Source organism: Periplaneta americana, chromosome 3 (genome assembly GCF_040183065.1).
Source record: "Periplaneta americana isolate PAMFEO1 chromosome 3, P.americana_PAMFEO1_priV1, whole genome shotgun sequence".
NCBI lineage: Eukaryota > Metazoa > Arthropoda > Insecta > Blattodea > Blattidae > Periplaneta > Periplaneta americana.
In genome coordinates this window covers 162,256,690-162,386,784 of record NC_091119.1, presented here as the reverse complement: position 1 = coordinate 162,386,784, position 130,095 = coordinate 162,256,690, and the positions used below count along the sequence as shown (strand labels likewise).

The 130,095-nt window shown below is 35.8% G+C and overlaps 1 protein-coding gene across 1 annotated transcript; it reads right to left on the bottom strand.

The window, feature by feature from the left end:
• Positions 1-28,864: 28,864 nt before the first annotated feature.
• LOC138697070 (homeotic protein ocelliless-like) lies at positions 28,865-111,216 on the bottom strand. The gene is made up of 4 exons (XM_069822666.1): positions 111,076-111,216; positions 110,238-110,357; positions 64,341-64,662; positions 28,865-29,387 (listed from the first exon to the last, which is right to left on the bottom strand). Exons 1-4 carry the CDS (start codon positions 111,214-111,216, stop codon positions 28,978-28,980), a joined length of 993 nt encoding a protein of 330 aa, XP_069678767.1. The 3' UTR covers positions 28,865-28,977.
• Between the last annotated feature and the right edge of the window lie 18,879 nt (positions 111,217-130,095).

Here is a 130,095-nt window from a genome sequence, read left to right as displayed (position 1 = left end):
ATATCCAATTTTTACTAATTTACAATGTAGCCGAGTTGCGTTCAGGTATAAATCGTGTTCATATACATATAAACAAAAATCCCCCATAGGCTACCTGTACGTGTTGTGCAGATAATTGGTGGAAGTGGGGTGGAGGGCAGGTGTTAGGAGCGGGGGTGAGGGGAGATACAAGTGGTAACGTATGGTCCATGTGGGAATTAGCCTTCTGGGAAATAGGGACGAGTTCGTATTGTTTTTCTTTTTGATCGAAATAATGTATACAGGCACATAGCTCTCTAAATTAAATTGGAAAATTAAGTTGGTTTTCAACTCATAAGCTTGAAAATTATATGTTCGCTGATAACGTAAAATTATGTCTGTTTTTTTTTCTTGCGCCAACAGTGTAATTGGTTACACTGTCGAGATTAATTGGGAAGCGAGTTGCAATTTCTGAAAGCGATTAAGTTGTGGATTACGTAATCAAATCGCGAAACACGGATATCAAGCATGTAAATGTTTTCTATACGCCATGAGAATATGAAAACAACGGGCCTCGCGTCTAACAGGATTACGACATGCCAAATTACTTTAAGTGTCAGGTGACATATTAGTAATTTCAGAAGATATATAATTCAATACAGAACTAAGCAATTTGAATCAACTGCATGAATTTTACATTATCTCCTGTTCCTGCTTCGTAAATTAGACGTAGGATAATTATTGAAGCGATATATTTGTTATTCTTCTTTTATATTTTGTAACCAGACTACAATAGTATAGTACGATACAAGATTGGGAAGTACTTTTTTTTTTTACAAAATCGAGGAAAAGTTTGAAAAACGAGCATATTTTTAAAATTACAAATACAATATACACTATTTTGCATTGAACATTTAGAACAATATTATTCCAAACCTTCGCAAAACAATACTGTAATGGTAACTAAGTAACAATAAGTATACTGTAATGGGTCTATTTCAGTAAAGTTTTATATTATGAAGAATGGTTTCCCTAGCAACAAGTTTCTGTGTGGGAATTCCAACTTTCAAGGCCTAACTACAATAGCTGTAAATACAACAAAAAACATGATGGTGCAAAAATATTTCTTTAAGGGGAAGGACCTGCAAGAAATATCTTTTCTCGTATTATTTTAAGTAGAGCCTCTATTTTCCTAACATAGTTTCATATCAATGTATGAAGCCTTTTAAATACAACATTTTCACTTTTGCCCTTCTTGGTACAGTCACAGATATACAGTAGCTAAAAAATGTAAAAAAAATAAATGCAATATTATAAAGAAAATGATATATCTGCTCTCAAGAGTAAAACAGAACCACAAATCTTACCTTAAATGAAAGCTAAAAGACTGCTAATCAATTTTGTTTGATGATTTTTAGAAATTCTATTTTTTATATTTTTATTTATATTACGTTGTATTTTTATGAAGAGAAATAAAAACTTTTTTAAGTTATTCTTTAATTTGCAATTTTACAATTTCCTCTTATAGAATTATTCATGTGTAATGTGAGAATATGCCCTGAAAATTTTATTCAATTATCTCTATAATTGTCTGAGATATTACATATCAAATGTTGAAAAATGTAAAATAAACGAACTCCTTATATTCAAGAGGACTGGAGCGCAGCGGCTAATTAAAAATGGCGTAAAAGCAATTATTTTCTTCCTAACGACCTTGAAATTTCACTCAAATGAAGTCACTACTATGAAGTATTTTTAGGCTAAAAATAAAAAAAATAAATGTTAATTTTAATACATATTTGGTCATTTCTGTAAGTCCTCACTCTTAAAAAACATAAAACTACAGCGTGTCTTTAAAATAAAAATTGAACTGCGAAGACTGAGAAAATTCTTATTGTGTTTGCTACATAATATTCACAAAAACTACCTGCTTTAAAAAAGTGTCAGGGAAAATGGTCATGTAAATTAAGCATAAATCATTCTTCTAATAGACAATATTAGCTGTTTCCACCCAAACTCAGTGTTGTTTTACAATCAGTAGAGTTTGATGAAAAAATGAATTTTATGACACGACTAAGTTATATTTATCTACGATTGGCAACAGTGACTATTACCTTCGCCATCTATTCATAGAAGTAATAACTAAAGAATCCACACTTACACCAACAAATTATCGATCATTATCGATTAGTAGGGTCAGATATCTAGAATGTCAGTGTACAAACAAATGACTAAAGTAGGACTGAGGGCTATCCATAACTCTTTTTAAAATAAAAGGATGGAAATCAATGGTCAATGGTAAAAGGTGGTATAAAAATACAAGGAAATAAAATTGTAAAGACTGTGAGTATGCTGGCGACCAGATTATTATTGCAAAATCTGAAGATGTACTACTCGTACAAACCGCAGCTATTCAGCTGCATGAAATTACCATGAAATGCTATTAAATATTTATTTTCATTCAATCATAGTTTTCTGCCAAAGGCCAGTTCTCTCACTGCAAACCTAGCATTCTGAAATATTTCCCAGGCTTCCAAAGCTCGTCAAAATCCCTGCAACTTGACATGAATAATAGGCTATGCGAAGATACATTGTCGAAATTAGTCAAAGCATTTGTTCTATTATTATGCACTCAATACACACAATGGAAACTTCATTTTCAAATTTCCTTCATTACCACGAATTGCTCCTTTGAAACACATGTAAAATAAAATAAAAATTTAGATGTATTCCTCCGAGATTCGAACTATAAACATCGACATGTTTGACTGAAACAATATTCCAGGAAGGAAAGAAAAAGAGAGGATGACCCACGTATGTACAGTGGACTCTCCTAAGATCGACTGAACAGAATTGAAAGCTCAGTCCAATAAGGGTAGTGGGTGTGGCAGGTGAAATGAATACAAATTCTTATTGGTTATCCATCAACGAATACAGTACTATACTTGCATTTCCTGAGACTTGTGTATGCGCTTTTAGTACCGTAGTGGGTTTCGACAGTTCCGTCTCACAAACGGCACAATTCTCAAATAGAAAAAGAAGAGTTCATTAATTTAAGGTATGTATTAACGTTTGAAATGGCGTTTTTATGACTAAAATTTTCTTTGTAATAATGTTAGCTGCAAAATCCTAGTACAGAGCATTGTACGCATAAACAGCAATAACTCAGTGAAAGAAATTTCAAAATTGAGTAATTTTTAGAAAATATATGGCATTTTGAAGAAATAGAATAATTTTTAATTAATACATTTTTTTAAGGAATCAAAAAGTGAAATAGAAGTTTCTGATATATGGTTATGTTAGTCTACTTTCATATGTTGTCTGATAAATATCTTAAAAAGGTTGGTTAAAAAATGTAGATTTTCCTCCAAAACGTTAATACATACCTTAAAATCAGTGATTAAATATGGATGTCCTAATCAATAAAATGTTCTGTTTTCCTTTAACAAAAGTATCACTACAAGACTCAGAACCAAATGCTATTCAAATGGCAAACCCATTTCTTAGTGCCCGTATCGGGGCGTGCATAATTCTCCTATGTAAGTAGTTGAACTATAGGATGTCGAACTTGTTTCCTGTCGAAATTAAGAGCTTCCACTGTACACCGAAGTTCAAAGATATCTGACCTACAACTTTATGATTATGTAAGTGAGCTTTCTAATCACGGGATAGGTCAGAACCAAAGATTATAACAAATTGACAAACTTTCAAATAGTTCCGTTAATTCTCAATAAGTGATAGGCCCTACGTTTCTCCAGGAAACTTAATACGTGGAATGTAGAAATATTTTAAGTCAATATAATAACATGAATATAACGTTTAGCTATGGCACTATTTACAGTTTTTAAATATACGTATTGTATCAGAGTTTGAAGGACATCAGTACGCGACTGTAGGCTACTACGCATATAGCAGGGACTCATAATCTGTCAGTTACCTGTTTCGAATCTGTTTTACATTCAATCTTTGTAAAGACTGCATGGTTTGTGTATGGAAAGGGACCACGAATTCCTAAGACTAATCATCAACATGTGCGTGTATTTTGTGTTGATGCCTTCCAAATTTGTTATGACGCCTTTAACGATAGTTTCAGTTCTTTTCGATTTAGAGAAGTGGTATCAACCGGGGGTACGCAAACATATGCCTGGGGATACGTAACATTTTCGAAGATATATACACTGAATGATCAGGGCCAGATTCAGGGTTAGCCAGAGGAGATCTGGACGTAAGGTCGTGCAATTTTGGAGCGTTATATTCTCTTCCTTCTTTTCTTTTATAACAACGAACAGAGTAACAAGATTTAATTTTTAATTTCAGAAAAAATATTTCTTTTCAAAACAAATATATATTATTTTCTGGTTGTAGTATTCTTTACTTCATATCTTGCAGCTGTGCTCATTACGATGATAATATTATTGTGATCCTATAATCAAGAGTCTATGGCGAGTCCTCGGCATCACTTCATTTCACCCCTTTGATTTGATTACCTGGTTGGGTTTTTCCGAGGTTTTCCCCAACCAAAAGGCAAATGCCGGGTAATCTTTTGGCGAATCCTCGGATCTCACCTCATCTCACTACATCTCGCCAAAATATTGTAAAAAATTGTAGAAAATTGTAAAAATTGTAGAAAATTACTAAATTGTAAAACTGTAAAAATTGTAAAATATTGTAAAAATTTGTAAAAATTGTAATTGTAATATTGTAAAATTTTGACTTGTTCCACATCTTAAAGCTTCATTGCTCATATAAGATCTATGGAATATAATGAATGAATGAATGAATGAATTAGTGCCATTTCCCTACCTGCTTGTAAATAATCAAATGGCGCCTGCAAAATCTCAAGTCACAGTTTTTAAAAATGCTTTTTAGAAATTGAGAGAGATTTTAATTATGTTTTATTTAACGACGTTCGCAACTGCCGAGGTTATATCAGCGTCGCCGGTGTGCCGAGATTTTGTCCCACAGGAATTTTTTTAAGCTGGGCGCACATTTATCTAGCAAAATTGCTTTAAGCAGAAACGTTTTTGCTTAAAGCATAAACGTATGATGTTACCAAAAACAATTTTGTTTTCCCAAAAAGTATTTTACTTTAAAACGTTTTTGCTGGAAACAAAAACGTTTGTTTTTTTTTTGAGAACATTAGAATCATGGCAGTCTTGCAATGGCGGTGGAGGATGATGTGGTTGTAGCACAGTCTACTATATTCAGTCACGAAGCTTGAGTTTTGAGGGTGCTAGAAACAATAGACTGTGACGGTTCTATTTTGCATTGCCTGTAATGAGGCGATATTAGCGATCCTAGTGGTGAGCAACTATCTAATGTTTGCATATTTACTACGTATTGAGCTTCGCGACTGTATATACTAGACTGTGGTTTTAGTGTTATGGCACAGGATGGACTCGGGTTGAAATTCACTATGTTTGTCGGGTTCTGACCGGACTCGGGCTTTAAAGAAACGAAAAAATGTTTTTTTCGAGAATTATGTACTGATTAAAAAATATTACGAAGATTTTAATGCATGCACGATTAGATGTCCACTCGGAACACCTGGCAGTCTGGTGTTTAAGTACAGAGAATGGAAATAAAATTGTTGGAAAATTTGGATATCTTTCCTATCTACACTACCGGTAGCTTGTTTCCATAAACTGTTTTTATCACACTTCAATATAAAATCTGGAACGTGCATTTCGTCTACTAGCCTATACTGTACATCTCAAGGCACTCCATAAAATCTTATGTTGTGTTTCTCGTCTCCAAAAATTACTTGTATTTCATGGAAAGAAGCTTGTCTTTGACTCTCACCATTTGTAACAAAACAGCAGAACTTCGGGGCGCGCTCGTAACAAATTTTTGGGAGGTTTATGTATCAAAGGAGAAAAAAAAGTAGTATGATTGATAGCCGTCAATTTCTTTTAATTTTTCGACCGAATTTATGAGTATATTACATAATAGCATACATAAATGTTTGTGTTATGTACAAGCGTGTAAACATACAGAAATAAATTTCAAATTAAAAAAAAAGAACAGTAAAAGGGGATTTGAGGAAATCCCTATGATTGCGTAAACGTTTATACAATAATTAGAGTAGTGGAATTAGGATAAACGGATACAATTTACTGTAAGATTTAAATAATAATGAAGGACACAGGGGGGAAAAACTTAATAAAGTTCAAAATGATCGATTTTCTGATTTAGATGTCATCCAATAACTCAGGTAGTGCAAATTTGTGTAGTTTGACTATTTAGAATAACAATTCACTAATCCAAAGAAATGTGAAGAATGATAACCCAAAATGTAATGGATCTTAAAACTTTTAACTTGCTTTCCTGTAAAAACAGTAAATCTTGAATTATCAGGTTTTCTCCCTGCACTCTTCATTTGTGTAATAAACGGAAAGAAATAAGCTATGAATAACAATCAATCCACCACCACCACCATCAATAATAATAATAATAATAATAATAATAATAATAATAATAATAATAATACATTAAACCAAAATGTACTATTAAGAGAATAAGTGAAGAACTGTTTTAGAGCAACAGACAATTAACAAATAACTTGTATTGTGTGTGTGTGTGTGTGTGTATAATCTTTTCGTTGTAAAAATAATCCTACAGCAAACAATGGCATTTGACTGAAGAGATGCTTGATTGGCCGCAGATTGGCGCCAGAGATTCTCAGTAAGTGTTTCCGCCTACTGTTGTACATTCTGTTTCATGTTAAACATTTCCCGTTACTCGTCAAAGTAGACCTAACCTCACTACTATGCATTGGTTTGCTTAGGAAACTGTTACTTTATAATTAATTAATTGGATTCATCTCAACTTATTATACACATTCAACACTATTTCTTTCTCTCTACTTTTGAAAGGGTTTCCAGGCTTATGTTTAGTAACCGCACACACCGAGGATGCAGAAGCCATGTTATCACGTGTTTACGAGAACAAACTCAAGTGGGGTCAACGTATTACAAGAACAAACTACATTGGTATTAACTTACTCTCAGTATTCATCCGCTTTCAAAATAAATAACACAATATAAAAGTAGCTTTTCTTTTACATAGCGTTTTAGATACGAGTGAAGTTGTATGTTTCGTCGTATTTAATAACTAGAATTCAATTTTTATTTTCAAATAATACGAGGTTATGATTTCCAAATACGGAACTATATTTTCCTGCGTCGTGTTAGTGTTTCGACTGGAAGCCAATCACGGGTATGACAGCCACGTGCTTGTGTTTACATTAGGATTTTTCTTATAGAGAAAAGATATAGACTTACTGTATATAACACGTAATAATATCCGTAAATATTGTTGTTATTTTATCTATCTGTAATTCCAAGCTTGTATTAACTTTCTGTCGTTACGCATGTGTTGTTCACGCGTCTGTTCCACTTTCATGTGAAAGCATATTCAAATAACATTTTTAAAAATATATTAAAAACTTCTCCTCTCTGCAATGGATTATAATGAACTTTTCCAAATAGGCTATGTATACTGTATACGCCGACTCTCCTTGTGTATATAAATGAACTAGTTCATATTATCATTTTATTGGATATGACGTAAGCATTTCCATGGCAACTTTATTCGAATTTTCGTTCCATAATATTCTTTAATTTTTTCAATTAGTGTAGGTTAAATACAGACGTTACGAGTAAAAAATAATTTCGTTATACACATGCTTAAATACTGCTTGTTATAATCAGACCGCGGATTTTGGATCTCTATACTGAACGTTAGGTGTACGTCAGATGCAGGGAGGTCATTGAACTAATTGCTACACTTCCTCCGTAAGCCAATGGATGTGACGTCTGTGTAGGGACCGAAAATCCGCTGTTATAACTTATAACTAGAGAGCGGAATTTAGGCAAAAACCTATTTTTTTGTTGATACATACAGGCTTGAGATTTAATATTTACATTTGTCATGGAAATATAGGTATAAATAAAGGGGTTTTATAGTGCCTAAAATGCATTTCGACTTTAGTGCCTATTTTTAAGGTTTTTTAAACTTTTTGTATCTTTTTCGTAACTTTTTACAGTTTTTCTTAACATCCTGTACTGTTTACATTCCAAGACGGATAACATGAACAACACAATAGAGAAGTACCTCCGGGCCACTCCTTCTCATTCTTACAATCTTTCAATCCTAAAATTCCAACTTTCAGACGACCTGAGTAGCGTAGTCGGAATAGCTCTGGCCTTCTGTGCTCGAGGTTGCGGTTTCGATCCCGGCTCAGGTCAATGGGATTTAAGTGTGCTTAAATGCGACAGGCTCATGTCAGTAGATTTACTCGCATGTAAGAGAACTCCTGTGGGACAAATTATTATTATTATTATTATTATTATTATTATTATTATTATTATTATTATTATTATTATTATTATTATTATACAATCTTCCTCTGTCTGTCACCAATTTAACACAAACTCGCTGGGTTGTACCCGAATAAGCATTCTTTAATATTCCAAGACAGATAACAACCCCTTATTTTTTCTCACTATTTGCAAGTTCAGCAGTGAGCGATACAATAGCCCCAATAGGTGCTGATCATCTACTGTGAAGCAAACTATGGAAATGTGATCGGTGAATGAAAAACACTAATTTAAAGACAGAATGTCTTCATTTTGTGTATGTACCCTTGTAAAATGAGAAATGTGTGGAAGTTTCTTTTAATCCAAGAATTTTGCATTAAATAAATGTTGAATTTATAGTAGTGACATTCTTTAACAAACAAAAAAAGCCTATTTTTTATTTAATAGAGCCTAATAAAGGAGTTTAAGAGCATATTTTAGACGCCTAAAATGCCACGTTTTACAGCCTAAAATTCCGCTCTCTACTTATAACTTGTAAATAACTCCCTAAATTTTTCCCTTTATGACTTTTGGGTATTCTCTCACTTCTCAAAAGTGAGACTTTTTAAATATCATATTAAGTAAAAAAAATTGGGTCTACTTTCCTGAAAATTTACATTAAAGTTAAAGCTAAGAATCAATAATTATAGAATTAATACAGAATCTTGAGATAGCTGCATATGAATGGGAAACATGCATATGTTTCACTTTTCGATGAAAGCGAGTTGTTTTATTTGAGACCCTCAGCGCACAAATATGGCCCAACCCACAAAATATGAACATCGAGTTTATTAATTTAAAGAGCTCCTCATATTGTTTTCTTCAAAGTGTAAATCAGCCTAATCGTCATTCTCAATTTTTCCATGACAATAGAGCACAATTTTCGTTTTGTGTATCGCATTTCACGCACTATTACAAAGAGGTAAAGTGGAAATATAATTTTGTGGGTTTGGTCATTTGTGTGCTGAGCACCTCAGTTAGGATACAGCTTATATTCGACAACTTTAGAAACGTTCATGTTTCTTAGCTGAATTACAAATAAAATGAGATCCTAATTAAAAAACGTTATTCGTAAACGCAATTTCAATTGTGTGACGTCATAATATAAGTACTTTAAAATAACAGCATTTATGTAATTGAAACTGCTTAATATTTACATCCATTCCATCCCGGGTAGTAGAATGGGCCCAACCGAGCGGCCTGCGTGCGATGGCACTTCCAGTCCTTGCCCTCCCGTAAGGGGAACTACGAGGCGCATCCAGAAAGTAAGTTTCCCTATTTAAAAAAAAAGAACACACACTTTCAGGAAAACATTTATTGGCAACAGGTACAGCAATGTTTCAGCTATTTTTCAACATAGCCACCATCAGAATTGAGATACTTGTCGTATCGTGGGATCAACTTTTGTATCCCTCTGTCGTAGAACTCTGCCGCCTGTGAATGGAACCAGCGTTTGACAGACGTCTTCAGCTCTTCATCATTGCCAAAACGCTCACCGGAGGACAGGAATTTCTTGAGGTGCAAGAAAACATGAAAATCGCTGGGAGCAAGATCAGGACTGTAGGGTGGATGATCAAACAACTCCCAGCCAAATTCCGTCAAAACAGCTGCTGTGCGCCGAGCCGTATGTGGACGAGCATTGTCATGGAGGACCACAACACCTGCAGCAGGCCTAAGCATTCCACGCCTCTTGTTTTGAATGGCACGTCGCAATTTTCGCAATGTTTCACAGTAACGGCCAGCGGCTAGCGTTCACTGTTTCACCTCTTGGAAGGAAGTCATTGAGCAGAATGCCCTTCCTGTCCCAGAACACCGTGCACATCACTTTCCGTACCGACAGCGTCTGTTTTAATTTCGTCCTGACCGGAGATCCACTATGCCGCCAATGCATTCACTGCTGCTTGGTTTCCGGGGTGAAGTGCGAAATTCAAGTCTCATCGCCCGTGACGATCCTGTCGTCATCGTGATACCGTTGCAGAAATGTCAGTGCTGCTCCTAAACGTTGCATTTTGTGTTCGGGTGTCAGGTTTTTCGGCACCCATCTGGCACACAGTTTTTTGAACAGCAGGTGCTTAGTGACAATCTCATCCAAAAAGGATCGCGATATCTGCGGAAAATGGCTCCTCAGCTCCGTAATCGTGAAGCGACGGTTCTCCATAATGCACTGCCGCACCAGCTCAACACGATCATCATTAATGAGGGACGGTCGCCCACTGCGCTCTTCATCATGGACACTTTGACGACCTTCGGAAAACTGCCTAGACCAGCGGCGCACCATCTGCTTACTCATGATGTTCGGCCCATAGACCTGACAGAGCTGCCGATGAATTTCAATTGGCTCAATGCTTTGTGCATTAAAGAACTTTATCACCGACCGAACCTCGCAGGCGGCGGGAGAAGGAATAAGAGCTTCTATTTAGGACCACTGCTGCCACGCTACTGGCACCAGGCGGGACCTGTCGGGCTGGCATATGATTGATACGTCATAGATCTGTTACGCATGCGCAATTGACACGGCTAATTACGTTTACTTTCAAGGGAAAAAATCGGGAAACTTACTTTCTGGATGCGCCTTGTATTAGATAGATGGCATCTATTCCTACTAGTGAGATGTAGGCTACACGAATTGGTTTTACGGAAAATGTTTTATGTGTGTACAAAAACACAACGCTCTCGTCCATTGGTGTTAGGAAACATTTTGCAGTGCATTTCCCGATTTTGCATTCTTAGCGTAATAGTACTGTCTACAAAATCAGAGAAAGACAACTTTTATGAGTCTCACATTATTGCAACAGATTTAATGGTTCAAGAAGAAGATATGCCAGTGCTTACCTTTGACCTTGATTCCGCAAATTTCGGCCCACACAAAGAAGTCTTTCTCTTTTACTATGAAAGCTATCATGAATAGATGTATTCATGGAATTTCGAGCTGCACCTTCTTCAATCCTCCACCAACCATCGCTTTGGTTTTGGACACAGGAATAATTACAATCAACAACGTAATCAGGCCGACAGCACAGCCTGGGTCACTGCCAATTAGAATCTAATTGTTGTCTGGCTGTGTCTGCACAGGACAATGTGATGTCGATGACGTCTTACTGAAAGAAGAACTAACAAAAATTATTGTTACCTGCAGTACAGAATATTGTAATTAAATAATATACCCTTCATCCATAATTAGGGTTGTAAAATCTTTTCAGAACATAAAAAAAAAATATAATGTATGTTTTCCACTGTAACTTTTCCCGTCACTGATGTAAAATCTGCAATTATATCATTAAAACAACTGTCAAGTTCTACCACAGTCTAGTAGCCTATATACAGTCATGAAGCTCAATAGAAGGAAATATGCATCTATAGATAGTTGCTAACCACTAGGATTGCTACTATCGTCTCGTAAGAGACAATGCGAAATAGTACCGGCCCAGTCTATTGTTCCTAATACCCTCAACAACTCAAGCTTCGTGACTGTATATACCGTTGCTTACGGGATTACACAAGCTGGCGCATAGCACGATCGAGAGTAGGTCTCTGTGAGTCATGACAATTTCTGCCGCTAGGTTCGCCTCTCTGCCCTATGAAATGATGAATAGTACCATTACAAAGCATTGTGCATCGTGAAAATAGTTCGATTAATTGTGCATTACTGATTGAGTACGAATATTATAAATATGCCAAGCATATTACAGTGTTATTTGAAGTTTGTTCTGCTAAGTTATATTCGAAAATTGTCTGTGTTTTGCTATGTGAAGAACTCGGTACCAACAGGTCGTATCTTTATAGGTTAAGGTAAATGTCAAAGTTCTCTCATATAACAAGCAATGCTATGTTAAAAGTGGCGAATTGCATTTTCCGACTCTCGAATGATGTGACCCGAAATGTAAAATAATTTCATGCATTGTTTCACTTACCAAGCATTACTGATATAGGCCTAATGAAAATGTGAACGACGTGATGTAAACATTGAAGATAATGTTGTTACTGTTTTCCCTTTCTCTTTTAGAAAATACCGACAAAAGTAATGAATTATCTTCATGCTGTACTTATTAGGTAATTAATGTGTATTTGTCTGTATTTTAGACCTGTGTATTGTTACGTAATTTTCAGTGAATTAGGTTAGAGAACTTAACAAGGTTAGTATGAGATTGGGTAATGCACCTCAAACTGTAACTAATAATGGCTGCTGCCGAAATAGGCTGAGGTGGTTATCGTGTGAAACAAATTATATCTGGAATATCTAGTTTTATTATATACGGATACGTAAAGTTTTTTTTCTGTTTTTGTTTTAGCATGTGTTTGTAATTTTGTGAGGTTATGTCTAGCCTAATTTCTTTTTATTCTTGTATCATTATCAATACATTAATTTATTTTATATTCATTTCAGGTGTTACATCTATGGTGGCAACTCTACTTATGTTAGGATATGAAGTAACAATATATAGGCTATTCAACTTCATCATTTGCTAAAAATTAAAGAAAACTGTATGTGTTCGACTCATTCCACCGTCATTTCTTCTTATGTATGTGAACCACGTTCGTTCTAAAAGTGCTACAATAAATGAACACTATAGACAACGTGATGGAACAATTTACAAGTTACTGTTAAAATGCTCAACATTTTCAAGTGGTGCTATACCCATTGTTTCAAAATGTACATACATATTTTTACATTTCTATAAGTGGTGTCATAAATTATTTCAGCATATTTGTAAATTCATCAAAATTAATTTTTCTAATTAATACCATAAAGTAATGAAATAATATAGCCTAGGCCTATATGTGATTTTATACTACCGGTATTGATGTTGATCTTGGTAAATTAATCCAATTTCACAGTGTTGTCTTTTGTATTGTGGTTCATAACAATTATAACATTATGTACGTGGAAATGTTTTTAAAATAATAAATTCTAGCTCATGATTTTAAGTGGTCGTTTCAATAGGAGGTTATATTGGAAAGATGATCACAAATGGATAATTTACTGCAAGATACAAGAACTGAATATAAGTGAGTGTTCCGTTGAAAGTGAAAGTGAAAATTTCGTTTTACAAGAGCTAAGTAGGCGTACACGCACTAAAATATTACAGCGTTTACTATTACTATGCTCAATAGATTAATCAGTAGGCCTATAGAAATGTTTTCACCACTGCAAGAAAAAATCGCGCAATAATTATAATTCTCAGTTATTGTGACGTCCGTATTTTTTTTAAAAAGAGAGGGAAAAGTTAGGCCTTCTTGCAAATGCGTAATTATGAATTCAAGGAAATTAAAGATAATGCAGTACCTTAATTAGTTGCAATATCTTATTTAATAACAATATTAATAATATTAGGTGAAATGGGTGGGCTATAGTGCGTATATGTAAGATGTCAAGTTAATTTATTTCCGGAAATGTTTGGTGTATGAACTGAAGTACAGAGCAGACAGTCCCTCAGTTTATATGTAATATGTTTTAATATCAAGAATGACAGCCTTTTATTGTAATATAATTGAGGAGTAGAAGTTTGTAAATTACGTCTATTGTCCATAAAATATTGTACGAAGCATTTAATAAGCAATGGTGAGTCCTTTAAATGTCCCAAATGTCAATGTCTTTTAAGTGTTCTGCTATGAATATATAGGGCAGAACAGCGCTCCGAGCGGCGGAATTGGCATTACGAGGGAACCACTTCAGACTCGTTTTTCAAGCTCTATGCGCCAGCTTGTATAATCTCGTAAGCAACGGTATATACTAGACTGTGGTTCTATCTTACCTTATTGACAAAATGTTTTACAATTTTACCTTCAGCTTTCTTCAAAACTATCAGATGAATAAAATGTATGGAACACTGCTTGTATCTTTTCTCTTTTCTATTCTAATCTTCTGATAAAATTCTATTATAGCCTACAGAATTAATAGGGTGTGAAAAATATTTTTTTTTTATAGTTTTTCAAAACCTACATTCTGTGTGCAAAGGAGTTTTCTTTAATGATACAATGTAGGCCTACTTATTTTCCCCATTTCTGGATTCCTCAGGTGTAAAAAATACAAAAATTTGTTTATAAATTAAAACAAAAACATGTTGATAGCTTAGAAAACGGGTATGCACCATTAAAATTGAACCACAATATTAATAGTACAACACACATAATTTAAAGAAAGAATAAATATTAAAACATTTTAACGATGTACTAATTGTGTCACGTATCGATAAGAATTCACAGAAGTTGTTCAAAATGGCCCACATTCACTTCAAACAATTTTCAAGACAAGTTATGGATTGTTTTAAGTTCTCAGCAACTGCTACAGGCCTATCTTTGGAAATTATTAGAAAATGATGGAATATTGTGAATTGTAAATTATTTTAAAAGTTATGCATGAACTAAATATATTAATACAGATCGGTCTTATAAGTGCTGTGGATGATTGTAAGTTTATATTTTATTCAGATTCTTGGAGTGGCTGAAGGCTTGGAAGGTAATCAGAGACACACACAAAGCAGGCTTACATATACCATTTTCAGTGCCAAAATTATTGCAATATAAGCCGCATCTTTGCTATTTTATCGGAATATGTACTTAAAACGTAGACCCACAATTTAAAAATTAACAAAATTCAAATGTTTTACTTTAGTAAATTAATAGACCTAGTAGCAGTAGCAGTAGCAGTAGAAGTAGTACTAGTACTAGTAGTAGTAGTCGTAGTAGTAGTAGTAGTAGTAGTAGTAGTAGTAGTAATAGTAGTAGTAGTAGTAGCAGCAGCATAAGTAGAGAAGTACTAGTAATAGTAGTAAGGGCCTAATACAAATAGGACCAGGGACGAATCCTTGTACGGCTTCTCCTGGCAGTTTGCACCCTATATACAGGGCGATTCAAATGTCTTTCCGGGGTTTCGGGGGCCTATAGAACGGTAACTATGACAGATATAGCGGAAATATTTGTATCAGAGGATAGAGTATCTATGAAAGCTTCGCACATACCTTATAGGTATTCTATATGCCCACCGTTGGTGATGCGGAAGACATAAATTCTATAGTCCAGTTCCTGCCATACACGTCCCAACATCTCACGGTTGGTACAAGCGACTGCATGCGTGACCTCTCGCCAACTGTGCTAAATCATGTGGCAAAGTGGGGACGAATACATGATCTTCGACATAACTCTATAAGAAATAATCACATGGAGTTAGGTCAGGTGACGTTGGAGGCCATGGAGAAGCACGTCAAATCCAACGATGTGGAATTCTAGCTCGATGTATTGGCTTTTGCGGGCTCCTGACAAATGATTCTCGCACACGCTCAACGTTCACAGCCTACACACTTGGCCGGCCTGTTGGTTTACCAGCGCATAGACAGCCAGTCTCCTCAAACTTGTTGTACCATGCACGAATTGTTTTGTCTGTAGGTGGTTCTTGGTGGTATGTTGTACGAAATCGTCGTTGTATCGTCACAACCGATTCGCATTTAGCAAACTGTAACATACAAAATGATTTCTGATCACCAGTGAACGCCATGTTTAATCAACTGTTATGACTGCCCATCAGCGGTAAAATTTACAAGTAGGCCTACGCTATGGCGCCTATTACGTATTACAAACTTTGAACGATACTCTATCCTCTAATACAAATATTTCCGCTATATCTGTCATGGTTACTGATCTATAGACTCCCGAAACCTCGGAAAGACTTTAGAATCACTCTGTACATGCGATAAATTGTCCGTGGGTGGTATGAATAAATATAAGCACCGACTTCTTTCGTACGTTTTCAGAGCATGTACTTCATTTCGTAAGAATAATACACAGAAGTATGTGCTTAGACATGAAGTAGCCTACCAACTACACCACGGAACACCTGCTTTCCTGCAGAGCATCTGTCTTATTTTTGGGATGAATAAAATGTAGTAGGTGGTTTGAAAACCGCGTATGTACTACAAATTTTTGAAGGAACTTTTGTAGGAAACTTCACTGTATTGACGACTGCATCAACTACCAATCCACCGCTTATGATAGGTTGCTGAACACATCGTCCTAACAGCTCACGCCACTAACCACGTGGCCACCCCGTCCGAAAGTCAAACCAGTGAATAGGAATTAACTTTTAAAATGGAGTTTCTTCATAAAATTAAAAATAGAAAAGCAACAATCTGTGTTCCATACTTTTTACTCATCTACGTAGCATTCTACACGAGGTCTATTATCGGTGCACTATTCCTCTATGGAATCAATGGATATGGAAGTAAAATAATTATACAATAATCATTTTCAATATGTGTAATTGTGCTCTTATACATGTAATGTAAGGAGTTATTCCATTAAATTCTACAATTTATTGATATCCTTCAACAGATTTACAACCATAGACTAGAACTTATGAAATCTGATGACGACAAAGGAACATAGTTACATAATATGAAAAATTAATGTTTTATTTTGTTTATTAATATTTTTTAGATTCCTGAATCCAATCACTCCACCAAAATTTATCCAACACGATAGTCAATTGCATTATTTTTCGAACAACGTATAATTCACGCCTACTCTAAATCAAAGAAGGGACGGTTGGCGATTATTACTCATGCCTTCGGGTTTGACGAGAATGATTCAGTACGAACAATTCACTCTTGCAGTTCGATGGAGTGACTCCGGCACATTTCAAACATTTAAACACAAATCGAGACAGAAACGAAGGCTCCTTTAATAAGTTTAATGAAAATAGAAACAAACACAAGGGAAAGAGGAACTGTTGCAAGAACAAATACATTGTAATAAGTACATTAGGAATGATTATAAAACCAACTTCCTGCAACACTGTAATTGTCTATGACTTGCTTTTTAAGTACTTGCGCTTTTAAAAATAAAGTAAAAATTCGTTATACTCTTCTAACACTATATTAAAATCTCTTAATATTGATTATCACTGCAGTCCTTTTACTTCAACTTTGCAAAAGGAAGATAATCAGTTCAAAAGATGGCCCAGATGGATCAAGGGTACCTTATATTTTACACATCCCATAATATTAAACACCCTGCATTTTAAATCTCTAATATCTGCTGATGTAAGAGTAAATTAAACATATCAATCCATGTAGATGATCGGACAAACACTGAAAAGTGCTTTATAATACGAAAACACGGCTCAAATCAATGGGAGTATTTCACAGATAAAACGGTGTCAGAACGGTACACACTCGTGCCAGTCAGAACGGCTTCTTGAACATCACCTTGATTGAAGACATGTAGGTCTAGAGCTTGGTTGCAGAGGGCTTTCCTTATCAGCGATGATAGAGAAAAGCTATTGGGAAGAGTATATATTATAATGTTCACTGCTTCACTTATTTCACTTTCTTGTCATTTTAATTAATGAAAATATTACTCTTGTCAAAATGCGCACAAGGTCGTGCGCAATATTCTATCTTGTCGGAACATAGGCTACTATTTTCACATTTTTTAGGTGGTAGTCATAATGGTGAGAAATGTGTCTTATGGTACAGAATTAATGTTTTATGAATATTTGAAACTTTCAATCAAATATCGTAAAAATACAGTGGACTTGGTAAGAATTTAAATTAGCTTTCTCGCGCAAGATATTCTATAAAATAAAGTAGAATAATAAACAAAATTACTCACAAAGCAGATCAGAACAATGGAATAAATTTATTCCCTCTAACTGCGCAGATGCGCAGTAACTGATGTACTCTTCCAGAATTAAAAAATACTGCTGTAAATATTTTTAATATGGTGCCCAATCTTTGGGTAAATTTTTTTGCTCCAGCATTAGCAAGTCCATGAAACTGTAAAGAAACAATAATTAGAGGAAATGCTGAGAAAAATTAATTAACTTTGCATTCAATTTTACGATGAAAATGATTTAAAATGAGAAGTATAAGGAATGACAGTTGTAATAAACATAATGTTTCTGTCAAAAAACGCAGATATTTGTACAATATTTTGCTTACAAATCTAAGTGATATTATTTTAATCGCGGCTTAGAAAAGAGAGAGATAAAGTTAAAAAAAATGCTTGTCGAAGTAGATTTGCATCAAATATTCATTAACATCAAATGATATGTCATGACTCTATTATACATAATTATTAAAGTAATAATATTTTTAAATAGCTGAAACTTCGTTAAAACACGATTTACATGAAAATAAATCCACCATTTTATTCGGGTAAGGAAGGGCTTAAAATGTCATGATACCTGATTTCAATTGCTTAATTTCGACAAGAGTTTTTGGTAGGCGTAGGCTATTACTGGAAACAATAATTATGTCTCTGAATGACTTGAGTTGTGGAACCCATGATTAGTTTTTATTCTACCGTACATTACAGAATCTAGAACAGAAATGACAAGCGCGGAAATTTTGTACCCTTCGACGAGTCTAGAGACCTTCCGCTTAAAGAATCGCATGCAGACACGCTTAAAAGAGATTCTACGTCACCCGTTTAAAAGCTAGAAATGCCCGCACTTGACATGCCTGATCTAGAAGCTAGTAATGGCTGAAAGCATAAAAGGTCATATCCAACGAATACCTAGACATTAATGAGAATGGACACAGCGAAATTTCTTGCAATGTTTATTTATGCGCTTGATTCCACTTTCAAACGCTAGAGGTCAGTGTAATCGAGCATTCGCGAACGGTGGAACACCAATCCCTACTTGCTGGCAAGTCTGCTAAAAATATTTCTGCTGTCTATTGCTGGTGCGATGTCAGCGTCAGCTCTAAGGAAAAAGGCAGAACCTCAAGATAATGTAGGTACAGCTAGTTTGAAGGTCATTGAAATGTCATTGTTAAATCAAAGGTACCGACATATTGTGTCCATACTTATATTCCAAATACCCTGGTCATCTCTACAGCTTAATAAAAAACAGCATTCCAGCGAAATGGTGTTCCTATTTTATGTAAAACTTACTTTAACAGAGTTCCAAAGATTTAAACAAATTAGCGAAATTCTGAATAATCTCATGCTAATGCTGATACAAATAAAATGCATAAAATTAAATTACTTATTTCAAATATTCAGAATATGACTCATTCTAGGACACATTTTGTAAATTTCCAACTAGAACAGCAACTCTGAACACATTTCTTTAAATTTTTACAAACTCAAAATCTTAAATTAACACTAAAATCATTGTTGAAGAATTAGGTAGAAATATTAAGCATACAAAGAAATAATTTATTACAGTTGTATGAACACTTTTGTGTTCATAGAACTGTAATAAATTATTTCTTTGTATGCTTAATATCTCATTTATGAACACTGTTGAATTTGACCTTACTCGTGTAAATTCAATTAGGTAGAAATACCTGAAAGTTAACACATGATTAGGAAAACAACACTCAAAAGTAAATAAATTAGTTACATTTATACATTTTGAAAATAATGGAGTAATTATATTTAAAAAATACATATTTGCACATACATATAATTAAACATAAAATAAATACAATAATTTAATGAATTAATAATTTAATTGTGTGGTCATTGAAGTCGTGTTAATAAACTTAATGATCAGAAGCATACTTTTGAGTATTCCTGGGTAAAATGACAGACTACTCCAAATACCTGAGCCACGCGTAACAGACCGAACAGAGTAGGCCTGGATGATCCTTTAGGTCGTATTAATTTGCCCTGAAGACGGAACCACTGAAACGTTGGAGACGTTAAGTTCCAGCACACGGTGGACTGTCCAGAAGTCTGCTTCCGAACATAATCACCGTGAAAAACTAATATCTCACACAAACTCAATGTTCTTCACATTATATTTCTCTCATATTCATTCAAGCTGCGTAGTCGAAGAGACTACCTAATCTTAAGCTTTCGTGTCAATATTTTACAAAAGAGCCCTTATCATTAACCATTATACAGAATGTCACAAAAAGATTTGGTCAAATTTCGTGGGATTGGAAATATATCCTCTGAGGCCCCCTTTTGGGGATACATAATTGTAAACTTTTTACCCTTTTACCTCTGCATGTTATCTGGGCACAGGTAAACGTAAAACATTAAAAAGAGCTGAATTAAATTGAGCAGAAAGTAGATAATATTTTGTATTAATATATAGTATTAATTAAATTAAACAATTAAATTTTGAAATAGAGTGCAGTATAACCAGAGCCACCGTTTCTGGGGTGTGAAATAAGTAATTGGAACGTTGAGAGCGAGTATTTTAGCTTGGCCATAGTTTGTGAGCGACGAAATTGACAACTGTGATTGGCGGATTCCTGACGTCACTTCTGTTTAGAAAGTGGTACCATTCTCAGACGAAGTGGCAACATATGCCACTGGCTGGAAAATGTACTCAAGGATACACCCCAGAAACACAAAGTGCGAGTAACTTGCCTTTGTCGCAGGCAGTGGGCAATAACACTGACAACTGTCATTGACAGATTGTTGACGTGACGTGTTGGGTGGCACCGTTCTCAGCTGTACTGGCAACAAATACTCACTGACTGGCTTTTTACTGAAGGATACGCATCAGAAGTCAAGGAGAGGGACCGACTATTATAAATAGTTGATTATTGACTCAAGAATTAATAATAATAATAATAATAATAATAATAATAATAATAATAATAATAATAATAATAATAATAATGGTTTATTCAACCTGGCAGAGTTAATCCATACGGCCTTTTCTAACACTCAACCATGACAATGACATAGGGTAACTCAGTCTAAATCGGGTCAGAGGTTAAATCGGGTCAATTTCAAAACCCTGTCTCCATATTCAAGTGTAAACCAGTTCAAGCAAGTGCTACCATATACTGGTCAGGAAGAGAACTTCCTGTACACGTTGAGTGCCATTGATGCTAGCTGGTGTGTGTATTCTTTGTGTTGACAATAAAAGAATAGAGAAAATATAAAGGTGAGTTAAGAGTATTTTATACATTTTAAATAATACTTTACAGTTCCTTTATTATTTTACAACAACTATTGCAGAGAATTTGTGCGATTAACTTTCAATATTAAGTTTAAGCTTTTTAGAAGAGATTATGGCTATTAACACTTTCGTCGAAGCAGTATTCAGTACTACCAACCTCTAACGCAAAAAAGTTAGTTTGAAGTTTAGAGTAAAAAAGAAACATTTTTGGGAAAGTAGTACTTACATGTGGCTGTAACTAACGACATGTTATGAGTGTAATATATTATGAAATTAACAATAAAATTAAGGATTTGTTACTTTTTGACCCCATTTACCCTTGGTTACCCTACGTGTGATCATAAAATACATAGTCTGCCATTTATATCTTGGAAAGGACGCCCGTTAAGTGACTACCACCGAGATGGGAATGTGCTTCGTCAGGTATGCACAAAATGTCAAAGTCTTCATCTTCATCCAGCTAATTTAAATCTCATGTCCTCCGGTTCAGAATATCACGATCTTTTAATTAAGTACTAAGTTATCTGAATTTTGTATGGATGAAAATATAAGCCGTATGAGCAGATGGGACAGGATAATAGGACCATACATCAAAATGACGAAATTTACGCCTTGTAGCCTCAAAACTGTCATTGTTCTTGTAAAAGCTTTTAATTTCAAAAGCATGTATTGCACCACTCCACCTTCCCAAGATGATTACATGACTTTGTATTGACAACAGAATGTGAGCGCAATTTATCGTCCCTCAACTGTGCTGTGAGAGATACGCGCTCTTTAAAATTGTCCGTTCCTCTGACGGACCTTGTTAAATTACATTTTATTAGGATGTATCAAACAGATATTAAAACAAAACAATTAATAAGGAACAGATTTTATTTCTACAAGTTGTAAAGAGAAGAAGATTAAAAGAAAAAACTCAACTTCACAGCAAATGTTCATTGTCTGCCGACAGCGCCAATACACGTTTGTGGCTTTGTGCAATGACAACACAAACGACAGATCAGACAGGTTTGCCTACCTGCAAAAGTAAAGGGGTAGGACTTTTACAATGATATAGCGCCAAAAGGAGGCTTCATAGGATGTACATGCCTATCTTAAATTGGCTAAAATGTCCTCCCTAACGAAATATGTCTCAATCTTTATGTGACATTCTGTATATCATCGATCAGGAATGTGCAGCATATAGATTTTTATCATCACGAGACTACATTTTTCTATGAAGCAACAGTCGACGAGATAGGGTTTCTTCGACGATAAGAATAAATTTTAATTACGAGTAACATCTCTGGATTACGGTTCTTTAGCATCCTTCGTCTAACCTTATGAAAAGACGAGAATCTTAATTTATTTCACAAAATATACAGCGTGACAGTACAGGATTTGTAGCAATATAATTGAATCACTAAATATGAAAAGGGAATAAGTCCAAGTTTTGGCAAAAAATTAGTTAAGACTATAGTCATACTAATTTGGATATGCTCTTTCATTCTGCATAAAAAAGGAAAAGGTCCCTCATCTCCTTAGTCTAGATTTCAACACTTTAGTTTTCGTGTTTACTTGAAAAGGAGCTTAGTCCACGACTTGTTCCCTTCTCACAAGAAATTCAGGTTTGTTGTTTCTGCCATCTAGAGGAGAAGAACACACTTTCAAAAGAGTCCATTGGACGAATCTCACAGTATTTCATGTGTGTGAATACGAGTTCATTTCCTGGCAGATTTGTGGCATATGAGAACATTGATGGTTTGATCTATCACACTATTGAGCTCTTGTCAAGGAAAAATGTTATTCCCAATTTGCCCATAGGAAAGGCCTATGCAACTCAAAGTCCGATAAAGAAACTCAAAATTGAGGACTGTAAGAAATTGGTGAAGTGAGGAAGTGAAAGAATTCTGGAATGAGATCTTACAGTGGCCCACTACTGATAACAACACTGAAGATTAATTAGAAATTTCAAAATAAATAATTTGGTCAACAGCTTTCAATGTTTCTATGTGCTACTCTCTACTATTGTTCATAAATTGGCATACAATACAGTTTTTGTTTTGAAAAATAGAAATAACGATACATGTTGTTTAATATTTTTACAGTATATTTCGTTAGATATGAAAGGGGAACAAATCCGAACACAAAATTTTTTTAGTTTATGTAATAAGTGACAGCTTTCAATGTTTCTATTTGCTACACTGTACTATTCTTCACAAATTGGCATTCAATAAAGCTTTTGATTTAAATAATAGAGATAACGATATATTTTCTTCAATATTTTTACAATATATTTCGTTAGATATGAAAGGGAACAAGTCCACATACAAAAATTATTTCTATAAGGCAGAATAAATTGAGAAATATACATTTTTTTACATAAATATATTGTGTAGTCACGATTGGTTCATAGAAATATTTTCGATGCAATTTGTTTATATTTCGTTGTGTGCAGAAGTTATTTGCATTTTACTCAAAACTAATTGAAGGCGACTTATTCCCTTTTCGTATTTAGTGGTTCAATTATACTACAGCATCCTCACAACGGCAGGGAGGACTTAACTTGAGGTCCATAAAGATTCGACAGGAGGAAAAACGTTGCAAGTAAAGCATCTATTTCTATTTTCCAAAGGCAAACGCAGTTAGAATGCTTATTGTGCAGAACGGTGAAATTGATGGTAACGAGATGGTATTTGCCGAGATGGGTACCAGGTTTTGCCATGAGATTATCTGACATTCGTCTTACAGTTCGGAAAAACCTCAGAAAAAAAAAAAAACAACCACTTCGAGCACAACCTCAGATCTCGAGTTCAACTTTCTGTCCGAGGACTTAAAGCATGTTTACTTTTTCAATTTAAATGTATTGTAATAACAGGTTAATTGCACAAAACAAATTAAATGAATGAAGTGAATGATTTATCGACATAACGCTTCATACACTGAAGTTACTAGCAAAAAAACAGCGTTGTTACTTTAAAATTTCTGTGGAAAAGTTATAAAAAAGTGCAATTAATTAGGACATTTAAATAGATTTGCTTTTAAATGTTGACAGTCACCTTTCTAACAAACGACAAATTTTTACCAAGTGGCTTTAGTTAAGACAGTCGTTGCAAACTCTAGATAAATGTGAAATAAAATAAAAATAAAAGTTCGCGAGATGACTAGGTCATGCTTCCACCTATGGTGGAACGGCTTCTATTTTCTCGTAACAGTTCCAACTGTTCTAGTTCCTCGAAAATATAGGTTCCAAATAACAGTTCCGAAATAACAGCACCTGCATTACTATACAGGTGCACAGGTATTTTGGAACGTACGTACGTACGTAGTGTATAACAAAATAACAGTGGTATTTTGAATGCTATAAAAACAAAAATAAACGACCACATAAATTCTCTGTAATGCCATGTGATCTAGTATGACGTCATAATCAGCTGAATTGTGAGTTTGTGGAAAAGAAATTTATCTAATACCAAACTGAATTCGTAAGTCAGTTTCGTTCAAAGCAGGCAATTTAATTTAATTTTAAATTATTTGTAAATTGGTCACGAAAATCGAAGTGGTTACCAATTGTAAATAAAACAGACTATTCTTCCTCTTCTGCCAAGCTCAAGTCCAAAAATTGGTAATAAAACATGGACATTTGGAAATAAAAGGCTAGCCTATAATGAATTCGAGCTTGCTAAAGTTAACAATACTGATGTCTGTGAAGAGTAATAATCTAAGCATTGTAATTAAATAGGAAAATTTACAATCTTGGTAAAAAAAAAAAGGGTCTTAAACATTCACTGCTGCCTGACTAAGATAGAGTCATGTTTGAACAGGATTTAATTTCAAGAATTGGTAATGGAACTAAAGAAGGAAAACATTTGTAAATTAAATTAACCTCTCTTCCATCTCACCTGATAAAATTCACAATAGTCACTTGGGAAGAGGCCTATTATACTGTAATACAGATAATATGTTAAATAGGCCATAATTGTTTTATATATTCCTATATTCAGTAACATCAGTTTCAAGATAATTTGTCAATTTTTTCGAAAAAGTTTTTAGTATCTGCAGTATTTATCTGCTGCTTTAGTTTCTAACAATTATTTCAGTCTGGTGCCAATAGAGTCAAAGATGTTCGGTTTTGTGGAACAGGTGTTGTCACATAATGTAGTTCCGAGGTGAAAGTAACATCGAGTATTAGTAACAGCAAGTAAGTTATTATGTATTATCTGTCATGTGAACTGACCGGTGTTGACAGCGTATAAGGAATTATAAGTATGGACACTGCGCGTCGGTACATTTGATGTAGCAGCGACTTATTTCAATGACCTTCAAATCAGCTGCACCGACATCAGCGTGAGCTTCTACCCTTTTCCCTAGAGTTGGCGCTAATATCGCACTATCAATCGAAGCAGAAACACTTTTAGCAGACTTGTCAGCGAATAGGGATTGCTGTTCCACCGTTCGCGCGTGCTCGATTACACTGACCTCTAGCATTTAAAAGTGAAATTACACGCTAACGGAGAGCATACGCACAGAAAAACAAAACAAGAATATTCGCTCAGTATTCTTTCTTTATAATTTCTATTAGCTGGTGTTGATTCCACGAACTATCAGAGTGCATCATACCTTTCCACGAATGCTTTGATCCCCTCAATGCTCCGAGCTCCGTGATCGACTACGATTTCTTGTATACAATAATGACATCAGCGCTCACAAGCAAAGATTCTCATGGGGGCAGATTAAGGGTATATGTACGACACGTGAACGACCACAAATATTATCAGAAAATGCAGGCTCTAAATTTTTTTTAATGTTATCATTTATAATAATAATTTATAATAATTTTGTATTTTATAATTCACAATTGGACAAAAATTACAAGGTACCACAACAAGAGTTACTATAACTTAAATATCTGATAAAAGTAGGCCTATACAAAGGTTACTAATATTTTTTAGAATTCACTTTTTACTTCAAATTAAATTTTTCAAAATTTGAAAATTTTACACGTTATTTCATAACTCCAAGACCATTAGAGATAGAATTCTGAAATTTTGTGCACTGATTTAACATGCATTTATGCAAAAGGTAGACTATAATAATGCCCACTTCTTTGAAAATAGAACAATTAGGTCAAAAAACATCATGCAAATTTTAATATATTTTATGTAGGACAAATAAAAAATTAATTGTATTAAAATAAACAACTCTACATGTCTGAGAGTAGTCTACTTTTCAGAAATAACTGTTTATTACATGCAGAAAAAATATTAAAAATGTCAGAGAGACCATAACAATGTTATGGTTCGATAAAAGAGTAATGGAACGGAGAAAAATTCTCTCCGGCGCCGGGACTTGAACCCGGGTTTTCAGCTCTACGTGCTGATGCTTTATCCACTAAGCCACACCGGATACAACCCCGGCGTCGAACAGAATTGTCTCTGATAGAGTTCCAACTCTTGGGTTCCCTCTAGTGGCCGCCCTCTGCACTACGTCATAGATGTCTATGATCATAGGACCGAAGTCCTCATATGTGCTGAGGTGCACTCGTTATGGGTGACTAGTTGGCCGGGATCCGACGGAATAAGCACGTAGAGCTGAAAACCCGGGTTCAAGTCCCGGCGCCGGAGAGAATTTTTCTCCGTTCCATTACTCTTTCATCGTATGATGACGCAGAATATCTGCATGGAAATATCATATGTACATCGGTACATTGAAATAATAAATGTTATGGTTACCAAATGATGTAACTACAGAATTTTTTTCTTTTTTTCATACTTTGATAAAACTGATTTGAAAAAATATTATTAGTAACTTTTTTATATTTTATCACATACTTATGTTCTAATAAGTCTAATAAGTTGTGGTACCTTGTAATTTTTGTCCAATTGTGAGTTCATTTTATTGTAACATTTTAAAAATTTAGAGCTTACATTTTCTGATAATATTTGTGTTCGTTCACGTACATATACCCTTAGAAAGTCATATTTTTTCTTCCACCATGTTAATAATGTCAAAACGAGTGCTTATACAAATTTTGGCCACTCGAACGCAATCACAAGAGTCGTAAAAATAAGTTTCCCTGGACCCGTTTACAGAATAAAAACACAATTTCATTGGAAAAATTTATTGAAACAGATATAGCAACTGTTGGGCTATTTTTCAACATATTCCCCACCAGAATTGGGACATTTGTCATACCGTGGGATCGACAGAGAGGTACAGACGGCTGTCACATATTGGTTCCGATCCCAGGCGACAGACATCTACGACACAGGGTACAAAAGTTGATCCCACAGTATGACAAATGTCTCAGTTACGGTGGGGAATGTGTTGAAAAGTAGCTCTACAATTACTGCTGTATCTATTCCAATAAAACTTTCCATGAAATTGTTTTCTTTCTGTAAAAGGCCCAAGGTAAACTTATTTTACGGCACTCGTAATTGCCCTCGAGTGGCCAAAATTTGTATAAGCACTTGTTTAGACATTACATATCGTCGTTATTCCTGCAATAACTCCTATGTGCAAAATATACAATTTTTCAGTAGGAAGAAAAAACACATTTATTCCTCCTGTGGCAGCCGTACATTGGAAACTGTGAATTCTTACATTTTCGAAACAAAGAAATATAATTACATATAGGAGATTTTATTATTTGCTGTACCACTGTTTAAGTTATTTAATAGAGAAAAATTTTTAAATCGATAAATATGTCACATAGGACTTATTGCAGGAACGACGAAAAAAAATAACTTTTGTGCGAGATCGTGCGTATTTGCTTGGTTTCCGCACAAAACCAATCCGCGGAAAGTCTAAAATTCCACATTCAGTATTACCAACCTAACACACATAACAATTTCCCTCTTCTTACCGCTTAAGTGACATATTGATTTTACTGCTTTAGGCTTTTAACATATTATTTTTAGAGACGTTCAATATAGTAAGTTAATAATTATAAATTGGAAACTTACCACTGCAATTTCACCTAAATTGCACTGTTAATTATTGTTTTAAATATTTGCAAAAATTAAGTAAACTCTATCTACAACTCCACTAAAGTTACATCTCCTTGACCGGCAAAATTAAACTTGCCGAAATTATTACTGCAATATGTTATATAAATAATATTGTTAAAATACTAAAATGAAAAATAAACCGTTACATAACCTTACAGTTTGTTTTAAGTTCGCATTTATAGACTGGGGGAAAAAAGACAGACGTATATCACGGCCTGCTGGAGTATAGTAAACACAGAAAACATTTTAAAGCAACAATGTTGAAGATAGATATTTTTGTTTTGCAAATTTGCTGTCATTGAACAGAAACCAAGATGGAGATTTCATTGCAATTAAATAGAAATTCCTCTTTCAGGTATGTAATAAACGATCTTCGCACAAAATAATGTACGATACACGAGCGGTATGTTTTCTTTCAATTCTCGGAAATTAAAAAAGCTCAACTACGTTTCGCTTTTTCAAACTTTTCCTCGAACATGAAAACTTCAACATACCGCTCTTGTAACGCATATTACTATTTTATCTTCCCCCATGAGAATGTTTGCTTGTTAGCGGTCATGTGACATTGAACGCGTAGTCCTAGCTCAAAGCAATAAATTATTATTTTGGAACGTAGTAAGTTATTCCAGTTTCTCGAACAGTTTCAAGAAAGGAACTGTTCTAAAATAACTATTACGTTATTTCCCCCCTCGCAACGGAAGCTTCATGTAAGATAAGGTCGCGTCGTGTTCTGCACATTCCTGGCCGAGCTCTACACCTGCTGAGGGCGCCACGTGAGGACGCCCTACTAGATGGATAAATCTCAGAAAAGGTGGTTCGCAGTGGCGGCCGCGGACGCTGCAGCGGCGGCAGAGTTGACGACCTTGTTCAGACTGAGGGGATCGCCGGGGCCCCCCAGCAGATAGCTCGCGGGACTGCCCCCTGCCGCGGCGGCCCCCAGCAGCGACGAGAACGGCGACGTGAGCGCCGCGTGGTGGTGATGGTGGTGGTGCGAGTGCGACACGGAGAGGGCAGAGTTGTTGAGACCGCCGCCCCCGCCGCCACCGCCCCCGCCGCCCCCGTGGTGTTGGTGCTGATGGTGCTGGTGCTGCTGGGTGACCGTGAGCGACACTTTGTTGCCTGCCTGCTGCACCAGCAGCGGCGTGCTGCAAGACTGCTGCGAAGACCACTTGTTGGCGCCGCCTGCAGTACCGTTGTCGTCCACGAGTTTGGCTGCGGTGCGAGAGAAAAGAACGGCATTAGTTCATCTCATTTGAGGCAGCACTTCAATCCATTTATTATTATTTAAATTTATGTATTTATCATTTAAATTTAAATATACAGAATACAGAAATATGTATGTATGTATGTATGTATGTATGTATGTATTTATATTTTATTTTATTGGGTTATTTTACGACGCTGTATCAACATCTAGATTATTTAGCGTCTGAATGATATGAAGGTGATAATGCCGGTGAAATGAGTCCGGGGTCCAGCACCGAAAGTTACCCAGCATTTGCTCGTATTGGGTTGAGGGAAAACCCCGGAAAAAACCTCAACCAGGTAACTTGCCCCGACCGGGATTCGAACCCGGGCCACCTGTTTTCGCGGCCAGACGCGCTGACCGTTACTCCACAGGTGTGGACTATATGTATGTATGTATGTATGTATGTATGTATGTATGTATGTATGTATGTATGTATGTATGTATGTATGTATGTATGTATGTATGTATGTATTTATTAACACTACAATTGGGTATACACCCGGTGGCAGTGATAAGTTATATAATATACAATAATTACAATTACATGAACTAAAATAAAATAAACCTAAATGAAATAAAATAAAATAAACGTAAATCTATAAATAGTAGATGCAATAAACCTAGGACTATAAATAAAAGCTATTCTATAATAACGCCTACGATAAGCAAAAGTAAATCTAACTTATAAGTACTTCTGTTTCACCCAACTATTACCAATTTAAGTAATTACATATCACCTTAATTAATTACATACCAACTTAACTACATATCATCTTAATTAATTACATATCACCTTAATTTATTTACATATCAACTAAATTACATATCATCTTAATTAATTACATATCAACTTAATTAATTATATAATATTACAAACAAGAGAAATAGAAATAAAATAATACAATCAATAAAAGAAAAGGAGATACAGTAATATTAACAAAATTTGAGGACCGAACGAGCAGCGCTCGTGTTCGGTCACAGTTCAGATATATTATTAATAGGCCTATAAGAGAAATATACAAAATAAAATAAAATAGGAACAAAAATTAAAATTACAGCTACAGTGAAATTATATAATATAATATATTAATATAAGAGGAATATAGGAAATAAAATAAAATAGGAACTAAAAGTAAAATTACAGCGGCAATGAAATAATATAATATAATATAATATAATATAATATAATATAATATAATATAATATAATATAATATAATATAATATAATATAATATAATATAATATAATATAATATAATATAATATAATATAATATAATATAATATAATATAATATAATATAATATAATATAATATAACATAACATAACATAACATAATATAATATAATATAATATAATATAATATAATATAATATAATATAATATAATATAATATAATATAATATTAACATAGAGAAGAATAATATCGTACGTGAATAAAGCAGGACAATTTATGAAAAAATATATATTTCAAAATTATAGAATACAAATATAATATAGGCTGATTAATTCATATACATATGCTATAAATTCATTTAATCAAATTGAAGACATTAACACGTTTCTAATTTTCTTGTTATATGTTAGTGGGTTACATGTTAGAAGTACCGGGTGTAATTTAGCTAAAGCATTATACAACCGAGGGCCAAAATTAATGTTATGCTTTAGACCAGCAGCTGTGAAACATTAGGTTCTATTAATGTTGAATTATTATTTCGTCTCGTGTCATGATTATGTTCCTGTAATATAAACTTATTACGATTTTTATGATAAAATTTTAACAGAGTATATTTATAAATTTGTTCAATATTAAATACATTAAATTCAGGATAAATTAATTTAGTTGGATAATCGAAACGTTTCTTCAAACAAATTTTAATTATTCGTTTTTGTAGTAAATTTAACGGACTAAGATTAATTTTTGTACTTCCACCCCAAACAATAATACCATATTGAATGATATATTGAAAAATGGCCAAATAAACATTTCGTAGAACTCTAATGGGTAAGTAGCATCGAAGATTAACGAATTTATAAATTGTTTTACGAAGCCTCTTACAAAGATAAGCAATGTGATGAGACCATTTTAAATTTTGATCAATAATGATACCCAGATATTTCACATATGTGGCTTCTTTCAATGGTGGACATTTACAACTTTTGGGATCTAAACAATTTTCACTGTGTATTATTAGTCTATATTCATCGCTAATTTTTAAATTTTGAACACTAGCAGTTGTTAACGAAAAAGGAACTAAGGCTGATTTAGATATATTTAAAGAAAGGAAGTTGGAATCAACCCATTTTTAACAATATTAGGACCCATGTTAGCATTTCTATATGCTTCTTGTCAAGAAAAACCGCCTTTTTGTTAAACAAGACAGTAAAGTAAAATATGTGTTATGCACGTCACTGAAGCACATAAGAGGCCTACTGTAGGCCTACAGCTCCCATACTTTCTTATATTCAATACTAGAAGAAAATATATGCTTAAGCACGAGTAGATCGCTTGGGTCGCCTTTTATGTAACTTATTTAATTTTTATTATTTATTATTTATTATGGAAGATTTAAGATCAGACCATCTCTTACACACCACCAAAAATATAATAAAATTGCAAGAAAAAGTGTAGGGCCTACATATAAATGCAAATTAGTCTAACACAATAAGGTGTGACAAAATAAAAACAGCCTATAAAAGAACCAGTGCATATAAAGTGGAAATTCAAAATAATACACATTAGTCTGCCATATTAAGAAATGATACAATGAAAATAAAACAGATACAAAAAAAAACCTATTATACATTTTGTAATAAGTGTAGACAAAAAGAGAGGCAGAAAATAGGAAAGATTGGAGAATGCTGTTTTCTTACGATGTACCGAAATACATATGATATTTCCGTGCAGAAATTCTGAGTCATCATATGATGAAAGATGAGTGGAACGGAGAAAAATTCTCTCCGGCACTGGGATTTGAACCCGGGTTTTCAGCTCTACGTGCTATTGCTCTATCCACTAAGACACACCGGATTCCCATCCCGATGTCGGATCGAATCCTCTCAGTTTAAGTTCCACCTCTTGGGTTCCCTCTAGTGGCCTACCCTCATGCACTGCGTCATAGATGTATGACAGTGGAACAATGTCCACACATGTGCAGAGGAGCACTCGATATGAGTGACTAAGTGACTAAGTGACTAAGTGACTAAGGCTGTCTTATATCACTAAGTGATTATTTTTCGCATATCATATATTATTACGATGTACCGAAGTACATATGATATTTCCATGCAGATATTCTGCGTAATCATACGATGAAAGATGAGTGGAACGGAGAAAAATTCTCTCCGGCACCGGGATTTGAACCCGGGTTTTCAGCTTAGTGGAAAGAGCGTCAGCATGTAGAGCTGAAAACCCGGGTTCAAATCTCGGTGTCGGAGAGAATTTTTCTCCGTTCCACTCATCTTTCATCATGTGGAGAATGCTGGGTTTGCAGTGAAAGTTCTGCGCTTGGGCAGAACACTATGAATGAATGGTTCATTAGAAAATTAGGCTGAAAATTTTGCGCAGTTTGGCAGTAGTGTAACATAGGGGCCTACATGATTAAAGTGTAATCTAGGCCTACTTATTGTTTTTAAGGTAGATTATGTTAAATTATAGCGCTATGTAGATCTACTGCTGTTGTTGCATTAGCATTAAAATTACGAGGAAATGTATTTAGTTTCTTCTATCGCATCAGCATTAATTCGCAGTTGCAATTGCCTGAATTTTAGTTTGTAAAATTTGTGTTTCGTATCTCGCATCTAAGAAGTAGGCCTATTCCGGTATTTTACTTCATTACCTGTTCACCCTGATTAGAGTACATTTACCTGCAGTCTGAAGGGAAATGTGACTACGAGAATAATGTCACGTCGCGGTTGGGCCAGAGACAGACAAATCAGAATTGGGCTGTATATTAAAAAAATCTACGTAAGAAATACGTAAGTACATAAAAATACGGTATGGTTAGCCAATTAAATTAAAATTAATTATAGCGGAGCAAATTTTCGCAAGTTGGAGTCGATAGGCCTGCTACCTCGCTTCAATCAGAAACGTAACGTCAGTCGATAGCGGAATAGTTAATTTGGTTAGAACTGAACTCCTGAATATTGGAACGAGGGCGTTGTATTGATGCACCCGCTCATATGCAAACTCGCATGCAAGGGTGCTGTGACGTTGAATGTTTCCCTTCTATGGTGTGACCAAAACTACTTTCGACTTGACAGCTTACAGAGAGGGGGGAGCAATGTTGTCATGTTGTCCATCTTACGTGTAAGCAAGCGCGCTGCCGATAGATTGCAGTAGCGAACATGAACGTACATATTTGTTGAATACTATGCATTAAAATTTGTGCACATTATTATTTGTTATTATTTTTAGCAGCAGTAGCACCGGTATTCTTTAATATAATGTAATATTGCTAGAAAAGCGTTGAAAGAACTTTCGCAGAAACTAGAAAACACACACTAGTCACACACTCTACTAATGACAACGAAGATAATTCGTGCAATAAGTTATAATTTAAACACGATAATTGTCGATACACTAAAACAATAATAAAATTAAACAATATTTTTAATTCACACAACGCACGCGCTAACCAGCCAACTCAAAGTCATCCCTGACATTGTATACACGTGGAACTTGTAAACACAGACACGGCAATACTGTCCCGTTACCGTGGTTACGCGTCTCTCGTGATTGGTTGACTTGAATGGTTACCACAGTAACATGCTAAAGGCGCCATTTGTCAGGTCGGAAGTAGTTTTGGACACACCATAGTTGACACATTAACGTCAACTTCTTGTACATGTGAAGAGCAGAAGTGGGGAAAACAAAAGAAAATTAATAACTTTATTTTAAATCTTGGTTTGCATGATAATGTTTAAAATGGACCTAATAGGAAACATGGTGCTATCTTATATAGGCCTACTGCTGATCTGCCTACTAGTTTAAACACAACCTTAGCTACTTTTGCAGACTACATTGCTATTTTAGCAGTTCATTATAATCCAAGCATTGCGTCACAGGATCTACAAGATTATTTGACCCAACTATCGTAGAAAGCTGACTTTAAAATGGAGAGTTAAAATCAAGGAAACCAAAAGTCAGCACGTTACATTTAAATTTCGAAGAAGCTCCTGTCCACCTGTACAAATCAGCAATCAAATTAGGCCTATATCTCAAACTGAAGATGTGAAATATTTAGGAATGCATCTAGATCTTCGGCTAAATTGGAAGAAACATATCTGGACTAAACGAAAACAACTAATTCTTAAATTCAGAAAATTAGACTGGTTAATCACAGCTATCAGCAGTAAGTAAATTAACCCTCTACAAATCCATTCTAAAACCTGTTTGAACGTATGGAATTCAGCTTTGGGGTACCGCAAGCAACTCTAACATTGAGATTCTAATCAAAAACACTACGAATAATAGGAAACATCCCTTGGTACGTCAACAACAGATACACCTGCATTCTACCATGATCTTCACAATCCCAACAATTAAACAAGAAATAGAAAATAAATGTCTCGCCTATTAGAAACGTTTAAAGAACCATCCAAATTCATTAGAAGTGATTTTATTGAACAATAGTGCTCTTCACCTGAATAGACTTAACAGACATGCTGTTTTAGAACTGTAACAACGAAAATTGAAAACTCAGATGGTTCAAATTTCAACCAATCGAGATAGGCCGGCAGACCACCAACCTTTAGGGCAGTGGTTCTCAAACTTTTTGAAGGTGCGAACCACTTTTAAACGAGACTGCAGTTTGCGACAGTCCTCCTGCACTACCGTACCAGTTCTTGACACCATTTCAAAAATACAAATACATGAAGAATCGTAAATTGTAATTTTACTCAAAACCTGTAGAATTTTACTCAAAACCAGTAGAGTTTTACTCAAAGCAGTAGAATTTTACTCAAAACCAGTAGAATTTTACTCAAGACCAGTAAATTTTTACTCAAAACCAGTAGAGTTTTACTCAAAATCAATAGAATTTTACTCAAAACCAGTAGAATTTTACTCAAGACCAGTAGAGTTTTACTCAAAACCAGTAGAGTTTTACTCAAAATCAATAGAATTTTACTCAAAACCAGTAGAATTTTATTCAAAACCAGTAGAATTTTACTCAAAACTAGTAGAATTTTACTCAACCAATGGATACAACCCGAAGTACGATGTTAAACAAAATACTTTTTTAGTATATTCCGGAATGAAATCAAAACAATTATGGCAGTCACAGATGGATACTGAATACGTTGCGTTCAATTAGGTGAAATTCCAAAATATATAAAGAAAAAAAACTCATTGAAATATATACTGTAAGATTATCTATTGAAGGAACGTTGAAACTATGATCCTTTCATATGAATGTCCTATGCAGAAGTTGTTGCAGGTGTTACATTTGAGTTTGTATACACCTGTGTGGTTGTATTTGTTTGTTTGTATTGTTTGTGTGTTGAGATGTTTTTGTAGAGTGTGATTTGTTCTGTATGCGATGTTATAGGCTACATAGGACAGACAGGCAGATTATTTCAAACACGTTACAAAGAACACATCGCAGCCATAACAAAATTACAAAACACCTCCACATATGCAGAACACATCACAAATGCTAACCACACCTACAGAGACATCAACACAGACATGGAAATACTACACATCCAACCAAAAAGCCAGAAACTAAACACACTAGAACAATATGAAATATACAGACACACAAAAACACACCCCAATGAAATTCTCAACACACAACTCAACTTCAAAACACACACACTCTTTGACTCTACACTATACCACAGGAACACACCCTCACAGGAAACAAAACAAGAGGCGCCAAGACCAACAACGACCAGTTCTGAGGATGATCCATAATAGATCGAAACATGTAAACCAGGTACGATACAATTTAACACAAGAAAGTCATATAATACATATTCCGAAGTGATACAGTGTTAAAAGTTGTGTAATCAAGATGTATAATTTATTTTAGTTCCTGAAAAGTCATATCAAATTGAAATATAGGCCTAATTTGTACCTATAATAGTACATTATGCAACGAGCCTATAATGGTAGTAATTAAGACTCGAGGATGTTTATGAAACTCGCTTGCGCTTGTTTCATAATTTTCATACGAGCGTCTTAATTACCATTATAGGCAAGTTTCATACGACTTTTTATGCTCGACCATATTTATAACTTGAAATTATTCATAAGTAATAATAATAATAATAATAATAATAATAATAATAATAATAATAATAATAATAATAATGGCTTTATTTAACCTGGCAGATTAAGGCCGTAAGGCCTTCTCTTACACTCAACCAGGATTAAAACTTGCTTACATAGTTGAACATAAAACTGGATCAGTTATTCATCAGTTATTCATGTTATTGTTATGTGAGTGAGTGCAATAGCCTACCTCATAAATTGTGGGATGTGCGCAGACGCGAAAGTATTGATTTTTTCCGGGAAACGAATGTCGACGACCTTGATATAATCTAGAGAGTAAGATGAAACTTAATCTTGATATAACCTTGAAATTGAATTCGACATTGAAAAACGAGATGACAAAGTGAATTTATTTGAACATTATTTGCAATTAACGCTAATTATTATATAACAGAACATAACCTTCTGCGACAGTATTGGATTTCCAGCCTCCGTGACGTTTCCCTAGTTGTCTTTCGATTGCATATCCGAGAATAATCGAAAACCTGAACTTTAATGAATAGGTGTACTTTAATGACATGCAGGTGTATAATTACTACATTTCGGCATGGTCGAGCATAAATTATATTTTAGTTAAAAAAGACTGAAATCTCTGGAGAAGGGGGCATTTTGGAATCCAAAGGGGAAATTCCCACCAGAACCACCCTTGAATTCATGACTGGAGTAGTATCTTTCGGGAACATGTTCCAAGAGGAACGCCACAGTGGGAACCGGGCTACTTTAAAGTCAGGGAGATAGCGCACCGATATAAAACTTGCCTCTAAGTTTGAACATTTCGTGCAGCGTCATTAATTCCTCCATAGGCCCGGAATCCAAGCAAGTGGACTCGCTTAATCTCCCCCCGATGATTCCCTCCGGACTCGTTACGAGTTTTGTCGTTGCGGGAATATTTCAACAAGAGACAAATGCAAGGCGAGGTGGGAAATAATGGGCTGTGCTAGTCGGCTTTATGCGTGCAGAAAGAACACTTTACATGGGGCATTCTCTACATCCGAAGAGATAGACGAGGGGACCCAAATACGGGGAGGAGGGGGTGCAGTGCGGGAATGTCTGCTCCATTTATCACCCCCAGGCAACCGAGCTTGCTCTTTCTTTGTCTCGGTGGAGAAAAAAGCAAGAAATGGGAAAGTATAAAAAAAAGTTCACAAAAAACATCGGCCTCTCTTGTGACTCAAGACCTTTACAATTTCTAACTTTATATTTTAGCTGAGGATTGCCCATTTGGAGGCATAAAGGCTTCATTCACTAAAGCAGAGAGGTGCAGATGGAAAGATTTCGTTTTCTTTCTGATGAATGTTACGTAGTCTTTATGTGGTATTCGTCTAATAAACCTTGTCACCAGGACCATTACTCACAATAATGCTTATGACTGCTTGATTTTGGTCTGCCTGGTTAGGCAGAAGTTTAAGATGAAAGAGTAATGGAATGGAGAAAAATTCTCTCCGGCGCCGGGACTTGAACTCGGGTTTTCAGCTCTACGTGCTGATGCTTTATCCACTAAGCCACACCGGATACCCATCCCGGCGTCGGACAGAATCGTCTCAGTTTAAGTTCCAACTCTTGGGTTCCCTCTAGTGGCCGCCCTCTGCATTACGTCATAGATATCTATGAACATAGGACCGAAGTCCACACATGTGCTGAGGTGCACTCGTTATGAGTGACTAGTTGGCCGGGATCCGACGGAATAAGCGCCGTCTAAATCACGAAGTGATTTACGCATATCATATATATATATATATATATATATATATATATATATATATTATTTTAATGTACCGAAGTACATATGATATTTCCATGCAGATATTCTGCGTCATCATACGATGAAAGAGTTTTTCTCCGTTCCATTACTCTTTCATCGTATGATGACGCAGAATATCTGCATGGAAATATCATATGTACTTCGGTACATTAAAATAATATATAGAAATTTAAGAGGTTAAGTAGAGTTTACAGCTATAAAAGTTTTGGAAATATTCAACATTTTTTTTCCTCCATTACTGTATCTTGTACAGGGACATCATTTTATTTTTACTTCAATTTTTATTGTACCTGCGTTTCTAAATGTACTTGACTCCCACCCCTTTCACCAATGTCCTTGCTAACGCCAGTTACACAAACTTACGGCCGCTGTTGCTAGCAGTGAAATAAACAGTACAGAGTACAGTGTGTTTCAGAAATATATTGCGTTTTCTATAGAAGAAAAAGCTTATATTATTGAAGTTTAGGCCTATTTTCATACAGGTATGGTGTGTAACACAACTGAATTTGTCTGTGTGGACTGAGCACAAGTGAAGATTAGAGTTACCCAAAGTACGGTATCCTATAATATGGTACGGTACTTAACAGCATTATTTAAACAAGAGTTTTGTTTCACTGTTTGTAGGTATGAAGGACGATGATGGAAACTGGAATTACAATATAACCGAATGTGAACAACAGTTTTTTTTTTTTCACAATTTCCTGATTATATCATTACGGAATATTTTCGTAGAAATGTCATTAATCTGGTAGATAAATTTAGAGCAACAGAGTGTACAGAAAGGAAGAAAAGTGTAAGATGGCCAACAAAGGTGACAGAAGAGCTGTAGAAGATGCTAGAGAAAGAATGCAGCAAGGTCCTAATAAGACGGTCAAGAAGTTAGCTGTAGAAATTGGGGTTTCTTACGGAAGTGCTCACAAAATTCTCAGGAATAAATTAGGTTAGTAATATGCTGAATAAAATAGACATTACATAATGTACGTATATAACCGCCTGAAGAGTTGAGCTTGTGAAAAAAAATTGTTACTATTTTACTGTTTTTTGATAAAATACTGTAAAAGTAATGATCAAGCTGAAAATCGTAATACTGTATTTCCCTGTAACATAAATGGATACACTACTTTTCTATCCTCCTGTAGCTAGTAAAATGATTTGTTTACATATTGCACTAGCAACTCCAAACTCCTGCAATGGAAGGGGAGTAACAGTGTTTCCGAGTATAGCCAAGTTAATGTTAAAAATGTTGATAAAAATAAAGTGATGTCCCTGTACAATAATGAAAATTGGTATGTGTAAAACACTGTCCTTCTGCTATATATAAAAACATATTTTTACGATTAAAAATACTTTTTTTTTTTTTTTTCAAAATTAAAAATGGTGGCAGTTCACTGTGCAGTGATGAAGCCTTTCCCTCATAACTCATAAACTTGTTACTTTTTCATATTCTCGCTCTTTTATTTTATTGCTGAAACTCATATTTACAATATCATGCTCTTTCAACTACATTCCGCCCACACCTGTGGAGTAACGGTCAGCGCGTCTGGCCGCGAAACCAAGTGGACCGGGTCGAGGGAAGTTACCTGGTTGAGGTTTCTTCCGGGGTTTTCCCTCAACCCAATAGGAGCAAATGCTGGGTAACTTTCGGTGCTGGACACCGGACTCATTTCACCGGCATTATCACTTTCATTTCATTCAGACGCTAAATAACCTGAGATGTTGATACACCGTCGTAAAATAACCCAATAAAATAAAATCAACTACATTCCCTCAACCCAATACGAGCAAATGCTGGGTAACTTTCGGTGCTGGACCCCGGACTCATTTCACCGGCATTATCACCTTCATTTCGTTCAGACGCTAAATAACCTGAGATGTAGATACAGCGTCGTAAAATAACCCAACAAAATAAAATCAACTACATTCCCTCAACCCAATACGAGCAAATGCTGGGTAACTTTCGGTGCTGGACCCCGGACTCATTTCACCGGCATTATCACCTTCATTTCGTTCAGACGCTAAATAACCGAGATGTTGATACAGCGTCGTAAAATAACCCAATAAAATAAAATCAACTACATTCCCTCAACCCAATACGAGCAAATGCTGAGCAACTTTCGGTGCTGGACCCCGGACTCATTTCACTGGCATTATCACCTTCATTTCATTCAGACGCTAAATAACCTGAGATGTTGATACAGCGTCGTAAAATAACCTACTAAAATATAATCAACTACATTCCTTAATAAATCATTTTTTTTAATTTGTGTTAGAAGAAAATACTGATATTTGACTATTTTTTAAACGAATTTATTTTTTATCAGACAATCTATCAAAGGTAGAGGAGTGATCTTGCATCATATTGTTGATGACATGTATAAATATACAGAAAGAATTTCATCACAGAATGTTGGATAGTTTTTTAGTTATGTGGGAAACGCTTCATCACTGCACAGTGAACTGAATTTTGGGGGAAAAAAAAAATTAAATAACTTTTTTAAATCGTAAAAATATTTTTTTTTCTCATATAGCAGGACAGTGTTTTAAATATACCAATTTTCATTATTGTACAAGATACAGTAATGGAGAAAAAAAAGTTGAATATTTTCCAAAATTTTACTGCTGTGAAGCACTCGGCAGTATTAGACCCGGCAGCGATGTAAAGTTGGTACTGTGAAGCGCCTGGTTCGAACACGTAGGAATATTACATCTCCTCTCTCACTCTCTCCCACTCTCCACCATTCAATGCGGCCAAGGTCATTGACTCTACCTGGATGATACCAACACAACTCCTCGAGTCTCCGCGTTCTGCTTGCCACTTCTCCTGCGGAGCCAGTTAGTATACGCAGTGTATAATCCAGCCAAAGCTGTTGAAATTAATCTATGAAGCTATGGTCTGTCCAAAACAACTTCCGACCTGACAAATGGCGCCTTTAGTATGTTACCATGGCAACCATTCAAATCAACCAATCACGAGAGAGCCGTAACCATGGTAACGGGACGGTGTTGCCGTGTCTATGTGTACAATTTGCACGTGAATACCACGGCCTAATGGTGAATACAGTGCCCGGAATGACTTTGAGTTGGCTGGTTAGTGCGTGCTTTTTGTGAATTAAAAATATTATTTAGTTGTATTATTGGTTTAGTGTACCGGTATCGGTAATTATTCTGTTTCCATTTTATTATACGTATTATCTTCGTTGTCATTGGTGGAGTGTATGGCTAGTGTGTGTTTTCTAGTTTCTGCGAGAGTTTCTAAACAGGTGACTTGTGCAGTATCGGAAGGAAGGAAAGGCAGACAGAGAACAAAGAATATTGTACAAGGTGCCTTGTTAAAAAAGTCGAGCGCAAGTCGTAATGAGAACTGCTGCTTGTGTTAAAATAATAAGAGCACTGTTATCGATATTGGAAAAGAAATAGGCCGTGCAGATTTTTAATCATAAATATGTTTACAGTTTAGAATTTTTAACGCATTTCTAACAATATTACATTGATTAATACCGACACTCATAAAAGTAGAGGCTTCGTATTAAATTTGAACTTGTTTTCACAGTCTACAGTCCTTTCGACGCTTTTCTAACGGTATTACATAGTAGTAGTAGTAGTAGTAGTAGTAGTAGTAGTAGTAGTAGTAGTAGTAGTAGTAGTAGTAGTAGTAGTAGTGGTGGTGGTAATAATAATAATAATAATAATAATATACTAATAAAAGTAATAATGTACACAAATTTTAATGCCTAGTGTTCAACAAATTGGTTAGAAATGTATACGTTCGTGTCAGCCGTTCATTACTGCACTCTATCGGCAGCGCGCTCGCTTATACGAAAGATGGGAAAATGACAACTCTGCTCCCCCTTCTCTGTAAACTGTCAAGTCGGAAGTAGTTTTGGTCAAGGTATAGGCCTAGTAGTTTACATTCAAAGTTATAGGACTGCAGTCTAGTAAACTCAAATCTAATAGTCTATAGTCCAGTCAAAGCTGATAGTCCTATAGATCCTAGTGTATTCTAGTCAAAGCTGATATACAGAATGACACACGAGTTTCGTACAAAACTTAAGGTCGTGATTGCGGAGATAACAGGTGTGGAAAAAGTTTATTGTATTAACATGGATCCTATGCGCAATGGTTACGGAGCTACGTCTATTTTTGCGAACTACTGTGAACCCTGCGTGCCTCTGTTTACTTGCACATCTCTCCTGGTATGACGTCACAGTGCTCTGACATCGCGGACTTCGACTTTCCAGGGTTGTTTGTAATTACACGTAGTACTTTCATTCATGCCCTTTCAAGGTTCACTTGACTCGAATTCGTATCAGTCGTTCATCGTAGTTTGTCGGTTAACAGAGCGTTCAAGACGCTGCGGCATTTAGATGTTCAATTACAGAATAGCTGCGCACGAAATCAAGGAGAAAAGGTTTCAGCTACGAACTTAGCTCATAAGAAGTTACATGGGCTAAGTGAAATACAGTTAATGGAATGTAGCCAACAACTTTCATAAATGTACAAAATAATTAGGCCTATGTGTTTTTAAGGATTCATTTATTCATAGTTTTGTGTCCAAGAACAGGTCTTCAACTGCAAATTCAGCAATCTCCAATCTTTCCTATTTTCTGTCTTCCTTTTTGTTTTCGCATACGATCCATTTATCTTAATGTCGTCTATCATTTTATATCTTCTCTGCCCCGAACTCTTCTCCCGTTCACCATTCCTTTCAGTGCATCCTTCAGTAGGCAGTTTCTTCTCAGCTAGTGACCCAACCAAATAGTTATGTATTTCCCAAAACAAAATATTTATTATCGCCATTAAAATTATTGCAACTTTATGTGCCTAACGGTTTGAAATAAGGCACATGTTGATATTTAAACTTATTTCACGATAATGCTGTCAGCAATCATTTCCCGAAGTTTTGTATGAAAATCGTGAATCACCTTGTACAGTCCACTCCAACCAAAGTAAATAATATGAATGTGACAAGGTTAGAGTGAGTTAAATGAGGGGATAGCTAAGTGACATGAGGACGAGAACCTTGGCAATGTTAAATTGGGTTGGATGGTGAGATAGATAAGTGACAGGAGACAGGGGACTGTGACTAGGCAAGAGTGAATTAGATGAGGGGATTAATTTATTCACAGTGTTCTCCCCAAGGGTAGGTCTTTCACTGCAAACCCAGCATTCTCCAGTCTTTCCTATTTTCTGCCTTCCTCTTTGTCTCCGCATATCATCTTATTTTAATGTCGTTTGATATCTTCTTCTGCCCTGAACTCTTCTCCCGTTCACCATTCCTTCCAGTGCATCCTTCAGTAGGCAGTTTCTTCTCAACCAGTGACTCAGTCAATTCCTTTTCCTCTTCTTGATCGGTTTCAGCAACATTCTTTCTTCATCCACTCTTTCGAACACAGCTTCGTTTCTTACTCTGTCTGCTCATTTTACACGCTCCACCCTTCTCCATATCCACATTTCAAATGCTTCTATTCGCTTCTCTTCACTTCGTCGTAATGTCCACGTTTCTGCCCCATACAATGCTACACTCCACACAAAGACTTCACTAGTCTCTTCCTTAGTTATTTTTCCAGAGTTCCGCAGAAGATGCTCCTTTTTCTGTTAAAAGTTTCCTTTGCAATTGCTATTCTCCTTTTGACTTCTTGGCAGCAGCTCATGTTACTGCTTATAGTACACCCCAAGTATTTGAATCTGTCCACTTGCTCTACTGCCTGATTTAGAATTCGCAAATTTACCTTCTTTACTTTTCTTCCTATGACCATGCTCTTCGTCTTAGTTGCATTTATCTTCATCCCATACTGCGCACAGCTGTCATTTAGCTCCAGTAGCATATCCTTTAGTATCATTTCCTCTTCTGCTAACAACGCCATATCATCAGCAAATCTTATGCACTTCATTCTTCTTTCCCCTACTATCACTCCTCCCATGTTCTGAAAACAGTTCTTTACTAAATCCTCCAAGTAGATGTTGAACAGAGTAGGTGATAAAGGACATCCTTGACGTACTCCTCTCCCAATTTCACTTCCTTCTGACATTTCTTCTAGCTAAGTGAAATGAAGCCAAGGATGTGACAAGGTTAGAGTGGTTTGAATGGTGGGATAGCTAAGTGACAGGAGACCGAGGACTCTAACAAGGTTATAGTAATTTATGATTGCTTTCCGCTCAATTTTAGTAGCTTGTATGTATTGTCCAAGTCAAATCAAGGAGTTCTGAATAAATGTTGTCTAGAAAGTGAACTAAAGTAAATAGGCTAATTATGCTACCCAGGTGATAGCCTAGGTGAAATGAGGGGGAGGGGGAGTGTTGGTGAAATGAAAGAAACAGAAGACGAGTGCGCTTGCGCTGAACCAGAGACGCGATCAAAGTTAGTCTAGTCTAGTCTAGTCTAGTCTAGTCTAGTCTAGTCTAGTCTAGTCTAATCTAGTGTAGTCTAGTCTAGTCAAAGCTAGTACGTCAGGTCTAGTCAGAGGCAATAGACTCTGTAGTTTAGTTAGTGAAAGCTAGTATAACTTAGTTATTAGTATTAGTAGTACTTATTTATTTATTTAACCTGATAGAGATAAGGCCGTCAGGCCTTCTCTGCCCCTCTACCAGGAGATTCCAACTATAATATGAAGAATAAAATTACAATTAGTATTAAATTTACAATTACAATTACAAATAAAATTACAATTAGGCCTAGTATAAAATTTACAATTACAATTACAATAAAAATCAAAGTACGAAAAGATTACCTGACTAATAAAGCTAGATAATTTATCATAGAAAAACAAAGAATATTTTATATTTACTGAATTACAAATTAAATCTAGAATAACAAAATTGTATAGTGATGAAATTACTGGATATTGAAATATTTTGTGACAGATTAAGGAAACTATTTACAAGAAATCAATTACTGACCAAGTGCCTAGTAAGTTTGCGTTTGAATTCAATTTTATTTCGACAGTCCCTGATGCTAGCAGGTAGCGATTTCCAGAGTCTTGGCAGGGCTATTGTGAAAGAGGATGAATATGAGGAGGTGCGATTGGGTGGTATTGTTAGTATTGTTTCATGACGAGAGCGTGTGTTCAGATTATGGTGGGAAGAAAGGTAGGTGAAGCGTGACGACAGGTACGAAGGAATAGAAGAGTTCAAGACTTCGAAGAGAAGGAGAAGTGAATGTAAATTTCTTTTCTTATCAAGTTTAAGCCAACCTATTGTTTCCAGGGATGGGGTAATATGATCATATTTACGAACATTGTTTACAAAACGTACACACAAATTATGAGCACGTTGAAGTTTCGTTTTGTTGTCGCTGGAGAGGTCAGTCAGTAAAATGTGAGCATAGTCAAAATAGGGAAATACAAGTGTCTGCACAAGGGACTTTTTTAAGCAAGAGGGGAGATGAACATTTATCCTTTTCAGCACATGGATAATAGAATATACTTTTCTGCAGGTTTCTGTGATTATTTAATGCGTTCTCTTTATTAACAAAAACTGTTACTTTTTCATTGAAATCTGGTTGTGCTCAATAGATGTGATATTTACGAATCACCCTGTATTAAAGTGACATCGTAAGGGAGGAAGAGACATTGTCAATAAAGTCTACGACGAAGCTGCAATCAGTGACGTCATGTGGTATCGACCAATAGTGAGCGGGTGGAGGAGGGACGGCGTGAGTTCCGCCGGCGAATCAAGCGGCGCTGCCAGCAGCTAAGAGATTGGATGCTCGTTAAGCGAGTCCCTAACGACCCAGTGCAACTCGACTTCTTCTGCTACACGTGCAGTGTGCACGGACGAAATGGCGATGACTGTCGCTCACGGAGATTTAGCATCTTATACCTAAGTAGACTATGGGTAGGCATCTTAATTTCACCAATTTCTTTTTGTCTTGAACAGCGCTGTTGTCACTCAGTAGGCAAGAGGGCGGCAGAGAGAGAAAACTTAGGCCTGTAAGGATGACATAGGCGGAGATAACTATTTCCTTGGAGGGCACAATAGGATGATAAAATAAGCTAATTCACAAATACGTATACTCTTATCATGGGTACACAAATGCGCACACACGCATAGAAGCCTACACAGTGAAAAAAATAAACCTTCATTACGTCCTTTCAAACCTACATCATGCTTAGCTAGGTACAGAAAAATGTCAATTATATCAATGAAAAAAAAGTTATGTTTTATCTAACGAAGCTCGCAACTGCCAAGATTATATCAGCGTCGCCGGATGTGCCGGAATTTTGTCCCGCAGGAGTTCTTTTACATGCCAGTAAATGTACTGACATGAGCCTGTCGCATTTAAGCAATCTTAAATGCCATCGACCTAGCCCGGGATCGAACCCGCAACCTTGGGCATACAAGGCCAGCGCTATACCAACTCGTCAATCAGGTCGATTATCAAATAAATATTGTCGATTTTTCTTAACTAGACTATTTCCTTGTGTGAAATAATGGTGGGGTGTGATTTCAAGTCCTGTGATTTTATCGCTGTGACAGGTTTGTCGCTGGTTCCGACTGTGAGGATAAATCGCAATATAGCGAACGCCAGTAGGGGAAGTTATCCCCACCCACATGAAATGTGCATTCGACACAACACTCACCTATCACGTAGAGCAGGGGTCGTCAGCACAGAGCACGCTGGGGACAGAATCTCTTACCCGCTGAAAACGCAGCGCACCATAGTACACTGCATAGCTACTAGCGGGTATGCTCTCTATCTCTCCCTGCTGCACGACGGTGTACATGGGACAGCACGGCGTACCCGTTGCACATTTCAGCGAGTGCTGACGACCGCTGACGTAGAGTGTCTGGTGAGCTAGTAGGGGAAAAGTGGAAGGGGTCGTGGGCGGAGCTTCTACGTTCGCTATATTGCGATTTGCCCGGCGACTCATGTACGTAGGCCTATATGAGTCATGGGCTGCAAAAACGTTCAAAGTCGTTCAGGGTAGTTTTTCGGAAAACAACAAAAAATCGCTCCGTCGTAAACCACGAAATTAAAAAAATAAAAGAATTATAACTTAGGCTATTTTATATCATACTCTATCATGCTGTATTATAATTTCCTGCTGTTAATGTTAGTCTGTTTTTAATTTTATTTATTAGCCTATGGTTTACATGCATTTCTCTTGGCCTGATACAATTAGGCTTAGGCTATATATCTGACTTGGAACCTTTTTGCATAGGCCTATTACGGAAAAGTTTGTAATAAAAACTAGTTATAAAGACAACATAAAATTAATTTGTATATTTCAAGATTTTAAATTTCAATAAGATTACACAAAATAAATTTAATAAAAAGTAGAATAGTATTAAACGAAAATGTGAGCATGAAAAAGAATGTTGTAAATGTAATTGATATTGATTTACGTAATTAATATGTCAAGTATGTTTACATGTATGCTGCAAGATTATAAATAAGCAAATAACCTGCTGACAAGCATGTAGCAGGAATTTAGACTGATCTACTGTACTCACTGAGAAATACCGATTCAGCTATTGCAGTGTGCTGGCTATATGTCAACAACTGCTAACCTGGATGCATTGTGATGACATGGAAGAATTAGTTAATAGGCATAAGTGAACCTACAATTAAACATAAATATGAAATATATAGAATAAATTTAGATGTTTGAAGTAAAAAAAAAGAAGAAAAATTAAGTTAAAAATGTTCATGGTAGAAAATTGTAAAAAAGTGCAGATAAATAAGTTTTAAAGTTTTAATAGTCATCACGATTGGTTTAAACATGTACTAAAACTAGACGCAAGTGCAAGTTTGAACAATTAATTACTGAGGTTTGCGATAAATTAATTTGTTTAGGAAATTGCATATTAATTATGTAGGCCTATAACTACTTTTGTATATAAATCATTTTTTAAATTATTGTTTGTACTTTTGTGAACTAATATCAATAAATATATCACTATCTATCTAATAAAAACTAGATTATCACAAACAATAGGCCTACATTTATTTCATACAGTGCATGTTGATGTATTTTAACTGTCCTAGATTAGTCTCAGTCCAGGATTTATTCATTTGTACCACCCATACAAAGGCCTACATAAGTACAGTATTTGAACTTTGTCTAGTTCCTTAGTCACTGATATCATGTTCATTGTCACCATCACTTAGGCCTACATCACCTGTTGGCCATTTCAATATTTCTTGGTAGAAATCCATAAATTCAGGAGGTATGTAAGTGGCAGAAGAGATCGAATGTCATTAAGCTTCTGTTCTTAACAGACACTTTTTGTGATGCATAATTACGCTCATTTTGTTGGAAGAGTAGAATTTGAATTTGCAAGATGCGACAATTTGTAGGTATGTGTTACCATGGAATCAATAAAAGGTTTAGCTGTGATTGTGCCCTTTCTCAGACTTCCATAAGTGAAGTGCACGAGAGAACTTATGCCAAAACGAATTTTGATTTTTTTTACAAACATTCCTTCCTCGTGTTTCCTCTGAAACGCAATTTATTTTATGTTCGACCATGCAGAAATGTAGTAATTATACACCTGGTAGTAGCCCTTTAATGGACCTAATTAAAGTACACCTAAAAGTTCAGGTGTTCCACCAATCAGAAAATACCATTGTAGCAATATGAAAGCGCAAGTATCGATTATTCTCGGATATGCAATCGAATGACAACTAGTTCTGTTACTATAATAATTAGCGTTAATTGTAAATAATGTTCAAATAAATTCAATTTCTCATCTCGTTTTTCAATGTCTAATTCAATTTCAAGGTTATATCAAGATTAGACCTAATGTTTATTTTACTCTCTAGATTAGGCTATATCAAGGTCAATGTCGACATTTGTTTCTCGGAAAAAATCAATACTTTCGCGTCTGCGGACATCTCACAATTTACGAGGTATTGTGCAAGGTCAGTTCCGCTCCTCAGTCAGATAAGAATAACGCTTGCGCTCGTTTCATAAACATACTCGCGTCTTAATTACTACCATTATAGGCTCGTTGCATAATGTACTATTATACAACTCCTGTCACCAATTCTTGAAGTCCATTATATCCACAGTCTTTACTGGTTCTGGGTCATTTACTGTGGTAGGCAGCTAAAACGCTCTAAGTCAGTGACATAGAATCTTTTTGCATGCATTGATGATTTCAACAGGCCAACTCAGTGTTATAAAGGCATCTGACGTAGAATGTTTTCGCAGATTTATGTATTGACATTAAGAGTATGCATTTCAGTCTCTAAGTAAAAACCTAAAAAAATTGACTTCGAACGTTTTTTGCAGCCCATGATTTATAAGTAAAACCTACAGAGTTCAGACAACTGCAAATCAGAAAATTAACTTGAAAGACAACATTATATGGGATCTAATTAATTTTCGACTACCGCTTAAAGGTTAAAGTCGGCTATTCTGACAGGCTACTCAAGTTACAATGCACTCGTTATATTCTTCCACGAATGATTCACCCAATAATTAGTAAACATTACTTAAGTACTTACAAATGGCTTTTAAGGAACCCGGAGGTTCATTGCCGCCCTTACATAAGCCCGCCATCGGTCCCTGTCCTGTGCAAGATTAATCCAGTCTCTATCATCATATCCCACCTCCCTCAAATCCATTTTAATATTATCCTCCCATCTACGTCTCGGCCTCCCTAAAGGTCTATTTTCCTCGGTCTCCCAACTAACACTCTATATGCATGTCTGAATTCTCCCTTACGTGCTACATGCCCTGCCCATTTCAAACGTCTGGATTTAATGTTCCTAATTATGTCAGGTGAAGAATACAATGCGTGCAGTTCTGCGTTGTGAAACTTTCTCCATCCTCCTGTAACTTTATCCCTCTTAGCCACAAATATTTTCTTAAGAATATTATTCTCAAACATCCTTAATCTCTGTTCCTCTCTCAAAGTGAGAATCCAAGTTTCACAACCATACAGAACAACCGGTAATAGGGAACTGTTTTATAAATTCTAACTTTCAGATTTTTTGACAGCAGACTAAATGACAAAAGCTTCTCAACCGAATAATAACAGGCATTTACCATATTTATTCTGCGTTTAATTTCCTCCCGAGTGTCATTTATATTTTGTTACTATTGCTCCAAGATGATGATGATAATAATAATAATAATAATAATAATAATAATAATAATAATAGACTAATTATAATTTATTTCATTTTACCTGGCTATTTTTCTTTGCTTAAGGTATGCAAGTTTGGAGCAAGGGAAAACGAAAGAAGAATTTTGCATTATTTGCGTTGTGAGAACGGCGCTCAAGAGTCCACGAGCCGCCACTGGTTCATGAGAAGAAGTTTGGAGTTAATACTCTGATTTTTACAGTACAAACAAAATTCTGATTCATAATTGCGAAGTCCTGGACGCAGATCAGACATGCTTGCACGGCTGAAGCCAGCGTGATACTTCATTCTCTCCGATATGATAGGCTACAGAGGACAGAATATCGATCACGTGTTACCACAAGGGCCCGCTCGCTCGCCCTCCGATATCATTGATATCCAATCTCTTATATACGCATTAGGCCTACACGCCTGCCCGTCTCTGTCAATATATCTTGCCCGGTTTTTATGTTTATGACGGGGTATTACCTCTCTCTTCTTTTTTAACAAATCTGAAGGGCGAGTCTGTGTATTTGACATCCATATGGGAAGCTTCAAGATTTCGACTGGACCTCGTCCATCTCTTTTATCCCTTCTCTGGTAGGACTGTGACATCCAGTCAGCCCCCCAGACGTCATCCCTTGAGAAGATCAACCACCCCCTTGCAGCTACTGCTTGAACGCCATATATCTCGCCATCACAGAAGCACCCTTCTCCCTCCCCGGCTCTGACGTTTAATCTAGAAAATTGCTCTGCACTGGTCGTGTGTTTCCATTACTGTCAACTCTTTAGGTCTGTGTGCCTGCCTGCCGGCCTGCCGGTGTGCAGCCGAGGCTGAGCTGACTCATGTACCGCAATCCATGACTCGCGGACCTCGGGTGGCGTTTTTATGACTTCACTCTTTTATCTTGCCACACTTAACAGTAGCCACTTCATGCAAAGACAGAGCTTTCTTCATTTCTCCACCCTCTATCAATTAAAGCAAGAAACGTGCAACCGTAGATTGTCCAGGAACGTCGGATTAGGTAGTAGTAGTAGTAGTAGTAGTAGTAGTAGTACTAGTACTAGTAGTAGTAGTAGTAGTACTAGTAATAGTAGTAGTAGTAGTACTAGTAGTAGTAGTAGTAGTAGTAGTACTAGTAGTACTAGTACTAGTAGTAGTAGTAGTAGTACTAGTAGTAGTAGTAGTAGTAGTACTAGTAGTAGTAGGTTTATTTTGCCTGGCAGAGTTAAGGTCATGAGGCCTTCTCTTCCACTCAACCAGGTTTTAATAATATACATGAAATACAAAATTTGATTACAAAACAACACAAAAGAAAATACCTTAGATATTACATAAAATATAGTAGAAAATTACAATAGAAAAGATCAGTTACATAATATAAAATTACAAATAGTCAAGATCGGTTTGTAATATATAAAATAAAGTAGAAAATTACACATAATCAAAATCAGTTACATAACATAAAGGGGAATATACACACTCACACTCACACACACACACACACACACACACACACACACACACACACACACACACAATTTATAAGACCTAAAATGCCCGAGATAAATACGACGATTAATTCACTTGAGATATATTATACATTTAATATACTAATAGGAGGATACATGTGATAGGGCAGCCGTGGCGAGAACGTGACTCGCGAGCAGGGGCGGCCCGTCCTTATGTGCTACAGTACAATGATAATTTTTGCTCAAATAATGTATTTGCAATACCACCATAGTATCTGATCTGCCATTTGACAATTTTCCGTGGTTATGTTCATGACGCGTTATAGAGTGTTTAGTCTTCGCTCTTAGCTCTTTGGTGCCTCAGGGGGTACATTGTGCTACTCAAAACTCTAAATGAGAATGTAGACAATTAATGCGCATGTGCGAAGCTGAAATCACTGCTCTGATTGGCTATTTTTACGCGGGGAAGTGCTGTAGTCAGCTTCAGCACAACACAGCTTGGAGATTGCAAAAGTAAAGCGTAACGAGAGAATGCTTGTTTGTGGAATAACTCGGAACTATTTACAATGTAGGCCTATTTGGTAATTCAAGTGTCCGACTGCTGCTGCCGTCTAACTGGTTTTTGAGGTTCCTCCTGAACCAGTCAGCAAGCGACGGAGAATGGAATCCCAGAAAACTGAAGCCAAGGAAGTATGTGACCGTATAATTCAGGAAACTACTCACCGTTTCCAGTCTTTAAGCTATCTAGATGCAACTAAATTGTTAAACAGCAAATTTTCTGGCAATTTTTGGATAGCCTAATTTTCCTGAACGCGAACTTGAAGTTGCTGTCAACAGCTATACTGTACTGCACAAAAGAGTGTTAAAGACACAACTTTGAGTTCTATACGGAACACCTGCCTTCCGGAATATAGATGGAGCTGTTCAATTGTTACGATACATAGCCTCCAACAATTCACAGGATCCATTCTGTGAAGTAACACTGTCAATAGAAAAGAGTATGATATCCAAGTTGAAGGGTTTAACACCATGATAATTGACAGGTTCTACAGTAGGAAGGAACGTCGTATGGACTTCATATTTCGTCACTATGCGAGTCTCAAATTAAGATAAATACATATGTGTATACAGTAGGCCAATATAGAAATTGTAGCACACTCATTATTTTGACCACCAGCCGCTACTGCTCGCGAGACATTGTGGCTCGCAGTGATAGATTCTAATCTCCGCCAACCCCCACCCTCTCACTCACTGGAGTCAAACTCCGTTTCATTTGTATTTGTCTCTGACCTGCGAATGGCATATGTCTCTCTCGAAACCATGTACGAAAGTTCCAAGTAGGATGGGAGGACGCAGTTTTTTTTGCTGTCAATATGATGAGAATATTAAATGTATGATTTGTTTACAAGTATTACGAGGAAAACGGTTGTATAACATAAAACGGCATTATACTACATGTTACTGATGAGACATTAAAAGGTTAAGTGTTATCATCATCATCATCATCATCATCATCATCATCATCATCATCATCATCATCATCATCATCATCATCATCTCTGTACGTCGATCCTTTTTCAGCAGATGTACGAATTATGCGGTTAGCTCTTCAATTTGAACTTACTGATTTACAATGTGATGTCAAATGAAAGCTAGATGTAAGGACTTGACAAATGTTGAACTTTTCAAATCTTTGCCAAAAAATAAATATCCGAAGTTTCGATCTTTCGCTTGCTCTCTTGAAGCCATGTTCGCTACAACTTACGTTTGTGAAAAATTATTTTCAACAATTAAAATAATAAAAACCAAATTTAGATCACGACTGACAGACAAATACCTTCGTGATCAACTACGACTGGCAGTAAGTGACATAATTCCTGATTTTGAAACTTCGTCGCAGAGACATTCTGAAGACAGTTAATTTTAGGTTGTGATATTGTTGATTTATTGTTCATTTCTTTCTTCGTTACACGTACTAAATATTAGTTTGTAGCCTTGTACTGTATAAAATTATATTTAAGTGCTTGACGTAAGGAAAATGAAAATCCGCTAATAAGTCAGACAGTTGCTTCACTTCCCCTTCGGGTGTCCGCCTCCCTCCATAGGTGCTATGCACGTTGCAGGTTACACAGTGGCGCGGCGCACGATTACATTTTCATCACCGCTGAGATAGGGTAAGTGAAGGTAGCCTAGTAACGCCATGCAGGTTACAACGCCATCTAATATTTTTTTGATAATTACTTACATGAAAATCTATATTGGTAGCCCTAGTCAGAGAAGTGTAAAGGTACGGTCGCACGTCGCTACTTTTGCTGCGCAACTTTTGTACTGCAGCTGCAAAAGTTGCGTGTCGTATTCACACGTAAGCCAAAAGTAGCGCGCTGCACGCTACTTTTCGTGCTGCGCAACCCGAGTGCAGCAAAAGTTGCAACTGGAGGTTGCGAGTCTGTTCACACAAGGCGCTACTTTTGCAGCCGCAGTCATGCTGCAGGTTCCCATCTCCGTGTTGACTCCTCAATATACATTTTGTGGTTATGTTCGCATTATTAAGAAACTCATGCGAAAGCTTACTTATCTATTTTTTTCTTTTCTGTCCTAACTAGTATTCAGAAATTGTCATTATTTTTACTATAAAGCTTTTAAAAACGCCTACATACTTAAATGATGACCAACAGCATATTCACGTAATCAATGTTGGCAACCCTCCACGCTACGGAAAATTAAAAAAATGAATTATATCGTCAGCAAATATGCTCAGACTGTGTTGTGCATTTAATGACTGTTACAAATAATTTATTTTCATCACATCTAACATTAAAATATATTGAAACAATAAAAGTATCATTGGCACATTCGGGTGGCAACACTGGTCGCAACCGCAGCAAAAGTTTCAACAAAACCGATATCAAAAATGCTGCGGCTGCAACCCTGAGAACCCTGTTCACACGTCGCTACTTCTAAGCTGCGCGCACAGCATGAAAAAGTAGCGGACAGCAGGTTTGGCAGCCGCTACTTTTCGGGTTGCACCGTTGTTCACACGTCGCAGTACGAGAGTTGCGCAGTTTTTTGTACTGCAGCGCTGCAAAAGTAGCGACGTGTGACCGTCCTTAACTTACTGCCGTATTCATAGACATTCTTAGCGCGGGCTTCCGGTGGATGATTAGCGAACTAACGTTTTTCATATTCATAAACCAGTGTTAGCGATATGATATGAAACCCGTACAAGTAACCAGTCGATAGCCGGGGCTAGTTTAGCACACTCGTAGCGCGGACTAGCGAAATGTCTATGAATAGCACCCCTAGTGTTTAGAGAGGCCTTTCTTAAACATCCGAAACTAACAATAAAACGGATTTCTGTCTTTAGTGTGAGTTTGACAATCTTTAGCTATGATCCGTCCCAGGAATCTGTAGAGTAACTTCGCGCATATAGAGGCGGAGTTTATTTGTGCCGGAGTGTATTGCGGGCAGCATCAGCTCGAGGCCGCTAAGGGGTAAGATGCTCGTGGTAGAAGGTAAAGTTCAGATAGAAATTATCTCCTCCTGAAAACAATTGCTCGCTTCGTTCAAGCAATGCCTCCCCCAGAGCAGTCATTGGCTCTGTCCCTCCCACATAGGCTACCTCTTGCGCAGAGATCTTGTTCGTCTTTCTACTCCACAGATTCCTGGGACGGGCCATAAGTGAAGAATTGCGCACTTGAGCTGATTGTCGAGTAACGTGAATATTATACTCTGCATAAAGTAAATAGGCCTACAGATAACTGAATTTGAAATAGGCCTATAGTGAATGATGGAATGTTATGAGAAATTTGTTTAACTTATATGTGTTCTTAAGTTTAGTGGAGTTGTGTTGTTTTAAAATAAAATGTTTAATATTATATTACGGTAATTATCCACTTGAAGTAGAATTTGCGATTGCAGGTAATAACGCCATCTTGCTGCGAGAATAAACTTTGATTTAGTAGGCCTATGTAATAATAGTGGTTAGTTTAATAGTCTCTAACTTAAGTATAATCGACTGGACTTGGGTACCATGAAACCTGAAACATGAGTAGCACAAAGAAAACTGGACCCAGTTCACTACGTTAGATGCCATCTTAATAAAAATAAATTCAGAATTAGCCTACTCAAAACAGTTTTGAAACAATAGGCCTATCAATTAAATTTTTTAATAGTTTACTTATTCATATAAGGGAATTACCCATTAATGTTTTTAAACGTAAGCTCAAGACAGTGTTGACCTCAAGACCTTTCGTAGGCCTATAGCCTTGATGAATTTTATAACATTAATTGTTAATGTTTTTATTGACGTTGCTATGCATTATTCGTAATGTCTTCAGCATTAATAAAGTATCCATCCATCCATCCATCCATCCATCCATCCATCCATCCATCCATCCATCCATCCATCTACTATCTATGTGAAGACGGTTGTGCACCACTCAATGACAGTGATTTTGATTGGATTTTTTAAAATTACGTGGTAATGAGTAGTGAGACTTCTTTGTTGTCCCTAATCATTTATAGTTGTTTAATCCTATAACATAAGCTTAATTTGCCACTTTTGCTTGTAAACATATTTCTTTGTTCTAAAAAAGTAACTTAAGTGGTATTTTTACCTTCACTGCAGATAATAGCGCCAGTATGCGTCATACTTTTATTTAGGGGCTACTTGTATTGTTGTAAAATCTTTCCACAATTAGCTACAACTTTTGAAACGTAGTCTATAGTCTACATTCCACAAGAAATGATCAATATCTAAAAAATCAATATTATTGTCCGTATTTCTAGTCAGTTGTAACCCACTGTAGTCTATAGTCTACATTCCACAAGAAATTATCAATATCTAAAAAATTAATATTATTGTCCGTATTTCTAGTCAGTTGTAACCCACTGTAGTCTATAGTCTACATTCCACAAGAAATGATCAATCTCTAAAAAAATCAATATTATTGTCCGTATTTCTAGTCAGTTGTAACCCACTGTAGTCTATAGTCTACATTCCACAAGAAATGATCAATCTCTAAAAAATCAATATTATTGTCCGTATTTCTAGTCAGGTGTAACCCACTGTAGTCTATAGCCTACATTCCACAAGAAATGATCAATATCTAAAAAAATCAATATTATTGTCCGTATTTCTAGTCAGTTGTAACCCACTGTAGTCTATAGTCTACATTCCACAGAATTTTTTATTTTATTTTATTTTAGTTGGTTATTTAACGACGCTGTATCAACTACTAGGTTATTTAGCGTCGATGAGATTGGTGATAGCGAGATGATATTTGGCGAGATGAGGCCGAGGATTCGCCATAAATTACCTTGCATTCACATTACGGTTGGAGAAAATCTCGGAAAAAACCCAACCAGATAATCAGCCCAAGCGGGAATCGAACCCGCGCTCGAACGCAACTTCAGACCGGCAGGAAAGCGCCTTAACCGACTGAGCCATGCTGGTGGCTTTCCACAGAAATGATCAATATCTAAAAAGTCAATATTATTGTCCGTATTTCTAGTCAGTTGTAACCCACTGTACAGTCTACATTCCACAAGAAATGATCAATATCTAAAAAATCAATATTATTGTCTGTATTTCTAGTCAGTTGTAACCCATTTTTTGAGTTATGGCGTTAATATCTTCATTTATCCCACACTGCGCTAATATGCATGTTCTGGAATCATATCCCGACACTATCTCTAGTTAACGCTTTTGGAGTACACCATATAAGTTATATTTAATATTAAGGATAGCCTACCTCTGATTGAGGTTCTGGCTGATATGTATATCTACAGTATTATCAGGCAGTACATCTCACTTGACGATATGTGTCAGAGGGAGAACAACTTATTGTTTGTATACATCTGAAGTCTGATTAGTATAAAATGTTAGGGAAAAACGTAATACGGCGAACGCTAAGCTCCGCCCACGACCCCTTTCCACTTTTCCCCTACAAGCCCACCACATACTCTACGTGATAGGCTAGTGTTGTGTCGAATGCACGTTTCATGTGGGTGGAGATAACTTCCCCTACTGGCGTTCGCCATATTACGTTTTCGCCAAATGTTACTAGTCAGCGATATGCTATGGTTAGCCTAGTTCTCTGACATGACTTTATTGCTGTACCGGTAGTCTTTATGTTAATATGATTCCTGTGTTTTGGGTCTAATGATGATTAGATTTAATACGCAGCAGCTGTAAGAACTAATAACAGCCTGGCACTGTTTATCGTGGAATTAAGTTATTGTGTATGTTCATTTCTTGAATGTTGTAGCAATAAACTTGAAGGAACGGACGGGCGTCAACTTGAGCCTGCATTCCTATATATAGCCTATGTTTATAAATTTAAGATTGTAGGCCTAATAGACGCGAAGGGGAGAAGGCGTCTCCGAACGGAATCTGGATCTGTGCCAGCCTGCCAGCTCGCCATAAGTAGCTGAATATAACAATGCGTTATGAAGTGGAAATTAGACACCAGATTTCGTATCAAATTCAATTACGCGGACCATGTAGGCCTACGCACACTATTCCTAGCAAGCACCTCGTGCACCGTCGGCGTCGGAAGCAATTCGTGGCTGTTTGCTTTCTTCAATTTGTATCATGTTATGCAGAAAGCGAGTAACCCTTAAGAAAATACTACTACTACTACTACTACTACTACTACTACTACTACTACTACTACTACTACTACTACTACTACTACTACTACTACTACTACTACTACTACTACTACTAATAATAATAATAATAATAATAATAATGACGTTTCAAAAAAACTAATGACGGTTCAAAATCTCTCGCTCAGCTATTCCTACCATTTTCAAAAAAATTCAAAGCTTCATTTAGCTACATCATGTTGCACTCTATATGCAGATAGGGCTAATCTAATACTTGTATGAAATTTTCACACCTTCTTAAACTACAGAAAGCGACCATGCTCCTTGGTCTTGGAGTATCACTACTCCATATAAGAATTTTTTCAGAAAGCATTCATGCATGTTGTTTGCCTTTTGCAGTTTTGTGTGTCCGTCAGTAGCGGACGGTGGGTTTGAAAGTTGAGGAGGCCAAGACGTGAATGATGAGAATATAAAAATATAAGGCCTGTGATGTACCTCATTACCAAGCGCAGAATTGATAGATTTTAAGAAATTAAAATTAGGTTTTCCAGTTTATGTTTTAGGATTTTAAATCTTATGTTTAGGAATTTATATGATTTTACGGGGAAAGAATAAAAATAAACAACATGCTGTTAATATATTACAAGGCTTGGTAAAGATTTCCTCTCTTTAGGACAATCTAAGTCCTAACCTACGAATTAGATCTTTTAGGTCATATTGAATTTAAGAATGTTACTCTTTGCTACATAAAACGAATAAGAAAAGCAATATTTGGAGAGTAACGAGATAGCAACAAAATTGATTCGAACCAAAGAATCCAGGGCTTGCTCATTACTATTACATAGTCTAATTTTACAGCAAATTACCTCGACGATCTTCTTTCTTCGCAAACCGATCAAATAGGCCACAACATACTGAATAACTGCTACTAGAAGAAGCTAGAGACAAATCTGCATTTGTTTCTAAACTCTCGATATATTTAAAATAATGTATAAGTAAATACATCTCGTAACACAAAAGAATAAAATAACAAGAACACCCGCAAACAAGAGAAACTCTAACAACGTAAATGAAAACTTTTACGCAGGGAGAGAAAACTAACAACACGTCACTCAATTTTCTAAAACTAAGAAGAGAGAAAAAGAGAGAGAGAGAGAGAGAGAGAGAGAGAGAGAGAGAGAGAGAGAACTTCCCAATACTGCCGAAACCAGCCGTGACTATAAGCAGTACACTTGTCAGCGGTGGGTAGGACGTCTCCAAATCGGCTCCCCTCGCGCGTTCTAGTCAAGTTTAAACACTCTTCTAACCAGCTATCTTATTGGTTGAACTGCTGTTGTCATGGTTACCGGGGAGTAGCGTCATCCTCTTACCCGCTCTCGCATGGACACTGCAGGCTGCTAGATGTCGACTATACAGGTTACAGCGCTATCTGTTATTTTTCAGTACAAATTATTTGTACTATCTACAGTATAGCGAGCGGGTATCACCAACTGAATGTGGTCGACTTTACGTAACTTACATCTTAGTCGTAGTGAATAGTAAAATTAATATAAAAGAAAAAAGTTCGTCATTTGCTGTAACTTGTCTGTGATCTTAATTCTGCTGAAATTATTATTGCCATATTGTGTTCTGGTAAAATATTAGGGGAAGCTCTGCCTTCCTTGCCTCCCCTGAAAATCCGCCGCTGGTGTCCGTCTGGTATATGAGTAGAATACCATGGACTCAAGCGGTTTAGGGTAGGGCCTAAATGTAGGTAGGAATATTAAAAATTCTTAATAGACACGTATTTAGGGCTTATATAGCCTACGCTATACACAGGCCTATGCACAGATACAGGCACGTCTAAATATACTGTATAATCATCATCCGGGCGCCACAGCCCTTGAAGGACCCAGACCGACCAGTTGGCTGCTGGCCTCATGTTCACATGCCAAAGCAGAGATGGACGATCATATACTGTATAAAGATAACTTAAATACTGTATAGGCCTAGGCTATAGACAGAGCCAGATATCCACATAAGCTACAGATATACATGTAAATAAATAAATAAATAAATAAATAAATAAATAAATAAGAAAGCAAATGAATAAGTAAATAAGTAAATTAATGAATGAATAAATAAATAAATAAATAAATAAATAATTAAATATGTAATTAAATAAATAAGTAAATAAGTAAATGAATAAATAAATGAATACATAAATAAATAAATAAATAAATACATGAATAAATAAATGAATAGATGAATACATGAATGGATGGATGGATAAATAAATAAATAAATACATAAATAAATAAATAACATAATATAACATAACATAACCCGTGAATAGCTCTCTGTAGATCATCTTAATATCTATAAGAAGTTATAGTCTATAAGAAATATAAATATCGCGTTGGAAGATGTCCACTCCAGAAAATATTCATGCTGTATAAGACATGATTTTGAAGGGTCGACAAATTGAGCTCATACGTAGCCTATATCGGCTAAATGGATGCCCAAATGCCTGAACTCTGAACAGAAATTACTCAGAGTAACAATTTCCATGTCACTTTGCCGCCGGTTGAAAGACGATTAGGCCTATTCTAACATTTTGGATCGTATTGTAACTATGGACGAAACATGGATAGGCCTACATCATTACGATTCTGAAGCAAAAGAACAGTCTAAGAAATGAAAACACTCAGGTTCTTCCAACCACAGAAATTTCGCGTTCAATATTCGGCAGGAAAGTGTTTTGCATCAATTTCCTGGGACAAAGATGAAATAATATGACGGACTAGGTACAAGGTAAAACTGTAGCTGGACCGAACTATACTTCGTTATTAACTATGCTTCAGTAAGCAACTGTAGAGAATCGTCGTTGTAAAATTTCGAAAAGTGTGGTCTTGCAAGACCATGCACTCGCTTATAAGTCCCTGATTGTGTGGCAGGAATTAAGTTGATTGTGAATTGATCGGCTATTCCCCATACTCTCCCAATTTAGCTCTCTCAGACTAAGTTATCACTTATTTTGAAACTAAAAAATATATATAGCTTAATTAAAAGGAAGTAAGTTTTTAGAGAGTAAAACTGTAGTAATAAGTGCAGTGGTGGTGTGGTTTGCAAACGGAGACAAAAATATTAAGGTTTAGAATTGCTTTATGACAATCTGCTAAGTATAATTAAATAGGTGTAAAAGGTGATTAAGCATTTCTTTAGATATAATAACCTTATTCATGTTAGGTTAAAACTTATCAATACTGCCTCATAAATATAAAAATTGGCGCGTGAAAGAGCACTCTTAAGATATATATGGTTATCAGTTTAATTAATTATCAAATTAAGTGCTGCTATTTTCATGTACAAAGTTATTAACAATTTAATACATAGCAATATTATATTTCAGTTTAATAAAGATAGACTATACATATTTGAAGGGTTCAGAGCCATAGTGGGCCAAGCGCCATTTATTAAAAACGGAGAAAGCAAGGGTTAAAGTTAAGTTAGTTTAATGAAGATTGACATAACATTTAGTTTGAATGTGTATACGTGTATACTCGTATGTTTCCATTTAATTGTGGTGATAACTTCATTTTAACTCTTGTTTTCTACGGTTTTAGTAAATGGCGCTTGGCCCACTATGGTTCTGAACCCTTAATTTATTCTACAAGACAAAAAGAAAATACTTTTTTCCCAGCATGGTCCAGTGACATATGATACGAAAAAAATTAAGCATTTTTTAATCACTTATAATCATCTTCCTTCAGAATACAAAGTTTTACCAAATTTCCGGTGCTTTAATAATAATAATAATAATAATAATAATAATAATAATAATAATAATAATAATAATAATCAGAATAATAATAATAATAATAATAATAATAATAACTTATTTAATCTGGCAGAGCTAAGGCCAGTAGGCCTTCTTTTCCGCCCAGCCAGACTCTAATTCTAATTGAATACAATTGCTTACATAGTTATTACATTAATATCTAGACCATAAAACAACATGAAAGTAAATAATGAAAGTTGGGTAAGTAATGTTAGTGTGACAATAATAAACATTGGTAAGAAATGGTTATAATAATAATAATAATAATAATAATAATAATAATAATAATAATAATGAGATAATTTAGATATTTATCTGTGATATATATATATATATATATATATATATATATATATATATATATATATATATATATATATATACCATTAAACATTGAGAAACCTGAAACAGCTATTATTGTTAACAAGAATTGTTAGAAAAATATTTCGTTAGTCTATTCTTAAATTGGTTTGATGTCTGACAGTCCCTGACGTTACTCGGTAGGGAATTCCAAAGCCGAGGAACAGCCACAGTGAAAGAAGATGAATATGAGGATGTTCGGTGGGAGGGAATGGATAAAATTGAGGAGTGTTGTGATCGTGTGTCTAGGTTATGATGGGTGGATAAATTTTGAAAACGAGACGCAAGATAGACAGGAGTGGAGAAATGCAATATGTGAAAGAGAAGGAAAAGATAGTGGATTTTCCTACGATCTTCTAGAGATCTAGACGGAGCCAGGACAACATTTCGAGGGATGGTGTTACGTGATCAGCCCGGCGAATATTGCAGACGAAACGGACGCACATATTATGAAGACGTTGTAGTCTCTGCGCCGAAGTAACGCTTAGGTCAGTAAGCAGAATATCACAGTAATGGAAGTGGGACATCACGAGTGTTTGCACTAACATTTTTTTCATGGAAAAGGGTAGAAAATTCTTCAATCGCCTAAACGAGTGGATTAATGAGAATACTTTTTTGCAGGTTCCTGCAACTTGAATGTTCCAAATTAAACTTTTATCCATATAAATACCTAGATTCTTTACTGATTCAATGAACGGAATTTCGGTGCCGTATATTTTAATCGGGGACAAATTTGGTATGGTAATAGTGCTTAACAAACGTGAATGGCCCACAATGATTGACTTTAAGAAATGCAAAAAAAAAAAAAAAAAAACAAAAAAAAGGCCTTTTTGGGAAGATTATTTATTTTAATTCTCGGCTGGTTTATTTATTTGGTGGTTTCAAACTTTTTCTTATTTTTCCCTAAAACTTAATTGTTACCTTACAGTTCTTATCTATTTTCTTTCTTTAATTTTTGTTATATTGTATGTTTCATTTCTTTAATTCTTGTCATACTGTATATTTTTCACAGACTGTAGTTTTATGATTTGTTAAACTATACTTATTGTACAACATAGGCCTATGTGTATGCAGAGTACATGAGAAAAACAATCAAAGTTACAATGCTCATAAGAGTGATACCATCTAATTCAATATATTACTGCAAACGTTAGTGTTTTTTCTTATCAAAACTGGTAAAGCAGAATTATCACCATGGATATAGTCATCCTTTCCTCCTTTTTCATTAGGAACAGCAATAAATTTTGCAGTAATATAGGCCTACTGAATTAGATGACATTACTCTCAAGAGAATTGTGACTTTGATTGTTTTTCCCCTGTACTCTTCATATGTTCTTGTATAGCCCTTAAATATGAGTTTTATTCATTGGGGCATAGCTACTCAATAAATAAAAAAATAAAAAAAATAAGTAGACAAACACAGTACCAAGCTAACTATAGGATTGTGTGTTCCTTACTGTTGTGCCCACCGTCTTGCGGAGTGATAAACAAATTCTATCTAGCCTACATAAGCTGTAGCATACATTGGAGAACTCACCGTTACCGTTCATGGGTTTGACGTCGTTGCTGTTGGAGGATACACTGCTAGGGGTGGTGCTCACGGTGGCTGTCGGGGTGCCGGGCTTCACATCCTTGTTGCTACCGGAACTTCCTCCGGGGTTTCCCGTCACCGACGAACCTCCCCCGGATTGCTTGCCGCCCCCTGCTTCGTTCTTCACCACCTGTTGGCCTGCCCCCGTGACTCCATCTCCCGGCGTAGAAGCGCCTCCACTGCCGCCACTCGAAGAGGTCTGGGATGCCTTCTGCTGGGCTAACCTCTCTTGCTTCCGGAACTTCGCCCGTCGGTTCTGAAACCAAACCTGAGGAAAAAAAGAACAAGAAATACAATAGAAGCGTTTATTTTACACCAATTTCAAGGAGTATTATAAGTTATTTGTTTTAATACAAGAAACAAAGTAACAAAGGAGATAAAGGAATTACTTTTGTAAACGTTTATTCGGAAACAATCTCCTATATCAGTGGTGTCAAGTAAGCCTATGGTCCATCCCAGGAAACAAGATCTCTGGCAAGTGGTATGTGGGAGGGCTAGGGCCAATGATCGCTCTGGGGAGAGATGTTGGTTGAACGAAGCTAGCAATCGCTTGCAGGGATTGGATCATTTCTATCTGAACTCAACTCTACCTTCTACCACGAGCATCTTACCCCTTAGCGGCCTCGAGCTGATGCTGCCCGCAATACACTCCGGCACAAATAGACTCCGCCCCTATATGCGATCGGAAGGAAGTCGAAAGGAGAATAGCAATAGCAAAGAAAGCTTTTAATAGAAAGAGGAGCATCTTCTGCGGACCTTTCGAAAAAAACTATGGAAGAGACTAATGAAGTGTTTTGTGTGGAGTGTGGGGCAGAAACATGGTCGTTTCGACGAAGTGAAGAGTAGCATTTGAAATGTGAATATGGAGAAGAATAGAAGAATGGAGCGTGTGAAACGGAGACAGAACAAGACGTGAAGCTGTGATAGAAAGAATGAGTGATGGAAGAAAAATGTTGAAACTGACGAAAAAATAGGAATTGACTGTGTCAGTGAATTGCCTGCTGAAGGATGCACTGGAAGGCAGAAAATAGATAAGATTGGAAAATGCTGGGTTTGCAATGAAAGACTTGCCAATGGGCAGAACAATATGAATGAAATGAACTTAATGTCTCGTTCTTTTAATAATCCCTTCTACATAATCTGTTTTGATAATCTGATAGTAGACATTTGTTGTAGAAGTTTTCTTTTTAGCCGATTATTTTACAAAGTTTTATCAACTGCTATGGTTATCTAGCGTCTGAGTGAGATAAAGGCGATAATGCTAGCGAGATGATTCCAGGCTCCATTGCTGAAAGTTACACAGCATTTGCTCTTAATGGGTTGAGGGAAAACCCCGGAAAAATTTCAACTACGTAACTTGTCCCAACCAAGATTTGAACCCGGACCCGCTAGTTTCAAGGACAGACATGCTAACTGTTACTTCACAGCTGTGAACTTGTAGAAGTTCCTCCAACTCCCTTCTATATGACTGTAATCTTATTGTTGACACTATCTTGTATCCAATTTATTTCATATGCCTTGATCAATTACTCTACGAGTATCTAATCTAGAATTTCCTTTCAGAGCTCTCAGAAAGTTCATTTCCAACGTTTGAATTATATCCTTTTGTTTCGTTCTTTTAATAATTCTCTTGACATTATTATGCTTTAGTAATTTAATTTAATTTCACTTATGTAGGCCTAAACGAAAACTTGTTTTCCAAATAAGTTACATAATTCAGAAATTTGCTGGCTATAACCATCAAATACTAATGACGTCACTCTTTTGATATTTTTTTCTCACGCTTCGTCATTACTTTAGAATCCGAGTACTTATTACATGGTTCAAAGCGCTTCATTTTTAACGGTAAACACGCATGATGAAATCTGAAATTTGTAAAACGTTCCCACCATGTATGTGATTCTTGCTGGCGTGAAACTCATTTTCCCAATTTCTCTGCCCCTCTCTGTCGCACAGTTTCCCACACTCATAAATTCACCAAACACAACAACAAAACTGTAGTGCGATGTTATGCCCATAAAAGCCAAAACGTTAACACCAACAGCTCATGGATAATTATGGCCGCGCGGACGTTGAAAATAAACAATTTTGTGAATTGCTAGCTGGCGGATGCCTATATATGCACGCCTTTTCAAACTCACCATTGCAGCTCGACAATTTATGTTCATAATGCTTATTGCATACTGCAATCCCATCAGCAGTAACCGCCTATGCCGCTACCCCCACACTCGATGCACTCCCCCCCCCCCCCTGCAATCCAACCTACAGCAGATAAACCTACTGCTCCCGCTGATAGGTATTGGCACTTCCCAATAAACAGCGACTGGGACCAGCATTACTCAAACTCAATTATATTTATATTCATTTATTTATTTTTATATCCACAAAGTTGGATGCAACTTTCGTTTATGAATCATTTTCAGTGTTAAGGTATGTAGTTAGGTCTACTCATCCATGACGTAACTTTAGTTGCTTAAATTTTTTAGTTGAGCATCTCTTTACAAATATTATTATTATTATTATTATTATTATTATTATTATTATTATTATTATTAATTTATTCTGGCATATTTATAGGGAACTGGATAGTGATTTGGGGTGAAAACTCCGATTTTTATTTTGTGTTGAAAAGTACAGGGACGTCATTTTATTTTTACTTCAATTTTTATTGTACCTGAGTTTTTTAATGTACTTTACTCCCACCCCTTCTACTAATGAAGTTCAGCCGTCCTCCACACAGATCCAAGACCGCATATACAGTCATAGTAGCCTTACGGTCATAGTAAACAGTACGTTCCAAAAATATGTTCGCGTTTCCCAGTGACAAAAGAGCTTTCAATATTGCACCATTTTCCATTTGCCTACGTCGGATCCCGGTTTCCCCCACCTGCTTCTATTCGCCTCTCTGTCAATGCTAGTGGCTGGGCTGTCTTAGCTCTTTTCTGAGAATATTAATTTCTGTTAGGAATTGAACGTCTACATAATATTATACCCATACAATTGTTTAAAATAACTTAAATAAAAGGGCCTCGTTAAGTAATTAACTGTCACGTGATTTCCTCCCTTTCTACGAAGCTGCGACGTAACCACTTGGACGGACAGTAGATAGCAAGTCTGAGAAATTTTATCTTTTCGGATCGGGCAGAAATGAAGATTGAATTTACAGTACCTAAGGTCTCTTTTATAGAGTAGGTACAGAATTATTTCAACATGAATTACTGATACGAAGTACGAACCTGATAATTGGAATTACGTACAATAGTCTATAGTGCGATAATATTCACATTAAGACTGAACGGCCACCATTTTCAAAAATGTGTTTAAATATCCATATTATGATTATTTTTCAATTCTCTATTGTGTACGCTAATGTGTTGTACGCCGTATAATGTACACTGCATAATGAATACGTCCGAATGGATAACTCAGTTAGTAAGTAAAAACACTTATTGTTAATACAGTACTGTATTTCGATTAAACAAGAACCTAATGATAATTATCAAACTCAAAATCGCGATATTTCCTAGTTTACGTAAATGGATGAACTACTTTTCTTTCTTCCTATACTTAGTAAAGTGATTTGTTTGTATTTTACGCCAGTATCACCGAATCCAGTCGTGGAAGGGAGATAGCAACCGGTGTTTCCGGTTCTTAATCGTTAATCCAAAGGTATAGCCAGGTTAATATTAGAAATGTCAGTAAAAATAAAATTATGTCCCTGTACAAAACGTGTCTTTAAAACAATAGGGTAAAAGTTGGTAATATTGTGATAGTTCTTTTTTGAGAATTTAATACAATTTTACTGAGCGAGAGAAGAACCGGTTTTTTGCGAAGGAACATCTTTTTATCTTTAACATTGTTAGATTTTGTATGAAATGAAAGCTATGCAACAATAATTTACATAATATTAAGTACGCAACAACTTGTTAGGTTCTTAATGTCCATTTCAAAGGTCAATAATTTCAGGCCTTTCATAAAACTCCTGCACAATCAACATTTCTATCTGAATTTATTTAATATTAGGCCTATATATTGTCATATTTATAAATCTATAGTAACTTATAAATTTAGATATAGGCTACACATAGTCTACTTACAATTTTTATTGAAATAATAATCAATATTGTTGCATACGTGACCACTGTAATTGGGTTTTATTCTGTATATGTTCACATCTTGAAATGAATGAATGAATAAATAAATAGATAAATAAATGCATAGCTAATAAATGAATAATAAATATAAATAAAAAAGTAAATACATAATGAAAACCAACAATTAAAACAAACAAAATAAAAAAACAGAGATCTAAAACGAATAAATAAATAAATAAATAAATAAATAAATAAATAAATAAATAAATAAATAAATAAATAAATAAATAAATAAATAAATAAATAAGTAAATAAATAAATAAATACATACATAAATAAATAAACAAACAAATAAATAAATAAATAAATAAATAAACAAATAAATAAATAAATAAATAAATAAATAAATAAATAAATAAGCAATAGTACATTATGCAACGAGCCTATAATGGTAGTAATTAAGACGTGAGGATGTTTATGAAACGAGCGTCTTAATTACCATTATAGGCAAGTTTCATACGAATTTTTATGCTCGACCATATTTCTAACTTGAAATTATTCATAAGTATTCATGTTATTGTTATGTGAGTGAGTGCAATAGCCTACATCATAAATTGTGAGATGTGCGCAGACGCGAAAGTATTGATTTTTTCCGGGAAACGAATGTCGACGACCTTGATATAATCTAAAGAGTAAGATAAACATTAATCTTGATATAACCTTGAAATTGAATTCGACATCGAAAAACGAGAAGACAAATTGAATTTATTTGAATATTATTTACAATTAACGCTAATTATTTATAGTAACAGAACATAACCGTCTGCGACAGTACTGGATTTCCAGCCTCCGTAACGTTTCGCTAGTTGTCTTTCGATTGCATATCCGAGAATAATCGAAAACCTGAACTTTAATGAATAGGTGTATTTTAATGACATGCATTAAAGTGCTGCTACCAGGTGTATAATTACTACATTTCGGCATGGTCGAGCATAAAATAGTTTATAAGCATAAGCATTTTAAACTACAGTTTCTAATACTGCTATAAAATTTACCCTAATTCTTTAAACCCTAAATATTGAATACATTTTATAACAGCTACAATACAAGTACCTTCTCTGTTGACAATTTTATTAGCAGTAAATTCTTGATAAGAAATTAAAATACGATACTTAGGGTAAACTAGGTAGTTATTGACCAGTATACGGTGATTGACCGCTTCCTTTTTTCAAGTATATTGTGAATAAACCACGATCGTGATTTCTTTTTCTGCTGCATATACCTCTAGTAGCAACCCTTATTTGTGGTTAGTTGTCGCTTTTCATCCCACTGAGTTAGTGTCTGTTGTCTGAGAGGACTGAAATCGATTGGAAATGCAACTGAACCTAAACAAGTGTAAGTAACTAGAGTAATTGCTAAGAATAATGCATCCAATAATTTATTTATTCTGCAAAGGATACATAAATTCTGGTGCTCGTTTTTACACTCACAGTGTGAGAAAAGGTATAAGGTTTCCGTCCACAGAATATTATTTTGTTAAAGTTTTTATATGACATAAAAATGCCCCGTGGTCAATCACTATAAAGTGAATGGCCGCAAACTACAGTGATTGGTCGTTCATAAATTATTTGTTAGAATAATGACCAATTTGCTTCAATTCTATATATGTTATCGGTTAAATGATGGGGATTTTTACAGGACTGATACTATATTATAATGCCTAAGCCAGGTAAAGTGCATTATACAGGGGAAGCTTTACGAAACGCTACAGAACCTGTCCACAGTGGATTTGATTTAAATGAAGCTGCCAAGAAGTTTGGTGTCCTAAAAGCAACCTTAGCGTCCAGAAGCAAATATCCCGTTGAAGGAAAAGTGTTCTTTGGTCCTCGTCCAGTGCTGGGTGAAGCCATTTGTAATAACATCAGAGAAATGACACACACTTGACACTTGCTTCTGATAAGGCACAAAAGAGAAAAATGGAAGAAGAGGCAAGAGAAGGAAGGAAGCGAATAAGAAATGAAAGAAAAGGCAGCGAGAAGAGTTCTTTTCTTATTTTTTTAACTTGGTTATTTAACGACACTGTATCAACTATGAGGTTATTTAGCGTCGATGGGATTGATGGTAGCGAGATGGTATTTGGCGAGATGAGGCCGAGGATTCGTCATAGATTACCTGAAATTTGCCTTACGGTTGGGCAAAACCTCTGAAAAACCCAACCAGGTAATCAGCCCAAGCTGGAATTGAACCCGCGCCCGAACGAAACTTCGGATCGGCAGGCAAACACCTTTGCCGACAGAGCTACGAAGGTGGCGAATAGTTCTTAATGAGAAAGATCAGAAGAAGAGAAACGAAACAGACAAGAAAAAAGTGAAAATTGTGAAAATGTGTTGTTCAATCACTAATAAATGAGTATTCAATAACTGTGCAGTAGACGGTCAATCACTAATAAGCGTGTGGTCAATAACTGTAAAAGTGGACTTGTTGTGTTTATTTAATTTATCTTTGCATTAAAATTTTATTTTTTCTTTTGTTTATTGATTTTGATTTGTTTCTGAATCTTCACTTGACCCAATGCCTTTAAAATTCTCTCAATAAGTTACCACTGTTTTCCGCTATTTCATTGTTTTATTATTCATTAGCTTAAGTGGTCAATCACTATACAGTTTACCCTATTTTGTTGTATATCTTCAAACCAAGAGAATATAAAGCATGTTTTTGTGTACAACGCAGTGGAAACTTCCGCTCTTGCATGTAGGTTTTTTGATGTGGCGAGTTTCACTTGCGTAACCCGGTAACAATCACTAATTTCATGTGCCCCTCGATCCTAATTATTGGGTAAAATGTGCTCAATTGGCAATGAAATTTTCTAACAGAATTTGAATGCGGTATCTAGGAAAGTGATTAAAAGTATATTCACCACGAACTAAATTTATTTCGGTAGCAACTCTCGAAACAAAGCTACAATTTCATGGAAATATATTTTTGGTAAAAATTCAGTGGTGGTAGCTCTCGAAATGGATCTACAATTCCACAACGAAATATATTCACCACGAGCCAATTTTATAACTATGGCAGCTCTTGAAATAAAGTTACAATTACAATGAAATATATTTACTACGAGTTGAAGTTATTCTGGTATTAGCTCTTGAAATTAATCTGCAATTCCTTCAAAATATATTTAAAAAGAATCAATTTATTTCTGTACCAGATCTGAAAATATAAATTTAATTCCATTGACATATATTCACTAATAACCCAATCTATTTCCGTAGCAGGTATTGGAATGAAACAACAATTCCGTCAAATATAATTTTCAACCAAACCAGCTTATTTCGGTTTGTCTCGAAAAAAAAAAAATGTAAGTTCCTTAATCGAAATATTTTCATTATGGATCCAATTTATTTCGGTAGCTGTTCTTGAAATGAATCTACATTTCTAGTGAAATATATTTACAAATAACCTCATTTATTCTAGTAGCGCTCTTGAAATGAACCTGTAATTCTACCGAAATATAAATATTCACAAAGAACCCAGTTTATTTTGGTAGCAGCTCTTGAAACAAACCTATGTACAGTATTGGAAAAAAAAAAAACCGGACCGACCCTTGTAGCTGATTTCAGAGCCTTGTTCACTCCAGAGCACGATAGACTGGTAACTAAGACTTTTGTGGTTCGAATCCTGCCTGGAAGGAAACATTTTTTTTTGTTCCATATTCAAATTTATTCCCAATACTTTTCGATTGCAGCGATATTTTACTACTTAATTAACTTATTATTCTCATAACATGAATTTTACCAGCTATCGAAAAGTATTGGGAATAAATTTGAAACAAAAAAAAGTTTCATTCCCAGGCAGGATTCGAACCACGAAAGTCTTAGTTACCAGTCTATCGTGCTCAGGAGTGAACAAGGCTTTGAAATCAGCTACAAGGGTCGGTCCGGTTTTTTTGCCACTACTGTACAATTCTATCGAAATAAATTCACAAATAATTCAGTTTATTTCGGTAGCAGCTCTTGAAATGAACCTGTAATTCTATAGAACTATATTTACAACGAACTTAATTTATTTCGAGGACAACTCCTGAAATGAACTTTTAATTCTATGGAACTATATTTAAAAAGAATGTAAATGATTTAAGTAGCAGCTTTTTAAATGAACCTGTAATTCTATCTAACTATATTCAGAACAAACACAATTTATTTTTTGCACGATAGTGTGTTTGCTCGTCGTTACAGCATTGAAAGTTGATTTTACTGAATTCAGAGTTGCCAGCCTAGATAAGTAAATTTAAATATTACAAATAACTGCTCTAGAGTTGTAATGAAAACCACTGCCTTCTATGTACTTTGCTACAAACCTTCAATGCATGTAACATTCATACCCAAAAGACAATGTTAATTAATATACATTATACGAAACAAATCACTGCATTTGAAACGTACTGAACTTCATTTAAACAATTCAAACTTCACCTAACAAAAAGAAATAAAAATTATTTCAATTGAACTCGAAATATCACAAGTAGGCCTACCTGAATCATTTTTACTCCTTTACATTGAAGTCGAAGGTGAAGATTTTACGTTGGCCAGACTGCTAACATCAGTCAGCTGTTCATAGTGTAATCAGAGGTACTGTATATTAAGATTTTTGAAAATATTATTTTCCAAATACACTATCGTGCAAAAAATACTGTACAACACAATTTTGTGAAGTGCATTACAAAATATCGGAAATTGAAAAACTCGCTCTGCTCGTTTTTCAAACTTTTCCTCGATTTTGTAAAAAGTACTTCCCAACCTTGTATCGTAATATACTATGGTAGCAGCTCTTAAAAGGAACCTGTCATTCTTTCTTTCAAACTACATTCACAAGAACACAATTTATTTCGCTAGCTGCTATTGCAATCAGCCTAGTATAATTTTATTAACAAATACCCACTTCATTTCTGTAACAGCTCTTAAAATGAACCTGTAATTCCATCGCACTATATTCACAAGGGACTTAATATTTATTTCGGTAGCATCTCTTGAAATGAACTTTTAATTCCATGGAACTATATTTACAAAGAATTCAATTTATTTTGGTAACAGATCTTAAAAGGAATCTGTATTTCGATTTAATTATATTCATAATGAATCCAATTTATTTCCGTAGTAGCTCTTAAATGGAACCTGTAATTCTCCATAATTATATTAACAACGAACACAATTTATTTTGGTAGCAACTCTTAAAAGGAACCTGTAACCCTATCTAACAAAACGAACCCAATTTATTTCGATAGCAGCTTTTAAATGAATCTTGTAATTCTATCCAACACAACGAATCCTGCTCGTTCCCCCCGCGGGCCAACCACATAGGAAGATAAAAAACTTGTGGCCTTGCGTGAGTGTTTACTTTCTCGAGCTATCCATTGCGCTGAGGTATAAGCTAGTCCTCCAGGTAGAACCTATTCATGAATTCTGAACAAATGAACGAAGGATATATGAACTTTTTTCTCGTTAAAATCAAAGACGGGAAAATGAACTTGCCCATCATGTGAACAAAAGATGTCCAAATTACAGGACAGAGGCGTGTCTAAGATATAGGAAATTCAAATTTTGTAAATGTTATACTATTTTAAACGGTTTCAAAGGAACATTTCCAAGATTGACGGTTGTCCAGGATATGACAAATGTAGCCTTAACAAATTATTTTCTTTGGTCAAATCTCTTAATAATTTTAATTTAATTTTAAATCCACTACCAACAGAAGCAGGCTTCCATTTAGCCTACAGGTGGCTTACATAGATACACACACAAAATACATAATAAGAGAAAAAACAACAAAACATGGTAATAGATGCTAGAATATAATATTACAGTTAAAATAGTGCCACTAAAGGACGGAAAAATGTGCGTTATGCCTTAAGGTCAATGTCAACGGACTATACTGTTGTCATTCACTCACGTAAACAGTGGTAAGAGAGTACAGTCTGGTAATGAGAACCTCATCACTCCATTCAATCGATCTATAAATAACGGAATGACGTTTTAATATAGTTATGATGATTTAAAAATTTAACGTCCAATGTTAACTGCCACCACCTGGATGATTAAAGGATGCATTACACTGAACCACAATATGTGTACATTCGTAAATTATCGAAAGAGAAATTCGACGTCAGAGGTGCAAATGAAAAAAGCGCCGTAGTATCGTCGTTTTCCCCTCCACTCAAAATGTTACACATAACTGTACAACCGGTATTTTTTTTGCAGAATTTGTTGGAGTTATAAATCCTCATTAAATTCAGATTGTGAGTGTGTTTCTTTAGTTGGTATCGAAGACCTTTGTACTTTTCCGGTATGTTCTCTTGCTGTTACAATGCCGCTCTATGTAATATTTCCTACTTATTTTAATTTCACTTTCGCACACGGCACAGAAAATATTTTCCCCTTACGGAATGAAAATTTCTCTTCCATATTTATTTGTTAGACGATTTAATTCAAATCCTTCGGCTTAAGCATTTTAAATCACTTTTACACAACACTGCCATCTACACATAGGCAATAAGCAATTCTGTGAAGATCTGGCCTCCTTCCTCACACGTCATTCCTACTTATAGTGCATTTATGTTATTGCTCATGCATCTGTGACGTCATCCATACTTCAGACCAAAACAGCCTGTATCACGTGGTAACGCATATTTTTCCGCCCTCTAATAATCACATTCTACCATGAAATACTGCAATCACAACATTATAACTAAACCTATAACAAATTGAAATGTAAGAGGGAATTTTAGGCTAATTTTACAGGAAAGTGTATTAGGTGCGGTATCATAATTTCTTTGGCGTATTTACGTCATTTGTTGAGTAATTTTTATAATATTTTAATAGTAGCTTCCTCATCTGTATAAGAAATGAATTCGCACAAAAAAAAAACATTTTTGTTAAAAGTGTGGTTTTGAACTATCTCATTCTCATGTAGCCTATAAATAATAAAAATGGCCAAATGGACCGAGTGCGTTTTGGGATCACACTCTTAAGTTGATAATACAGAATTATGGCGGTACAGTTCAGAATATCACGTCTTGAAACTTGAAAGTAGGTAAGGATGACGATGACGGAAATAATGACGTCATAGATGACGATAACGACGACGACAACGATAACATTTATTTTCGAAATATGAACTGCAAATTACTGAAAATTGGGCAACGTCGTAATTGAATAAGTCAAGTGATTCACAGACGCTTGTTTGCTCGGCAGTATGGAATGATTTGGCGTAATGTGGCCCTCGAACTACATTCGAGCGCGCGTCTGTTTTATTTCACGCCGCGTTTTACCGACCATCGTAATTAAAGTGCTTTCCTTTCCAATTTGCTCTAGGATGGCGACGCACTTTAATCTACTGCATTTTGGAATCCAATTCACAGGCCCCAGTCTATTTACCTATGTTATACAACACTTGTGCTGCTGACAAATATTTCTTTCACGCAGTCAAAGTTTCATTACACGTGCAATTTGTCTGTCCAATTAGCAAACCTCTAACTAGAGGGATTTTCGACAATCGCAATGTTGAAGTTGGCCGTGCGTTGTAGCACACGTGTCGCACAGAGGAGCATCAAGCCCCCTGATAATAACTAACATAAAGCTGGCGCTCGTTCATCAACAAACCGCAACACTGATTGCGCCAAACAAAAACGAATCGATGTTTAAATTTGTGTGTGTGTCTGTGTGTGTGGAAGGGGTGGTAACAAGCGATTTCGCGCGTACAGATGGATCATTGCGGACAAGGGTGATATAAAGCTTTTAAAAGTTAAGCAATACTGATTAGAGGACGTGGTTTAAACTCTCAGGTTAGTCCACTTTCGTTAGAGTCGACGCTAATAGTCTAAATCGAACAGTCGGGCCATCCAATTTTAAGAGTTATAAATGTAAACATTTGGAGAACGTTAATTAACCTAACGTCAGAATAGAATCATGATGTGATTGTTACTGAGGATATTATGTCCACAGATAAACCAATTCGAGGAGAATAAGGCAGAGCGATTGATTAAGTATAAACTCCTTGACCATTTGTCATGTGTAAAATCACCAAATAGGTTCAGATGTCAGAAATTTGAGTAGGAAACAAACAACTGAGAACAATGAATCATGTAAATAACACAAATGCGGTAAGTGGGTTATTACAGATTCCAGGAAAAGTTTGAAAAAAAAAAACTAGATGAAGTCGAGTTTTTTCTATTTCCGAGATTCTGTAATGTAGGCCTACTTACCACATGTATGACATAATATTTTTGAACGATCATAATTTAATTAATTTAAAATAAATTAATTACGGTAATTAATAATATGTTTTTAACTTTATATAACAAACGGAAATGTAAAATCTTAAAATTTATTTCTTAAGCAATAAATGTATAGCCTAAGGGAGATTTGGATTTTGTTACTATGACATTACAGTCTATAGACCTACGATTCTTTGTGTGGATGTAGATCAAGCTTTTGTTTTTGTGAGTCTGCATTATAATCAATCAATCAATCAATCAATTAATCAATCAATCATGTATGATATCGTGCTCAAAGAATTAGAATTGGAAGAAAACAAATAGATGAATTAAAAATTGAAAATTTAGAAACTGAAGATCAAAGAGATTGAAGAAACATGGAAAATCTGCTGGACGTCAATGATTCCTGAAAAATCAAGAATGAGGTATGAAAATTCTTAGTATATAGGGATACTAATTTCAGAAAATAGCTTAACTTCTGGGAATTGTTTAGAAAAACGCAATTTACGTGACACAAGTGAGTAAAAATCCCGATTTCGTAAATAAACAGTGAAACGTGATCACACGTCAGATATTGTAAATGTAAATCATACATGAGTAATTAGGAACATTAAATCCTGACGTTTGAGATGGGTAGGGCATGTAGCACGTATGGGCGAATCCAGAAATGCATATAGAGTGTTAGCACAGTCTACTACACTCAGGGACAAAAAAAAAACCGGACACTTCTATATTTGCTTGTATTTTGTTGCCAATTATTTCAAAATGAAACAAAACCCATTTAAACAAAATAATCTTTCATTTAGCACCTTATACGACAACATTTGAAAAAAAAAAATCTCTGATGAGAAAATTTACAAAAAAATTACAAAGGGCATATAACTATGGCATCGTTTGGTCTAACTGTTTTTTTCATTTTATGGTGCCTTAAACATTAAAAACTCTTTTTAGTAACGGGTATTACCCCATCTGGCTTAAATAACTACATCCATACGTCTTGGCATGCTCTCAATTTGGTTAGCAATGTCTTCTTGAGGAATAAGTTCCCATTCTTCGCCAAGTGCTCGCCTCAACCCTTGTAACGATTCTGGTCTCGGTCGTCTATTCTTAACACGCCGTCCCAGCATAACCCACACGTGTTCAATTGGGTTCATGACTGGACTCCTTGTTGGCCATGGAAGAACATGGATTCCCACTTCTTGAGATAATCTCCGACCGCATGGGCAATATGCGGCCGTGCATTATCATGCATTAAAACGAAATTATCGCCTACAAATTGGCCAAATGGCACAACATGATCAGACAAACATTCATTTATATACCTATCAGCTGTTAGTCTTCCATTTTCAACAAAAACCAACTCTGTACGAGCATCCGTACACACTCCTGCCCGAACCATCACTCCACCACCTCCATACGGCACATTTTCGGAAATTCAACACTGTGAAAATCGTTCTCCCCTCCTTCTCCAAACTCTTTCACGTCCATCAGGTGAGCATAGATTGAAACGGGACTCATCGGTGAACAGAACACAGCTCCACTGTCCATTTCTCCAATCCCTGTGATCATTTGCAAAACGCAGTCGTTCAACTCGATGCATCCTGAGAAGTCTGGGACCAGTTGCAGGTCTACTTGATATCAGTCCACTTGGTTTCAACCTCCTTCTAACTGTTTTGGCCGAAATTGGGCGTCCATGCATGTTAACAAATTGCTGGGCTACACTAGTAGCTGGCAGGTTGCGCTCCCTAAGAACTCTCAACACCATATACCTGTCTTCATTTGAATTTGTAGCTCTTGGACGACCCGAACCTGGTCTTCTGGCATATTCTAGGGTCTCTCTATACCGTTTTATGGCATCAAGGGTTGTGCCTCTAGCCATATTCATAACATTTGCAATGTAACGTACACTGCGTCCATCATCGTAAAGGGCTACAGCTCGAGCCACATCTTCAGGTCGCATCTTGTTTTAAGACAAATGTTACAACCCCACTTAAACTGAGAAAATGTAAAACTAAAGAAATAACGAATGATAACGATAATGAAGCACAAAATGGTTGAGACAAAATTGTTATAGCTGAGACTCCGAAAGCAAAATTGGAATATTTGGTTGTAATGGCTTGATTATAAAACAAAAAATAATCAACAATGTACAGTATGCACGTCTCCATAACAACAGATGGCTGCCATAATATTGTATGAGAAGATAATGTTTTGCAAAATACCAGCAAATATTAAAGTGTCCGGTTTTTTTTTGTCCCTGAGTGTATATACAGTCACGAAGCTTGAGTTTTGAGTGTGCTAGAAACAATAGACTGTGACGGTACTATTTTGCATTGCCTGTAATGAGGCGATATTAGCGATCCTAGTGGTGAGCAACTATATAATGTTTGCATATTTACTACGTACTGAGCTTCGCGACTGTATATACTAGACTGTGGTGTTAGTTGGGAGGTCGGAGGGAAAAAGATCTTTGGGGAGGCCGAGACGTAGATGGGAGGACAATATTAAAATGGATTTGAGGGGTTATGATGATAGAGACTGGATTAATCTTGCACGGGATATGGACCGATGGCGGGCTTATGTGAGGGCGGCAATGAACCGCCGGGTTCCTTAAAAATCATTTGTAAGTAAGTAGGCCTAAGGTTTTTGTTCATTTTACTTCCCACACTTCGTGCGGTAAGATATAGGCTAACAGCATTATTTTTCTTTTGTTTGTATTGCAACCAGGCAACGTGTGTTATTGTCAACTTGTAAGATAATTATGTAAACACAATCGATATACAAAAGACTACGGTCGTCTAAAAAATTGAAAACGCAACGTAATGCAAAGTTTTTGGAATTTTGTGCAATGTTGCAGACGCAATCACATCGAAACTTTGGAGCTGTGTATCCACATGAAATTATGAACGATTAATAATCTGTCATTGGAGTACGATACTAACCAATCAGCTATAAAAATATTGTCTTTATGACTACATGCTTAACATTAAAGGGGTGGTAGAGAAGAAATAGGTAGGAGATAGGGATAGCCGTACCTCAAATTTGACGGTACCTGCTATCTTATGAAACAGAAAAATAAACTAATAAAACAGGAGCATACCATGATTCTATAATTTTCTTCTTGTTCTGGGTTAAGTACTTGTATATTCAGGGTGATTCAAAATTTTATGTCAATACTCTAAGAGATGAGATGACTGATTATATTTGCGACAAGATAACCTACATTTCGCATGTACTTTACACCTATTCTGTGGTGTAAAGAAGTGGAGGCTTCGTTAATGTCACACTGAGATTAGCTTGAAATGAATAATTACAAAATTAATAGTGTGTCGGGAGTTATATTTTTTTATTATGATTAATAGATCTGACTAACTGAATATTATTTTACTGCAGTTGAAGGTTATATCCTAAATTTTATAAGCAATAACACAAATGTTCACAGCATGAAAACGTTGTGTAATAGGAACAATGTGTGTTTATATTTCTAGACGTTCAGTACATTACTCCTTCTCTTATTCTCTAATGTAGGCCTAATTTACGTATTGACATAATATTTTGAATCACTCTGTATATAATTGTGTATTTATTTTTATACCAAAATTTGTATTAACCTTCCCTTTTCATTACATAAATAATGTCCAAAGATAACAACACTAATGTTACGGATATTATGAATCAACAGGAATATTCTTTGGTATTGGAGAAACAATCAAAATAAAAATTTCATTTTTTTCTTACAATTTAACTAACAATATGAACACAGCATGTGAATAAAAAGAATTCTTCCTGTAATGCAATGCAGTGGGCAGTCTAATCATGCAGGGGCTTAAAGGTTGTATTATTTTAAAAAGTGACAGGGGATTCATAATATTCCTGTAAATAACTGAAACGTTATGTTCTCGGTTGGACGTTATTGTGATATTTAAATTTTTAACGAATTGGTTTTTACAGGAATTGCGAACAAGATGGAAAGTGAAATAAACGCAATCCTATTTATGAGTTCTGTCACTAATGATTGCTTCTTCTTTATTGAATATGTACAATGTATCTGTACAAGTATTTATAATGGAATGACTGTGTTTCATTTGAATCAGTTGGTTGGAGAGCCGTTAGTATGGGTCTATGATAAGAGAAATAAAATTTAATTCATGCAGTAAGTAGGCCTAAGTCTATGCCTGTAACTAATACCATAACAATACAGGAAACTGATCCGCTGCTAAGTAAGTGACGTCAGAATAGTGTGACGTAACCCATTGCCATTGCTAAGCAACTGACATCAGATGTTGAAATGTTTGTAACATTTTATTAATTTGGCATTCGATCATACAAGTTTCATATTAATCTGTTGTAAGTAAATGACATGAGAATAGTATCATTATGATATGAAAGAGACGATAACGAAAATATGGAGGCGTCGACGATGACAATATGAAGATGATGAAGATATGAAGATGATGATGACGATATGAAGGAGACGATAATGAAAATATGGAGGCGTCGACGATGACGATATGAAGATATAAAGGTGATGATGACGATATGAAGGAGACGATAATGAAAATATGGAGGCGTCGACGATGACGATATGAAGATATGAAGGTGATGATGACGATAGGAAGGATACGATAATGAAAATATGCAGGCGTCGACGATGACGATATGAAGATATAAAGGTGATGATGACGATATGAAGGAGACGATAATGAAAATATGGAGGCGTCGACGATGACGATATGAAGATATGAAGATGATGATGACGATATGAAGGAGACGATAATGAAAATATGGAGGCGTCGACGATGACGATATGAAGATATGAAGGTGATGATGACGATAGGAAGGATACGATAATGAAAATATGGAGGCGTCGACGATGACGATATGAAGATATAAAGGTGATGATGACGATATGAAGGAGACGATAATGAAAATATGGAGGCGTCGACGATGACGATATGAAGATATGAAGGTGATGATGACGATAGGAAGGATACGATAATGAAAATATGCAGGCGTCGACGATGACGATATGAAGATATAAAGGTGATGATGACGATATGAAGGAGACGATAATGAAAATATGGAGGCGTCGACGATGACGATATGAAGATATGAAGATGATGATGACGATATGAAGGAGACGATAATGAAAATATGGAGGCGTCGACGATGACGATATGAAGATATGAAGGTGATGATGACGATAGGAAGGATACGATAATGAAAATATGGAGGCGTCGACGATGACGATATGAAGATATAAAGGTGATGATGACGATATGAAGGAGACGATAATGAAAATATGGAGGCGTCGACGATGACGATATGAAGATATAAAGGTGATGATGACGATATGAAGGAGACGATAATGAAAATATGGAGGCGTCGACGATGACGATATGAAGATATAAAGGTGATGATGACGATATGAAGGAGACGATAATGAAAATATGGAGGCGTCGACGATGACGATATGAAGATATGAAGGTGATGATGACGATAGGAAGGATACGATAATGAAAATATGCAGGCGTCGACGATGACGATATGAAGATATAAAGGTGATGATGACGATATGAAGGAGACGATAATGAAAATATGGAGGCGTCGACGATGACGATATGAAGATATGAAGATGATGATGACGATATGAAGGAGACGATAATGAAAATATGGAGGCGTCGACGATGACGATATGAAGATATGAAGGTGATGATGACGATAGGAAGGATACGATAATGAAAATATGGAGGCGTCGACGATGACGATATGAAGATATAAAGGTGATGATGACGATATGAAGGAGACGATAATGAAAATATGGAGGCGTCGACGATGACGATATGAAGATATGAAGGTGATGATGACGATAGGAAGGATACGATAATGAAAATATGCAGGCGTCGACGATGACGATATGAAGATATAAAGGTGATGATGACGATATGAAGGAGACGATAATGAAAATATGGAGGCGTCGACGATGACGATATGAAGATATGAAGATGATGATGACGATATGAAGGAGACGATAATGAAAATATGGAGGCGTCGACGATGACGATATGAAGATATGAAGGTGATGATGACGATAGGAAGGATACGATAATGAAAATATGGAGGCGTCGACGATGACGATATGAAGATATAAAGGTGATGATGACGATATGAAGGAGACGATAATGAAAATATGGAGGCGTCGACGATGACGATATGAAGATATAAAGGTGATGATGACGATATGAAGGAGACGATAATGAAAATATGGAGGCGTCGACGATGACGATATGAAGATATAAAGGTGATGATGACGATATGAAGGAGACGATAATGAAAATATGGAGGCGTCGACGATGACGATATGAAGATATGAAGGTGATGATGACGATAGGAAGGATACGATAATGAAAATATGGAGGCGTCGACGATGACGATATGAAGATATAAAGGTGATGATGACGATATGAAGGAGACGATAATGAAAATATGCAGGCGTCGACGATGACGATATGAAGATATAAAGGTGATGATGACGATATGAAGGAGACGATAATGAAAATATGCAGGCGTCGACGATGACGATATGAAGATATGAAGGTGATGATGACGATAGGAAGGATACGATAATGAAAATATGGAGGCCTCGACGATGACGATATGAAGATATAAAGGTGATGATGACGATATGAAGGAGACGATAATGAAAATATGGAGGCGTCGACGATGACGATATGAAGATATGAAGGTGATGATGACGATAGGAAGGATACGATAATGAAAATATGCAGGCGTCGACGATGACGATATGAAGATATAAAGGTGATGATGACGATATGAAGGAGACGATAATGAAAATATGGAGGCGTCGACGATGACGATATGAAGATATGAAGATGATGATGACGATATGAAGGAGACGATAATGAAAATATGGAGGCGTCGACGATGACGATATGAAGATATGAAGGTGATGATGACGATAGGAAGGATACGATAATGAAAATATGGAGGCGTCGACGATGACGATATGAAGATATAAAGGTGATGATGACGATATGAAGGAGACGATAATGAAAATATGGAGGCGTCGACGATGACGATATGAAGATATGAAGGTGATGATGACGATAGGAAGGATACGATAATGAAAATATGCAGGCGTCGACGATGACGATATGAAGATATAAAGGTGATGATGACGATATGAAGGAGACGATAATGAAAATATGGAGGCGTCGACGATGACGATATGAAGATATGAAGATGATGATGACGATATGAAGGAGACGATAATGAAAATATGGAGGCGTCGACGATGACGATATGAAGATATGAAGGTGATGATGACGATAGGAAGGATACGATAATGAAAATATGGAGGCGTCGACGATGACGATATGAAGATATAAAGGTGATGATGACGATATGAAGGAGACGATAATGAAAATATGGAGGCGTCGACGATGACGATATGAAGATATAAAGGTGATGATGACGATATGAAGGAGACGATAATGAAAATATGGAGGCGTCGACGATGACGATATGAAGATATAAAGGTGATGATGACGATATGAAGGAGACGATAATGAAAATATGGAGGCGTCGACGATGACGATATGAAGATATGAAGGTGATGATGACGATAGGAAGGATACGATAATGAAAATATGGAGGCGTCGACGATGACGATATGAAGATATAAAGGTGATGATGACGATATGAAGGAGACGATAATGAAAATATGCAGGCGTCGACGATGACGATATGAAGATATAAAGGTGATGATGACGATATGAAGGAGACGATAATGAAAATATGCAGGCGTCGACGATGACGATATGAAGATATGAAGGTGATGATGACGATAGGAAGGATACGATAATGAAAATATGGAGGCCTCGACGATGACGATATGAAGATATGAAGGTGATGATGACGATATGAAGGAGACGATAATGAAAATATGGAGGCGTCGACGATGACGATATGAAGATATAAAGGTGATGATGACGATATGAAGGAGACGATAATGAAAATATGGAGGCGTCGACGATGACGATATGAAGATATGAAGGTGATGATGACGATAGGAAGGATACGATAATGAAAATATGGAGGCGTCGACGATGACGATATGAAGATATAAAGGTGATGATGACGATATGAAGGAGACGATAATGAAAATATGCAGGCGTCGACGATGACGATATGAAGATATAAAGGTGATGATGACGATATGAAGGAGACGATAATGAAAATATGCAGGCGTCGACGATGACGATATGAAGATATGAAGGTGATGATGACGATAGGAAGGATACGATAATGAAAATATGGAGGCCTCGACGATGACGATATGAAGATATAAAGGTGATGATGACGATATGAAGGAGACGATAATGAAAATATGGAGGCGTCGACGATGACGATATGAAGATATAAAGGTGATGATGACGATATGAAGGAGACGATAATGAAAATATGCAGGCGTCGACGATGACGATATGAAGATATAAAGGTGATGATGACGATATGAAGGAGACGATAATGAAAATATGCAGGCGTCGACGATGACGATATGAAGATATGAAGGTGATGATGACGATAGGAAGGATACGATAATGAAAATATGGAGGCCTCGACGATGACGATATGAAGATATAAAGGTGATGATGACGATATGAAGGAGACGATAATGAAAATATGCAGGCGTCGACGATGACGATATGAAGATATAAAGGTGATGATGACGATATGAAGGAGACGATAATGAAAATATGCAGGCGTCGACGATGACGATATGAAGATATAAAGGTGATGATGACGATATGAAGGAGACGATAATGAAAATATGCAGGCGTCGACGATGACGATATAAAGATATGAAGGTGATGATGACGATAGGAAGGATACGATAATGAAAATATGGAGGCGTCGACGATGACGATATGAAGATATGAAGATGATGACGATATGAAGGAGACGATAATGAAAATATGCAGGCGTCGACGATGACGATATGAAGATATGAAGGTGATGATGACGATAGGAAGGATACGATAATGAAAATATGGAGGCGTCGACGATGACGATATGAAGATATAAAGGTGATGATGACGATATGAAGGAGACGATAATGAAAATATGGAGGCGTCGACGATGACGATATGAAGATATAAAGGTGATGATGACGATAGGAAGGATACGATAATGAAAATATGGAGGCGTCGACGATGACGATATGAAAATGATGAAGATATGAAGGCGATGATGACGATATGAAGGAGACGATAATGAAAATATGGAGGCGTCGACGATGACGATATGAAAATGATGAAGATATGAAGGCGATGATGACGATATGAAGGAGACGATAATGAAAATATGGAGGCGTCGACGATGACGATATGAAGATGATGATGGCGATATGAAGGAGACGATAATGAAAATATACAGGCGTCGACGATGCCGATATGAAGATATAAAGGCGATGATGACGATATGAAGGAGACGATAATGAAAATATGGAGGCGTCGACGATGACGATATGAAGATATGAAAGTGATGATGACGATATGAAGGAGACGATAATGAAGACATGGAGGCATCGACGATGACGATATGAAGATGATGATGACGATATGAAGGAGACGATAATGAAAATATGCAGACGTCGACGATGACGATATGAAGGTGGTGATGATATGAATGAGATGATAACGATGATAATATGATGATAATAATGTTAATATGAAATCCGCGATAGTGCTATTGAGACGATGATGAAGACATGGAAGCGATGACAATGGCAATATGAAGATGGCAATGGTGATATGAAGACGAAGACGATGTGTCTACAGTGCCGATGTTATGAAGATGATGCACATAATATAAAATTGAAGACGATGACTGTGGTATGAAGGTGATGATAGTAACGATTATAATGACACCGACAACAGAACTATTATGTAAATTTATACAGCCAATGAAATACTGACGTACGCAGAAGTAATCACAATTACATGGCATAGATAATGTATAAAGAGATTTACCAAGTTTTGTTAAACTATATTAAGTCTATTACCCTATTTATTAATATACCGCTTTTAAAAATACTTTCCAGATTACGATAAATAACGAAAAACATGTTTGGTTAATTAAGGTAGGGGCTGAACCCCGAAACTCCTGTATACGTGACTAGCTCCCTGCGCCTGCAAAAACCGACCCTTTTTGCAGAGGAATATGTTAAATGAAAGGCACTAATGAATATTTATGTGAAAATAGTTCGAAAGCAACGGAAAAGTTTGTTTAGAAACGTAGATTATCAGTTCAAGAGTGGCTTAACGCGACGTAAAAATGACAGACTTCATACGGAAATATAATTTATTTATTAAGCATCTAACAATAGACAGTTCATAATGTAAGTAGCTAACCACTTGTTAGATATGTAAAAACTTCCGTATTACGTCATACAAAAATAAAAAAAAATTCAATGTAAGCTTAACCTTGTTTACTCAATTTAAAAACAGAAAACTAGTATTCTCCACGAATAGTGGTTCAAATGATTTCTTTTACAAAATGAAGTATATACACTTTTACTTTATCACAGTTACGCACATATGTACGTAGCCTAAATGTTTTTTCTTATGGACCACCTCAAATCAAATAATTGTATATTACTAGCCGTTAAAATTAAACTCAAGATTACTGCTGTAAACTGTTTAGTGTACTGTCCATATTTATAATTTAAAGATATATTCTGTCACTATTGTATTGACTAAAGCTGATGAGTGGAAGAGAAGGCCTTATGACCATAAATCTGTCAGCGAAAATGAATGAATGAATAATGTATGTATGTATGTACATACGTGTGTGTGTATGTATGTATGTATGTATGTATGGTAAAGTTGCCTAATTCCGTGATACTCCTAATTCCGTAATACGTTTTCTTTACTGAATGTCACGGGATTGGGTATCTTGCTAGGAAGTTCACCGATGTCTCAATACTAGGCGAAAGATTTACTCTTTCAAGAAAGATGTCTGGCGCTATGGTCGAATGGCGAAGCTTTGACTGACCTATTTTAAAAAAGTATCACGGGATTAGGGGTATCACGGAAGTAGGCAAATGTCAGATTAGTTTACAATAATTATCAAGCCGAGCCCGACCCGAAACCCGAAGACTAGCAGATAAAGCAGAGGCCAGAGGCCACAGGGGCCAGGAGAAGCTGCGAGAGATATCAGTCCAGTAGGAGCATGAGAAAGAGTAATCTCCCAGTCTCCCAGGTAAAACAAATAAATAGTGCTCTGTGTTTAAGACAGAGTAGAGATGACACAAATCCCGTTCCGAAATACGAAGTCGAACTAGACAATAACTTACGATACCGGTACCGGTAGTCTACTGTTCTGGATGGTTACCAAGTAGACACCTAATCTTACATGCATTAAAATGTTTGTATTATTTTTCAATCAATATACATAATTCGCGGGGGGGGGGGGAGATTTGTGTTTCTTTAAAGCCCGAGTCCGGCCCGAACCCGAAAAATATAAGTGAATTTCAACCCATGCCCGGGGAAAAATGGCTCCGAAGGGCCACTGCACTCTACGCCTTACCTCACTCCACCGACCCTCTCCTCCGCCTGGTGCTTCTCTAGACACGCTTCATTCAGTGACGGGTATGGCTTCGATCTCGGGACGTCAGTTTCAGGAAGAGTGGCAGAAGAATTTTTGGTTACTTACAAAAAGAAGTAGATCTATTGCTTAATATTTAGGTTTAAAATTGCGCATATAAAATGCTTCAATATTAAACGCAATTTGAGCGGAAGCATAAAGCGGACTTCGGTGATCTTACAAGTATTTATTTACAATTTTAAAAGCTATTTTCGTAATATTTGTGAAAAGATACAAAACAAGATATGTTTATGGTATTTTCAGGATTTAGATACTTATTATTTTATTAAGTATCTGGAACTGAACTTATTTAAAACTTTGAGTGCATATTAGGCCTACTTGATGCGTTCTCTTTCCAAGAAAGATTTTCAGAAGTAACTGCAATGGACATGGAGATGTGTTTGTTCAATAATCCATTTGTATTTGATGTTACCCAAGCATCAGAGCCACTATAGAGATGTAAAAGAACACGCCACTAAAGTGTTTAGGAAAAAATGGATTAGATCTCTTTAAATACCTACCAGATGAGCAATTCCCTAATCTGCGCACATTTGCAATGCGTATGGTATCTATGTTTAGCTCAACATACTCTTGTGAGCTGTTTTTCTTTTCAAAATGAATATGACCAAAAGTATCTCCAGGTCTAGGATCACAGACATGCATTTAGTTTCAGTATCACTGTTGAGTTATTCTATTTTAGAGCCAATTATATCCTTTTTAGTTAATAACAAGATATTTCGAGGGCAATCAACAACAAGTTTTAAAGTTAAATAACAGTGGAGCTTAGTTTTACTTTCTTTAGTATTTATAAAAAGAAACAATAGATTTTGTTGATCATTATATTGTGTTTAATATGTTTTCAAGTTAAATGACAATGGAGCTTAGTTACTTTATTGGTTTTAAAAAGAAACAATTTATTATGTTGAGCATTGTATCTTTTAATATATTGTGCAGTTAAATGACAATGGAGCTTTGCTTTTTTCTTTATTGTTTTAAAAAAGAAATACTTTATTATGTCGATCACAAGGCAGTTCAAGAATTTTTGTGCATATGATAAAGGAATAGTTATACAATTGAAAAATATATAATTTTCCTAATGACAGTAGGTGGCCGTCATAATTATTGTATGATACGTGTACTTCCTATGAACAAAATACTGTAAAGATTTTGAAACAAGAAATAAGAGCGGAGATATTACTGATGCGCAATGTGTGTCGAATCCACCACTGCACTTGACTTAGCAAAACAACTGCTTTACCCCTCGCCTGTCAATCAAACGAATGTGGGGTGGGTAGGAACGTTCCCTCCCTACTTTGCTGATAGTCCCCATAGCTGCTCTGAAGTATGCATATATCTATGTATGTAACTAGATATGCATGTATATAAATGTATATGCCCCTGTCCTTACCTATAACGTAAGCGTAAACAAATATAACATTTCAATAGCCTAATATAGGATCCGGCAGAAGAACGGGCGATGTTAAAGAGCGCGTATCTCTCACAGCACAGTTGAGGGACGATGAACTGCGCTCACATTCTGTTGTCAATACGATGTCGTTTAGTCATCATGGGAAGGTAGAATGGTGCAAGATACGCTTTTGCAATTAAAAACTTTTACACGAACAACGACAGTTTTTGAGTCTACTAGACATGAATTTCGTCAATTTCATTTACGACTCTATGATCCTGCCCCATTTGTTCAAGAGACTTATATTTTCATTCACACAAAATTCAGATAGTACTTAATTAAAACATTGCGATATACTCAACCGGAGGACATTTTGTGAGATTTTAAATCGCCTGGATGAAGATGACTTTATTGACACTTCATGCACGTCTGACGAAGCACATTTCCATCTCAGTGGTAGTCGCATAAAGGACGTCCTTTTCCAGAAATAAATGGTAGATTATGTAGGCTACGTTATCTCACGTATGTCATTTTGATAAAATAAATTATTGAGTCAATAACCAACTATAGGCTATACAATCGCCCGGTCCTCTGCCAGAGCATGCACAACAGATCCCTTGGTGAGGTATAAAGGTTAGTAAGCGAGACTCGTCTTGCAGGGCATGAGTATAAATGTTAGTTGGAATAATTACCTGGTTGAGTTTATTCTCAGATCAATCTCAACCTTAAAATGAATTTCAGCTAATATATATAGCAAATCCATGGACTCATGTCAAAATTACATCCCTTTATTATCAATTCCATCGACTCCATTTAACAGCGCACATAGTACAGCGTCTTGAATAACCGATTAAAAACAACATAAGAGATCGTTTTCAGGGGGCAATATTCACACTGCAACATTAAGCAACAAATTTTCGACTGGAAATATCACCAGAATAATCCAAAACACAATGACTTTCTTAGTACTGAATAGAGCACGAAAAGAATTACAGTAAATTACAAATTTTTGAATTAGTATCAATTTAATTTGCCTAAATGTTGATAATCATACGTAGGTAAATAACAAAGTATGTTTATAAAAATTACGAAGTCCTCAGAAATTATAGGGTTATTGAGTACCAAATAAATATTTAGTGCAAATTCATTGTGGAGTAAGTGTCTACAGTGCACTTTCCATTGTAAGTCTGCTCTCTCGAACAGGAAAAGAACAGACTGAAAGCAGTTGAAATGAAATTTTCAGAAAAAAGAAATTAGTGGGCATATACTTTTGTACTAAAAAAGAAGTGTGAAAATGATAGAATATTTTAAAATATAGCAGAAATTGGTTAATTCGACGTGGAGAATTTTAATATATGTTTATTTTCCTTGAAATTCCTGTTTAGTAGCCTAAATCAATGTTCGAAATACACACTGAATTCTAATTTTCGACGCTTATAATTGTAGTTCTATAATTCGAAGCCTGGACTTCCTGATTTCAAAAGATGGTGTTCAACCTGGAATTCTCGAGAGAGTTCGAAAAAGAGTTTCATGGAAACCTCAGTTACTAGCGATTTAAAGAATTCAAATTCTAGTCTTAAACTTCATAATATCGACAGGTGATACAACAGAAAAAGGTCGTTACTATAGCCAGAGCCAGCGTTTTTGGCACGTGTCCTTGAGTAAAAAGTCAGTCAGTGAGCACTTGTTGCCAATGCAGCTGAGAACGGTACCACCTAACACGTCACGTCAGCAATCTGCCCACTGCGTCAAAGGTAAGACACTCGCACTTCACGTTTCTGGGTGTGTGTCCTTAAGTACACTGTCCAGTCAGTGGCATCTGTTGCCACTTTGGCTAAGAGTGGTACCACCTCCTAAACAGATGTGACGTCAGCAATCTGTCAAGCACAGTTGTCAGCTTTCTGGCCCACATTTCGTGGTAAAGATAAGATACTCGCTCTCAACGTTCCCATTACTTATTTCATACTCGAGAAACGGTGGCACTGGCTGTACTGCTAACAGATTTCCTACCTTAGCGAGTGACTGACCGCACTAAAGAGCAACGGGCGGGATGTCCAACGTTATAGTTTACAGGTATATGTGTCTCTTCCCGTTTACCGCCAGTCAATAACTTGGAAGAGATCAAAGTTATGAAAATCGTTATTATTGTATACCGGTATTTTCGTGTTACTGGTTCTTGTGTATTCACAATGTCGGAGCATGGAGCGTAAGTTGCATAACTTTAACGCCAGCAAAGAAAGTCGTGTTCTTTTCTTTTGGTAGTCTAATTCTTGTGTAGATGTGGATAAACATATCAGTAGTTAAGGTGAACTATACTGCACATTCGTGTGTAATTATTTTATTAATATGAATTAAAAATAATCATAATTTTCTGATTAATTAGAATTTAAGGTGTGTCCAAATTTTTCAAATTCCCTTTAGAGTTCGAATTAAAAAGATTCGACTGTAGGCCAAATATCAGTTACAGATAAAACTGATAGGTTTCGAGACGTTATTAAAATGAACAAAGCAAAATGCTTAGAATAATAATAAAATAGTCTACGAACAAAAGTTATCTTTCCTCTCTTCTAAATATAACATCAGTGGGTCGTCAAAGGTATGTTATTTGGAGCGAGAGGTTCTCTTCCACAGTCTACCTACCAAATATTAGTGAAATTAAAATTCCAAATCTTTCAAATACAAAAGACTTGAATTACAAATCCTAAGAGACTCTTTACATATCATTCAATATCATTATACTTTCAAGAAAGATAATTTTGTCAATATGACTTTTGGCATCAAACCCTAATCCAAAATTTAGTATTTTTTTAATTAATCGACTTAAAAACATACTGTTTTGTATTCAGGATCCTTGTAGTCACCCTCACTGGAGGACTGATGATTTAATCAAATCCTTATCTCTTTTTAAAATCTACTGATGAGGATAAATCAAGTCTACGGATACCAAACTTGTAGCGATGAAGATGTCAGTTCCAAAATGAGTTATGAATGCGATTGGCTGTGATTTTTCTAGGTTTATGATTAGATCACCTTGTTTTCCCCATGCTGATACCCAGTCAAAGTCTTCGTTTGGTTCAGCAATAACATTATTCATTTGATCTTATGGTACCAAACACTGTACTGACCTCAAAGAAGAAAACCAATCACCTAATGAAACACACTGTTTGCCGGCCATAGGGGTAAGAATGAAACCTGTGAATCGAATTTCTGGTAGGTATAACGATCTGAATTTAGTAATTGTTTATGTTTAATCAACTATCCGAAGACAGGTCTGAACCTCACAAGAAGGCACCACTTATGAGACAACTAAGCCAGGAGATAATTGAGTAGGGTGGCTAGTTATTAATTGATTAATATTTACCGAGTCAAAAGACGCTATCTTGAAGTGTAACATGTAATACGTTCTTTCAATAGGAATGAATGTCTGCTGCCAAAATGAGCATAATACAGTAGCCTATTGTAATTAGTGATAAATAAATAAACTGTCATTAACTGTCAAGCACCGAAAATCACGTCTAATTTTGGACGTTTTCTCTACTTTATAGTACATGACAGCATAGTTATATGTTATTCCAAACCGCTTTATTTTAGCTATGGATTTCGCAGTTGGCTAGCACTAAATGTCACGGCAGAATATCGTAATACTGACAATGTCCGTTGACGTTGAATATGTAACGAGTTAATCTTTACCGAAGAGATAGCTTGCGAAGCCTAGTGACATGGTCACGCACGTTGAACATATCAACGGCATTTCTAAGCGTTGTATATCCATGAAATTATTGAATTATTCCTGTCCTGCACACACAGCGTTACTTCGTATCTTTCTCGAGTCCTAATACTTCGCGTGCTTACAGCTTTATCCCTTCTCATACATTTTAACCATTCGGAAATGGCGCTGTTGTTTTACCTACTAACACCATTATTAAAATCATTAGTTTGTATTCCTGCCACCTGTAAGGTTACGGTATCTATACTAATAATAAATCTGTAACCAAAATTTTTCTGGTAATTTTTGATTTTCCAAAAATAATTGGTGTTAACATGTATAATTAACCATCCTGAAACCGAAAATCGCTTTTTTGAAAATTTTGTTTGTATGTCTGTCTGTCTGTCTGTCTGGATGTTTGTTACCTTTTCACGCGATAATGGCTGAACCGATTTATATGAAAATTGGAATATAAATTAAGTTCGTTGTAACTTAGATTTTAGGCTATATGACATTCAAAATATATTATTTAAAAGGGGGGTTATAAGGGGGCTTGAATTAAATAAATCGAAATATCTCCCTTATTATTGATTTTTGTGACAAATGTTACATAACAAAATTAAAAAAAATGATTTCCGATAAGTTTTATTCTTTGCAAAAGTTTGATAGGACTGATATTTAATGAGATAAATGAGTTTTAAAATTAAAATAACGCCATATAAGGCGCTGCAATTAAATAAAAACAAATGACTTCGTCTATAAGGGGCCTTGGACAACAACAATCGAAAACTATTAAACATAGCCTACAGAGAATGTTTCTGTGTTTGTATGAAGTAATATCGGAAGCTAAATTAACCGATTTGTATAATTAATTATTATTTTACCATTGGAAAGTGTAGATTCTCTAGATGGACATAATGCTATAATGTTATTACAGTAACTTCTGAGTGAATCGAGCTTAGGTAAGATTAAAATAGCTTCCTATGCACAGAAAACTTGATAGGCTATTCTGTATATTCATTTACAAATGATCACATTTTAATTATTTAAATACAATTTAAATTAAGTGACATATTAAACGATTTATCCTTCTATCAAACACGAATGTGTCCTGGACCAGATGTCCTATTTTAATTATGTAATTACTTTATATTTATTTCTAACAAGTGCAGCGGAGCGCACAGGTACAGCTAGTTCTAAAATATATACGTCTCTCAAAATATTGTTGTTCACGTCCGAAAATATGTTACTGCGAAATTCTATCTGTATAATCACTTTGCAAATGTAGTATGTTATGCGTTATGGAAATAACAATCTCCTAATTTCTAAAATACCGTTAAGCATATGTCTCTCAGAATATTAGTCTTTATGTTAAAAAAATTACTTCTTGCAAGTTTATAATATTGTATCTGTATTCTGTGTATAAAATAAGAATTAATATAATATGTTCTGAATTTGTGAGATATAGTTTTCCAAGTCATATTTAAAAAAACTGGGTATGATATAAGGGGTGTACAGCGGTCAAGGGGTAAAAAAATCTTCCAATATAAATTAAATTATACATGTACATACTGATTCGATGCTGAAACTGATCAGAAAGAGGAAAAGGAATCATATTTTCGTTGGGTTTTACTTTGTTCATAGTTTGATTTTTCTATTATTTTATTCGTATTTCTGGCGGTGTGGAAGAGAAGGCCTAATGGCCTTAACTACACCAGAATAAATAAATAAAAACAAATAAATATATAAATTTAAAAAAAACTTGAACGTCAGGCACATTATGATATAATTTCTTTTCGGTGCCTGATTTACAACTGCTTTAAATTGAGTTAACGCTGGCAGGCATTTCGCTAAGGAGTTCATCAATTCATGTACGTGAAGTTAAGTAAAGATTAATCTTAGCTTAGTAAAGGCATTTCGTTTTGGTCGTCTATAGTTAGGTTTCCGAGATTTCCGAAAATGTAATAAGCAGTTTAATTAAAAACAGAAGCAGAAAGGAAAACCCGTGCAACGCCGGGTGCTTTTAGCTAGTTTCAAAATAAATTTTGATTCATTTCACATATATTTTAATTCTATATACTTGGCATAACGGTCTTAAAGCAATTCTAAACCACCAAATAATTATTCGTGTTGGTCAGAAAACTACTCTTCCACAATACACTACTTACTATTCCAAATTTCGATGAAATTTGTTTCCTTCCAATAGTTTTCTGAGTTACGGAAATAAGAGATGTTCTGTGGGGGTAAATTCAACGAATATATGGGATAGGCAATCAATTCAAAGCCAACTTCATCAATTTTCTGAAACGCAAATTAAGGACTTGTGAGCTGACTCATTGTCTTGCAAGGACAGTATAACTTTGGGAGTTTTATCACGATATTTATCCACAATTTTTTCCGAGTTTAGTTCATAATTAAGAATATATAGGCCTAATACTCTCCGGTTACAGTTTTACCTCGAATAATAGATTTACTTAGAGCTAATCTTTGTTTGTCTTAAGAAGTGAAAAGATGAGAGACCCGGACGTTCCACATCTAAAATAAAGGCTGCCTTTTTCATTTTAATTTATACCTTGCATTTGAAAATATGAATTTGAGTTCACAGCTCACAGCGTACTAGCGAGAAGTGGCCGTTGTTTCATGTCACTGCATCAGCCACTTACTCTAGCACCATCACGAAGTTAAGTTGGTGTCCATCGTCATCAGAAGTTTAGGGATTCTATATTAACGTAGTTTTCACTGAATGAAACATGTTTATATAAATTTCAGTTGATGGAATCACAGTTAGCTTTACCTCTATATATGCCTATCATATGGATAACAGAGTGGGTGGCTGAGTATGTAAGCAACTGAATGTGGGATTGAGTCAGAAAGTGAAAATCAGGATGACTAAATACGTCAAATGAATTCAGTCACTAGTTAATCAGTTACTCAGTCAATGATACTAACACATACATACATACATACATACATACATACATACATACATACATACATACATAAATACATACATGTACCATAAAATACATTATATTACATAGATACACACATACAATACAATACATATACTGTACAGTATACATTACATTACATACATACATGCTATACATATCTAATCGTACATACATACACATTTTTGTACGAATACATACTTAGATGAGGTCAGATCAGTCAATGAGTTGGTCTATTCAGTTAGGTCAGCCAGACCGGATTAAATATGTAAAGTGAATCAGATCAGGGACATGTGAGATGGGTGAGACAAAAGGGTCATCCGAGTAAATTATGCCATTAGTCAGTTAATCTATCAGTCAGCCAGATCATTAGTTAATTTCATCTGTCAGTTAAGTCATTCAGTAAGACAGTGACTCGTGCATGTAGGGAGTCAGTCAGTGAGTCGTTCAGGTAAAGAGTCAGTCAGGGATTCACTCAGATAAGGAGTCAACGAGTCGTTCAGATGGGAACTCATCGAACGATTTGTTCAGGTAGAAAGTCAGTCAGCGAGTCGTTCACGTTGGGAATCAGTCAGCGTGTTATTCAGGTTGGAAGTTAGCGAGTCAGCGAATCATTCAGGTAGGGAGTCAGCGAGTCGTTCAGGTAGAGAGCTAACAAGTTGTTTAGGTAGGAAGTCATTGAACGAGTTGTTCAGGTAGGAAGTCATTGAACGAGTTGTTCAGGTAGAGTCATTCAGCGAGTCTTTCAGATAGGGAGTCATTCAGCGAGTCTTTCAGATAGGGAGTCATTCAGCGAGTCTTTCAGGTAGGGAGTCAGTGAACAATTTTAAATCAGTTCTGTATTAAGTCAGTGAGTAGACCTACGTATAAGTCAGTAAGGTCTGTCAGTGAGTCATTTATTTAGTCATGCAACAAGTTATTAATTAATTACTCAAGTCATTCACTCATTAATTAATTACAAATAAATACGTAAATAAATTCATTCAGTAGGCTAATCAGCCGGTCAGCGAGTTCATCATTCAGTCAGATTTCTTCTGTTAGTGAGTTCTTCAGTCTGTGTTCTTCAGTCAATCTTCAGTCAGGAAGTTTTTCAGTTAGTGAATTCTTTTAGTCTGTCAATCTGGCAGTTAGTGATTTCTTCAGTCAAGGAGTTTATCAGTCAGTAAGTTCTTCAGTTAGTCAGTCAATCAATCAGTAAATTCTTCAGTCAGTAAGTTCTTCAGTTAGTCAGTCAATCAATCAGTAAATTCTTCAGTCAGTAAGTTCTTCACTGAATGATCTTTTCAGTCAGTCAGTGATTTCTTCAGTCATTGAGTTATTCAGTTAGTGAGTTCATCAGTCAGTGAGTCCATCACTGAATGACCTCTTCAGTCAGTCAGTAATTTCTTCAATCATTGATTTATTTAGTCAGCGAGTTCTTCAGTCAGTCATTAATATATTAATTAAATTAATGTATTAATTAATTAAATTAATCCGTTAATTAATTAAATCAATCTATTAATTTAATTAGTTAATTAGTCAACTCATTCATTCAGTGAGAAAATCAGTCATTCAGCGTGTCAGTCAGTCAGACAGTGAGTCAGTGAGTGAGTGAGTGAGTGAGTGAGTGAGTCAGTCAGTCAGTCAGTCAGTCAGTCAGTCAGTCAGTCAGTCAGCTGCAGCCGCATCCCGCCGCAGTCTCCAAGTCAAACACTCCACTATTGGGTTTTTGATTAGCTCCCCAGCGCTCTTCCAATCTATCCTCCTCCTCCACCTCCTCCTCTTCCTCCCTGCCCCCTTTTTTATCCGACTGGTTTTACGGGTCGCTGGAGGCAGGTTGCTGCTAACAGGATTTCAGAGCGACGGAGGATGTGGAGTGGCCATTTTATACACTTTTGAGACCCACTATAGTTAGCACTAATTTGTATTTTAACAATGTTAAATGAAAATAGCGATAAATTGTACATAAGATCAGATAAAATTTTCGTGTTACTAAAGATAGATTTTTAACTTAAGATCTTCCCTTCAAGTCTTTACTTGATAAAGTCGTTGAAAGTCTATTTGAAATAGATTAGATTCCTATAATTATATTTTGTCAGAGGACATTTGATATTAATTTAATATGAGACAAGCATTAACATTATTTATCTCAACGAAGAATACACACAAGGCTGCAATTAGGCCTACACTCTTAGTCGATGTGTCAACTACTAGGTTATTTAGCGTTCGGTGGCGAGATGGTATTTTGGCGAAATAGGACGAAGGGTTTGCTACGAGATTAACTGGCATTAGTGTTACAATTGAAAAACCTCGGAAAAAACATGTAATCAGCCTAAGTGGGAATGGAGCTCACTCCAGAGAGCAGCTCCGAATCAGCAGGCAAACGTGCCTACCGCCTGAGCTACGCTGGTACCCGGCTATAAAGCGAACAATTTTGTCTCGCGTTATGTAGGCCTACAGATATGGAATTAAAATTTCAAGCGAGTCTTGATGGGAGTCCACCTGCATGTAGACAACAATTTCATACGACTATCCACAAGTAGCATATCGCACTCCCAGTAAAGTGCTGTCGTATGTCGAACATTACATAAGTTATTACTTCAGTATTTTTTTTTCCAACATTGTTTTACTGGTTGGAGATATGATAACTATTCTAATAATAAAATGCCTAGTAAATTATGAAAGGTTTTGGTACCTGTTTATTATTACTAGACTTCGTGGAATTGCCACGAGAATCGTAAGGTTTTGTGCGCACGCTGTATAGACTGTATGAGAAGGGGACGTGCAACGGATGGAGTATGCCCCTAATGTAAACACTGAGCAGTATACTGCGGTTACAATAAAATCTGTATCCTGCGTTCAAGAAATGTAATGAATGATCATTGAAGTAGGAAATGTCTAAACATGTAAATACACAATTATTTCATAGTGAGATATATTAGCTCTTAAAATTTAATGTAAGATACATCATCCTTGAATATGTGCATTGCAGTGAAGAGTTACGTACATTTTTAGCAACTGCAAAGTAACCTTCTCAGATGGTCACTTAAACAGTTTTTATTTTGGGAAAATGTACGTTCAACATCACACGATATAATACGTACATATTTGAAGAACGGAAAGTCACTATACTTTTTAGTACACCAACTTCAGATGTCTTGTCGTGACCTGAAAGTACATCATTTATAGTACGAAGTTGTGAATAGGCAGAATTTTTAGCAATAATGTTTCTCAACTTACATTTCATTTTTTCTGAAATTAGTGAATTGTTATTTTGGATAACGGTTTGTGATACTTTATCCGCTATATTAAGGGCTTCTGAGAGTTGTAGTTTAGACAATTCTAACAGGATGATGCTTTTGGACACGATTTTAAAATTAGAATAAATGAACAGAATATCTTACAATAGCTGTTCAGAAGGCAATGATTTTACAGCTGCAACAGCGGAACTGTCTGTGCTATCCAGTGCATCAATTACGTCCATTATTTTGCAGTAATGTTCTGCATAATAATGAACAGCATCCAACCACGTTCCCCAACGGGTCAAGACTGGCTGCGGGGGTAAGGATATTCCAGGGGCAATTGTTTGGAACAGGAACACTCTCAGTGTAGTATGTTTGATTGAATTCTTGTCTGCACTGAACAAATGTTAAGCTTTGACTAGGTATTCCAACCACATTAATGCAAAAACAAGTGCTTACATAGGTATACATTAGATGTAGCTGCTCTATCTATTTGGACCGGTCACATCTCTTAACATGAACTGCTTATACTACGAGACCGGGAGGTCGCTCACCTCTTCTATACTACCGTACATCGGCAACCTGATTGCATGCTGCGTGTGGCAATTCAACGAAGTTTTAATTATTACACTTTTACAGCAGTATTTTACTAGAATATAGCGTATCTTTACAAATCACAATTTTCGAGTGAGACATATTTTACTGGGCGTACGATATATTATACAGAGGCTCTTGTTTACTGCACAAGCGCAGTATGTTGCAAGCGAAACTTATAGGCTACAACAGTGTTCCGCAACCGGTGTGCCTTCACAAGATGAAAGGTGTGACGCGAAAATTAATTGAAATTAAAATGGTGTGTTGACAAAACATGCCCAATCCCCGAGTGTGTTGTGTGTGGTGAAAATCTCAGTAATGCTATGGTTCCCAGTAAATTGAAACGATATTTGGTAACAAAACATTCCTTTCTGTCAAACAAAGATGTATATTATTATCGTCGGTTGTTGGAACAAAATAAAAGAAACAAGTGAAGCTCATGACGATGTCGGTACAGGTTTCACAAAAAAGTACAGGAAGCTAGCTATAAGGTAGCCGAACTTGTCGTAAAGGAAAAAAAAAAAAACATGCACATAATAGCTGAAACGTTGTTAATGCCTGAAAATGGGTCGTTTGAGATGTTCCCAACTGTATGGCCCCTAACTGACGATAATAAAGTGTTGATGGACTTAATTAAAGAACATTTAGTAATCTTTCAGCATAAGTTCAAGAATTATTTCGGAGAGTGTGTTCAAGATTTTTACTGGGTTTGTGATTAATTTATTGTGAATTCAAAACATCTTCCGAATAATATAATAATAATAATAATAATAATAATAATAATAATAATAATAATAATAATAATAATAATAATAATAATAATAATAATGATTTATTTTAGCTGGCAGAGTTAAGGCCGTAAGGCCTTCTCTTCCACTCAACCAGCAAAAAGTATACATACATATGTATGAACTTACACAGAATTCAACAATTTGATTTAGATAAGAGCTACATGTATACAAGAATTATTTACGAATTAAACAACAAAATACTATAAACTATTAATTAAACACTGAAATATAAACTATGTAACAGAATTAAACTAAAATACATAGAATGTTAATATATTTCAAATAATGTTAGATAATAGAAACATATTATTATGAGACAATTTTGAAAATACAGCACTATCGGGATGCATGTCTAAAGGAAGGAGTAACAATGTAGTCAGTGATAGTTTAAGTCAGTATGATTGGAGTGAAATGCTAATAAGGTTATCTTTTAAGCTGTTCTTAAAGGTGTTTATTGTCTTGCAGCCCCTAATACTTTGTGACAAGGAATTCCATTGACGCGAGGTGGATATTGTAAAAGATGATGAATAACAAGATGTTCTATGAAGAGGTATACTTAGCGTGCCACAGATAAGTGATCTGGTATTTACGTCGTGGTTAGAGTATAGATAAGAGAAACGAGACGAAAGGTAATGAAACGAGACGAAAGGTAATATACTCGTACAAGAGGAGCTAGCAGACTTAAAAGCCGACAGAATATTGAAATTAAAAGTTCTCAAAGTGCCTTTGCAAACATTTTGGTTCAACAAGGAGTGAATACACGGCTATCTCCGAGATGGCAGTTAATATGTTATTACTACTTTCAACTACATATGTGTGTGTGTGAACTGGGCTTCTAGACGCTAACTGAAAATTAAAACATCAGAGAGGGGGAGACTCAAATCCATCGATGAAGAAATGAGGCTTGCGCTGTTAACGATTCCACTACAGATCAGCCACCTGTGTGCAGCTAAGCAGGTCCCAGTATCACATTAAAGGTATGAGTAGAGTTATTTACTTTAATATTAGTAATAAAAATGCGCATTTCCTACAGTGAATTAAAGTTAATAAATTCTTAATGAATGCAAGAGTCGATTTCTGTTTTATAACGACAATAATAATAATAATAACAATAATAATAATAATAATAATAATAATAATAATAACAATAATAATAACAATAATAATAAATTTAATTACATTACGTAATTATATTAAGAGGGTCACATCAAAGTTTTTGAGGGGATTAATATTTTGGTGTGCCGTGTTGAGTCTAGACCCATGTGGGGTATGCAGTGAGTATAAAAAGGCTGCGGAACACTGATCTAGGCCGTCAGGAAGAATTTTAATTCTCTTTTAGTTGTGAGCTCATACTTCATTATCGTTTTAAATAAATATATAAGATCTCATTGCTTTCTATTTAAAAACAGAATAAAGATTAATACACAATATTATAGAGAGTGTAAACGATAACTGCCAAAAAAAAAACACTGGTGGCAGAGCACAAATAACTGAAGAAAAAAGTAAAATAATGCTTTTCTGTAAATGTCAAGGTTTTCACAAAAAAAATTTTTTTTTGTAGGCTAACTGTTTTGAAAATGAGAATAGTTTGTCATTATTTACTTTGAATGATACGTACGTTAAAGTAATCATTTGTTATAACTCGACCGAGGCGAGTGGAGCTGCGGGCATAATGTGAACTATAGCGATGACCCTATACGAACGCAGGGGCAGTACAAGTGGAGCTCCGGGCAGCAGGACTCCACTGGCCTTGGTCGAGTAATACTCTGTTGTGTGTCTGTTGTATGTTGGTATGTGTTGAGCGCAAGGTCACTGGCTATGGCATTCACGTTCAGACGAAATATAAATAATTACACTACTATCAATTAAAAAAAAACATATCATTTTACAAATAAAAAATTAAATTATAAGAAACAATTAAATTTCACTAGACTTTTGTTTAGCAGACCGATATGTACTGTATCTATAGGCTATAATTTTGACAATTTATATCGTTTACACCCTGTGTGAAAGAAAAGAAACGCTCCTTGATCAATTGCATGTGTTCTTCGCCTCTACTTTTTCTTATAGATTGCAGACAAGCCATTCATCCTCATAATAACTGGAAGTTTTGATGAATGTTCGGCAAATTTTTATTCTTTTACTCCTTGTCTTCTCCAAAGTTCTTGAAAGTGTCTTCTTTTCGCTGCTATCGATTATATAATTGTTACATTTTAATAATAATAATAATAATAATAATAATAATAATAATAATAATAACAACAATAATAATAATAATAATAATAATAATAATAATAATAATGATAATAATAAAATAGTTTACCATAATTTGGGATCCTTTTTACTTAGTTATTTAACGAAGCTGTATCAATAAATTCTTCTTTAAATACATTAACCCGACTGACGTAATGAAGACCCTGCGACATATGAAATCTAAAGCCCAAGGTATAGACAATATAAATATCACTCTCCTGTATAAAATAATAGATGTGATCCTGCCGACCATCACACATATATTCAATGCATCTATTATGACTGGGTCCTACCCCTCACTCTGGAAAATGGCATTAGTGAAACCTTTACCTAAATCTAACACACCTTCTACAGTAAACCAATACAGACCGATATCAATTCTTCCCACTCTTTCAAAAGCATTAGAACATATTGTACATGGACAACTTATGAACTATCTCGACGAACACAAACTCCTTGATGACTATCAATCGGGTTTTAGACATGGACACAGCACTTCTACAGCCCTACTTAAAGTGACTGAGGACATCCGTGAAGCTATGGATAGGGGTGAAGTAACGGCACTAACTCTTCTCGATTTCAGCAATGCCTTTGGTTCTGTTGATATCGACTTGCTTCTTGCAAAGATGAAGGCTTTGCACCTGTCAGACAATACCTTGAGCTGGATGGACTCCTACCTACGTGACCGCCAACAGTGTGTTTCACTTGATAATCAATTCTCCCAATGGAGATGCACAAAGGCGGGAGTACCGCAGGGCTCCGTATTAGGTCCACTACTTTTCTCTATCTACATTAATGACGTATCAAAGAACTTACAGTATTGCCGATATCACCTCTATGCCGACGACCTACAACTTTACATACATTCCAGACCCAATACGATCAATGAATCGATTGACAAGTTAAATTGTGACCTAGCCACTGTCTCCACTTGGGCGGCCAATTTCGGACTCGCACTTAATCCAAGTAAGACTCAAGCCATAATTATTGGACATAAGCGTTTAGTTAACTCCCTTAATAACAGTAATCTTTCAGTTGTTACTCTTAACAACACGCTAATCCCTTATTCATCTGTCGTAAAAAATCTTGGCTTCTTTTTTGATAATAATCTAAGTTGGAATTTTCAAGTTAAAGAAACGATAAAAAAAATCTGTTCCTCCATTCACTGTTTGAGTCGCTTGAGAAACTTCTTGCCCCAGCAACTAAAACTTACCCTAGTGCAAACCCTAGTAACGCCGCACTTCGATTATTGTGACGTTTTGTTAAGTGACCTAAGTTCTGAATTGTCAGTCAAGTTACAGCGAGCTCAGAATATGTGCGTCAGATACGTGTGCAACATCCGACGGTATGATCACATATCACCGTCCTTCGCAAGTCTCTCGTGGCTCCGACTTAAAGAACGTAGAACTTTACACTCTTTGTCTTTACTCTTTCGAATTCTGCACACTTCAACACCAAATTACCTTTCGTCTCGTTTCTCTTATCTATACTCTAACCACGACGTAAATACCAGATCACTTATCTGTGGCACGCTAAGTATACCTCTTCATAGAACATCTTGTTATTCATCATCTTTTACAATATCCACCTCGCGTCAATGGAATTCCTTGTCACAAAGTATTAGGGGCTGCAAGACAATAAACACCTTTAAGAACAGCTTAAAAGATAACCTTATTAGCATTTCACTCCAATCATACTGATTTAAACTATCACTGACTACATTGTTACTTTTTTCTTTAGACATCATCCTGATTGTGCTGTATTTTAATTGTCTCGTAATAATCTCTTTCTATTATCTAATATTATTTGAAATATATTAACATTCTATGTATTTTAGTTTAATTCTGCTACACAGTTTATTTCAGTGTTTAATTAATAGTTCATAGTATTTTGTTGTTTAATTTGTAAATAACTTTTGTATACATGTAACTCTCATCTCAATCAAATTGTTGGATTCTTTGTAAGTTCATGCATATGTATATACACTTTTTGCTGGTTGAGTGGAAGAGAAGGCCTTACGGCCTTAACTCTGCCAGCTAAAATAAATCATTATTATTATTATTATTAATTACTAGGTTACTTAGCGACGATGGAATTGGTGATAGCGAGATGGTATTTGGCGATATGAGGTCGAGGATTCGCCATAGATTACCTGAAATTCACCTTACAGTTGGGGAAAACCTCAGAAGGAACCCAACCAGATGAGTCCAAGCGAGAATCAAATGCACTCCTGAGCGCAATTCCGGATCAGCAGGCAAACGCGCTACCGCTTGACCTACACCGTGGATGCGGAACTCTTGCTAAGTTCGCCTGAAGTAAACCGTAAATTCCAACACATAATAAAAGTATCTGACGCACAAGATTTGCCTCTCATTTCCCCTTCTACGAAGAGTTTGATACAAGCAACGAAAGTACACCGCAGATACTTCTTGTCTCATACCAGAAATACAGTTTCCTTGCGATTTTTTTAAGATCATGCTATATATACAGTAGTTTATTACTACAAACTTCCCCCATTAAAGTGTTATAAATTAATTAAATTTAATCAATGTAAAACATATGTTTACAAACTAAAATACGAGGCTTACAATTTTTTAATTTATACGTATCACAATCTTCAGTCTTAAATACAACACATTAATTGTTAAACCCATAAAGATGATTTCTCAAAACTGAAACAAACCCTTTAATAGCGACAATGGTTAACCTAAGGAGTGCTTTAACTAAATCCTATTGATGTCCAGAAATTATAAAATTAGAGATGAGATAAACTGTTCTTTTTAAGAAACAGTTTCGACTGTAACTGTTTCATGAACGAAGCTATTCAAAAATAACAGTTTCAAAGAAACTGCTTCGGAAACATGTTTCAAAGTCCTTGAATCGTCTATAAATAAGCTGTTCAGTGTATTATAACGACGAAAGCCATTTTTCGTAGATTACTGTTAAGGGTACAGTAAATACCTACAATTCAAAATGAATCGATTTTAGTAAAAAATAGTAAAGCAGTTTAATAACGATGACATTAGCCGATGATATTTTTCGCGGTATATTAATAATTAGGGCACGATGGACATATTCTCCATCAGTGGACAGCTAATGGTTAATATCAGATTTATTATGGAATTTGATTCGTACAATTAAATTGCGCGATCCTACATAGGCTACTGCTGCACGAAGGCCGTATGGAACATGGATAATATTATATATAATTATACTTTCGATTGGAGGTCAATGATAGCGCTACACGTGGCCCTTGCAGACAGCAAAGAAGAGGAAAATTGTTTAGAAATTGAACTGCTTATCTCTTGGAACCACGTGGATCGTTGGAGGAGTGTAACACTCTTTGGAACAGCTGGAACAGCTTATTTCACGAAAGTGTTTCGTATCGAAACAGTTTCAACTGTGAAACAGTTTCAAATAAACTGTTCCAGCTTTTTTTTTTTTTTTTACCTATTCTACAGGGACATCATTTTATTTTTACTAACATTTTTAATATTAACCTGGCTATACCTTTAGAGAACCGGAAAAACCGTTCGCTACCCCCTTCCACAACTGGAGTTCGATGATACTGGCGTAAAACACAAACAAATCACTTTACTAGGTATAGGAGGGAAGAAAAGTACTTCATCAATTTACGTAAACTAGGAAATATCGCGATTTTGAATTCGATAATTTTCATTAGGTTTTTATTTAATCAAAATGCAGTAGTGTATTAAGAATAAGTGTTTTTACTCACGAACTGAGCTATCCATGCGAACGTATTCATTATGCAGTGTATATTATACTGTCTACAGCCCATTAGCGTACAATATAGAGAATGAAGTTCAATTGAAAAATAATCATAATATGGATATTTAAACACATTTTTGAAAATGGTAGCCGTTCATTTCGATAGCCTACAGGCTTCAGTTCTTTTGTGCATATTATCGCATATAGACTATTGCATCTAATTCCAATTACCAGTTTCGTCCTTCGTACTAGTAACTCATGTTGAAATAATTCTGTACCTACTCTATAAAAGAGTACCTTATGTACTGTAAATTCAATCTTCACTTCTGCCCGACCAGCACAGATAAAATTACTCAGACATGTTATCTACTGCCCGTCCAAGTGGTTATGCCACAGGATCGTAGAATGGAGGGAAATCACGTGACAGTTAATTACTTAACGAGGCCCTTTTATTTAAGTTATTTTAAACAGTTATATAATATTACGTAAACGTCCAATTCCTAACAGAAATTAATGTTTTCAGAAAAGAGCTAAGACAGACCTGGTTTTACAGAGGGCCGTGCAGAAGCAGGTGGGGGAAATCAGGATGCGACGTAGGCAAACGGACAGTACCTTTGCGAAAATATGATTCAATATTAAAAGTTCTTTCGTCACTGGAAAATGCGAACATATTTCTGGAACGTACTATACTCAGTAACTCAGTGCTGTTTACTATAAGCGGCCTTAATTCTGTCTGGAGAACAGTTGAAACTTCATTAGTAGAAGGGGTGGGAGTGAAGTACATTCATAAACTCAGGTACAATAAAAATTGAAGTAAAAATAAAATGATGTCCCTGTAGTTCCCCGTACTTCAATCATCAACCCTGTTACTGTTACATTGTCTATATTTTACTTTGTAATAATCGATCGTGAGTTCATACATAGCTTTTTTCTCGAAATTGACCTCTTCTAGCTGGCCACTATGAGACTCAAACTAGATTATTCCGGATTTGGAGTTTAGTTTAAACGATAAATTATATATGTGCTGAGTATTGCCATTTTTGGTCAGACCAGAAACTTCCTCATAGACGATGTAGCCGTGATCCCTCAGAGCTTGAGCCATCGTGTCCCGAATGCGATGGTGCCCACTATTACGCAGTACCTCTCCAAAAGGAGAGAAAGAAGGAAATATAATTTTTGAAAATAATTTGGAATATTTAATTTTAAGGTGATAAAAAGAAAAGAACGCAGAGATAATTTTATTTCCTGTGCTGAAGAAATGAAAATCTCCGAAATATCTGAATCATTTTACTTTCTCTTTAGAAAAATAATTTAATTGTAATGCTCTAACAAAATAAGATTTCTAGATTTTCAAGGATATATAGCTACGTTTTCAACATTCCGCAAAAGCTGTTTAGGTCATACCCTTTGTTATGTTTGTATACCCATTCGATTATATGCAGATATTTCTCCTAATGGAGGATTCTGTTCGTATTCAGTACACATGTAGGCTATCAATTTACTCAGGAATTGTACACTTGAAATGTGTTATAGTTATACTTGAATAACTAGGGCTATGAAAAGGCAGCAGTTAAAGCTAGTGATGGTACCGACTATAGCTGCGGCGGGTGGAATGGGGTGAATTTCCCCTACAATTTGACGTAAGCAGTTTCAGCAGCATTCTTTTTTCACCCACTCTTTCCAACACAGCTTAATTTCTTATTCTTCCTGTCCATTTCACACGTTCCATTCTTCTCCATATCTACATTTCAAATGCTTCTATTCGCTTCTCTTCACTTGTCCATGTTTCTGCCCCATACAATGCCACACTCCCTACAAAGCACTTCATTACTCTCTTCCTTAGTTCATTTTCCAGAGGTCCGCAGAAGATGCTTCTTTTTCCATTAAAAGCTTCCTTGGTCATTGCTATCTTCTTTTTGACTTCCTGGCAGTAGGTCATATTATATATAGCCTATATATATATATATATATATATATATACATATATATATATAATTAGGCCTATATACGTTTCGACACCTGAGGAATTCAAAAATGGAAAAATAAGAACATACTGCTATTAAAGAAAGTTTTTCAAAACATGTTGAAGATAGTCTTTTTTTACCTACTGTAACTTTTGTATAGACCTATTGAGTTCGTTCAGGAAATCATAAATAGGAAAATAATAAGGCGTGTTCCATATTCTACTCACCTTGTAGCGTCTGTAATATAATGTAACATGTTCGCAAAATGTCCTCCATATGTGGAGGGTATAGATGGCAAGTAAATGTTGGTCCACAATAAACCGGGAACGAGAACGGAAATGTTAAAATAAATGTATTTAAATGTGAGTATTCACAATTTACGACAAGCTTTCCGGAGCCCGGGAGCGGGAACGTGAAAGTTAATTGTGAATGCTTACAATATTTTCGTTCTCGTTCTCGTTTCCGTTCCCGGTTTATTGTGGAACAGCTTCAACTAAAGAAATAAAAATTCACAATGTCCTTATGGTGACATTAAATTGTTGAGCAACACGTGAAACGTATAACGAAAAGATGTAATCGTAACCCCTATTAATGTCCGTTTAATTTTATTCGGACTACTAGACATTTTTAAAACCATAAAGTTTCTGAGCAGAGAACAACACGCATTACCTATACGTAATACCGCATAATGGAGCGCAAATCTGATGTGGACGTACGGCGCTGTGCCTGCAGTCCCGATTTATCGAGTTAGGCACATTGCGATTCTTGCTACGCTCCACTCCACTAAAAATCACCTAGATTTAACCCTCCCTCGCCAGCCCCATTTCTATCGACATCTCCCCCTATTCCTCTCGGTCAAGCTACCGCCCCAAACGTCTGATAAAAACCTAGTTAACTTGCTAGTTAAGCTTCATTAAATTCGTCCAAACACAGCATTAACCAGTGTTGCATTCCACATACAAATGTTGCGCCGCGTCTTCTTTGCCAGGTCCTACGCTCGTTCTGGTGTTCTGGCCAATTCAGAATCTGAGTTCGGTTCCTAACGGAGACATGAAGAGCTTATTGCACTTATTTAGGGACTGAGTGTTCCCTGTTATCTCGACTTTGTGTTGTGTTGCTATACCAATCCAACAGCCTGACCATTAAATCTCCTTACCGATTCACATTGAATTTACAACTTGTGTTGAGCACACCTGTGGTCCAGCCGTCCAGGCAACATAGAGAGTTTCTCCAGGTACTACGGTTCCCCTGTGAAATCCCAACAATTCACCACCACCACCACCACCATCGTAATCATCATCACAAGTCCACACCTGTGGAGTAATGGTTAGCGAGTCTGACCGTGAAACCAGGTGGCCCGGGTTTGAATCCCAGTCGGGGCAAGTTACCTGGTTGAGGTTTTCCCTCAACCCAATATGAGCAAATGCTGGGTAACTATGGTACTGGACCCCGGACTCATTTCACCATCTCGTTCAGACGCTAAATAATCTAAGATGTTGATACAGCGTCGTAAATTAACCTACTAAAATAAATCATCACAATCGTCATCACCATCATTATCATTATCATTATCATTCCAGCACCATCATCATTATCATCCCATCACCATCATTATCATTCTAGTACCATCATTATCATCATCATCCCATCACCATCATTATCATTCCAGCACCATCATTATCATTCCAGCACCATCATTATCATCATCATCCCATCACCATCATTATCATTCCAGTACCATCATTATCATCATCCTATCACCATTATTAGGCCTATCATTCCAGCACCATCATTATCATCATCCCATCACCATCATTATCATTCCAGCACCATCATTATCATCCCATCACCATCATTATCATTCCAGTACCATCATTATCATCATCCTATCACCATCATTAGGCCTATCATTCCAGTACCATCATTATCATCATCCTATCACCATCATTAGGCCTATCATTCCAGTACCATCATTATCATCATCCCATCACCATCATTATCATTCCAGCACCATCATTATCATCCCATCACCATCATTATCACACCATCATCGTCATCACCCTGATCATCATGACCATCACAATCGTCATCACCATCGCCGTCACCATCATCATCATCATCATCATCTCTTTCACCATCATCATCATAGCCATTATCACCATCACCATTCATTACGAATGCAATGTAGACGTATCGCGTGTGATGCACTCTGGGTAGTCTCTTACGAAATAAACAAGTCTACTCTTCTCGGCATTAGCTACATCTATGAACCATTCTTCTAGAGTCGGGACAAATAACAGCAAGATAAGGGCCCTGCCATTACAACAAAAAGTCATGAGTAAAGTATTTTTTAATAGTTTCAACAAGCATATCGAACAGTATTAAGTGTAAATGACTTATTTAAGAATGTAGAGCTGATGCTGCTACTGCTACTCCTATCGCTACCACCACCACCACCACCATCACCACCACCACTACCACCGCCATCGCTACTACCACCACCACCACCACCACCGCCACCGCTACTACCGCCACCACTACCACCACTATTACCACCGCTACCGCTACTACTACCACCACCACCAACACTACCATCACCACCACCACTACCACCGCCACCGCTACTACCACCACCACTACCACTACCACCACCACCATCACCACCACCACTACCACCACCACCATCACCACCACCTCTACCATCGCCACCGCTACTACCACCACCACTACCACCACCACCATCACCACCACCACTACCACCGCCACCGCTACTACCACCACCACCACCACTACCACCACCACCACCATCACCACCACCACTACCACCGCCACCACTACCACCGCCACCGCTACCACCACCATCACCACCACCACCACTACCACCGCCACCGCTACTACCACCACCACCACCATTACCACCGCCACCGCTACTACCACTACCACCACCATCACCACCACCACCACCGCTACTACCACCACACCACCACCACCATTACCACCGCTACTACCACCACCACTACCACCGCCACCGCTACTACCACCACCACCACTACCACCACCACCACCACCACTACCACCACCACCACTACCACCACCACCGCTACTATCACCACCACCACCACCGCTATCACCGCCACCACCACCGCCACCGCTACCACCGCCACCGCCACCAGTAACGTACTCGTATTATTAATTCCAATAGCAGTAGTCTAGTATCAACATTACTAGTAACGGTAGCATTAGGCGTAATACGTAGTAGTAATATTAACAGTAGTAAGTCTACCACTAGTAACATGTAGCAATAACAGTAGTAATATTAGTAATACAAGTAATAGTAGTAAAAACCAGTAAAGTACTAGTAATAACAGTAGTAATAATAATAGCATAATAGTACTAGTACTAGCTTACTAGCAATAGGAACAGTCTGCAGTAGTAATAGCAATATAGGCAGGCAATATTCAAAGCATAGCGCTTCCATTCTCGAGTAGCGCATGATACCTGTCACAGTGACAAAATCAAGATGTTCAAATCACACCCCACCAATATATAATAGTAATTGTAACAGTAACATATATCAATAGGGCCTACATTATAATTGACAACAGTAAGCCTATTAGAAATAAAGACTATACACAATGCTCAATAAGGTAAAATAGTTTGGGGTCAGTCATAGATGTGAAAGTATCCAGTGTTTCTGTTGAGCTATAGGCATTCTCCAGCTTGCACCGTGACACTACTTTACTTTATCGTCCTACAAAATTTATCACCCTAGGCCGGGTTTGAACTCGCGGACCTAGGATCCATTATAACCACTAGACCACCAAGAACTTCTAGGTTCTCTTATTAGAACCAGAACGTTTACTTTATTGTATTCATCAGACAAAGGAAATGACAGTAGAAACATCATTTTGGTTTTAAAACGAAGATCTCCAGTTTTATGAAGTATTAAATTTTAAGACTGTAACTGGAGGTGAAGACGCTCGAGTAACGAAGGAAATCGGAGGTATTTCTGCTCCTAACTTCCTTGTCTGTTTCCTATAATCAGTGAATTAATTATAAGTTAAATAATGAAGAGCAGTCTATGAAATCCTTAATGGTCGGAAGACGTTTTGCTGTCTAATTCGTCTTAATGAAAGTGACGTGCAGTCCTGTTCTGTTTTGCGTATCTTTATACGGCGCGATAATTAGCTCTGTGACGTAATCCTAATGAGACAAATGACAACTGCGACCCCTCTGCTCGCGCAGCTCTGCGTGTGGTTCGGTGAATAGGTAAGGCGCCTTAATTGTGCCTCCGCGTTGTTCTCTGTTACATCAGTGTTAATTTAGAAGTTATTAGTCGACTCATTGCAGCGAATAAATATTTAAATGCGGAAAAAAGGCAATAAAACACAAGATCTCATACAAGCGTTCCTATCTCTATGTGCTCTAGTTTTGTATTGCATACGTCTTAAATGTTCCATTCCGAAAATTTAGGAATTAGATATGACGAGGGGTATAACAAAGTTTCCCCTGTGTATCACAAGTAGAATTTCACTTTGACATATACTTATGCTGTACAGTAAGTAAGGCCGGTCGTCAAATAAAAAACAGTAACTAAAAACAATTGTGTATCAAGTTAAGGCATATTCCACCATCAACATAAAAATTTACAGGGAACTCGATTCCCACATACTCCCTCCATTCCAAAATATGGTAGGCCTATAGTAACAAACAAAACAAGTTTGATTATTGTGCATGCGCGCACGATAATGTTTTGTGATGCGTTATTTTGTTCAGTAGTGAAGGGACTATCAGACAGTGCAGATGTGAATGTTTGTAGTCTTCTGTAGTGCATCAAACTATCACCATCATCATCATCATCATCATCATCATCTGCATTACGGTATGGACCATAAGATCTGTTCCACTCCAATCAAATCAAAACTGGTCCCGCCATCTTTTTGTGGGTCTTCCTGGGTTTCTTCTCCCACGGGGGTCGTGATTGTATATTGTTCTAGTAATTGATGTTTCTGGCATACGATGTATATGCTCCCTCCAATTGTTTTGATGTCTTCTTATTATATCTATAATATTATGCATGTTCAATTCAGATCTAATGTCTTCACTTCTCTTTTTATCAAGTAGTGTACACAAACCTCAAAAATTTCATTTCAATAGCCTCAATTCTTCTCTCGTCTTTCTTCCTTAAAACCCAGTTCTCACATCCATACAGTAAAGCTGGTAAAGCCATCACTTTGTAAAACTTTAGTAATGTTTCTTTCCGAACTTTCATACCTAAAGTTCGACGTATTGTTCCACAAAAATAATTAAAAGCATTTAACTTATCATCTATTTCTCGGCTCTTGTTATAAGTGACGTTGCAGCCTAGATATTTGAACGTATTCACTTGTTATATGGTTTTATTGTTTAGTAAAATTTTTGTTCTGATTGGATAAGATCCTAAGAATGCCATTATTTTTGTTTTATCTGCGGAAATAATCATATTATATTTACTGGCAACTTCATTCAATTTAATAATTGCTATTTGCAGATCATTTTCGCTACGGCTGACAATTACTTGATCGTCTGCAAATAAAAGTGCTGTAAAATTTACATTGTCAATATTAAAATGTTTAATCTTCTCAAACCAAAGTCTTGTTATTTCATCTATATATATATATATACATACATACATTATATATATACATACATATATTGAAAAGAGTGGGTGAGAGAGGGCACCCTTGTCGAACTCCTTGGTTTATTTCGGCCATTTTGCTTGTGCTATCTTGTATTTTAATCTGTATGACATTATTTCTGTATAAACTTTGTATCGTTTTGATAAGGTGTGGAGGTACTCCTCTATTGAATAGTATGTCCCATAATAATTCTAGGTCTACTCGTTCGAAAGCCTTCTCATAGTCTATAAAAGCGAAATATGTTGGCAAATTAAATTCGCGACGTTTTTCTATAGTCGGTTATTAATGTGCAACGGCATTACAGAACAAAGTATGGTATAGATTCATCCAATAGAACTACAATCCGTCCACACCTAAGGAGTAACGGTCAGCGCGTCTGGCAGCGAAACCAGGTGGCCCGGGTTCGATTCCCAGTCGGGGAAAGTTACCTGTGTGATGTCAAATTAATAAAAGAAAAAACAAACATCGTTTTGAGAGAAGCAAATTAACATAAAAACTGCAATAAATTACAACCCGTTTTTATACGACTGTTGTGCCTTAGATGTTCTATTCTACATTGACTGGGTTGGTGTTAGGCATCTGCTGTAGTGTTCCTAGTGTTCCTGTTGCAGAAAATGTATTTCATTTCTGTTCATAATGAACTATTTAAATATTATAGTTTGATATATTGGATGTACAACATGGTTTTAGAAAAGGCAAGTCTTGTATAGACTGTTTATTTATTATCACTCAACTTATAGAAAAACGAAGTCTATTCTATATCTAGCTAGTTCTTTTGCTACTAATGTTACCCCTCCTGTTCTATAAAGACTAGTTACGTTCCAAGTGCCAAATCTCAAATCCTTATTCCTTTGCTGTGGTCGTGCCAGAGAATCAGTCCTATTCCGAGGCTTATTATAGGGATACGTAACAAGCTGTTTTTTACGGTGATGGGTTGTTAGCCCTTCGCCCAACCCCCAAGCTGGAGGACCACCCCTTATCGGCTGTCCACGACTGCTTATTCAATATATTCGCAGCTACCCTCCATATCTGGAGGCCGTCTCCTCTATCCGCAACCTGAGGACGCGCCATGCCGTGGTGATAGGGACCCACAATACATGGCTACTTATGTATGTTAAACACCTCATTACATTGGACGTATTTTCTTGGAATCGGACATATTTCTATGCTTTTACATGGTCAATATATCCTCTATGGTTGAGGTTTTTCCGGAGTTTTCCCTCAATCCAATATGAGCAAATGCTGGGTAACTTTCGGTGTTGGACCCCGGACTCATTTCATCGGCACTATCACCGTCATCTCATTCAGACGCTAAATAACCTAGATGCTGATAAAGCGTCGTAAAATAACCTACTAAAACTACAATCCGTAAATGGTACACTGATTTTAAGGCAACGTTCTTCGCAAGCGGTTGCGATTTCTTCCGTACCGACTACAGTTGTTGCAAGCCCTAAAACCAGAGGACAAAGTGCTACGAAGAAATTTCTGCATAAGTATGCAGACTTTAATTGAAAACGATGATGAATTTATTCGTTCCGTGGTGTTTTCTGACGGAGCCACTTTTCAACTTTCTGGCAAGGTGAACAGACATAACCTCAGAATCTGGGTGTCAGAAAATCAGCGTACCTACGTGGAGCTTGACTATAGGCTTGATGCGTCCCGTGTGTCCCCCAATTGAACATCTGTAAGGTAAGGAACTAAATTTTTTATGCTCGACCATGCCGAAATGTAGTAATTATACACCTGTAGCAGTCCCTTAATGCATGTCATTAAAGTACACCTATTCATTAAAGTTCAGGTTTTCGATTATTCTCGGATATGCAATCGAAAGACAACTATCGATAGGTCATGGAGGCTATAAATCCAATACTGTCGCAGAAGGTTATGTTCTGTTACTATAATAATTAGCGTTAATTGTAAATAATATTCAAATAAATTAAATTTGTCATCTCGTTTTTCAATGTCGAATTCAATTTCAAGGTTATATCAAGGCTAATGTTTATCTTACTCTCTCGATTATATCAAGGTCGTCGACATTAGTTTCCCGGAAAAAATCAATACTTTCGAGTCTGTGCACATCTCACAATTCTTTTGTTTTTATTGGGTTATTTTACGACGCTGTATCAACATTTAGGTTATTTAGCGTCTGAATGATATGAAGGTGATAATACCGGTGAAATGAGTGCGGGGTCCAGCACCGAAACTTACCCAGCATTTGCTCGTATTGCGTTGAGGGAAAACCCCGGAAAAACCTCAACCAGGTAACTTGCCCCGACCGGGATTCGAACCCGGGCCACCTGGTTTCGCAGCCAGACGCGCTGACCGTTACTCCACAGGTGTGGACTCTCACAATTCATGAGGTAGGCTATTGCACTCACTCACATAACAATAACATGAAGTCCACACCTGTGGAGTAACGGTCAGCGCGTCTGGCCGTGAAACCAGGTGGCCCGGGTTCGAATCCCGATCGGGGCAAGTTACTTGGTTGAGGTTTTTTCCGGGGTTTTCCCTCAACCCAATACGAGCAAATGCTGGGTAACTTTCGGTGCTGGACCCCGGACTCATTTCACCGTCATTATCACCTTCATCTCATTCAGACGCTAAATAACCTTAGATGTTGATACAGCGTCGTAAAATAACCTAATAAAATAAATAAAAAAATAACATGAATACTTACGAATAATTTCAAGTTAGAAATATAGTCGAGCATAAAAAGTCGTATGAAACTTGCCTATAATGGTAATTAATATGCTCGTATGAAAATTATGAAACTCGCTTGCGCTCGTTTCATAAACATCCTCGCGTCTTAATTACTACCATTATAGGCTTGTTGCATAATGTACTATTATAGTTTCTCTTTTCATTGTTACTATATTCAGGCACCTCAGATTCATAGAACGTAAATTACGTGTGTTCGAAACTGGAAAGTTCTTTTTTTGTAGGAGCCCTGTAATTTTTGGTCAGTTTGGAGCAGTAATTCTCGCTCGACAGAGATTTGAATCGGCTGTCTTTTCGTGTGACGAGCGAGTGCATTGCTTCCTCATTACCGCTAATCGATGTTCGACTTTAATTGTGCTCACAAATGTGTGACGCGAGCCCCTCGTCACTTGAGGCGGGTCGCAGGTGGCGCGCTGCGTCCCCCGCGCCGCAATACGCTAATGCTCGCTGAATAACAGCCGCACAATGAGGCCCTGTTCAGCGCTCCCCTTCTTCCAGCATCGGCAAGGCTCAAACCAGGGCCGTCCATCGATGAAGATGGCAACAAAACGTCACTCCTCAATATTATCCATTCCCTCCCACCGCACATCCTCGTACTCATCTTATTTCATGTACTATAACTGTTCCTCGACTTTGGAATTCCTACGAGTTATGACAAACTGTCAGATAACAAACCAATTTAAAAATAAATTAAGAAAGTATTTATCAACTAGCCGTACCCGTGCGCTCCGCTGCACCCGTTAGAAATAAATATAAAGTAATTACATAATTAAAATAGGACATTTGATCCAGGGAACATTCGTGTTTGATAGAAGGATAAATCGTTTAATATGTTACTTAATTTAAATTGTATTTAAATAATTAAAATGCGATCATCTTGGTCCAGAGACCACTCATTTGGTGCAATGACAATTCCTTTAACATGTTTCTTAATTTTATTACATGCATCCATACTTTAATGAAGACTGACATATCATTTAGATTTAATGTGTATAGTTTATTTTACTTGCTATATGTTTCCATTGAATTATGATAATAACTTAATTTTAACCCTTGTTTTCTACGTATTCAGTAAATGGCGCTTGGGCCACTATGGTTCTGAACCCTTCAAATAACTTAAATAACTTAAATTATATTATATTATATTATATTACATAAAAATGTGTTGATAACGGATGTACACCGATAAGTAAGTTTTTAATTTGTTATGGGGGCTCTTGAATCTCAGGAGGAACAAATTTTATTTTACAACAGCGCAACATAATCTTCTTGCTCATTACCCAATTTTTTTGCATTGCATTTAATGCATATGTATTTTATGTATTTTAACACGATTCAATTGGGCATAGTTAAAATTGGGATTATAAAATATTGGAATGCTAAGCTAACATATTATTACTGCATACTAAATCAATACACTCTTGTGGCTCGTTAATTATCTGAGATAAACATTATTTTAAGAAATATAGGAAACGAATGCATAGAATTGCCTATCAAGTTGTTTGTGCATAAGAATCTATTTTAATCTTACCTGTCCTCAATTCACTCCGAAGTTACTGTAATAACATTATAGCATTATGTCCATCTAGATAAACTACACTTTCCAATGGTGAACTAATAATTAATTACACAAATCGGTTAATTTAGCTTCCTTTATTACTTCATACAAACACAGAAACATTCTCTGTAGGCTATTGATTCATAGCTTTCGATTGTTGTTGACCAAGGCCCCTTATAGACGAATTCATTTGTTTATTTCATTACACCGCCTTAGATGGCAGTTATTTTAATTTTGAAACTCATTTATCTCATTAAATATCAGTCCTATGAAAATTTTCCAAAGGATAAAATTTATCGGAAATGATTTTTAAAGAAAGTTTTGTTATGTAATATTTTTTCACAAAAATCAATAATAAGCGAGATATTTCGATTTATTTAATTGAGGCCCCCTTATAACCCCCCTTTTAAATAATGTATTTTGAATGCCATATAGCCTAAAATCTAAGTTACAACGAACTTAATTTATATTCCAATTTTCATCGAAATCGGTTCAGCCATTATCGCGTGAAAAGGCAACAAACATACAGACAGACAGACAGACAGACAGACATACAAACAAAAATTAAAAAAAAACGATTTTCGGTTTCAAGGTGGTTAATTATATATGTTAGGACCAATTATTTTTGGAAAATCGAAAATTACCAGAAAAATTTCGGCTACAGATTTATTATTAGTATAGATTCACGTTATCATCAGTAGTTGCTTCAATTTGTTCAATTCTTTAAATGCTTATGCATGTAACAGGATAAATATTTAAATTATCTCATCACCATATTATTATTACTATTATTATTGTTATTATTGTTATTATTATTATTATGATTATTATTATTATTATTATTATTATTATTATTATTACTACTTACTGGCTTTTAAGGAACCCGGAGGTTCATTGCAGCCCTCACATAAGCCCGCCATTGGTCCCTGTCCTGAGCAAGATTAATCCATTCTCTATCATCATATCGCACCTCCCTCAAATCCATTTTATTATTATTATTATTATTATTATTATTATTATTATTATTATTATTATTATCATTACTACCACTACTATCACTGTTGTCACTGGCTGTTGTCTGGCCACTGCTGTTGTACAGCACATTAAATATAAGTATATAAATAAATAAAATAAATTATTATACTTACTTACTGGCTTTTAAGGAACCCGAAGGTTCATTGCCGCCCTCACATAAGCCCGCCATCGATTCCTATCCTGAGCAAGATTAATCCAGTCTCTACCATTATATCCCACCTCCCTCAAATCTATTTTAATATTATCTTCCCATCTACGTCTCGGCCTCCCCAAAGGTCTTTTTCCCGCCGGCCTCCCAACTAACACTCTATATGCATTTCTGAATTCGCCCATACGTGCTACATGCTCTGCCCATCTCAAACGTCTGGATTTAATGTTCCTAATTATGTCAGGTGAAAAATACAATCTATTATTATTATTACCATTACTACTACCATTATTATTATTATTATTATTATTATTATTATTATTATTATTATTATTATTATTATCATCATCATCATTACTACTACCACTACTATCACTGTTGTCACTGGCTGTTGTCTGGCCACTGCTGTTATACAGTACATTAAATGTAACTAAATAAACAAATAAATAAAATAAATAAATAAATGAATAATAATAATTATTATTATCATTACTACTACTATTATTATTACTATTATTATTATTATTATTATTATTATTATTATTATCATCATCATCAATGTTCATTATTGTTTCACTAACACTACTTATCTAACTTTTGCTATTTACTTTTACTCTTATTATCTACTGTTACATTGTTAGGGCCTACTACTCACCGTCATATTATACAGGGTGATTCATAAGGTAATGTAAAGGTAAAATAAAACTAAAATGTTCTATACAACTTTTCCCGCAAATCCTTACTTTCAGCGTTATGATGCATAATGTTCTATCTTGCTAGACATAAAAAAAAATGGGCCAGTAAAGCCTTCGGATGTGTCACGTTCGCCTACATAGCGACTGCGGTAGATGTTTGTTATTCGTACATCCCACTACAGTTGTTTCCGACCTGATAGGACTTTGTTTACTGTAAGTAGGTAGCTATGTTTAGTTGCATGGCGCTGTAACAGTTCCTACCGTCACAACGTCTCGTAGGTACACATTCATTCTGTCATTAGTTGAGTATGCTTCAGTTGTGTACGATACGATAGATCGTGCGGCAGAATAGTGCTTGGTCAGCCAGATCACCGGACTTCTACTTTTGGGACCGTCTGAAGACGCTCGTTTATGCCACTTAAATTCCCAAAGTAGAAGACGTACACCAGCGAAATCAAAATGGCTATGAAACTGTTCGAATGAGTTGAACGGGGTCTTTAAAATTCCAAGATCATTATAAACCTAATTACAGTAAACAAAGTCCTATCAGATTGGAATCAACTGTAGTGTCGCTATGTAGATTAATATGACACAGCCAAAGGCTTTACTAGTCCACGTCTTTGATATCTAGCATTCTGCATCATAACTCTGAAAGTAAAGATTTGCGGGAAAAGTTGTACAGAACATTTTAATTTTATTTTTACCTCTACATTACATTCACAAAGTTTGTAAAGGTATTTATGAATCAAACTGTAGCTGTACTTTTTTTTACTTGGTTATTTAACGACGCTGTAGTAGTTGTACTTTCTGGATAACATTTTAATTATTACTGTAATATGTAAGTGTATTGTATTCAATTAATTATTAAAGTTTGGCTGGGCTTTAGCTCTGCCAGTTTAAATATAAATTATTATTATTATTATTATTATTATTATTATTATTATTATTATTATTATTATTATCATCATCATCATTATAGAATACTCGTGGTTCCCTTTATAATGAAAAAAGAAAATTTTTACAATTAAATATATTTTAACGTGTAAAGCTTCTATTCGATACACACAACCCTTCCTCCCACCCCCGGCCAAAAAAGAAAGGATTTTGTACGACGGAAACTACACTGACGCTATTAGACTTCGGTTGCCATGGAAATTCTCAAGTCATATCCGTTAAACTCAACAATGTGAACATTTTCATTCCTATACACAAGAGGAACTCCCATACACAGGGTGTTAAAATATTTCGGGACGTGGTAGTATTCATCCAAACAAAAAGAAAATTTTGCGAGATATTAGTACTTGTTCATCAACGTCATAGGAGATGCTCATTGTGATTTCTATTTAAAAACATTCAATATTCTGAGACGTGGTACTATTCATCCAAACAAGAAGAAAATCTAATACATGGGTCCTAATATTAATATCTTCCGAGATATAAGTACTTGTTCATCAATATCATAGGAGATGCTCAATATGATTTCCATTTAAAAAACATTCAATATTCCGAGAAGCGGTAGTATTCATCCAAACAAGAAGAAAATCTAATACATGGGTCCTAATATTAATATCTTCCGAGATATTAGTACTTGTTCATGAACATCATAGGAGATGCTCGATGTGATTTCCATTTTAAAAACATTCAATATTCTGAGAGGTGATAGTATTCATCAAAACAAGAAGAAAATCTAACATATGAGTCCTAATATTAGTATCTTCCGATATATAAGCACTTGTTCATCAACATCATAGGAGATGCTCAATGTGATTTCCATTTAAAAACATTCAATATTCCGAGAAGTGGTACTATTCATCAAAACAAAATAAGTCTAATACACATTCGTTCTAAAATTAAATTTTGAAGGTATCAAGAGCTTTGAAATTGGTATTATAAGAACACCATATCTTCTAATTGAGCTCTTTTTTATTTAGTATACGGTATCATATCGGAAATGTAGTAAAAAAAAAAGGATGTCAAGGTGTTGAGTCCCTAAGGCTTAGGGCAGAGGAATGCGTTAAAATGCATGGAAGTCACATCGAGCATCTCCTACGATACTGATGGACAAGTACTCATATATCGAAAGATATTAATTTTAGGATCCATGTTTATAAGACCTGGTTTTCTTGTTTTGATGAATATTGTACTATCAGATCTCAAAATATTGAATGCTTTTTTCAACATCCTGTATAGATAACCTACTTGTAAGAGTTTATTATAAATTCATGTGGCTGCACTATATTTAAAAATAATGCTATTCAGTAGTGTTTTAACCTGGACGCAAAACAGACGCGTGCACAATACGTAGGCCTACCTAATTATATAAAGTTAATACAAGGTTGGCATCACTCAAATTAGATGGATAAGTAACAATAACATTTACAAGATATTCTCATATGCTTTATACAGAGTGATTCACGAGGATTTACCGTCCCTTACGGAGCTTATTTCCGAAGACATTCTGAGCAAAAAATGTCCTAATCTCAATATTTTCAGAATCACACTAATTTAAAGTTGCTTGTAAAATACCTTTATTCTTGAGTTTTAATGGTAAAAGAATATTACAGATAAAAAATGAACTATTCAGGAGTATCATTTCTTTAATTAGCTAGTATTCTAAATAATATCAATGAATATTTTTGGTTTCAGTCAATGACTTATCAAACACTTTCAAAATGAATTGTAAAATAATATTATGAAGCTAAAAATGTGGTATGAATTCCATAGTTGCTTTGTACAGTTTTTTTTTTTAATTTTTAATTACAAAATTATATTTTCTTATGCATTTATCACAACAATTGTTACAAATCACGCCACTATTGTAAATTTTTTAAGACTGTACATTTAGGATGCATAATTAAACTGTTAAGAATCAAGTTCCTAAAGTCGTATGATTTGTAATAATTTTTGTGGTAAGTACGTAAGAATGATGTCATTTTTAGTTAAAAATTGAAAAATAAAATCTGTAAAAAACAATTAACAACACATTTTAAGCTTCAGAACACCAGCCAATTAAAGAAATGACACTTCTGAATAGTTCATTCTCTATTTATAATATTTTATTACCCTTAAAACTAAAGAAAAAGGTATTTTACTAAGAACTTCAAATTAATGTAACTCTGAAAATATTAAAGGTGACAATAGGATCTAAAAGAAATGGACCCGGACCTATATCCTCCCATCTATAGGCTATTAATACTTTCAATAAATTTGTTACATAACCCAAGTTTTCGAAATTGATCAAATATGATTCGTCTCTTTACTGTGGCTGAGCTTTTTTCCGTATGAATTGATAGTCTACTACACTACTACACCTCTTTTCAATTACATAAACTTACAATAATAGTAGGTCTAATAGTAATGTTATTGCGATGTACCGAAGTACACAAGTATTCACAAATTTGATTTTTATTACAGTTTCAAATATATTGGCAAAAATAGGAATAAGCGAAATTGGCCTATAGCTGCTGGGTTCCGTATCGTTGCCCTTTTTAAAAATGGGAATCACCTTGAAAATCTTGAAAGCATCAGGAAATACGCCAGTGCTAAGACAATCATTAATGCAACCAGTCCTTGGATCTACAATACGATGAATAATTTGTTTCATAAACTTATTCGAAATATCATAATAATCTTTACTGTTTGTGTTTTCCGTGGAAGAAACAATTTTTAGAATATCACCTGTAGAAATAAATTTCCATTTGGAAACCAACTTGGGCTTATTAAAGTTCGATAATAATTCACTCGCTGAAGTTTCATAGTTCCAACTGAGCATTTATATTCTCAGGAAGATTGGAAAAATATCACTAAATTCATCACACGTAACAACAACCTTATTATTTTTAAGTTGAGTGGCTTTCGATTTAATTAAGAACCATGCCGTTCTGTTTATTATTAGAAGTTTCAATAAGTCTGAAGTAATAATAATAATAATAATAATAATAATAATAATAATAATAATAATAATAATAATAATAATAATGATAATAATAATGATTTATTTAACCTGGCAGAGTTAAGGCCATACGGCCTTCTCTAACACTCAACAAGGAGTAAAAAATGCGTTACAAAAACACTACAAATTTACAAAGTACACTGCAATTTTACACACAAAACTGAATAAGGTAATAATAATAAAATGTAAACAACAAGTAAGAAGAAAACAGACATAATATATAACATAGAGAAATAAAGAAAAAAGCATAATAAAATGTGAACAGCAGGTCAAAAATAAATGAGGCATACAAAGTATAAAAAAATAAGACAATTATTGATGATGATGATGATAATAATAATAATAATAATAATAATAATAAATATGAATAGTAATAATAATAATGATAATAATAATAATAAATATGAATAGTAATAATAATAATGATAATAATAACAATAAATAATAATAATAATAATAATAATAATAATAATAATAATAATAATAATAATAATAATAACAGGCCTAATAGTAATAATAATACTAATAGTAGTAATAAAATAGTGCAGTACAAAGCATACAATGAATACAATATTTTTAAGTACACACAGTAAGGAAAATTATGATTATATATAGCTCAACTTATCACATTAGAGATATACCATTATCGGAAAATATGAAAACAAAAATATAAAATAAGTTAAATATCACTAGAACATAAAAAAAGAAAAAAATGTGAATACGTGGAAACATGCAATACAACACTTGTCATAATAGTAAGTTAGTTTGGAAACTCGTCATAAGATAATTTTCTAACTTGGATTTGAAAGATTTCAATGTTCGGCAGCCCTTGACTTCAGGCGGCAGAGAGTTCCAGTGACGAGAGGTAGCAACAGTGAAAGATGAGGAATACAGAGATGATGTGTGAAGTGGAATTTCTAGCGTGTTATCGCGTTGTGATCGAGTATTAATATTATGATAGCGAGAGAGAGTATGAAAACGACCGAGAGAGTATGAAAACGAGCATTAGCATTCAACTTAGCATTCCTAATGGCATACTTGTATTCTTTATTACACTTTTTATAAGTCTGAAGTATTAAGGAATCTTTAGTGCTATTGGCCAATACAGAGTGTTTCCGAGGTGGTGTTACAAACTTTCAGGAATGATGGCGAAGGGCACATGTAACCATAAGGAACCATAGTCCGGAAATGATAGAGTTGAAAGTTATAAGCAAAAATGGTTGTGTGGAAATGGAATTGTAATTTCGCATCACGTGCCCTCCTTCCCTTACCCTTTGGAACAGTTGTGGAAAGATAGTATGGGCCGGATGTCTCCTACGTGGGTACTTGCCTCGATACAATCTGTGAGCTTGTCTACTGTGCCCATTGGCTCATCCGTATTCGAAAATCAGGTCTGCGTATTCCATTTCACTAGAACTGATCGACTGGACACTGTAACTTGTACACATACACTGCTGTCTACAGACGTGCATATCAGGACCGACCATGTCCGTTACACATTACGCTATCTGCATTGCTTTACTATAGTTTCCTGTCCCCATCCCTGAGACAGCGCACTGAATGGAATACTGTAAGTAGACAACGTAAACAACGTCAGATTAATACAGTATGTGTAAGATGTACAGATAAATACACATAAATAAGGTGTACAGAGGAATAAAATTATTTCATTTCCACACAACTATTTTTGTTTGTAACTTTCGACTCGGTCATTTCCGGACCAGGGTTCCTAATCTCAAATTGATACATGTGCCCTTCGCCATCATCCCTGAAAGTTTGTAACACCACCTCGGAAACATCCTGTATATGAAGACATAACTTTTCTTTCTATATTCTGTAATTCATTATTATACCAATAAACTTTATGAATAATTTCAAGGGAAAAATTGTTCCGGGGCCGGGTATCAATCCCGGGACCTCTGGTTGAACGTACCAGCGCTCTACCAACTGAGCTACCCGGGAACTCCACCCGACACCATCTCAACTTTTCCCTTTATATCAACACAACTCGCGTGGGCTGACGAAACGCCAGAGACCCACATCGAGTGCATACAATCTCTGTGTGACTTGGAATTGTGGTGTACGTCACTGTGTACTTTAACAGAAAACCACAATTCCAAGTCACACAGAGATTGTGTGCACTCGATGTGGGTCTCTGGCGTTTCGTCAGCCCACGCGAGTTGTGTGGATATAAAGGGAAAAGTTGAGACGGTGTCGGGTGGAGTTCCCGGGTAGCTCAGTTGGTAGAGCGCTGGTACGTTCAACCAGAGGTCCCGGGATCGACACCCGGCCCCGAAACAATTTTTCCTTTGAAGTTATTCAAATCTGCTTTACAGGGAGCTTTACCTGAAAGACTAGATTTGAATAAACTTTACGTTCATAGTTATCTGTAAATCTAATCAATTTCAATGGAAGTAACTTGACTCAAAAGAATTTCCATGCCTTATTTACTTCCTAAGAGCAATATAAAATCAGACATTTCATTTTAGGCACCCGGTATTGCCTCTCCACTTCGTGTCCTTCCTTGGTAAGAAAGAGGCAGCTTGATGCTGAATTTTGGGCGTTGCTCATAGGCGCACTTGCGTATTGCCGGCACTTTGGATCTCCCTGAAGGATGTGTATATACCTCCGAATGTTTGCCGTGGAGCCTCTCTCCCTATGCGAGCTGTAACAACGAGGTATTGGGTAAATATCATATGTGGCGCGCAGGGTGTGACTTGGGGCCTGCACGGATGCATACTGAATGAGAACAGCTAATAGAGACAAGCAGGATCTGCTAATAATAATACGGGAAACACCTCCTCTCCTCAATCAGTTGAGCAAATATCCAGCCCGTCGCCAGTTCTGTTCTTTCACGCGCCATCTGGTGTGTATTGAAGACATGTTGTGGTCAGGGGTACAAATTGGCTGTGGTATTATCTTTTTCATCGCACTGTGCACCCTACTTGTTAAGTGACTAGACAGGTGCCTGAAACGGAAATTCTTTCGTCTTTTATTGTCAAAATTGTAAAACTGAGGGCCCATTTACAATGAAAACTTTAGCATCAACGCGAGATTATAAACGTATGGCATGAACATGAGTTTCACCTGACCATTCATAAAGCCAACAGACCGTTGTCAAAACAAAATAATTTATTGAATAGTGTGGTAGATAAAATTGAATGCTTGGACGATGAACTTAGGTTTCTTATACGTAAAGAAAATATCTTATACAAATAACAATATTTAATTCATAATGTTTACATTTTATAACGTGGGGAGATACTATATTAGCTAATAATATTACAATTACAAGCATTTGTGTGAAGTACACAGAAAAACATGGATCATAGTTGGGGGAAATTACGGTACCAGTAACTCTTAAAATATTGAACAGAAATGTGAATTTTGAATTGGGATTTGATAAAACTTCGGAGGTTCCTGAAGGTTGTCAAAACGGATGGCTGATACTTGCTCCACAGTCTACTATATACAGTCACGAAGCTTAATACTTACTAAATATGCAAACATAGACAGTTGAAATATGCATCCATAGATAGTTGCTCATCACCAGGATCGCTACTATCGCCTCATCACAGACTCTTTCCCTAGCAGACGATAAAATGTATTGTACTTTCGATATCGTGTTCTTTTGAAAAAATTAAAACCTTCCTTCCACTATTGAAATATGAAATACATAAGGTTTATATATTATTTTCATAAAATATATATTATATTCTATAAACTCATCCTCCTGGATCTTTCGGAAGAAGGATAATTCTAACCTATTTTTCTTACAATTTATAGTTCTACAAACGTCTCCTTGTCCCATATTATTATTGAAATTATTGTATTTTAGCCATTTACAATTATTACAGTTATTATCTATTTATTTGGCTATGGTTATTACAACCGATAACGAACATTTCACAGTTTACATAGCTTTTCACAAAAATGCGAAATACGGCACAGTCAATGTTTTTCGATCTAGACCAGGCCGTAATGTTTGTTCGGGTTTTCTATTTCAGTCTATGGAGCTCAGTGAAATATTATATTATAACTTTATTGCTTATCATTGCTAAGATTTATTTAGTGTAATGTGTCCATAAGTTCCGTTTACTTCTTGTTGCATAATGTTGCAGAAATAATTACAAAACTGTATTATTTTAATGTGAAGAGAATTTTACATGTTAACATAATCTGTTAACAAGTTTAGAATTGAAGCTATTTTGAGGTTCAATAAAAACGAATTTACATTGTGATTTTAATTTAGCACATCTACCTCCTTAATTGTAGACAGAAAATTTACCATACCACTCCTATGAAATTAGTGTACGTACGATTGTGTTACTTCGTCTCTTAGGTAGTAGATAAATACAATAATTCAGTACTCAATTGTAGTATTAAAATACAGACAAATAGAATGTGACGGGTGTCATACATGACATTATGTTTAATTAGGCTATAATGTATAATTGCGAATATAGGAATATAAGTTAAATATAGTAAACAAACTATAATATCCATATGATATAACATACGGGCATTGGAGACCACTAAAATTAGACAGAAAGGGACACTGGTACAGTAAACATAACCTATAATTTCAACATATCTAAATATTCGAGCGGTGCAACTGAAAATTATTGAATCGTGTATAAATGAATGTACAAGAATTTCGCAATATTTAATCGAAATAAAGGCAGGTAGGTCTATTACACATACGAACAACGTAATTTTCACACCAAAAATAATATTACACCTTAACTCGCAAGGAATTATGTCTGAAGTGTCCCCTAATCATTGTTTAAAATTTTATTAATGCAATTACACTACATTTTTGGAGAAATATATGTTACTCTTTATGCATTCCAATTAATTTATATGGTTGAAACGCCGCCCTTCGTGATCGGATTAAGCGAGTCATATGGCCTGCCTTACGGCCTGTATTAGATCACGATGGCAGTGACACAGTCTATCGTTCCTAGTACTCCAAGCGCTCCAAGCGGCTAGCAACTATCGCGAGAAATGCAACTCGTTGGCAAAAAAATCATCCCAAGCTTCGTGACTGTATATAGTAGACTGTGCTTGCTCGTCATTAAATAAAAAGCATGCTTTTTTTTTCTGATGTCTATAAAATGTAAAGGTGCAATGAGGAAGGGATCAGTTCTCTGAATGCGTTGTTCAGTACAACCTGATGGAATAAGCGAAGATCTGCGACATTGTCTTAAGTATTTTACGAACTACAAAGCTCATATAGATAAAATTAGAAAAACATCGATGAATAT

What these genes read in the sequence shown, in the direction of transcription:
- LOC138697070 (XM_069822666.1), bottom strand. Translation starts at nt 111,216, where the DNA reads ATGAATGGTGATGGTGATAATGGCTATGATGATGATGGTGAAAGAGAT. An exon ending in CCTGGACGGCTGGACCACAG is followed by an intron (nt 64,663 to 110,237) that starts GTGTGCTCAACA and finishes TTTTTTCCTCAG; the next exon opens with GTTTGGTTTCAGAACCGACG. An exon ending in CAAACCCATGAACGGTAACG is followed by an intron (nt 29,388 to 64,340) that starts GTGAGTTCTCCA and finishes CTCGCACCGCAG; the next exon opens with CCAAACTCGTGGACGACAAC.